Source organism: Erpetoichthys calabaricus, chromosome 11 (genome assembly GCF_900747795.2).
Source record: "Erpetoichthys calabaricus chromosome 11, fErpCal1.3, whole genome shotgun sequence".
Lineage (NCBI taxonomy): Eukaryota > Metazoa > Chordata > Cladistia > Polypteriformes > Polypteridae > Erpetoichthys > Erpetoichthys calabaricus.
Window position 1 is genome coordinate 80,855,799 of NC_041404.2, and position 144,179 is coordinate 80,999,977.

General features: G+C 39.1%; 5 protein-coding genes across 14 annotated transcripts in view; 4 read left to right on the forward strand and 1 right to left on the reverse strand.

The window, feature by feature from the left end:
- Positions 1–641: 641 nt before the first annotated feature.
- ikbkg (inhibitor of nuclear factor kappa B kinase regulatory subunit gamma) lies at positions 642–59,127 on the forward strand. 4 transcript variants are annotated; one of them, XM_028813432.2, is made up of 16 exons: positions 642–743; positions 10,101–10,282; positions 19,459–19,670; positions 19,766–19,855; positions 27,078–27,206; positions 27,566–27,709; positions 27,952–28,043; positions 28,322–28,402; positions 30,221–30,356; positions 35,238–35,353; positions 35,825–35,977; positions 36,835–36,925; positions 44,699–44,842; positions 45,156–45,298; positions 45,392–45,483; positions 58,267–59,127. In XM_028813432.2, exons 2-16 carry the CDS (start codon positions 10,120–10,122, stop codon positions 58,434–58,436), a joined length of 1,956 nt encoding a protein of 651 aa, XP_028669265.1. In that variant the 5' UTR covers positions 642–743; positions 10,101–10,119; the 3' UTR covers positions 58,437–59,127. The 4 variants fall into 4 exon arrangements, with proteins under 4 accessions (XP_028669265.1, XP_028669264.1, XP_028669263.1 ...); XM_028813431.2 differs by lacking the exon at positions 642–743 and adding an exon at positions 884–976; XM_028813430.2 differs by lacking the exon at positions 642–743 and adding an exon at positions 5,573–5,701.
- An 18,057-nt stretch (positions 59,128–77,184) lies between these two features.
- ssr4 (signal sequence receptor, delta) lies at positions 77,185–81,786 on the forward strand. Its single transcript, XM_028813436.2, has 6 exons — positions 77,185–77,341; positions 77,651–77,769; positions 78,068–78,142; positions 79,805–79,894; positions 80,985–81,050; positions 81,446–81,786. The coding sequence occupies exons 1-6, from the start codon at positions 77,284–77,286 to the stop codon at positions 81,548–81,550; spliced, it is 513 nt and encodes a 170-aa protein (XP_028669269.2). The 5' UTR covers positions 77,185–77,283; the 3' UTR covers positions 81,551–81,786.
- Positions 81,787–86,243: 4,457 nt separating this feature from the next.
- On the forward strand, positions 86,244–103,063 carry sephs3 (selenophosphate synthetase 3). Of its 2 annotated transcripts, none has more exons than XM_028813438.2 (8): positions 86,244–86,711; positions 93,547–93,650; positions 96,813–96,920; positions 97,170–97,324; positions 99,180–99,270; positions 100,238–100,337; positions 100,467–100,695; positions 100,775–100,947. In XM_028813438.2, exons 1-8 carry the CDS (start codon positions 86,390–86,392, stop codon positions 100,797–100,799), a joined length of 1,134 nt encoding a protein of 377 aa, XP_028669271.1. In that variant the 5' UTR covers positions 86,244–86,389; the 3' UTR covers positions 100,800–100,947. The 2 variants fall into 2 exon arrangements, with proteins under 2 accessions (XP_028669271.1, XP_028669270.1); XM_028813437.2 differs by having other exon boundaries at positions 86,245–86,711; positions 100,467–100,679; positions 100,775–103,063.
- Positions 103,064–122,033: 18,970 nt separating this feature from the next.
- LOC114660629 (inositol hexakisphosphate kinase 2-like) lies at positions 122,034–131,682 on the reverse strand. 5 transcript variants are annotated; one of them, XM_028813440.2, is made up of 9 exons: positions 131,496–131,682; positions 130,986–131,102; positions 128,068–128,277; positions 127,091–127,306; positions 124,765–124,948; positions 124,482–124,651; positions 123,763–123,938; positions 123,069–123,305; positions 122,034–122,648 (listed from the first exon to the last, which is right to left on the reverse strand). In XM_028813440.2, exons 4-9 carry the CDS (start codon positions 127,290–127,292, stop codon positions 122,361–122,363), a joined length of 1,257 nt encoding a protein of 418 aa, XP_028669273.1. In that variant the 5' UTR covers positions 127,293–127,306; positions 128,068–128,277; positions 130,986–131,102; positions 131,496–131,682; the 3' UTR covers positions 122,034–122,360. The 5 variants fall into 5 exon arrangements, with proteins under 5 accessions (XP_028669273.1, XP_028669275.1, XP_051789489.1 ...); XM_028813442.2 differs by lacking the exon at positions 130,986–131,102; XM_051933529.1 differs by lacking the exons at positions 130,986–131,102; positions 131,496–131,682 and adding an exon at positions 129,128–129,432.
- A 9,173-nt stretch (positions 131,683–140,855) lies between these two features.
- Positions 140,856–144,179, forward strand: part of wdr45 (WD repeat domain 45) — a 16,244-nt gene continuing 12,920 nt past the window's right edge. Inside the window, exons 1-3 of one of the 2 annotated variants that reach the window (XM_028813445.2) lie at positions 140,876–141,022; positions 141,257–141,326; positions 141,559–141,654. In XM_028813445.2, the coding sequence (XP_028669278.1) occupies positions 141,606–141,654 (49 nt within the window). In that variant the 5' untranslated portion in view covers positions 140,876–141,022; positions 141,257–141,326; positions 141,559–141,605. Of the gene's footprint in view, positions 141,023–141,256; positions 141,327–141,558; positions 141,655–144,179 lie in introns of both variants that reach the window. The other variant, XM_028813444.2, reaches the window with a different exon arrangement.

Here is a 144,179-nt window from a genome sequence, read left to right on the forward strand (position 1 = left end):
CCAAAAATCTTTTAAGTTTTATTTCATAGTTTAAAACTGTGTTAGCGAGTCAAAATTACCACCAATGTGTATACCATGGGATGGATCTCTGTTCTGGACTTGTTTCTGTCTTGTCCTCATTGCTGCTAGCATAGGGCCCTGACAGTCGCCTAACATGAAGTGAATATTAAGCCAGATTAATATGACATTGAAATTAATCGCATTAATGTGTAACAATATTAGCAAAACAGTATTATCTTTATCTATAGCCAACATGCATCAGTAGCTAAGACATACTATGATTTTAGTTTCGACACTTTTACCTACGACCACCTGTAAAAAGATGTTAAAGTAAAATAAAACTAACGGAAAAAACTCACTAAAACAGAATATATGAGGATCAAAAATTAAGTTTTTATTAGCATAGAACATAACATCAAGCACCAGGTTGAAAAGGCAATTCTCTCAAAGCACGTAGAAGAGACGGCTTCCACTATGGGCATGCCCTCCTTTTTGGTAATGGGATTTTCAGGAAGTCTCAGTATGTGATTGTTTTGATTTTTTTTTTTTTCAGTAAGAGAAGGGGAAACCCGTTTCGGAACTTCCCACCTCCACGCCGCCTATTGCTTGTCGCTTAACTGGCTCCGACAGCTTTTTTGAGGAAAGGCGCGGTGGGGGGATCGGTTACAGCTGACCTGTGAACGTCAGAATTACCGGCACGCTCCCGGTAACAGAACTAGACGGGAACAAAACATTGATGTTATGTAAGTATGCCGCAAAGCAGCTGTAGTTCAATGTGTAAATGAGGAGTTTCAGCCTAAAAGTTCTACAATCTTCTTGTTCAGCCTATTGCATACTTCATCGGCAGTCTATTGCTTATGCCTAGGTACTCACTCACACAGGAAGGGGTGCACTTACAGGTTTACTTATTCGTTCCATGCTATAGATTACAGAGACGAAACGTGATGACTTAATGTAGTCGTCTCTCCACTATCAGGTAATTTCATAAAACACAGTTTGCACTAAAAAATTGGTTAATGTGAACTACTTCGTAATATGCGTTTCTGACGCGTGTATATGTGCATATTCTAAATTTGTTTATATATTAAATTCATGCTAAAGTCTATGTCTAAAATTGAGTTTCCTTAATAATTATAATAACCAAGAACAGCATCTGGCCATCATTGTTGGGTAAATAAGACGTATAACATTTGCTTATCTTTGGAGGGTCAGACAGCTCACTGATAAAAGTGGAAACGTTTGTTTATTGTATTTGAAGATTACTAGTGTTTGTAGATTAAATACTCAAAGTTGTTTAACGAGTACCAAATGAACGTGTTATGAAGTGTGGATTATGGTGTTTTTCTATTACAGGAAAATAAGATTTACTTGTATAATAATGTGCATATACCAGATAGTAAACACTTTAAAATGGTATTGCTCACATATCAGATATGGAGTTTTGTTTTAGTGTTGATTGATTGTTTTTTATTTTTTTGCCAGCGTTGTTTTATGGTGAGGTAGCAGCAACAACATTTATTTATACAGCACATTTTCATACATGAAAGTAGCTCAAAGTGCTTTGCAATATTATTTGTAAAAAGAAAGTTAAAAACTACAGAGTAGAAAAAAAAAAAACACAAAACTAGTGGTTGGTGACCAGCCTATAAAACAGCAAACAGAACCACATTTAATGAAAAGAATTGCTTTCCTAGTCCCCTCGGTATGAAGTAATGCTAGTGATGCTGATAATTTCTAAAGTGATCACAAAACAAAAACAATAAAGAGGTGAGGTTTAGTACCTTTTTGAAGTGTTCAATTGTACTGGCCCTGCATGACTCTAATGGTAAAGTATTCCAGATGTTTGGTGCTTAGAAACAGAAAGTCACCTTATCAGTTCTTTTATTCTTCTGTCTCGGAATACTGAGCAAGCCAGTGTTATTGGATTGCATTGCAATAATCTAGACAGCTAAAAATAAAAGCATGTACCTGCATTAACCTTTCAGCATCTTGTAATAACATAAAAGATCTAACTTGTGCAAAATAGCAATTAAGTGAAAGAATGCAGTCTTGTTAATATGCTTAATGTGTGATTTGACATTTAGCTCTAAATCTAAAATTATGCCCAGAATCTTTACTTCTGGTCTTATTTGTAAAACCAGATGGCTTAGTTTATGTATAAGGTCATTGCTTTTTTTCTTTGCTACCAATAATTACATTTTCCGTTTTTTCCTTCTTAAGTTTAAGGAAATTGATTTGACCCAGCATCAGTGAATTGATGAGTAACAGAGTATTTAGGGCCAGGTCATCTAGTGCTGTCAACAAATACATTAATTTATTGTGCATCATCTGCATAACTGTGATTATTGACTATGTTTTGAAGTTAACAGTTAACGCTGACGGCTCACTGAACTAATGTTCAAATCTCATGCTCAGGTGTTAACAGATTGTCCAGGTTTCGTGCTATTCCAAGAGCAGAACCTATTTAAAAAATTGGTGATTCTAAATTGGCAAAAACGCATTTGAGGTGTTTTTAAATAATTTTTTTTAACCAGAACAGTACCTGTATAAATGAATGAAACATTTGTCATATACGTTTAACATTTGCATTTATGCACAATAAAAACTGGTTTGAAGAAAAAGAGCATTTTTAAATTTCACTCCCTCTAAATATAGAAAGAAATTAAGCTACAGAAAAGGTCAATGGTTTTATAAACCGTATACAATATTAATGCTTCCAAAAGAAATATTCATAATGTCAATGTAATTATTACAGAGCCTTTAGTATAGAAACTAAAGAACAACTTGATAGAATTGTAAATTTGCATGTCAAGTGATAGCTGGATAAACTAACCAACCCTAAGGTCCACACTTGAATATTCCACAATATAATGCTAAGTGAATAACTTTCAAAAAACAAAGACAAAGTAACAGTTCGTCCAATATAAAAAATCACACGGTATTTATGAGTAGTACCTGTCACTGTCTTTAGGTTTGTCCTCTACATACATGGCAGTGTTCGTGTAGTTATTTTTGCGTGCTTTGCCTGTGGGGTGTTATTTTTAAATTGTGTGTTTTTGCTGCTAAAATAGAAAACATCAAATTTATGTGGTATTGTTGCACTTAATTTTGCAAATGTTCAGTTCATATAATAAATATCAAGTTTACATGGCAAACATCTCTCTTACATGGCAGCTATCCTATTTGTATGGCATATATTATATCCAGCTTAAATGTCATATGCCTAGCTCTTATGGCAAACATCTCAACAACATGTCAAATATCCAGCTGTTAGTTTCTCTATTATATTTGATATATCCCATCGTATGGTAAATTCCTTACTGGCATTTCAAATTCCCAGGTGTAGCAAATTTTTCACATTACATAAATCCAGTTTACATGGCAAATATCTCACTTAGTACCTATAATAAAGTATTCACCCTCTTAGAAGTTTTCACATTTTATTTTTAAACGACTTTGAATCACAGTGGATTTCATTTGGCTTTTTGATGTTTGTCAACAGAAAACAGATTCCTTAATGTCAAAGTGAAAACAGTTTTCTGCACAATGGTCTAAATTAATCATCCATCCATCCATTCATTATCCAACCCGCTATATCCTAACTACAGGGTCACGGGGGGTGCTGGAGTCAGTCCCAGCCAACACATGGCGCAAGGCAGGAAACAAACCCCGGGCAGGGCGCCGGCACACACCCACATACCAAGCACACACTAGGGACAATTTGGGATCGTCAATGCATCTAACCTACATGTCTTTGGACTGTGGGAGGAAACCGGAGCACCCGGAGGAAAACCACGCAGAGAACATGCAAACTCCACGCAGGGAGGACCCAGAAAGCGAACCCAGGTCTCCTAACTGCGAGGCAGCAGCATTACCACTGCACCACTGTAAATTAATCAAACACAGAATAATTGATTGCATAAAATGACAAACCAGAATCATCAGTGGTGCAGCAACTTGGTTTTATTAGTCACATTATTAGTTCAATGGGGATAATCTCTGTGTAGTCAAGGGGATTCTATCAATTGTAGTTTAAGTGTATTATTTACAACTTGTGGCTTAACCTACACAATGAAGACGGAAAGAACACTCTCTGCAACTCCATGAAAAATTGATTGGAAAGCACAAGTCGGGATGCAGAGAAGAAAATTTCCAAATTACTGAATATACCTTAGAGTATAGTTAAATCAATCATTGAGTAATAATAGTATGGCACAACGGTAACTCTGCCTAGAGTAGGCCGTCCTCAAAAGAAGACAAGTGGCTGAGGCCACTAAGAGACCTATGAGAGTTCAGATTGCAATCCACTTGAGAATTTTTGGCTGAACTTGAATAATGCTGTTCACTCATGACCCCGTTTCCACATGATAGTGTTTGATCAATTTCGCAAAGAGGAATGAGGAAAAATGGCAGTGTTTAGATGTGCAAAGGTGACAGAGGCCAGTCTCTACACAGACTCGAGGCTTTCATGGCTGCCAAGGGTGAATCTACTAAATACTCACTTGAGGGGGAGAACATCTATGGGATTTATTATTTTGTAATTTATATTTGTAATTAATTTACTGTAGATCACTTTGCAGGGAATTACATTCACATTAATATTAAAAAGTATTTTTCTGTTGATCATTGCCAAATTAAATCAACTGTAATTCAATGTTGTACAACAATAAAATTAAAATTTTCGAGGGGGTGAATACTTATTGTAAGCACCATATATGTCAAATACCCACTTTATGAATAAGATGTTTCATTATATGTCAGATGTGTAGTTTATATGGTAAATGTCATGTTTATTTGGTACATATCAACATGCATAACCTGGTTATTTTCAACACCTCCACATAATTAATATTCTCACTAATCATGTACAGTATATATTATGTGTACTATACTATAGCATTTTACATAGAGTGCACAGTATTATATACATAAAAAGTTGTATACTGTATATCCTGACACATAGCTTCCTAGTGTCTGCTTGGGTTTTCCTCAGAAATCCCAAAGATGAACAAGTTAGATTTATTGGATTCACGAAATAGGCCTGGTATGAGTATAGCCTGGGTTTGGATTGTTTCCTGAGCCATGTTCGAAGCTGTTGGCCTTAGGACACTTCAAGAGTCAAAATCGATAATGGAAGGATATATTTTGTATCTATCTATACGTCTTAAATGAGTACGATATGGAGACGGGGGTTGCACGGTTTAATCCCAGATAGGTTACGTGATTTGCCGAAGCCGTTTACTAGAATGTAGCGATTAGTACAGAAGCGCACTTCACCGCTCGTTGTATGATAATGTAACAGTGCAATAGATCAAACCATTCACTGAAACCGATAACCCGTTGTGGCTGCAGAATGTGTAGATATTATTTCTCGCCATACCAAAAAGGGTTCATATTTTAAATATATAAATAAACAGCTGATTGTTTCTCACAGTGCTCATTAGTGTTCTCTTAGTCTAGGGTAGAAATTATTACGAATCAAATTCTGTCCTGTAGACCGGGCGAGTTCCTGTCACGGGAACGCCCCTTGCTCTGTTGTCCAATGGGATCTGTCGTAATGTTTGACGCCAGTTTACCAAACGAAACCGAAAGTGAAGCAACGCTTACGGAGAAGACGACTTCACAAGTCTTGGTGGCGCGTACAGAATTCATACCTTTCAAAGAAGGTGCAATACATTAATGAAAAAGCGGAATTTTCCAGGTATTATTCTTTCATTTGTATACGCTGGACGCGAAATCCGCTTTTATCATATGCATCTAGAGTGTCATAACTTGGTAAAGGGCATTCTTTACCTCGTTTTGACATGGCATCCTTCGCGGAAGAAAGCTGATTCTTTTAGGTACGCGCAAGACAAGGTGCGTTTCAGTGACGTCTTTAAACGAGCCATTTAAAATCAACTGCTGTTTTGGCACCGAAACTCATTTTCTTTCTCTGTAATGTCATCGACTTCGAACTCGGAGTCAATGACCCCCTCTCATGTTCATCGGCCTGTTGTCATTTAAAAGTAAGGTTTACAGTGGTAAGCATTCGCCAAACTTAAACAGTGTTTAAAAAGAAAAAAAAATCACAAACAGTTAAAAGTAACAAATCACTTTGATTCGTTTACATTTTATTTTAATGCTACTGTTGCTTTTAGAAAAGAACCCGTCTTCAGGGGAAGTCCATCATTATTTCCTACATTGAGTCCAAACATTGCCGCCCACGCACTCTCTAACCCATTAGAAAATGAAATGGTCGGATACAGAGGGTCTTGTACCGCCCGAGTTCTTAAACTGATGGTCATAATTCCACCGTTTTTTTGTTCTTGAAACAAATTAACCAGGTAAAGCGCTCGGGTTGGAGGATTAATGTTTTTTTTATGAATTAAACTTTTTGAGTAGTATTTTTTTTCGAGATTGTTAAAGTTTTACTTTAGTATGTTATTCAGAAGCAGCCCCTTATTTTCCGATTTAAACGTCATGTTTACGTCATAAAAATTGGCGCATAACCGAAGAGATTATTTAAACATAAGCAGGCATACCTGATGACCATAAAGGTTACAGACAGGTTAATCCAGTGGTTACCCAAACTAGGTCCTGGGGGCCCACTGTGGCTGCATGTTTTTGTTCCAACTAACATCTGTTTTTTTATTGGACTGTTGGGCTAATTAAGTGAGTTATTATTTCCCATTTTCTGTGTTTTGGAGTGTCTGTAGAAATTGCAAACTATGCTTAGTAGATTTTTATTAAAATGTGCTAAGCAGTTATATTGTGAATATGTAGGTTTTTTTAAGTCATTAACAGTATTTTCTACCAAATTTTCATTCTTCTTTTCCAGGTGTTCTGGTTATATTGATTATATACTAATTAGTGGGTCAGACACTGAAGTTGTTCCGGCTTTCATCATCCCAGATGTCTGTTATGCTGGTTGTTACTTGTCACTGTTGGGGATAAATGAGGGGAGCAAACTACACAGGAAAAGGGGAAAATAACAGGAAAACAACAAATGAGAGTTAAGCATTTATAGCTTTAGAAAAAAATGGCAATATTTATAAATGTCTTATAAATGTAAAAACCATACTGTTGTGTTTTTCTGAATGCAGAATAAGAGAAGAGTAAAAAAGACCAGCTAATTAAATGAGATCAGTTGTTATCGATTATTATCACCAATTGTGAATCTGGTTGGAACAAAAACCTGCAGCCACAGTGGGTCCCCAGGACCAAGTTTGGGAGCCGCTGGGTAAACTATACAATAAACAGTAGAATGAAAGGAAAAACTATGTGTTTTCTTCATTTCACAGGATTTTAAACTGAGGATCTGTTTTTCTGGGTTACTGTGGTCAGGTTAACACACTGTTTTACGTGAATCTGATTGGGGACAAGTGGCTCATACTGAAGGCCATCTTAGTGCCTTTGTCAACACTTCTGAAATCTACAAGAGTTGATGTCTTGGGATATATAATAAGTCTTTATTTACGGAGTCTTTTGTGCGATCCTCTATTAACAGCTCACTGTTCTTGAGTGGTGCTGGCTTTGTACTGTCTGGGTACTGTTGGACTGACCTTGGGTCATTTTCTGTTTGTACCTTAGTGCTGATGACAACTGTAGCTGAAAACAGAGACAATACAGTCAGTCTGTCTTGGCGGGCACTCAGATTTAGATTGGCACCTGTCAAGGTTTTCAGTGTTTCCCTCGATGGCTTCCAGGTCCTGAGCACCAGCATTTGAGCCAGTGGAGGGGCAGGAGGTTCCATAAGGGAATTCAGGTAGAGGAACACTGGGGGTCAGCAGACTTGTTTTGGGAGTGCTGACATTGATGTCTGGCCAGCACTTTTGAATTGTGGTTGATGACATGATGTCAGGTATTGTCATCATAAGATAGATGATCATTTGTGCTGCTTCGTGGGGCTTTTTGAATGCATAATGATACATTTTGTTAATTTTGTCACTAAATCTACAACCCTTTGTTGAAGGCCAACTGGATGCCATCTTGGTATAGGAAAATATTCATACAGATATGACTGCTATTTTCCAGATCTGTTACAAATATAGCATGTGCAAAAGATTATGAGAGACTGGGCTGCCTGTTACACACTGAGCTTGGTGGAGGAACTGTACAATACAATCACTGGTTGGATATGCTACACAAAACCATTCAGCACTTGTATGACGTATGTGGTTAGTTGTTTCTTGTCACCTATGTGGTTTTGCTTTACTTTGTCTAATTTTACTAAACAGTATGTTTTGTTTACTGAAAGAGTAAAAAAAAATAGCTTTGGCAAACGTATTTTTACTTATCAGAAAGATGATTATTGATAGGGTGTACCGCGGCTAAAGAATTAATGTTACTGTTTAGATCATTTAGTGCAGTGGTCCCCAACCTTTTTGACAGCAAGGACCACTTTATTAGATGCAAATTTTTCCACGGACTGGTCGGGGGGGGGGGGGGGGACTGGGGTGGGGCAGTTTTATACACAATTTACATAACATTTCTATTATTATTAAAGTTATTAAGCAATTCGCATATGTTTGCAATCTGAGATTTTTCTTCTTTTTTTGCATATAACAAAGACATATGCTTTACATTTGCCAATCCAACAGATTGCACATCACAAACATTAACACTGCAATCTTTTTTTCGTGTCTGCCGTTTCTATAGGAGGGTGACAATGAGTTAAATTCCAATGGATGTTTTTCAAATGTTGACAAGCAATAAGCAAAAGGAATCAATGAAAACCACAGACAACAAAAACAGCAAAAAAAAAAAACAAAACAGTACGAGGAAAGTTCGAAGAAAGAGATTTTTTTACAATGTTTCTGTTTGGGGATCGTTGTGCAAACGTGCACAACTGAGCTGCGACCACAGATCTAACTGCTCTGTGGATGATTCGTTCAAGCATTTCAAGGTCACTTCGTTGTAATGAAAGCATCTGTTGAATGTACTTCATAATAACGTGATTTCTATAGACTCATGTCATATGGGGAAACTGTCGGGACCATAAAAATACTTTGTTGTAATACTCTCTCACCTCGGTCTCTCTCCTCTCTCTGCACCGCTGCAAAGCCCCGCCCGCCAAGCGTTCTGAAAAGTCTGAGTGAGTCGCCGTTGCCGGCAGTTCTCTCGCAGCCCGGCTGTCAGACGGCTGCAGACCGGTAGTGGGCCGCGGACCAGGGGTTGGGGACCCCTGATTTAGTGCACAATTGTGGTTGTAAACAGAGTAACACTAAAGAATTAATGTTACTGTTTAGAGCATTTAGTCTACAATTGTGTTTGTAAACAGAGTAAACACAGAATTGTAATTGCCACTAAATGGTAAAAAAAAAAATACGCTGTGCAGAAATTTGCCCCAATTATCCAATAAAGATTTAACAGTGTATGGAAACAGTACTTTGTATAACTTACTGATTCATATCAAAGTAAATGTTGCCTGAGTGTCCTTTCCATAAGTATGGGTCAAGACTTTTATAAGAAAAATTTAATGGAATGTGAAGTAAAAAGTAGCAGCTTTTCATATATATTATACAGATGTCTTTGCAATCTTTTATTTTTCATGTTACAAAAACAAGGAAGAATGAAAATATACAGTACATCTGTCATCACACCTTTGTGTTTAGTTTCCTTTTAGTCCAGTTCACCCACTCCCATGGCATTTGCTAGTAGTAAATTTTAGTTTTACTGTAACATATGTGAATATGTACTGTATTAAGCTGGTTGTTGCTCACAAATGTATTTTGATATTTCGTTCTTTACCAGTGGTTCTAGCCCTCTAAGAGCCACTCACAGAAGGTTAAAAATGACAAATTTCAAACATTAGAGAAAAAAAAACCCGACATATTTCTATTGCAATCAAGAATGTCTACACTTTAAATGTTTAAATTGAAGCACACATTTTAATATTTAAAAAATTTAACACTGTTCTTGTTTATTATGTACTTCTACCTCATGAAGAAAATCATTACATTTCTTATGAATATTATGAATTTGCTTATGCTAATTAAGGATTTTTGCCCACTATTTTTGTCATTACTCAAGATTATTTGCATTTATGGATAAATATAGGATTGTTGGTGTGGAAATGAGCAATTTAATTTTAAATACCCTTTGTTTTCTAACATTGTTAGGTGATTGAAGTCTTTGGCCATGGTGCAGCCTAATGGAATTATGGGTAATGAGCTAAAGTCAGATATGATTGGTGGAGACAACTCAGTTGGGCTTCGAGCTCAGTGGTTTTCACACATTCCACCAGAATTGGCCAACAATGAAATTGTGCAGCGACTCCTAGCTGAGAATCAGGATCTCAGAGGTATGTTTTGTCATTTCACGATTGCAAATGCACTTATCTCTTTAGAATTGTTTTTTTTTTCTTTTCTGGTGTGGTACTGTACAAGGAGGTTTGAATATAGTAATTCTTCATCATTTGGCTGCTCCCATTAGGGGTCGCCACAGTGGATCATCTTTTTCCATATCTTCCTGTCCTCTGCATCTTCCTCTGTTACACCCACCACATGCATGACCTCTCTCACCACATCCATAAACCTTCACTTAGGTCTTCCTTTTTTCTTCTTACTTAGCAGCTCCATCCTTAGCATCCTTCTCCCCAATATACCCAGCATCTGTCCTCTGCACATGTCAAAACCAACACAATCTTGCCTCTTTGACTGTGTCTCCAAACCGTCCAACTTGAGCTGACTCTCTAATGTACTCATTTCTAATCCTGTCCATCCTCATCACACCCAATGCAAATCTTCACATCTTTCACTCTGCCACCTCCAGCACTGTTTCCTGTTTTTTAGTCTGTGCCACCATGTACAACCCATATAACATAGCTGGTTTCACTACTGTCCTGTAGACCTTTTCTTTAACTCTAGCTGATACTCGTCTGTCACAAATCTCTCCTGACACTCTTCTCCACCCTGCCTGCGCTGTTTTTCACCTCTTACACATTCCCCGTTACTGTTGCTCCCAAGTATTTAAGATCATCCACCTTCACCAACTCCCTGCATCCTCATAATTCCTCTGATCTTCTGAGCTCCCTCACATTTACCTCTCATTTACACACATAAATTCTGGCATGTTCCTACTGACCTTCATTCCCTATCTAGAGCATATCTTTACTTCTCCTGGGTCTCCTCAGCCTACTCTCAGTACGGATCACAATGTCATTCGCAAACGGGGACTCCTGTCTAATCACGTCTGTCAACCTGTCCATCACCATTGCAAATAAGAAATGGCTCAGATCCACCTCCACCTTGAATGCATCCGTCACTCCTATCGCAGACCTCACCACTGTCACTTCCCTCGTACATATCCTGTACCACTCTTACATACTTCTCTGCCACTCTCAACTTCCTCTTTCAATACCACAACTCCTTTCTAGGCATCCTGTCATATGTTTTCTCGAGGTCCACAAAGACACAATGCAACTTCTTCTTCCCTTCTCTATACTTCTCCATCAACACCCTCAGAGCAAACATCACATCTGTGATGCACTTTCCTGGCATGAAACTATACTGCTACTCACTAATCATCACCTCACTTCTTAACCTAACTTCCACTACTGTTTCCCATAACTTCATGTTGTGGCTCATCAATTTTATCCCTCTGCCTCTTATTCTTAATCAGTACCAGTACAGTAATCCCTCTCTATATCGTGCTTCGCCTTTCGCGGCTTCACTCCATTGCGGATTTTATATGTAAGCATATTTAAATATATATCGCAGATTTTTCGCTGCTTCTCGGGTTTCTGAGGACAATGGGTCTTTTAATTTCTGGTACATGCTTCCTCAGTTGGTTTGCCCAGTTGATTTCATACAAGGGACGCTATTGGCAGATGGCTGAGAAGCTACCCAACTTACTTTTCTTTCTCTCTCTCTTGCGCTGACTATCTGTGATCCTGACGTAGGGGGTGTGAGCAGGGGGGCTGTTCGCACACCTAGACGATACGGAGGCTCGTCTAAAAATGCTGAAAGATTATCTTCACGTTGCTACCTTCTGTGTGCAGCTTTTAAGTATGCTGCACGGTGCTTCGCATACTTAAAAGCTCAAAGGGCACGTATTGATTTTTTTATCTGTCTCTCTCTATCTCTCTCTCTCTCTGCTCCTGACGGAGGGGGTGTGAGCTGCCGCCTTCAACAGCTTTGTGCCGCGGTGCTTCGCATACTTACAAGCCAAACAGCCCTATTGATTTGTTTGCTCCTTTGAAGAGGAAGATATGTTTGCATTCTTTTAATTGTGAGACTGAACTGTCATCTCTGTCTTGTCATGGAGCACAGTTTAAACTTTTGAAAAAGAGACAAATGTTTGTTTGCAGTGTTTGAATAACGTTCCTGTCTCTCTACAAGCTCCTGTGTTTCTGCGCAAATCTGTGACCCAAGCATGACAATATAAAAATAACCATATAAACATATGGTTTCTACTTCGCGGATTTTCTTATTTCGCGGGTGGCTCTGGAACGCAACCCCCGCGATGGAGGAGGGATTACTGTATACTTTTTCACCACTTCTCAGGCATCCTGTTACTTTCCAAGATTCTGTTAAAGAATCTGTATAAAGATTCCATTGCCATCTCTCCTAAACAACTCAAGCTTCCACATGTATGTCATGTGGACCAACGGCCTTTCCATTCTTCATCCTCTTCATAGCTGTCTTTACTTCCTCCTTTCTATTCCGTTGCACTTCCTGATTCACTATGCCCACATTATCCGACCTTTTCTCTCTCTCTCATTCTATTAATTCATTAGCCTCTCAAACTACTCTTTCCATCTGCTCAACATACACTCCTTGCTTTGTGAGTACATTTTCATCTTATCCTTTATCACCCTAATCTGCTGCGCATCTTTCCAAGCTCAGTCCCTCTATCTAGCCAATCGGTACAGGTCATTTTCTCCCTCCTTAATGTCCAACCTCACATACAACTCTTCATAATTTTTTTTTTTTTTTTTTTTAAGCATTCACCACCTCTCTCTTCACCTTATGCTTTATCTCCTTGTACTCCTGTCTACTTTCTGCATACTCTCTTATTTATCCCACTTCTTCTTCACCAACATCTTCCTCTGTATACTGATTTGAATATAGTAATTAGAAAAAAATTAGTAAGAGAGGTTTATTTGGGTCCATTCAAATATAAAATAGAGCTAGATTAAAAATACAAATAAAATATATATATATTGTATATAAAAATTGAAAACTTCATTATTATAGTTTTTTTATTTAAATGAAAGCAGAATACATCAGTAACATGACATGATGTGTTAATTTTTATTGGTTTAATCCTTGATTCTCATATTTTTATTTTTTTTTTTCTTTCAAATATAATTTGTTTCTTATTTGTGTACCTGTGTGATAACTGCAAATTCTTAGAATTGTGTTTATTTTTTTATATATTTTTGTTGACAGGGTCTATTACTGTGTTTTTTTTATCAGATTTAATTTTGTGTGAAAAACTAATGTAGTCTAGAACAATAGTTACTTATATTTTAAATCGCCTGATGGTTCAGCATAGAAAAAGATTGAAATGTTTTGTGATATACAGGGGAACTTCGGTTTGCAAGCATAATTCATTCCGGAAACGTGCTCGTAGTCCAAAGCACTCGTATATCAAAGTGAATTTCCCCATAAGAAATAATGGAAACTCAGATGATTTGTTCCACAACCCAAAACTATTCATATAATAATGGTTAATACAAAATATAAAGTAAAAATACATAAAACAAATTAACCTGCGCTTTACCTTTGAAAAGAATCATGGTTTGGTGTGAGTGAGTTTCTAAACTCTTGTGGGTTTCCACCCAACAGGACGTCACGCGGAAGAGCGTCCCAAAGCAATCGCAGTCTCCCAGCGCTGTAGCAGTTCGCCGTAAAAGTGAAATACGAAAAGATCGCGGACATGCTATAAGCGCCTGCCATCGATGGGTGATACAAGGAACATTATAAATGCGCAGGGCCCTGCCTGACTGCTGTGTCTGTTTTAAGCTGAATATAGCTGGTGTTGCTAAAGTACTGAGACTCAGCTTTGTGTTTTAGTGTGCAAGACAGGGACTCGCACGTCACAGCACACACACACACACACACACACACGAGCGCACACACACGCACACACACACACGAGTGCGCGCGTGCGCACACACACAATGCTAATGCTGTAGTAAACAGTATACACTCGTTCGGATGTTTACTATGAGTGAAGCACGCCAACTCAGACGGAGAATGAGAGACGATTCCTCACAATCCCGCAGCGAGAGAGAGAAGAACCATCAGCTCAGTTGTGATCACATGACGCTCAGCAGACAAAGAGTATACATACTACTTGTACTGCAAGACCTCACTCGTTTATCAAGTCAAAATTTATTAAAAATTTTTGCTCGTCTTGCAAAACACTCGTAAACCAAGTTACTCGCAAACCAAGGTTCCACTGTATTACGTTTTGCTTATATTTTGGTTTTTGGCACAGCACCGTGGTGCAGTGGTTAACTCTACAAGGTTCAAATCTTGGCACTGTTTGCATGAAGTCTGCACATTCTCTGTGTGCCATCAGTATTCCTTTCAGATCCTACAGCTGTGTGTTAGGTTAATTAGATAATCTAAACCGGTCCATTGTGAGTAATTCTTTGTGAGTCAGTCCTTGTGCAAGTTTGAGTCCTGTCTTGTGTCAGGCAAGGCTTAGGCTCCATGATTCTGAAGTGGATCAGGAAGGTTAACGTGAATGTTATTTTGTAGCTTAACTATTACTGATTTTGAAGGATATCATTAGTTATGAAGTATGCTTAAATTTGTGGTTCTCAATATATTTTTTTTAAATGAGGGACACAGTGCCAGTTGAGGACATGCTAAGTGAGTCATACAATAAGAAATTATTATGCTTCCTTGAAAAAGATTGTGTATGTTAGGACAATGTGTAAAACACAGCATAAACCTATATGCTTACATAGTAACAACATTATTGTGAGATTAATACTTTTTAAAGATCAAATCATTATTTAAAAGGCAGTAATGGAAGAAGAGCTCTGAACAGAGAAACTTGAACACCAAATAAAACCAACCCCACAACTCTTTTATTAATTAATAATTAAAAATACCCTGTACAATTTATGTATTTGAACAGTTTTCTGAATAAAATTAACTTTTTGTAAACAATTATTATTAGCTGTTTGATCATTCCATTCCATAATAATTCCATTCAAATCGACCAATGGCCCACACACTTAAGATTCAAAAAAATATGGAAAAATTATCAGGTGTACCCATGTTAGTCAGGAGAAACCCTGTAAAAAATTTTGATGTGAGATCAATGCTTTCCCAGATACAGCCAGTTTACCGAGAGGAGATGGTGTTATCTGGCCTCATTTTTTTTTTCATCAGATTTTTCAAGTCCATAGCTCAACAGCTAAACTACCGAACAGGCTCAGACTTTGCACGCTGGTACATTATTTGGTATAATATGTGATGAAATTAAAACATTTGATCCAGATAACCCTGCATGGTCAGAGCGGCCCTTTGAAATTGACCAAGCTTTAATTTGAGTTTTTGGCTTAGCTATGTTTAAGCCTCAGAAGCACATATTTGTGACCAACACAGACTTCTGATCTTTTTTTCCTTATTCTGATAACTATATAGGCTTTCTGAAAAAGCAGTAAACAGAAAAGCAACTGTCAGGATTTGAACAGCATAGCTCTCAAATCCAAAAAATCATTTTGTATTTCATTTTCCGAGCACCCTAACCGCATATGGGAATGTGCAAATAATTTTTAAATTATTTTTCATTTATTCTATATTGTCTATTCTTTCTCACTACACACACCTTACCTTTCTTATGCAAATCTTTCATTTTTATTTTCTGTCCTAAACCTAGGCTGAATCCACTATTTGTTAATAATGGTAATCGTTGAATTTTTAATCAGTAACTTATCAAAAATGTCAAACTATTTTCATATTAAATGACAATGTCCTGTTTCGTGTTGCTGAACAGAGAATGTGATTCTCCATGGCCAAAAGAGTACCTAGTACTTGAGAATACCACTGTTACATCCCTACAGAAGATGCCAAGCTCAGAGTCAGCCGGGTGTCTGGTGAAGACAGTCAATTGAATCTCCGGCCATCTTACAATCACACTCCTGTTGGATCAGGTGTGTCCCTTACATTAGACCAGTGTCCTATTGGAGGCTATGTTGGGTGCATGAATGATGAAAAGGTTGGGTTGATGTGATTCATGACAAGAGTGAAGTAGAATCAGACATCCTGATATGTATGTTTCATGCATCTAAACTATCCAGTACAGTCTTTCCATTGGCCATGTAGAGACAATATTTGTTGGGTGCCATTACAGTGTGTCATTGCACTGCTTAGTGCACCTACAATGGTCAGTGGGAGGTAGTATCATTTTGATCTCAAAGAAAAAGATGCCCTATACTCTGCGCTTTGATTGAAACAAAAAAGAAATGAGTTACATTCCTGCTGCTGCAATATCAAGATGTTAACATTTCAGTGTAACTAGTATTGTATTTAATGATACTAATTATTTGTGCCTAATGGTGATTTATTTTTTTCCATTAATCCTCTACCCAAGCTAGTGATGAAGAACTTTTATAATTGTCATTACTGAAAAATTGTGAATTTAACCCAAGTTCAGGATGGAAAATAAAAATGAAAGATTCACATAAGAAACGTAAGACCTGTTTTTTTGAGACAGAAGGAACCATATAGGATACAGGAAAAAAATCATTTAAAAAATGTCTGAACATTCCCACAGTGCATTAAGCTGGTCTGAAAATTAGACCCAAAATGATTTTTTCACATTTGAGAGGTCTGCTGGTCAAACCCTGATGCAGTTTCTTGTTTGTTTATAACTTTTTGATAAGCCCTATGTAGGTATCCAAAACATGGAAAAATTTCAGCAGGCTGTATCAGTTAGAAGTTTGCTTTCTGAAAGCCTGAACATGGCAAAGCCAAAGACGTGAAATTTTTTTTTCTTCCATTTTCGTAAGTCTACTTCTACCAAATGGTGTCATCTGGACCAAACATTTTGATTTTGTTACATACTATACCTATAAAGGTACCAGTATCCAAAAATTGAGCCTCCTTGATGATTTAGTTCTTGAAGTATGCTCTTGTGAGATTGATGAAAAAATTAAGCTATATTAAATTTGACACCCCTCTCCCCTCACAAAATCAGCTGTATTTTGGAAAATATTGATCTTACATCAAAATAGTTTTACAAGGTGACTCCTGGATAACATGGGTACGCCTGGTATTTTTTCAGAATTTTTTGAGACCGAAGTGCATGGGATTTCTGGAAAATCTGTTGATTAGACATGGAATTAATTTATTATCTGCCTAGAGGATAGTAATTCTTTAAAGCCAGAAGGCAAGTGGATAATGGCACAATGAAGCTGTGGTTGCAGAATGTTGTCTGTGAGACATGTCTGAAAACGTATGTTTATTCATGACCTTGCAGAGAAAGTGCAGTCACATATAATGAGGGTTGCCTGTCCGAGTGTCAGCAAATAGAAGGAGAGCTAGCAAACTGAGTTGCCATCGTCATACTGCTGACACCTGTATTTCAAGTGACAAACCTCATCATTTTAATTTTCTGATCCTTGGATGTAGAGTGCACCATCTCTTTTTGGTCGACACCTCTTGTATTTTGCATGCTCTCATCTCCTAATTGTCTGTTTACATTTCTTGTTCACAGCATGTCAGTGTAATGTAAGAACACACAATTGTAAATACTCATGAGGCATTGTAAAATGTTCTAATAAACTCTTTAGACAAACAAATTTTGAGAGGACTGTAATCCTTTTTATATAATGCAGTTTTAAACATCTGCTAGGAGGAATGACCAATACAAATGATTTGTGATTGGGTATCAGTAAAATCTAGGAACTTATCTGGGCTGCATGTTTACATGAGGCAGGTCGTTTACAGCCCTTGGGCTATATGTTGAGAACCTCTAGTTCAGATTTCACATTTTCTATACCAGTAGTTTGGTCGATGGATCAGATCGCTGTGGGTCAGTCCAAGCATTGTCATCTTCTGAAGGCTACACACATTGAGCTAAATCACCAGACAAGACATTTTTTTCTGCAAATCGGACAGAATTTTTGTTTTATTTTACACTATTTCATTGATTCATTCATTGGCTCCCAGCCTCCCTCTCTATCTCTTCTCTCTGCAGACCTACACATTTAGCATGTGTTTACAGGTTGTATATCCCTAAACTGAAATGCTGATCAAAAATAAAAAAAAATAATACAATTAATTAAACAGCAGAAACTTACCATGTCTGCTTCTGGGGAAGACTGGGCTATAAGGAATCAAGCAATTCCAGTCATTGTCATTTTCTCTTTAGCGGCTCAGACATAGGTAAGCCCTGTACCCTGCTGTTTCTGGTCAGATCACTCCGTGGGTAGCTGGAAAAGCTCAATGTCAGATGTATTAGTCTCCAGGGAATAGGCTGACTCACTGACATTCTATCTCCCACCTATACCTTGATGGCCTCTTTTACAGGAGGACTTGGATTATCAGACATCACCATAGTCTTGTTTATACTGTGTGTACCGTCTTGTTCTGGACTTTCTGCTATACATTTTTTACTATCAATGTGTAAACGCAGAACAATGGCAGCGATGAAACGGACATTGAGGCGTGTGCACAACTTGTCCGTCTATAATGTTGGTGCACCACGAGAATAAAGCTCATTCACTCCACTTGTATAACTGGTTTAATATTGTTTTTATGTTATTTTCTGCACTTTGAAAAGTTAGTGTATATATGAAAGCATTTATACAACAATGCTGGACAATTCACATCTCTTATTGAATCAATACAGGATGCAGTATTTTATGTTCCAATATAGGATGATCCTATATTGCTAGGTTATAAGGGACACATCCACTCAGCAGTTAAAAAAACAAGAAAAAAAACACAAGACCTATTCTGTGTTTAGTTAGTCCTTTGATAGTTTATACTGTATTTCTGAGCACACTGTTACAAAGCATAGCAGTCTGTTTTGTAAACATGATGCTATCCAAATGTCATTTATTTAGTAAAGTTTGTAAAAATAGTTACACTGAAAATTACCTACATTTTAAGATGTTAAGTGTTTTCATCAGACATTCTAGACACATCTGGCAGTTGTTGCAAATTAAGAAATAATGACTAATATAAGTGACAGCTTAATAATTTTTTTTCCCACAGAAGTAAAAATGTTTTACTACACATTACAAAAAGCTGTAGGGGCTAGCACCTCTAGTGCATAACTCTGAAAAATTATAGTCGACTAACTGTGAATCAAGTATAACAAAAATGCCCGTCTTTCTCATTGAAAACCAAAGTTAACTCATCCATTCATTTTCTGAACACATTCTGTATATTGCCTATACCAGGTCCATCACTATAGTCTTTAATTGTAGGAGACATGCCTATACATTATTAAGATGAATCTACTGTGTATCATATCCTTTGCTGTATCTGTTTTTTCCATCAGAGGCAATAAGGCAAAGTAACATGGCTCTGAGAGATCGATATGAGGAAATGCTTAGCTTTCGTTCCAAAAACCGTCAGGAGAGAGAGTTTCTTATGGAGAAGTTTAAAGAAGCTCGTATCTTAGTTGAACGGCTTAATAAAGATAAATCTGAACTGCAGAGCCATTTAGCAGTTGCATTAAAAGATAATGATGGACTGAAGAAATGCTTTCAGGTAGGAACATTTAAAAAAATTGATCTCAAATACATATTTTCGGCAATTGGTATTTTAAGTATTGTAACCTATTTGTTGGAATCTCTATGTCTTAGCCACAGGTGTGTGAAGTTGGTCAAGAAAACATGGATGAAGAAAAGATTGTGGATCAGCTAGAAAAAGCTAAGAAAACCTTGGCATGTTCGGTAAGATTGGTTAAGCATACATAGACAGCAATGAGAAACATAATCTGTCCTCTTGTGATGTGCTTGATGAATTCTGCAGAGGTTTAATTTTTTTGTTCTTGAAGACCTGCTTTTTGGCAGTGGTCATATTGGCCATATGTTGGTCAATGTATAGATTATTGCAGTTGAGGCTATGTGTGTGTGGTAGGGAAACAAGTATGCATAGCTTAACTGCCAATAGAGAGTAGCACAAAACGATCTTCACGTCTCTGCGGCCACATGCCATGTCTGTGTAAGACAGCATTTCTTACTCACTGGATTACACTGCTGGTGGGTCGCAGGTTCCTCTCGCTGGTTTGTGAACCACTCAGTCATGACCTGGGTTAACGCCGGTAGGTTATGGATTGCCATTGTTAGTTCACAAGTTGGCCGTGTTGCCTGCACCATATGATTCTCTGTTTGTATGTGTGCTCATTTCACCAATGGGGACCCCCGATTGACTGCTACTAGTGTGTTGTCAATGAATATCAAAAGGCAAAACTAGGCTGCTGGACCATAAAGGTTGAGAAACATTGATGTAAAGAAGTAATGTGGGCAGAATACATAACAAGTAGCCAAGTGGAGCAAACCTTAAAGGGTCCTGCAAGAGTCAGAGACCCTGCAAAGTAAATCTTCTGTTGTTATTGTTATTATTATTATTCTGTGGCAGGTTTTGGCAGTTTCTAGGACATTACCCTATTGATTTCCAATGGATTTCTGCCATAAGTACAATTCACCTTAACTTGGTCGGCCATAAATTGGCGCACGACTGTGAGTCTGCGTGTATAGGTACACCTAGCTAGTACCAAGTTGGACCCCCTTTTACCTTCAGAACTTCCGTAATTCTTCTTGGGATAGATTCAACAAGGTGCTGGAATCATTCCTCTGGGATTTTGCCCATATTGATGTGATAACATCACACAGGTGCTGCAGATTTGTCAGCTGTACATGCATGATGCAAGTCTCCTGTTCCAGCACATCCCAAAGGTGCTCTATTGGATTGAGATCTGGTGACTGTGGAAGACATTTGAGTACAGTGAACTCATTGCCATGTTCAGGAAAGCAGTTTGAGATGATTTGAGCTTTGTGTGTTATCCTTCTGGAAGCAGCCATCAAAAGATGGGCAGACTGTGGTCATAAAGGGATGGACATGGTCAGGAACAATATTCAGGTATTGTAGCCTCAGTTGCCTGTTCTTAGCTGACAGGTGTGGCACCCGGTGTGATCTCCTGCCACTGTAGCCCATCTGCTTCAAGGTTCGATGCGTTGTGCGTACAGAGATGCTGTTCTGCTAACCTCGGTTGTAATGGTCTTATTGTTGCCTTTCTATCAGCTCAAACCATTCTGGCCATTCTACTCTGACTTCTGGCATCAACAAGATATTTTTTACCAAGAGAACTGCCGCTCACTGGATTACATCCCTTTTTTTGGACCATTCTCTCTAAACCCCAGAGATGGTTATGCATGAAAAGCACTGTAGATCAGCAGTTTCTAAAAAACTTAGACCAGCCTTTCTGGCATTGTGCCACGTTCAAAGTCACTTAAAACACCTTTCTACACTATTATGATGCTTGGTTTGAACTTCAAACAGTTATCTTGACAATGTTTACATTTCTGAATGCAATAAGTTGCAGCCATGTAATTGGCTGATTAGATATTTGCATTAAGAAGCAGTTGAGCAGGTGTACCTAATGAAGTGGCTGGTGAGTGACTGAGTGTGTGTGTGTTCTGCCGCTTGTGTATGCGGATGTACAATTTACTAACTATTTTACATTACGGCGAGTAATTAAGCATATTAAAAAATAGTAAAACATAATAATTTGAAAGTAAATTATGTTTCATGTTGCATTAGTTATTTGTTGCGTAATACGATTTCGTTCAGTTTATCTTTGAAATTAACATGCAAAAAATTTTTAAACTTACACTTTAACTGTAACACTTAAGTAAAAACAATTTTTTGAATTAAATTTTCATCAATATCGCATTGAATTGTGATTCTGTGTTTGGACTTTCATCGTGACAATGCAACGTATAACTGCCCGTGATTGAATTACGTTTCTTTCTCTCTATCAAATAAAACGACTTTTTCGAATGTTTGGCTCAGAGATGTGTAAATTGTGTTTGCAAAAGCTATTCTAACGGGAAACTGTTAATGTTTTAATATGAATGGCATGTCAAGATCTCCTTTGTTGTCTAATGTTATCCCCTGAAGATGTACTACATTACCTTTCATGGAAATATCCTTCTTTCTACAGTAATTCGTGCAGATAAAGACTGGACGGTGTAAACAGTGGTAGATATTCTTCGGAATATTGTAAGTTGAGGTTTTCATCTTCTGCGTGATCACCACCAACTGTTTCAGCATACTCTATTGATACACATTTAACCAATTTGCAGTGTAACCGATCAACATTTTTGGCGTTAATTCGTTTGAGTTCATTTTTCGTTGCTAGGATTGCCCATGTACTCATTTTTACTGTTAATAACCCTTTATGATGAAATTCTTCAGTAAGATTTGGACATAATACATCTTCTTTAATTGGGAACTTAAAGTGAGGAAAATGTTAAAATTTATAAACGCTGAGAGAGCAAGAACTGTGTCTGTCAAAAGCATTCACATGAATGAGAGGTGACAGTACTGTGTGCGTGGTTTTCTATGGTTGAGAGGATGGCGTGATTTGAAAACATCTCATGGCCAAAGTCTCGACTCGCGGGACTTGAAAAAATCTTCCAAAAAGTCTTGTCTAGTTGCAGGATTTTTTTATATAATAGAAAGATGTATATAAACAAAGTAATAATTAAATTTAAATGAAGGAATAGAGGTGTTGTCGTTGACTTCTTGGGTGCAAATAAGCCCATCCTCTTGGTTGACCACTGGTGCAAAGTTCTGCCCATCAGTGTTGCTCATCCTTGGTTTATGGACTTTTGCTCAGAACTTGGGTGTCCAGCTCATGCCTTTGGGAGACATCGCTGCTTATGTTATAAGGTCTGCTATTGATCATCGTATCAGATAAGGTGTGAAGCTACATTCAGGTGAAGAGCCCCATCAGGCAAAGTGAGACTTAGCTGGCAATAAGTGTGGCAGTCAGCAGCTTACTAAGTCAGAACTTGGATTCTAGCCTAGTAAAATGGATAATGTCACTCTGTCCCTACACCTGACAGGTCAGGAATATCTCCGCAACCTTCACTCCATCATGCCTACTGTGGTGGAAGCCATTGGCCAACATAGAAAATAATTTGGAGCAGTGTCTGGTTTTCCTAATGTAATCAGAGCAATTTACTGCACTCAATTTGCAAAAAGGGTACCTAGTGAAAATGAAGCTGCTTTTGTTAACTGTAAGCAGTGACATTCCGTTAATGCAACAGTCATCGGCAATGACAATATAAGTTTATCCATTCATATATGCACATTCACAAGATGATTATAATTTTAGATAAATTGTGTACAAATGTGTGTACCGAAGGTTGTTTATAAGTCAAGATTGTTTTTTTGCAGATGCGCTTTCACGAGTGAATCCAAAAAAATGTTTATAAAAGGTACCCCTTGTGATATCCCTTTTTTTAATGGGTGCCACACAGAACTTTTGAACTGCCGTGAAGATGTTATTGTTTCACCCAACACCCACCCCCACACCGCATCCGATACTTGATTGAGTGATGGTGCTTCATGAAGCTTGCTGCTTCACGGGAAACCTCAACCCAGGTCGTAAATCTTGTGTCCTAGCTTTGTGCTGCTTCAGACAGCGGTGTCTAACCCTGTCATCGATTTGTGTGTAGTAGCTTCATGTTGACTCGGTGTTTCAAGGAGGACCACACAACCAAAATGAATAATCAGTTTGGAATCTGCATGTATGTTGTTTACATCTACTCAGCAGTAAAAAAAAGAAAGAAAAAAAAAATCAGCATTCAAAAAGTTTTGCATTTTGGAATTTCTGATCCATTTTCCTAATCTGCTTTCCCAGGGCAAGGTCACATACAGCTGGAGACTGTTTCAGCAATCATTATTCACGGCATGATCAACACCTGGGCAAGGCTACTATCACAGGGCGAACACACACAAACCCACCCACACTAAAGCCAATTTAACAATGCCATTTCACCTAATTTTTATGTATTTTGTCTATAGGAGGAATCTGGAGCACCTGGAGAAAACCCACATAAACACAAGGTTTTTTTGTTGTAGTATCAAATTGATTTCAAAGATGTTGACTTTATCTTTTAGGAAGAATTTTACTGGAGTAATTTTTAAAGATTTAGTTTTTCATTGTAAGTTATTCAAACATGGAGCATTCTAAGGTTGCCATGCCTTTTTACTAGGCTTGTGCTGTGCACTTAACATTGTTTCACTGCAGGATGTCTCCAAATTCTTCAGCTCATGTTATCAAGAACAATAGCTAGAAAATGAAAAATTGTAGAAACCTGTAGACACAAATTGAAGCCAGGACTACTAGAAGTGAGATATTGTAATGCTGTTGGAAAATCATGCTTTTACAATATGTTAAATATGACTCCTAATATTTAGTTTGTGGTTTTATTTTAGTTTTTTATTTTAGAATTGCATGTATAATGGCTCTTGAGCTGTGTCACCAAGATTATGACTTGAGCTCATAAACTGACATTCTGTAATCAAAATGTTCTGTAACTAAAATAGCAGGCAGGTACAAATTACCTCATTAGATTATTAATATTCATAAGGCAGTTTTCCAAGACTGTCAGTCTTGGAAGTAGATAAAATTCTGGGGTGTATGCAAAATAGACATTGACAGGAATTGTGGGAAATTAAGTGTAACCTGTTAAAGCCTGGCATTGTTTATTAGAATGTATATATTTAATCTTAGATGAAGTTACCAGTCTGTGTATGCATGTAATAATATGTAAAATGGAGGCTTGAGACTTTAAGATACAATACAGTTTATTTTTGTATAGCCCAAAATCACACAAGAAGTGCCGCAATGGCACTTTAAAAATGGTAATTTAAGATGAACATGTTTCGTGACTAGCTAAAAGTAACTTAATCAACAATCAACCAGACCATGTGAAATTATTGGTTGTCCCAAACTTTGACTGATGCAGTATATTTTACATAAGCAGTGTTTTATTGTGAAAGTGGCAGTCAGCAAGACAGTTTAAATTCAGAAGATTTTAAAAGGCACTGCCAAGACTAGGCAGGGAGAGAGAGAATTAACTGCCAATGAGAAGACAACTCAGTTAGACTTTGTCACCTACAGACCTCCCCTACACTCCCAAGCATCATGCCTGGTTTAAGAAAATAAAGACTGCAACAACCAATCCTATAGCACCCCAAGTGTGACCCTGACCTGAATCGTTCAGATTGTATGTTTTCATATCTAATATTTACACTTAGTTTCTCCTTCAAATAAACATAAGTAATGATTTAAATAGTTTTGAGTATTGCTTTGCTGAAGTTGTTGTTTACTGACATTTAGCAATGACTGATGATTGATTATACAAATATGAGTAGAATTTAAAAAGATCCTTAGAGATTTAAGTGCCTTTCTTGGATATGTTTACACCACAAAACAGATACCAAGGTTTATGATACAAAAACATGCTTGCAATAATCTGAATCCTTTCTGAGAAGATACAGTTCCATGTCATTTTATGCTGATCACACTTCTCTTAAAGGGTCAGATGTGTGTCATATATGAATGAATAAATTGGAGGTGACCTGCAGTGTGAATGTAGCTTTATTTTGTTTTTGTATGTGTAACCCAGAAACTCTGCTTCCAAGGTTTTAACAGTGCTGCCAATGCTGTCAACAGCAAGGCAACATTCATGAAAGGGAATGGCAATCTGAAACAACAAAAAGTGCAGTAATAATCCCACAAATTAAACAGATTAGTACACATTTAAACTGGATCATAATCAGTAATCAAAATATAAGTTGCTGTGAAACTATAAAAACAAAAAACTTAAACATAGTCATTTGTTATAACTTATTGTTATACTTGATTGTTCACAATTTTCTTGTTAAAACGCTGTATTCCAAGTTTTTCTGTGTTTCCTCATTGTCTTTACCCCTGCCAAAACAGCTGCTTCACAGCCTACTCCAAGTGTGTTCAACATTTTCACTTTGTAACTAAGACTGTCTTTCTTTTAGAGGTCAAGCCTTTATCCAGTAAAAAAAGAACAGTAGCTATGCTTTCAAATGGTTATACGTTTGTCTATTAATGCTGCAGTGATTGCTTGATGGAGCACTTAGAATGTGAAAGTTTGCCGATAAGCATTTGCCCTGTTACAGCATCTGTTTTCTTATAAAAGTAATGTGCAGGTCAATCTTCAAAGTCTGATTTTTGAAATGCCCAGTCTGTAAACTTTCTAAAGAGCAGAAGTTTGGCTTTCTAAGGCATATAAACTTGACTTCATATTTCAGCAATTACTTGATTAGACAGTTTATTTGTCAATAAAGGCACTGCAACCTGTCGTATTTCTTGTCAACTCAACAGCTTGATTGTAAGCTGGCAGTTCATTCTCCTAAATGTAACTGAAATCCCTTTGTTTTCAAAAAAGCCCACATTTGTAATTCTGCCACCTGAGGAAAGTGCACTTTTTGGCTGTTGGCTGTGAATTGATTTGGACATGTCAAACGAACAGTCATTTCTTTGTGTGCATCAAATGAAGCAGATATGTTTACTTTTACACAGAACTGTAATGGAAAAAAAGTCATAGTTTTTGTCTGAGGAGTAATGCCCTCTGGTTGTCACTTCTTATATAAGTGTTTGCAGTCCTCAATTGAGAAATTCAATATCTATGCTTTTCTGATTTGCTACTTTGCAGATTTAATCTTTTGGCATCTAAATTTGCTTTGCAGCTATTATTTTCTGCTGTATTTATTTTTCCATCTAATCGATCGATTTAACCTGGCTTAAAAAAAGCAAACTAAACAATATAGGAGCCATCACAGGACACGGAGAAGGCTGTGTAAAAACATTGAAATACATAGAATAACCAGGGACAGACAGACATCTGTATTTTCCTTATTGTTTGTTGTTCTGTCCATGGTAGACTTGGATTTGGCGGTGTGTGGCAGCTCTGTTCACACAAAAAAAACAGTTCTCTCAAACATTACACTCATATGCCTGGTCCTGTCAGTCCTCCGTGTTCTGTGTGGCCCTGTTGCATTTGGTTATGGTGTCCCTTATTGATGGATTGACAGGTTGTACCTGTGTGTGTATATATGCAGGGTAACTCCAGTCCAGCAGAATCCCTCTCTTCCTATAAAACACTCACTCAAAGCATCTTTGACACAGTACGCTCCATGGCAGAACTACAAGACAACACATCTCCTCTTCCAGAACCAGCAGGGACCAAGGTGAGAACATCAGGGAAGTTCCAGGTTCCTAACAAAGGCACCATTATTGCTTCCTTGGAGACCTACTTTCTGGTTTTTGCCATTTTGTCCTGAGGGAAGTTTGGACTGCCTACTCAAGATATTGCATAGCACAATATAAACTGTAGTTAATGATGCAGAATATGGCCGGAGAAGAGGAATAAAAACAGCTAAAATAAGGTAACAACAAGATTGTAGAGGGAAAAGGGTGTGGGCCGGAGTGCTGATGGAATAGGCTTCCGGACTTAGATTCAGTGTAAAAGTGGAGGTCTCAGAAGATGTGGTAATCAAACAGACCACAAAAGTAATTGCTTTATTGTAGTGTCTATTGCTCAACACAGCATCCAGGAGAAGAAATTCAATCTCTGCAGCTGCTCAAAGAAACAAATGAGAAATTGGAGGTGAAACTGAAGGAACTGTGTGTAAGCAATGATATGCTTCAGCAGGAAAAGCAGGATCTGTTGGCAGTCATCCGAAAACTGCAGGTCAGTAATTTAGGATTTTTGTTTCTTTACTGTACTTTGTGCTTTGGTTTCAAATTTAAGCATGTGATCCATCTTGACAAGAGAATGTCAAGCATTTCCAGAGTTGAGACAAATAGTAGCATTGTTAGTGTAATTTATAAGCGAACTAAAAACACTGCATGTCATAGAAAGACTTGTAAGTAAGAGTTTTTTAATTTAATGAAAGAACTCAGATGACCATTGTTACATATCTGTATTTTCAGCTGGAATCTTCTGCCTTGGTAGGAAGCAGCACACTTCAGACAGCAGTTGTACAAGGAAAAATCCAAACCGTTGGTGATAATGTACTTGACAGGTATCCTTTATTTGGTGGTATATGTTTTCCTTGGAACGAATAAGCAATTTAAAATTATTAATATAAACTGTTTTGTCAGTTCCAGAATCTGTGCATCTGTTTGAGTTTTTGTTCCAAGTTTTTCATCTCATATAACTGTATTGCTGACAGTTTTGCACTAATTGTATTTCTGTCTTGGAAATCAAGAATGGAAAAGGCAATATTATCCAAGCCAGTGTTTGTCCCTTGTCCATGAAATAAGCTTTTTTTTTATTACCATTTTTCTGTCTCTTATTTAGCCAAGAAGATTCCAGTAATACAGAAGAACTTAAAAAAGTTGTTGTGGAATTAACTGAGAAACTCCAAGCTGCCGAATGCAAGTGCGTTATGACTTTCATAGTACAAAAAAGCATAAAAACTTGAACACACAAGGAACTTTCATATGCAAAAATCAAAATAGTGAAATAGTATTGTGTGTTGTTTTATTTATTCCATCCATGTTAAAAGAATGCTCCACCGAAAAATATTTTTTATATATGTTACTTCATGTGGTTTGTAGCAATGGCTGAGAAAAAATTTTACTTTCATTTTTTCATGGAGAATGGAGATAGATTTCTTAAAGAACGAAACCTTTGGTGAATAGTGCGGACAGCAGCAAACAGAATCAAAAACCTTTAATGAAAAAATCTCCCACTACTTGTGTCACATAATCCATGTGTCAAGTCATCCAGTTGTATGGTCGCAATGTGCAAAATGCTTTTTAAATTGAAGTCCACCACTAACCTTCATTCGCTACTCAAGAGTCCTCTTCAGTTCAAGAAGGGGCTTCCTGTTTCTGGTCTATATTTTCCAGAGGTATTTATGCACTAATATTTTAGCAAAAAATGTATGCTTTTTTGGATGGATGTTTTTAATATTGTTTGCTATTGTCCAGCATTGGTCACTATTAGCTGCCAGTCTATTAGAAACATTTCCATTCTCCACAAAAACATGAGATTAGAATTCTTTTCTCTGACTTAACTAAAAACTACATGGGGTAAGTTACATATACAAAAATACCATTTTTGAGTGGATCATTCCTTTTAAATACTAAACAAGGAAAACACTAGCTTGGCAGACAGATTCAAGTTATGTTCAGTCTAATTTAAGCAGTTTTGGTATTTAGATAATGTGAAAGTTCAAAGTGTGTGCGTGCAGATGTAATGTGTAAATGTTAGCATCCTGCTGTTCTCTTTGAGATTTGGCAAAATATTCTAAAACATTCTGATTCATTCTAAATATTCTTGTAAGTTCTTTTCACCTCATAGTTTGTGCAAGTAACATTATAATGTTGCTTCTTGAACTGAATAATATGATTAAAGATATGTCAAAATAGTGAAGGGAATACCAACAATAACTCATTTTATAATGATTATACTGAGTTTGAAATCATTAAAGTAAATGATGTGTTTTACAGACAGTTTTGTTTTTCAATTTTCTTGATATTTTGGAACATACTGATCATGATTGTGGATAAAAAAATGTCTGAATTTCTGTATCCTTGATACCTCCTAAACTTCTGGCCAGGCTGTTTCAAGAGTTGACTAGACTTTGAACAACAGCGCTTCTAGTAACTTCCTTCTGGTATCTGCCATATGAACTGACAACAACAACAACATTTATTTATATAGCACATTTTCATACAAAAAGTAGCTCAAAGTGCTTTACATAATGAAGAAAAGAAAAATAAAAGACAAAATAAGAAATTAAAATAAGTCAACATTAGTTAACATAGAAAAGGAGTAAGGTCCGATGGCCAGGGTGGACAGAAAAAACAAAAAAAATAATACAGAAATTCATAAATAACCCAAAACTGGTAATGCATGACACACTGCAGCATGGCATAATTTTGTGTCTGAAGAAAAGTAAACAAATGTAATGTCCTTGGGGCTTGATTATTTTTTTTTCATAGCTATATGGATTTTTTCCTATACTCCCAAGTTGTATGTGTGAATGTGTCCTGCAATGAAATATAACTCTATGTAAAGTTGATTCTGTCTGTCTTGCAATTTATTAAGGAGAACTGCATTGGTGGATTTTCCAAGAGTGCTGGATTAAGAGATGCCTACAACATTTGTTCAGTTATAAGGCTTGCATAAATAAAAATATATTTGAATGCTTGATAGATCTCATTGGTAAAAATATTTTTGTGTTTGCAGGATAACCGAACTGCAGAATAATGTTGATACATTTCAGAAGACAGCAGCTCAGCATCAACGTTCTGAAGCCCAACTAGTAAAGCGCGAGAAAGAGCAAGAAAGAGCACTTGAAAAAAGACAGCAAGCACTTAATGAGGTACACGGTAGCACAAATAAATTAGTACAAACTTGCAGTAACAATTTTTGGGGATATTTGACCCTAAATGTTCTGTGGCCACTTTATGAAGTGTACAAATTTTTTACCACGTTTTTCCCTTCTGTGTTACTTCATTTAGACATTTATTCAACAAGGTGTTAAAAGCATTACTTAGGAATTTTGCTGCGTATATACTTCTGTTATTCCTATTTATTTTTTGACCATATATGCTGTGAACTTACTGTTACACCTCATCCCAAAGGTCCTATGTTGAATTCAGATTTGTGCATTGTACACTGAAATCACTCTTACATTTGGGGAACCGGGTTGAGATGACGCATGTTTTGTGAAATGGTGCATTATAATACTTGAATGCATATGGACAACTACAATATAGAGGTGCACTGTAACATTCAAGTGACATTTAGTTGGTATTAAGAGACCTCATAACTGGCAAGAAAATGTTGACCAAAACATTAATCTACCATCAGAGCCAGTACTGTAGACACAAGTCAGGAAGTTTCAAGCTTTTAAACCAATTTCTGATGCTGTCATCTGTATGTTGTAGCAGATATCAAAATTAGTCAGACCAGGTAACATTTTTCCAATCTCCATTCGTCTAGCCGCCTCCTCCTCCTCTCAGGTGTGAGAAGTGAAACCAGACATACCCCATTCACTTCAATATTGGATAAGGTGTGTGCTCAGTGACTCTTTTGTACACCTTTTTGTATAGTGGTGTTCTTTGAGTATCTGTGCACATTTTAGCCTGAATGTTTCTCCATTGCCCTGAGCATTTGAAAGGCTACACATCCAAAACATTGCGTCTCTAACCTTCCTTTCTATTTGTGAAGTGTGGGAATACCTTTTACCTTTTTTCCAGTTTGTTCAGTTCAAAGAGAAAAAGTTCCAGTTTTCACAAAAACATACCTTCTGCATTTTGACGATGTGTTTATTACAATAAAATAAAGTAAAAAAAAAAAAAAAAAATTTCCCTTGCACAATATGACTACAATAGTGTATAGAGTTGCATATCCAAGAGATGCATATCCTGTGAGATCTCACATTTGTCAGGCCAAATTTGTAATAAACAACTAGCCAGTTAAAATGTAACAGTTAAACAAGATCAAAAATCAGACTTGTTCAATTGAATGTTATCCATTTAATTAATTCAGTCTCAACCGAATTTGCATTTATTTGTGAACATGTAAAAAGGCATCCACAACCTCATGCTTGATAATGGATAAAAAAAATCATGACATCACGGGAGAAATGGACTGGTGCCACTTCTCAGATAAGTTTTTCAGCAGTGGCAGGCCAGGTCTCATTTCCTACAGACTTGAATGTTTTGTTAGCACTTTTAGAGTTGGAGGCTGTCATTAGTATATCTCAGTGTTTTTGTCCAAATTCTTTTGAAATAAAATTTACCCACAAAAAAGGCATGGGCAAAGGACAAGATGTACTATTAGACTAAATCAGTTACCTCAGCCTTCAGGAATCTACTTGCCAGAAACCACAACCTTGGGGGGGGGGGTATTGAAATACCATGTCGGGGACACTCAGACTTTAAAAAATATTAGAAGGACAAAAGCAGAATACTGTATATCCTTGTGAGATAAGCTGTCATGCAGTGATGTTGATTCTTGGGAATTGAGTTTTTCCACCAGCTTAATACTAGTCCAGTGATGTAATCAGAGTCCTTTCTATGCTTTTTTGTGATTTCTACAAAAAACTAGGGGGCTCCGCCCCCTGCTCGCTTCGCTCGCCAACCCCCGGTGTTGGGAAATTACAAAGAGCGTGATGTATGAATGAGATATAGCATAGTGTGAAGGTGTAGATGACGCAGATAGGAAGCAAACAATAAAGTGTTTGGCACAGTGTAAAGGTTTATTGGAAAATTTCTTTGTCAACAACATTAGTAGTAAAGATGGTGTCTTGTCCTTGAATGAGTTTTCCTTGGCATGGAGCATTTAAGACCTTAACTTTAACGTCAGATGAACATCGAAGTTGTGAGAAGGCAACATAAAGTTGTCCATGTACAAAAACGGGCTCAGATAGGTAGATGCCAACCTTGTGCATGGTTTGTCCTTGTGATTTGTTGATGGTCATGGCAAAGGCAGGTTTAATGGGGAATTGTTTCCGTTTAAGTGTAAAAGGTAATTCCAGGTCAGAACTTGTAAGGTCAATTCTAGGAATTAGAACAGTATTGTTAGCATGTGATCCTGTAAGAACTGTTCCTTGAATAACATTGTGTGTTATGGTGTAGACGACTAAACGTGTACCATTGCATAAACCCTGTTTAGTGTTAAGGTTTCTTAATAGCATGAGTATTGTTCCGTTTTTAAGGCTAAGACTGTGTTGTGGTAATCCAGCTGGGTTAATAGTGTTGAAAAATGCTAAGGGGAAATTAAGATGGTCATTGTCGTCATCAGAGTCAACTTTGTCAGAGCTTAGAAAGAGGTGTGACTCTCCAGGAAGTAATGAAATGACCTGGTTATTAATGTGATCAACAGTAATATTTTTTGGACATAATATACTTTGTTGTGTTAAAAGGGGCATTTGGTCTAATGAGACCGCTGTTCCAAATATTTCCGTAAGTAAGTCGTCGCAGATGAAGGGTTGAGGAATTGTAATAATATCTGGGTGAAGTCCATCTGTATTGGTGAGTGTACAATGTTCTAGTTGTAATAACCAATTGTTATATTCGGGATCTGGAAATCGCATGTTTTGTACCAAGTGTATCTTTAGAAAGCAATGGCAATTGTTCGCGTAACATTTTTTGTTTCCGCGGTTTTAGAAGCTTGCCAAGGTGAATTTTTTTTTTGATGCGGGTTCGTGTTTGTGGTCCCGTTACTCGAGCCGTCTAGTTTTGTATCTGTGATCGTGAATTGATGACTTGTTTGATCTTTATCGTTAGGAATATGGATAAGTAATAAGCAGGATCGAACTCACTGTTAATATGCGGACTGTTCGTTTCTTCGTATTATCACCAATCAGGTCTCGCGCCTGTATATGTATTGTAGTTCGGTCTCGTGTTGTTTATATGACGTCGTCGCGTATTTTAAGGTGGACTGAATAATAGCTGAGCGCATGGCAATGTGGAGCAATAGGTAAGCACTGTCTAAAATGTACTCCTAATAAAAGTACCTTTACTCCAAAGGGAATATTATTATTCATCAACGCAATGCCAATTGTCCGCGTATTTTAAGGTGGACTGAACAATAGCTGAGCGCATTGTAAGTGGAGTAATAGTTAAGCACTGGTAATAAAAGTACCTTTCCCGCAAAGGGAATATTATTGTTCATCAACGTTTGTAGAAGTTTATCAATGGTGTTGAGTAAGTGACTGGATGCCATTGTACATTCATCTATAATTAATAGTGTGGCAAGACGGATGTCACGTGTATTGGTACTGTGCATTGTCATAGTGGATACCGATGTTTCTGTGATTGGGACCGGTATTTGGAATAAGGAGTGACATGTGTTTTTGGAGCCGAGACACTTTTTCTTCCGCGGTTTCAGAAGCGCTTTGTAGGTGCCGACGTGATTTGTGCATATTTGCGTTCTTGATTTGTTTCAGGGTGCACTGTTCCAATGCGATTTAATATTTGTCCACATACGCGAAAGCAGTATGGGTCATTGCCTTTTGGTGACCTGATATTTACTCCAGTAGATGCAAAATCAAATGAACTATTGTAGGATGTAATGCAGTTCATAAAGTTTTTACTTTCAGGTTCTTCGTTAGTTAGAAGCTTCTGTAGATATGCAGGATATGAATGTAAAGGAGGCAGTGTAATTTGACTTTTTTGACAACAACGTGTAAATTCATTACTTGTATTGCCATTTGTTTCTTCAGGGAAGTTAAGTGAATGACAATGATTGCAAATGACATTCATTAATCCCAATGAATTTCCGTGAAAAGTGGACTTATTATTGAAGGCGCTGTCAGCTAACTGGCGCAATCGTTAGTGTGGTCGTGGGTCTGAATCGTCCTTTTTGTGTTCGTTTCGCGTGCTATGTCCGTAGTCTGTCCCGTTTCGTGTCCAATGGGCTTTGTGTTGCGCTCGCGGCTTGTTTTTTTTTTTTGTGTGCTGGGGGCTTGTTGCCTGAGTTTTTATTTCTGTTAGTGGAGGGGGTGTTTGTGTGTCGTGGGGCTGAATCGTCCTTTTTGTGTGCGAACCGTTTCGTGTGCTATGTGTGCCTGCGTGTGACTCCTTTGTTTTTGGTGTCCTAGGGGCGCGTGGCCTCATTTCTTATTTCAGTCACTGGAGGGGGGCTTTGGGTGTCGTGGGTCTCAATCATCTTCTTTGTGTGTGTCCCGTTTCGTGTGCAATGGCTTCGTGCGTTTGCGTTGCATTCCATCCGGCCGGTTTCCGTTGCTTGGAGGGGGGGGTGTTTGTGGGGCGCCTGCGCAGTACGTCTTTTGCGGCCACGGCCCATGGCCGGATGTCCCTGCGTCCATCCGGTTTAGCATTCTCAGTTAGTAATATGGATGGCTGTGTCTTTTCATGCTACAATTGTGTTCTACTTTTAAGTGTGACTCACATCTTTACATTTTTCAGGAGTTCAGTTGAAAAAGTTTTTTTTGCTATGTCAAAGAAAGAGCAATGCAAGCTCCATTTCATCATTATTTTGGTTCCATCTTAAACTATTAACCCAAGTGTATACTGGAAGCAAACGATTTTCCTGTGTTTTTAATTTTGAGGTCAGGTTCTTATTGATTTAGTAAGACTGCATGCCAGCAGAGTTAGAGTTGGATTTGACCCTAGCCACTGTATCTAAAAATGTGTATAAATTAAATCATTAGAAGTGGCCTGTATTTCTTCTGTACTGATTTTAATTAGCTGAAAGTATTTATCATTATTTATTTGTTCTTATTCCATAGGTAACAAAAGACAATGAGTCATTAAAAGCTCAGGTGACTTCCTTGTTGGGGGAGTTGCAGGAGAGCCAGCATAGTCTAGAGACTTGTCAAAAAGAGAGCAGTACATTGGAAGAAAAGTATGTGCTGTTAGAGTAAAATTTATTTATGTTTCATGTTTGTGTTTTGTTTATGTGTATATGTATATGTAATATTTCTGGTGTGTTTTAAACATGTTCAGCTAAATGCATCAGTAAATGAAGTCTAAGCACAGAATTCTTACAACCACCATTATTTATGACCTATGTTTGTTTCTATCATGTTTCATGCACAGTCAAACGACTAGCTTTATTATACTTCACTATGCATGTCACAGTTGCTAGTAGAATGGGTATCAACCTAAAAAAAAGACTCAGAGTCTAGAGTTGCTGGCCACCTTCTTGGCAGGATTTCACTGCAAGTTAAATTTTTATAAATGATTGAATGTTTTGACTCTGCTAAAGTCTCTCGAGAATGATTTTTCTTAGCTTCTTAGTTTATCCATATGAATGGACTAAGTGGATAATACTCAGAAGTTCAGTATATAGCATGTGTTCATATTTTGTTCACAGGTTGCGCTGGATGAGTGAAAAACTACGAACTCAGGAGCAGAATTTTGAAGCAACAAAAAAGCAGGATAGTGTTGCATTGGACCAGCTGCGAATGCAAAACCAAAATCTGGAATCTGCACTAAAGGCAGAGAGGCATACTGTCTCTGAAGAAAAGTAAATATCATTGAATATTTTATATAAGTGAATATGCTGCAGTTCTTAAAAAAAATTAAATATTTAATGATTTTAATAACGGCCAGAAATTGTAGAGTAAATTTATTGAAGGGTCTGGATTAATTCATTATGGTCTTTTCCAAGCTGATTTCCACCTGCACCACTGTGCATTCCCATCAGAATTCATCATCAGAATAGTAAAGCATTTCAAGTTAAACTTCGGAGTTGCAACCTAATTTTTTTCCTTTTGCCTGCAGGGATGGTGATATAATCTTGGTTTCAGTCCCAATAAACTTATCATCTGAATCAAATACATTTGAGAACATACACTTGGACTCTGTATTACTAAAATGTAAAAGTTTTATAGAGGCAGTACTATTGCTTGTACAGAGTATAGCAAATTTCTGACTTGTATGTGTAAAGAAAAGCCAAGCAAAATGACACCTTTTATTGGCTAACTAAAAAGATTACAATATGCAAGCTTTCGAGGCAACTCAGGCCCCTTCTTCAGGCAAGATGTAATCTTGTAACTTAACATAACTTGTATGTGCTAATCAACATGCTACATGTTGCCATTCTCTGGTGCTAAGATAAATAAGTATAACTACCATTCATACATTCTACAGCTACCATTCATTCATTCTACCTTTTTTATTTTTTTGTCTGTACGTTTTGAAACAATATTGTGGGTAGGTGTGTTCATTTTGTATAATGTTAGTGCTGGAAAGAATAATTTTTGCTTCTCAAAAAATTGTTTCAATATTAGTAAAGCTCAATTTATTGGAGAATGCTGAATACAGAGTTTCAAGAGTTTCTCTCCATCTTCATTCATTCACTCATCTTTGTTTTCTTCTTAGACGGAAACTGGCTCAGTTGCAGCATGGTTACACACAACTTTTCAAAGAATATGACCAGAAGTTGAAAATGGAGTCTGCCAACAAACAAAAGGTATGATGATCCTTTACACTTCGTTCCATTTTTTTTAAATCTGCCAATCTGGTTGAGGTTTGCAGAGAGACTTTTCCTATGGCAACAGCAATGGATAAAGGTGGGAAATAACACGGATGGAGTCCAAGACTATTTGAGGGAACTGGCACAACCACATGTGGCACATTTAGAGTTGGCATATAACCAGGTATATGTGTCTTTTGCATGTGGAAGAAAAACTGAAGTATCTTTAGGACCACCCATTCAGAGCACTAGGTGCTTTAAAAAGCTGTTTGGAAGGAAAACCAAGAAGAATAATGAGAATGAATTGAATTAGGTAGATGTGTCTCATATTATGAATAGATTCCCTCCCATGGACTTTCATAACCTGATTTTGCACTGAAAAAAGTGAGTTAACAAAAAAAAATTACTGAAATGCATGGTACTTAATACTACCATTATAACACATTTTATACATTTGAGTTATTTTATTTTAATAATTATTTTGGATTATGACAAAGGTAGTATGTTTTTTTTTTTGTTTTGTTTTTCCATCCTGTTTTTTGTCACATGGCCAAGACCATTGTAGTCATAACGTCATAAAACCTTGGGGTTTACTTACAGAGGCTCACTTGGATAAACAAAGTCTTTAGCAGTAGTCTCTTAAACAGGTAGGCCTAGCGTCAGGTTTAGTTTTCAGTTTTGAACTTTTTTTTTTTTTTCGACTCATATTACTGTTTTCCCACTGTGTTTTTGGTGGCCTAATGTCTTTCTCTTTTGGCTTTGACCTGGCATTCTCTTTTGATCATGATCTTTGCTACACATTGCCATCTCCTGGTTTTGCTTGGGCACTTAACAATAACCGTTCAACACCTATTTCTCATAACAATTACTTCTTTTGCATAAAAACATTTATATTTATTAATAAAATTACTGTGAAGCTCAGCCAGTTTATACCATCAACATGAATTCTTGGAAAACTTTTTTATGAATATTTCTATAAATGTATATACATTTTTAGTGCTTGTGTTTTACATAATAAAAATGTACATCATAGAAATCAACTGAATTAAATTTTATTTTGTGAAAAATGTCAGCTGCAGAGATTAGTTTCTAGACTAATCAAATTCAGTTCCCCTAACTGCTACAGAGACTGGTTTCCAGACTCATCGAATTCAGTTCCCCAAATGATGAACTTAAAGTGGCTTCACTTCTGCCTTTGTATTCATCCCATCACACACACCAGCCATGGTGCAGTTCTACTTTGAAATATATTGCTAGCTAAACACTAAACCAACAGTGCATTAACACTAGAATCCCTGAAGCCTATGAAAATATTTGTAATGCCAGGCCACCTTAAAGTCCCTTGCACCTTGTCTTCAGCGCCTTTGTTTTGCAAATGTGTCAATCGGAGCAAGCAGCCTGCTATCCCACAGCTGAAGTCTCTTTATCTAGGTGTTAGGTGCCTGGAATTGTAGACAAGAAATGATGAACACATAACTGAAACAGAAACGTTTTTCATATTATAGTAATAATGATAAAATGCTGACGTGAAGTGTATAATGTGTGAAAACTGAAGTTCAAATATCAAACACTTTCACAAAAGATATAACAAAACAAGTGCGCTTTTATTCAAGAATACAACCAAAAATAAAGAAATTGTTCGATTTACATGTTGCTGTTAATGTGTAAAAACCGAAACCCAAATATTAATCGACACAAAGTAGACATGACTACTTGGGTGGTCTCGTAATCAAAAGGTTGAAGGCTCGATCCCAGATCCTCCACGCATTTACCGTTTTGAGCAGTGAGCTGCTATTATTATTACTATTATATAATAAAAACATACATTTCATTTGAGTCTATTAACACCTGGTGAAAATGTTTGCTACTTGTAGAAGTTAGCGCTTATCCACCCCCCAATGACAGGTCATAAAGCTTATGGACCCGTTTCTGGACAAAGGCAGAACTGTAACAACACACAACTACTTCACGCCATTTTCTATGGCTAATAGACTGACACCATAACGTGGAGATTGAGCAGGTAGGTGTGTGATGGACAAGTCAAATACAGCTGTGTGAGGTAGATAGAATGAGGTGAACCATGGTTATAAACTCCAATCAGTTATTTAGGAGTATAATGGCCTTGGGAAAGAAAGAGTTCTTTAGCCTGGAAGTCCTGCATTTCATACTTCTATACCACCTGCCTGAGGGTAGAAGTGTGAACAGTTCGTGTTGGGGGTGGGTGGGGTCCCTGAGGATCAAGGCAGTTCTCCTGCAGACTCTGCAGTTGTAGATGCTCTGCAGAGAGGGCAGTGGGGTCCTGGTGATCTTCTCAGCAGTCTTTACCACTCTCTGCAGACGTTTGCTGTCCATAGCAGTACTGTTGCCGAACCACACGGTTATGCAGCTGGTCAAGATGCTCTCAACAATGCAGCTGTAAAAGTTGCCGAGGATCTTAGTTGACATACCAGACTTCCTCAGCCTCCTCAGAAAGTGCAGCCGCTGTTGAGCCCTCTTGACCAGCTGAGTGGTTGGTGTTAAGTGTCCAAGTGAGGTCCTCACTGATGTAGACGCCCAGGTATTTAATGCTGCTCACCCTCTCCACTTCAAGCCCTCGGATGAACAGTGGCCGGTGATGTCTCCCCTCCTTCCTCATGCCCACTATCATCTCCTTCATCTTGTCTGTGTTGAGGGTGAGGTTGTTTTCCTCACACCATGATGCCAGACTGTCTACCTCCCAGTGATGCGTCCTATCACTGCGGTATTGTCTGCGAACTTTAGGATGATGTTATCTTTGTGGGAAGCGACACAGTCGTGGGTGAACAGGGTGTACAGGATGGGGCTGTGGACGCATCCCTGTGGGGTGCCTGTGTTTGTGATAATGGTGGCTGAAATCCTATTACCAATCCTGACAGACTGGGGCCTGACAGTCAGAAAGTCTAGGAACCAGTTACAGGATGGGGTGCAGTCCAAGTGCAGTTAGTTTATGGTGGATAACCATGTTAAAGGCGGAGCTGTAATCAACAAAGAGCATCCTGATGTAGGAGTCTTTGTTCTCCAGATGGGAGAGGGAATAATGTAGTGCGGCCACGATGGCATCTGAGGTGGACCTGTTGGGCCGGTAGGCATACTGCAAGGGGTCCAGAGTGTGAATGTGGTCCAGCACCACTCTTTCAAAGCACTTCATGATGATTGGAGTGAGTGCTACCGGCCTGTAGTCATTCAGGCAGGTGGGTGGGCTTTTTTTAGCAAGGGGGACGATGATTATAGTCTTGAAGCAGGACGGAATGATGCTCTGACTGAGGGAAAGGTTGAAGATGGAGCAGAGAACATCAGCCTGCTCTGAGGGCAGTGGGGTCCTGGTGATCTTCTCAGCAGTCTTTACCACTCTCTGCAGACGTTTGCTGTCCATAGCAGTAGTGTTGCTGAACCACACGGTTATGCAGCTGGTCAAGATGCTCTCAACAATGCAGCTGTAAAAGTTGCCGAGGATCTTAGTTGACATACCAGACTTCCTCAGCCTCCTCAGAAAGTGCAGCCGCTGTTGAGCCCTCTTGACCAGCTGAGTGGTTGGTGTTAAGTGTCCAAGTGAGGTCCTCACTGATGTAGACGCCCAGGTATTTAATGCTGCTCACCCTCTCCACTTCAACCCTCGGATGAACAGTGGCCGGTGATGTCTCCCCTCCTTCCTCATGCCCACTATCATCTCCTTCATCTTGTCTGTGTTGAGGGTGAGGTTGTTTTCCTCACACCATGATGCCAGACTGTCTACCTCCCAGTGATGCGTCCTATCACTGCGGTATTGTCTGCGAACTTTAGGATGATGTTATCTTTGTGGGAAGCGACACAGTCGTGGGTGAACAGGGTGTACAGGATGGGGCTGTGGACGCATCCCTGTGGGGTGCCTGTGTTTGTGATAATGGTGGCTGAAATCCTATTACCAATCCTGACAGACTGGGGCCTGACAGTCAGAAAGTCTAGGAACCAGTTACAGGATGGGGTGCAGTCCAAGTGCAGTTAGTTTATGGTGGATAACCATGTTAAAGGCGGAGCTGTAATCAACAAAGAGCATCCTGATGTAGGAGTCTTTGTTCTCCAGATGGGAGAGGGAATAATGTAGTGCGGCCACGATAGCATCTGAGGTGGACCTGTTGGGCCGGTAGGCATACTGCAAGGGGTCCAGAGTGTGAATGTGGTCCAGCACCACTCTTTCAAAGCACTTCATGATGATTGGAGTGAGTGCTACCGGCCTGTAGTCATTCAGGCAGGTGGGTGGGCTTTTTTTAGCAAGGGGGACGATGATTATAGTCTTGAAGCAGGACGGAATGATGCTCTGACTGAGGGAAAGGTTGAAGATGGAGCAGAGAACATCAGCCTGCTCTGAGAGCCCGTCCAGGGATGTTATCTGGTCCTGCTGCCTTACGGGGGTTGATCTTCCTTAGTGCTTTGTGTACCTGACCTGAAGAGACTGTTGGGGGAGGGGAGGGGGGTTGGGTGGTCCATGTGTGTGTGTCTCTACTCTGTGCTGTTGCTGGATGTCTCAAAGCGGGTGTAGAAGGTGTTGAGATCATCCGACAGACTGTCTGTGGAGCAGATTGTACTAGTCTGTGATGTGCTGTAGGCCCTGCCACATACTTCGAGTCAGCAGTAGAATAGAAGCCATCCAGCTTCTCTCTGTACTGCCTCTTGGCTGCTGTGATGGCTTTTCTTAATCCATACTTTGCAGCTTTGTACTTCATCTCAGTGCCTGATCTAAATGCAAGAGAGCGGGCACGCAGCATGTGGCATACCTGACTGTTTATCCAGGGCTTCTGGTTGGGGAACTTCCTGACTGGTGTTGTGGGCACAATGTTGTCAATACAGGTGCTAATGTACCTAGTCACATACTCGGCATAGTCCTATATGCTGATAGAAGAGTCCTCCAGAGTGGCTGCACCCCTAAACACATCCCAGTCTGTCTGAGCAAAACAGTCCTGCAGGGTGGTCTCAGTCTCTGGGGTCCAAAGTTTAACTTGCTTAATGATAAGGTTTGTTTGTTTCAGCCTTTGTCTGTAGGCTGGGTACAGGAACAGAGAGATATTGTCCGAAGTGGAGACGGGGTGCAGCCCTGTATGTTGCTGTAAACATGATCCAGCGTGTTCTTCTCACAGGTGGGAATGTTCACGTGTTGGTGGTATTTAGGAAGTACAGCCCGTAAATTGCACTGATTAAAGTCGCCAGCTGCGATTAAAAACAGCATTGGGATGAGCTATCTCTAAGGCGCTGATGACGTCATGGAGTTTGCCAAGCGCTGCAGTGGAGTTTGCTCGCGGGGGGTTGTAAACAGCGTCCAAAAACACAGCAGTGAATTCCCTTGGTAGATAATAGGGTTGGCATTTCAGAAGTAAAAACTCCCCATCTTGTGAGCAGTGCTTATAAACACACACACACACCCTTTAGCCTTACCGGAGGCTGCGGTGCTGTCTCCTCAGTGGACAGAGTGAGTCTGTAGCTGAATGGCGCATTCTGGGACTTTGTCCAAAAGACAGGTGTCGGTGAAAATTAGAGCGCAGCACTCTTATTTCCCGCTGCGCTGTAATCCTGGCACTTAGCTCATCCAGTTTGTTTTCCAGAGACCGCACGTTGGCTAGCAAGAGTCTGGGTAGCGGTGGTCGGCTAGCACGGGCTTTCAGCCTAGTGTGGAGCCCTCCCCTCTTGCCTTGCTTGCGTCGCCGTCTCCAGAGCACTCTCCTGGGGACAGCTTGGTCACTCGAGCTCGGTGCTACAGGGTCTTCCTGGGTTCGGTTGTGGTGTTGGCTGCGGGAGCAAACAATGAACTGTAGCTCAGATGGTTTAAAACCGGTAAATTCCAGGGGACTGTGTGAGTTAGCAATGTCCAGCAATGCCTGTCTGCTCTATGATAGTACTGCAAAGCATTTGTGCGCTGTAGAGAAGGCGAAAAACAAAAAATGGCATGGAGTGGAGCGAGCAAACACGTCTGCCATGGAGGGCACCATGTTAAAGTTTGCTTTGATATTTGAACTTCAGTCTTCACGAATACATTTTGCATCAGCATTTTGTCATTATTACTATAATATGAAAAAATTTTCTGTTTTATGTGTTTAACATTTCTTGCCTCGCATTTCCTATCATCCTACATTTACACAGATTGTTGTAGACATGAAACACACATAAAGTGTATGTATTCTAAATAACGATAAATTTATTTACCTGATGCAATTCCAGACACCAAACTCCCAGATAAAGAGACTTCAGCTCTTGAGAATTTTACGTCTGACTTCAGCTGCCTTGTTGGAGGATGGGATAGCAGGCTGATTGACACATTTGCAAAACAAAGACACTGATGATGAGGTGCAAGGGAATTCAAGGTGGCCCGGCATTACAAATATTTTCGTAGGGTTCGGGGATTCTAGTGTTAACGACATCATTTTGGCAGCCTAGTGTTTATTTTTTAATTTTGTTTTATTTTGTGATCTTTACTTGCACTGAATGGTAGTGCTGGATTCTCAGTATGCATGAGCCCATTGCGGTTTGATCAATGCAACCCCTGTTGGGCTCATTTAGCAGCAGTGCAAGCCTTTGGTATAGAATAAAGTTGTGTTTGCTGTACTTTGCTGCGTATGCATTCTTGGGCATATTTATTGTAAACTGAAAATACTATAGGTTTCATTTTTTGCATTCAGATCACACATGGCTCCCACTCCTGGTGAAAACTCAATGCCCTGCTGCTAAATTTGTTTTGATGTCGACCCTGCAGTGAAGCAGTAGTTCTATGTTTTAAATAACAAGCTATACACTGATACCCTCAAAACTCAAATGCTAACTGATGACTGTGATACATCTACAAACAAAGAAAAAAATAATTGAAAATGGTTTAAAGGTCAGGACAATTCACCTGCTCACTTCTGAGATTTCTCAAAGCTTAGTGTTTGATTATTATGGGTTAGTGTTTCATGTCAACTTTAGCTTTGTCTTTTGATATTTTTTGGCCTTGATGACAGTGCATTTTGGACTCTCTAGATTTGACCCATACCTGTTTATTTTGAGTACATCTTGTCTTCTGGACCCATCTCATATCAAAACTCCTGTCTCTGTCTTTGGCAGTATATATTAGACTGAAAAGAGGATTTACAATGCCTATAGTACTGTGCTGTACTACGCCTCAACATTACTGATGGCTACAATGTATTCAACCACATCAAAACTAGTTTCCTTTGTTTTTATGTGAAACTGAAAATCACTAGTTAAACATTCATTGTAATTCAGTAGAAAACTTTAAAAAATACTGGGGTTTAGGTGCTCATTCTTGCATAAGGGATTGTCATGATTTGAACCCACCGCTGTCCAAGATCTGCCTATACAAAGAAGCAGAAGAATAAGAAATCTAAAACAGACAGTTGTGAAAGCTACATATAATGGCCTGTTGAAACAGAAAGAGAACAGAATAATGAACAAATAAACAAAAGAGCAAACCAAACAAATGCAATAGAAAAGAGAGGGTCTTGAGGTTGAACACGACAAATTTATCTTGAGCAAAACTTTGCATGACCTAAGTTAATAAATATCGGTTGTTATACAATAAATATGTATGTTAATTATTTGTTGCTTCTCCATTTTGTGAATCTAGCATATATTGCAGGTTATAAGATTAAACAAAAATCACTGAAAGTAAGTGATCTTTGGTGCTTAGTATCAAAGAAATCATGATTTCAGAGTGAACAAAATGAAAACTGGTTGTCATTTTTATTTTAATGTAATAGTAAATTTTAACAGTATTTTAAAAATATATAGGGCTTAGATCCAGAAGACCTTAAGATACAGCTCCAAGAGGCAGAAAATGCACTGGTTCTCAAGCAGAATCTTATTGACAAACTCAAGGAAGAGGCAGAGAAGAATCGAAGTGCTTTGGAGACGGTGCCTGTTCTCACCCATCAGGTATTTTACTTAGATATCCACAAAAATGCTTAAGTAACAGCATGCTGCTGAAAGAGAAAAGCTTTAAAGTCAAGTATTTTGATGGCTGTAGTGCCCATACAGTAGTCATTACCATTATGTAAACCAAATTATTACCCTTATGTATAATAAGGACATTAAACTCTATTCAAAGTATACAGCTTTTATACAAATAAGTTTATACATGGTGCAGTATGTTCATTAAATAAGAGCCACAAGTCCTGGAAATCCACTTACTTTTCTTTTGGTTGTAGATGATTGAGTTTCTGCTTGAAAATACATTGTGTTCTTGCAGGCAGAGATATACAAAGCAGATTTTCTGGCAGAGCGGCAGGCTCGAGAAAAGTTACACGAGCAGAAGGAGATACTCCAGGAACAACTTCATCAAGTCCAAGTAGAGAGGGACAGGCTTAAGGAGCAGCTGGAAGGAACTTCAAGGTACTGCCCTTTGATTATGTCCTGCACAGCCAACAGAATTTTAATTATCAGTATTATGTCCATGTGGCTTTAGCTTTTATTTGCATTGTTTAGGGCTCGCATGGAAGAGATGCAGCAGAGACATTTAGAGAATTACCGATCTCCACTACTTCCACATCTGCATCCCCACCATCATCCCCAGCCAGGTAAACTTGTGGAATGCCTCATATATATAAAATGTATGTGTGTGTGTGTTTGCAGGATTACATTTTGCTTCATACTTTAATTGTTTTAGACACACTGACCAGCTATCAAGCATGTGCAGTGAGGCATTAGAACTTTCAAGACACACAAAATTTCCAGCCAATTAAATTTTGTTGCAGCAATAATCAGGTCACTTTTTCAAAAGACTTCAATTGAAAGATTAATTTACAGGAAGAAAAGGCCACACTCAGTTCAGTTCTCTGTGCATTCCACAAATGGGTCTTTCAAGCCAGAGATTGGTCCATTGTCACACCACAGGCTAGTATGTGCTAGCAATGTCAGACCCTATGGATCAGTAGGCTTTACTGTCTCCTGACTGTAGGCAAGGTTTCATCAGACTGACAGGACAGATAACCATTCATGATCTGGTCTTTCTCGAGTGACCACAACAGAGCAGGACTGACAACATCAGTCTGGTCCATCTGAGATAGCATTTCAGATCTTCCACCCCTACTGCTGGCAAGGTTCCCCTCTAGTTGCACCTTCTAGGTATCTAACCTTACAAGAGGACAATGCTAAACCGTACACATAGTAGATGAGGTCGTAACTGTCCTAAAGAATGTTGGTATTAGTGCTGGGCGGTATACTGGTTCATACCGAAAACCGTTTATTTTTTTTATGATACGGATTTTTCTTTTACCGCCACACCGGTTTAAATTGCCTAAACAACGTTCGGAACATGGCGCAGTGGGAAACTGTTCAAGTGGGGACCTTTTTCACTGCTACACCGCTAAACACAGATTTGTTGCACTAGGGCTCTTTTTCACTGCTACGCCACCAAATAGTGGGCGGTAGCATAGGTATGCCGCGCGGTGAAAATGGACAGAGAGCATTCCGAAACTGAACTAAAAGTTGAACATGATGAACAGAAGAACTTTTGCCGAAAAAAAGGAGTCACGTCCGTCGCCTGGAGATACTTTAGTTTTAAAAGGTCAGATGTGTAAATACTGTTTCTATACTACTGGATAATACTGCAAGCCAAGTTGTACTTGTTTTTGTACTTGCTAGTGTATGTTTTGCTTGTATTCATCCTGTGCTGGCGACTCGTTCAGAGATGGGCGCAACTCTGAATGGATGGCATAATTAAACATGTATAACGAAGATATTTTTAAAGTTCTGAACACTCAGTCGGCTAAGTTAATAACTAGTTTTAATTTCACAAAGACGTTTATCGTGTGGTGATTGGTAATGTGGAGAAACAAAAAGGAAAGATAGGAACTAGGGTTTTGGTAGAGAGCAGGAATATCATGAAGTGAATGGATTCTGTGCGGTGATTGCTGCAGGCGCCTGCTCTTAGTGCGGAGGAAGTCAGTTTAAGAAGCGTAGTGATTAACGACTGGGTCGGGGAACACTTAACACAAAGTATTTGATGTGCTGCATTAACTTGTGACAGGGTTTGAGAAAATCTAGTAAATTAAACATTGATTTTAGGATGAAGTTTAGTTTACAACATTCTACTTTAATTATAAAATAAACTATGAGAATAAAGTGGAAATGTCGACTTTAATCTTGATATAGTCAACATGTCGAATTTATTCTCGACATATAGTTTGTTTTTTTCTTCCGTGTCCATATTTTTTTTTCTTCACAGTGGCCCTAATGCATTTCCATAGGGCTATACCACAAACAGCATTATAAATGCAAGTTGCAGTTTTTATTATTTATGTATATAGCTTAGCTTGAAGCAAGGTCCATATTAATGCAGTTTGCCTAAATGATGGTACAGTTGGTAAGATGTCATCACCAAGTTGCACTTGTTTTATTTTATTTTAATTTGGTGAATACTGTGTAATGCACCTGGGCTTGAAGCTTTGAAGTAATGGTGCAACTATCAGTAATACTATTATGTATTTTATTGTTATTATTTATTAGTTTAAATATTATGCAGTTTAATGATGGTAAAATCGTTTAAAAAGTCACTTTAACGTGTCAGTGGACAGAGATTGTTAACATTAACAGAAAGTGTAGTTGGTTTACAAAAATATTTACTATTTATTCCTTTTCTAAGACGTGTTCAGTGCAATCCAACTTTTGACAAACACCTCTGGATATTTTACTAAGTCTAAATGCCTCTTTGGATGGTTGAAAATATGATGTCAAAATCATAGTTTAAGCTTTTGCAAAATTTGTTCAATTAAAGGTTCTATATTTTGACTGCATCTGTCATGCAATGTGCTTCCTTCTCTTTAGTGCCACCCCCTTGAAAACTATCACTTTATGGGGCCATGCAAACCTGGATTAATACTTGTGTGCACATTAAAATGTCTTTTTGTACGATGTACAATTCTCATAACAGTCTAATAGGTTATTCTTAGCCAGTCTACTGCAATAATTGCAGTGGAAAATGTGGTTAACATCCACTCATGCATGGGGAAAAAAATACCGTCTAATACCGTGAAACCGGCAGAATTTAGAAAAATACCGTGATATAGAATTTTGGTCATACTGCCCACCTCTAGTTGGTATACATACAGTATGCTACCTTGATCTTCTTTTTCTCCTTTGGAATACGCTGGATCACAGAATCCACAGACGTGACCCTCTGCCTGCCACTGACCAGCAACTTTATCAGGCCCTTTTATAGAAATACAGTAACTGTAGATTCAGAGCCTCAGTGGCTCTGTGCCAGAGGTGTCAAGTCAAGTAGTAAATGACTGCAAGTGGCGGTTACATATGTGATGCATTGCACACAATAAGGGAATGCTTGAGCATAAGGAAGATAAGCTAGGCAGTCTGGTAGGGTGCAGATTCTGCACAGTGCTGAGGAGTGTATCAAGATGTTTCTTCTTTTGTTTGGCGCTGCGTTTGATGTACCTGGAGCGTACAACAGTACAGATTTTAGTATAGTAGGGCTAGTTATTACAACACATAAGATCAAGATTAAACAAGTAAGAAAATATATGCATAGTGGAGCCTTCAGGTCTTTTCAGAGATGTAGTGAAAGTTGTTTTGAAAGTTGAGTTTTTTTAGTTACTTTATCAATGTCAGTTATCATATTTTTGTTTGTTAAATGTTTTTGTAAAAGTTAGTACAATTCAAAACTAACAGATAATAGAATTTCAAAACTAACAGATAATAGAATATCATGCAATTGCATATGTTAGTAGAAATGTGTATGTAAAGTGTCTGCTTTATAACAGCACTTTACAATATCATGCAATTAGAAAACAAGTCCAGACTTGTACTAGCTAAAATAACTGTCAAAGTCCTCTGGGTCCAAGTTCGTTAAAGATAGCATTAATTTGTGTCCTTTTATTAGTTGTTGGTTGTAGACTACAGCCTGGCTAATTGCTGTTCAAATCTCTTAAAACATTTTTGAAGGAAGTACCTGATGGAAAAGTAAAATCTCTTGTTTAGTCTTAACCTAAATAGTTGGATGCTTCAGACCGTGAATCTAAAAGCATGCCAAACATGGTATGATGGATCTCATCTTCTTTAGGGTATCACAATACACAACTAGAAAACACAGGGCATGACAGATTACATAACTCACAGTTTCAAGCTTCCAAATTACTGTGAACTCACCTTATTTTGTCAGCCTATTATTGTGCCACATGATAGCACTGGTGGCTGAATGAATGCTTTTCTAAATATGGTGAGTTTAGCTGCAGTCTTAGCCTGTCTTTTTTTCCTTTTCTCCATTCTGGTGTGGTACAACAAACACTAGAAATTTGACACAGGCTTTTGTACTGTTTGCATCATTCGGAACATGTGTTATCCTTTTTGCCTTGCACTTGCATCCAATGTACTTCTGGCTGAGCACTAATTGATTGTCAGTTCACTCACACATTAGAGGTGTAGGGCCAGACATACATACTTACTAATCTGGAGACAACCATGAGTGAGTGTGGTTTAATTTTTGGTGTGAATAATTAAGACTGTTCACCAAGTGTGACATTTCTAGACTAATGCAATGTCACGTGAAGGACAAGCTCAAAGTAGAGTGAGTGATTTAAAGAGTACAGAGCAATGGTGCTCTTGTCAGTGTCATTCAACTTATAGCAAGCCTATGGTTACTTACAATGGCTAAACCTTCTATGGCTAAAAAGTCTCACATAAACACACCTGCCAAACATAATAAATGTACATCATGTGTCCAGATAACACATTAAATTTGGTAAAAATAAACCAAACATGTTTCAAAGGAAAGCTGTTCTGTAAAGCCTGATTATACTTTGGCATGTGATAACACCACTGAACTATATGTGGTCTCAGTCCCTCACAGTTAGGATGGTATTGTCAGAGTAAATGTGAAGTTCAAGAGGAGAACTATAGAACGAGCTAAACAGTGTGCTGTCAAATACAATTTAATTGAACTGAAGAGAAGTCCAGTTAAGCAGCATCTTTTTGTTGTTCCTAACAAAGAGCCATAGGAAATGCAGATTTTTGTCATGAGTACACCCAAAACAGCAAAAGTGCATAACTAATCTGATGTCAGCAGAACTACATACAAGGCTGTACAGCATTTGGTTTTGACTGCACATCTAAATAAAAAAGTTAAAATTTCTGTCTAAATGTAAATGCCAAACATGCCATAACAGAACATATGCAGACCACAGTACTGAATCAAACTTCATTCTTAGACATCCATTTTGAAATAAATTGTTCTAGTTATCAAAATATTGCTTGGCTTGTGTTTTCTGTTGTTCACTGAATGTTTACAGTGCACGGATAAGGAAGAGTTTTTTTTTTTTTAGAAAGACTTTCTGTAGACACAGACTGTCCACTACCAAGATTTTATTGGGTTGTCCCCAACAGTGTACAGTATTCTTGTTTTGTGAATCACATTTGGCTCCACGAGACTACTCACACAAGAACCCATCCCTACAACTTAAGGTAAAATCAAACAAATTTCGACAAGGCAAATCACAGATTGCTATGATGGAGTCACTGAGGATGTTACACAGTAGAAATGTCGGTCACAGTCAAGTGCCACAATTCATCACACCTCAGTAAGATTATGTAAATGAAGCCTGTGACAGAAAATTGCCAGAAACAGTGTATAGTGTGAGGGGGGCTTAAGTTATATTGGGGATCTGTTTTGCCGTCGGGAGCAGCTGTCAGACAAGTAATAGAGGAAAATACAAAATAAACTGGTTGAAGTGACTTCCCTAAAGGTAAATTTGAAATAGTAAACTAAATTGTAATTGAAGTCATACAGAATATGTCTGTGTTTTAAGACAGATCAAAAATTATCAAATGTTTTTCAATTGGTGATCTAAACATTTCTAAAATGTGTATGTCATTGTTTATTCAAGATACTTAGACAAAATTGAACTTCCATGATAAATTCTCTTGAACAATAAGGCTATGTTCACAGTGCAGCTAAAAGATACTCAATTCTGATTTTGGAATTGTATCCAATTTTTGTGTGTGATTGTTCAAATAAAATTTAGAAGCTTTCAATATTAAATGTGAATGTGAACAGATACATCCTGAATGTTCTCCACATGTGCATTGTCCGTAAAAACAAAGTCATTAGACCGATCCAATGTAATGGATACTCATGAATACCAACCATGCCACTTCACATGGTATTTTGTGCAGAATTTCTAGAAATGTGTAAGCTAGTGATGGCAGGGAAAGAAGAACAGAAAATTAGTAATCAAAGTCAATGCTTTGCCTGCAATTATCATTCCTGTATCTTGATGAAGTAACCTGCGTACCACAGGAAAGGAGCCAAGAATGGTGGGTGCAAAATGAGGATGATTTGGATGCAAAAAAGTAGTTTTGACAGTTGCAGAATGTCATGGGGAAGGTTTGAATGGCCTACTACAAAGTCCGTCTGCAAGAATCAGAAAAAAAAATACATGCTTGAGGTGCAGTATTGGCTAGCAACAATTACCACAAATGCTTGTTAAATCTGCCACTTTCTTTCCATCAGCACACTGCATCGGTACAGTACTGTCATCCATCTTGATTTACAATACAGAGAATTGATGAATATCATGTAAACGGCAATATTTGTAGTTTCTAGAAAAGTCTGACTCATGTATTCAAACATAAATCCCATTTAAGCTGCCTATGTCTGTCTTGGATTAAGTACCACAAGTTACGATTTCATGTTTTTTTTTGTTTTTTTCTCCGCTCTTCACTGAAAAGATTGGATCTGTGTCACATGCAAATGAAAACTTAAGTATCTGCAGTGTGAACATAGCGTAAGTTTGCCAGAGTTCGACAGAATCAGTCCACTGATCAATCCACTGTTTTGATGCAGATACATAGTGACAGCAGTACAAGCTTGTCACATGATATGCCAAAGCAAGATAAATAACACAGGTAGAATGCAAACCACAATACTGTCAAATGCATTTGGACTTACTACCATCTGCACTGTTTGACATCTCCCATTAGCTAACACTATGCCCTTCCCTACTATAAAATGTGAAAAGAGAAGTGTGACAAAAGTGCATGCTATCGTAAATAAAAGAAAAAATAACAATAATAATCCCAACCACTCCCTCCGGGATGTGCTCTCTTGAAGTACTTTTAGCCACAGGCTCATTCATTCCTCCTTGTTATGCTAGGAAGTGCCTCTGTCAGGCAATTCAGTGCTTCCACCCAATCTCCAATTACTAATGTGTATACTCTTCAAACTCATTTTATTATTCCTGCACAATATATGTTAATGTATCTGTCCAAAGATTGATTGTATTATTTGTTCTGTGATTCTGCATCTTAAGTTTCTTTTATGTTTCTTCTGTTATTTATTTTTATATATATATAATATATATATATATATATATATATATATATATATATATATATATATATATAATATATACACACACAGTACACCCCCAAAATTCGCGGGGGTTATGTTCCTAGAGCACCTGCGAATTGTGAAAAACTGCAAATTTTGGATCTGGTAAAAAAAAAAAAAGACTATTTTCATAGTTTAAACCTTAAATATACCCCCAAAACACTTTTAATTTAATTTCAAACTCAGCTTAATACGTTACCTAAAAATAAAGAATGTAAAGGTAAATCTGTATACTGTACTGCTATGTCTCCCGCAGTGCTAGAATGTAAAATACCGATGTTACTGCTATATGTACTGTAATTCATGCAAGCGCGTTTTTGTTTCGGCGGCATCTTGGGGCTTTAACCCTTAAACTGCCACATACTTGGGGGTTAATGCATCCCTGGACACCAAATACTTTTTTGCTGCATTTTAAGTAAACATCACAATTAACAAAGAAAAGGTGAAATTTTAATAGAACACTTTTTTTCATGCAAAGAGCATCACAATTACTGCAACACTGATCATTTTACACACTGCTAATGAACTGTAAAAAGTATTTTTAAAAACTACTGGAACAATATGTACAAAGTGCAACTGACGCCATGTATGTAAATCACTGAGCCAACTGTGCTTTAACTGGCTGCATGCAAGCACACAGAGGTAAGCGCTGACGCTGGCAGGCTAGTCTTAGTGTGGCTACAGGGTGTCACACTTGGGTCACAGAAACACAGGAGATTGTAGAGACATGAACTTTTATTTAAACACTCCAAACAAACATGTCTCTTTCAGAAAACAAACGACCTCAGTATGCAGTTAGTTATCGATTAAACAATAGAGAAACATCATAGGGGAGCACAACCCCCAACAGGAGCAGAGAATGTCTTGGGGAGGAGAGAGAAATAAAGCAATCAGCCAAAAAGGACAAGTACTGTTCAGGCATTTAAGTAAATGGAAAACACTCAGCTGGAGGTTTACAGTGCATCCGGAAAGTATTCACAGTGCATCACTTTTTCCACATTTTGTTATGTTACAGCCTTATTTTTCCTCAGAATTCTACACCCACCCCATAATGACAACGTGAAAAAAGTTTACTTGAGGTTTTTGCAAATTTATTAAAAATAAAAAAATTGAGAAAGCACATGTATATAAGTATTCACAGCCTTTGCCATGAAGCTCAAAATTGAGCTCAGGTGCATCCTGTTTCCCTTGATCATCCTTGAGATGTTTCTGCAGCTTAATTGGAGTCCACCTGTGGTAAATTCAGTTGATTGGACATGATTTGGAAAGGCACACACCTGTCTATATAAGGTCCCACAGTTGACAGTTCATGTCAGAGCACAAACCAAGCATGAAGTCAAAGGAATTGTCTGTAGACCTCCGAGACAGGATTGTCTCGAGGCACAAATCTGGGGAAGGTTACAGAAAAATTTTCTGCTGCTTTGAAGGTCCCAATGAGCACAGTGGCTCCATCATCCGTAAGTGGAAGAAGTTCGAAACCACCAGGATGTTTCCTAGAGCTGGCCGGCCATCTAAACTGAGCGATCGGGGGAGAAGGGCCTTAGTCAGGGAGGTGACCAAGAACCCGATGGTCACTCTGTCAGAGCTCCAGAGGTCCTCTGTGGAGAGAGGAGAACCTTCCAGAAGGACAACCATCTCTGCAGCAATCCACCAATCAGGCCTGTATGGTAGAGTGGCCAGACGGAAGCCACTCCTTAGTAAAAGGCACGTGGCAGCCCGCCTGGAGTTTGCCAAAAGGCACCTGAAGGACTCTCAGACCATGAGAAAGAAAATTCTCTGGTCTGATGAGACAAAGATTGAACTCTTTGGTGTGAATGCCAGGCGTCACGTTTGGAGGAAACCAGGCACTGCTCATCACCAGGCCAATACCATCCCTACAGTGAAGCATGGTGGTGGCAGCATCATGCTGTGGGGATGTTTTTCAGCGGCAGGAACTGGGAGACTAGTCAGGATAAAGGGAAAGATGACTGCAACAATACACAGAGACATCCTGGATGAAAACCTGCTCCAGAGCGCTCTTGACCTCAGACTGGGGCAACGGTTCATCTTTCAGCAGGACAACAACAACATTTATTTATATAGCACATTTTCATACAAAAAGTAGCTCAAAGTGCTTTACATAATGAAGAGAAGAAAAATAAAAGACAAAATAAGAAATTAAAATAAGACAACATTAGTTAACATAGAAAGGAGTAAGGTCCGATGGCCAGGGTGGACAGAAAAAACAAAAAAAACTCCAGAAGGCTGGAGAAAAAAATAAAATCTGTAGGGGTTCCAGGCCACAAGACCACCCAGTCCCCTTTGGGCATTCTACCTAACATAAACGACCCTAAGCACACAGCCAAGATATCAAAGGAGCGGCTTCAGGACAACTCTGTGAATATCCTTGAGTGGCCCAGCCAGAGCCCAGACTTGAATCCGTTTGAACATCTCTGGAGAGATCTTAAAATGGCTGTGCACTGACGCTTCCCATCCAACCTGATGGAGCTTGAGAGGTGCTGTAAAGAGGAATGGGCGAAACTGGCCAAGGATAGGTGTGCCAAGCTTGTGGCATCATATTCAAAAAGACTTGAGGCTGTAATTGCTGCCAAAGGTGCATCGACAAAGTATTGAGCAAAGTTTGTGAATACTTGTGTGATTTCTCAGTTTTTTTATTTTTAATAAATTTGCAAAAACCTCAAGTAAACTTTTTTCACGTTGTCATTATGGGGTGTTGTGTGTAGAATTCTGAGGAAAAAAATGAATTTAATCCATTTTGGAATAAGGCTGTAACATAACAAAATGTGGAAAAAGTGATGTGCTGTGAATACTTTACGGATGCACTGTATCACAGTCAATCAGCAGCAAGGAGAAATGAATAACGCTGTAGCGGTCCGGTGCCGCTAAGATTCACACCATCGGCAAGACGGTGATTTATTTATTTTTATGGTGGAGATTCCACCCAGCCTTGACCCGACCAGCGCACACTCACAAAGACAAAAACAAAGCAAACCGGTAATCAAACAGCAAATAAAGAATGTAATGAAAACAAATGAAATAAGAAAACAATGATACCATCCGTTCCCCTTACGGCAATTACACATTAAATACAACAAAGCACAAACAAAACACACAGAGTAAATCATGAAAAAGTTAATGAAAAACGGCAACGGAAGAAATGTAATGATGAAAATAGATAGTCCAGGGATCCGTACATTAAATGGTAATCTATATTACTAAACGACAGTTTTATATATGCAGGATGCATCGAAGCACACGCACACTGCGACTCAGCGCCCCAGAGTCAAACCCAGCAGATTCCCAGACTCAGTAGGTAGCGCCCAAACAACACAAAACAACCTGTAAACTAAACTTCAGGTCACAATACAACCGTCGCCCAAACGGGCACACCACCACATATAAAACCTTTGTTTAATAATGTTTACGAAGGTTGTATATATGCACGGATGCCAGACGCAATCCGTGCCAAAAGCGCACTCGCACAGCGCCCAACAGTCAAACCCAGCAGCTTCCCAAAGTCAGTAAGTGGCACCCAAACAACACAACACAACCTGTAAACTAAACTTGACATAAAGCGTGTACGGCAACAAGTTGCCATGGTGACATATTTAAACATTGACATAGAATAACTAGACGCCTCATGACTAGCAGAATCATACGTCAACGTCGCCGCCATATTGTGAGTGGCACTGCTGTGGAGTGAAGTAATGAATAATGTGCTGCTTGGGATTGTACAAACCGCTGTACGCTCCAAACCAGATCCTGGGGGATTACATTTCATAGGTAAGGCTGAACAATTGTTTTGGTTATATTTGGCCGTTAGAAAATCCCGTTTTATAATCTTTACTTTAGCTAAGCCAGGCTAAACTAGCAAAGCTATGCATTTATGTGCTCAAGTGAGCCTCCAAACAACGTTTTGGCTAAACGTATTTAGTCACTATGTAGATTGTTGTTAGCTGTTAACATGTCTCAAACTTGATGATGTTTTTTCTCAAGGAGCACATTGAGGAAACACAGTTTGAAATTGACAATCATCATTTTATGCTCATGTCTTTAGATGTGTCTGTCTTCCACAAACTAAGGCTGCACCATATTGCCAGACTGAATACTCTTAAAGTACAAGATCTGAGTGAGCGAGAGGAGTGAAAGTCTGGAGGAGATCAGTGAGGTTGTGGAGAGCTTTAAATGTTAAGAGTGGTATTTAGTATTGTATTCTGTAGTTAACTGGGAGCCAGTGAAGTTGAGAGAGAATAGGTGTAATATGTTCAGTGGATTTACAACAGCAGGATATTATCCTGGCAGCAGAATTTTGAAGAAGTTCTAAGCGATTGATAAGTTTTTGTGGGATGCCAGATAGAATACCATTACAGTAATCTATACGTGATGTGACTCGGGCATTAAACAATACTTCAGTACTGTGTTGCGTAAGAACAAGACAAAGTCTGGAAATGTTTCGAAGATAGAAGAAGGCAGTCCCCGAAATGTTACTTATATGGGAGGAATGGTTAATAATAATAATAATTATAATTATTATTTAATAATTGCCATTATTAGTGTATAAATGGATATAAATAATTGCATTTAAACGATTCGCCAAAATCTGTTGTATGTAAACGATACTGTTTTAAACGTTACTGTTTTCATCAGAAAACCCGGTGTCCACGTCTACCTGTATTAGTTTAAATAGCACTTTTGCCACTCGCAATAAGGCTGACGTATCATGTCTACTGGGAAACACAGTGAATGTGGCGTCTATCTATATATGTGTATGTATTTAAACTTGAGGTAGTGGTGACTACTGACAGTGCCAGCAGTCAGCTACTCCACAGTGCCTGCGGTCAGGGGTTCAATTATGATTCCTAACAGCAAACGACTTCTAGCTAACAACACACCCAAAGAAAAACAAAAATGAGATTGCATGGATAAAAACAATGAACGAAGGCGCCTACAACGCGCTTCTGAAACACCAGAACCAAACGAGTCATGGCTCCAAAAAGAAACCGCTTTACTACAAATATATTTATTTCATTAAATGAAAACCTTCCCAGGACGCTCCCACCCTCCATGATCTTACATCCCTTCAAAGACTGGAGGGAACAGAAAGTAATTGCCATTCTTGTATTTGCGATTCTTTAGAGAATCAGGGGTTTACTGGTGTAAATATAGTCCTACTGGTAGTTCCTGAAATGGTGAAGATAGGTTCAGGAGCACTCCTTTCTTTGCAGGAGATCCATGAATCCACTTACAGTCCACATGTACAAAGGTAGACAATCCAGACACACGAAACGATCCAGGACAAAATGAATAAGTACAGGTAACCCAACAGAAGGCAGACAGACAGGAACTTGAAACACAAATTACAAAAACTTTTTTTTTTTTTTTTTGCTTTTGGTCACCGGCCCCCTTTTTAAAAGCCGTTCTGACACCCTTTGACCTCAACAGCCCCAGCACCCTCAGCAGAAGACCAATCAGATCCACTGCTGGGAGTTGCAGTTTCAAATTCTATTGGCTACTTTCACCATCCCAAGCTGCGGTTCTCTGTACAGTACAGTATTGCCACAAAAAAAGCAATAAAAATTGCGGAGGATATTTGCAGTTTCCGCTAACAATTATTAGTTAGGTTCTAAGGAAAAATCCGCGAATGACTGAGGCCACGAACTCTGAACTGCAACTCCGCGGGGGTCTAATATATATATATATATATATATATATATATATATATATATATATATATATATATATATATTAGATTAATAAAGTTCATGTAATTTAATTTGTCTGAGGAACTTTGTATATTCTAGGTTTGCAGCGGTGTTACTCTTTTTAATATATATATATATATATATATTAGATTAATAAAGTTCATGTAATTTAATTTGTCTGAGGAACTTTGTATATTCTAGGTTTGCAGCGGTGTTACTCTTTTTAACCCATTTCCATTGTCTTTATCTTTCCTTTAAAGCTCCATATCCTATGGCAGGAGCCACAATTCCATTTAGTCCAGCACAGGATACTGGAGCACGTCGACGCAGCTTCAATGAAGGACAGCCTGAATTGTGTTGTCCTAAATGCCAGTACCCGGCCCCAGATTTGGACACCTTGCAGATTCATATTATGGACTGTATCCAGTGAATACAGACATAAAGAATATAATTCATTGGAGAGAACATTTAAACCCATCCGTTCTGTTAAATTTTATGAAGTCTGTCTTGAAATACACTGTGAACTGAAATGTTTCTGAATATGGACTAAATCCTTTTATTTTGACTTTAATTTTGCGCTGCCATGAACCCATCATGGGTTTGTATGTGTTTATTTTGTTTGTATATCTTAGTTCACAGTCACCATCATATTGTATTTCCATGATTTTTTAATTTTAACATGATGTTGAAACCACTAAAATAATTTTGTTTCCTAGCTTCTGTATGTGCAAGTTTATGCAATAAGGATGAGAGTTTAAATTAGATTTTGATTTCTTCTGCAATTGGTTGAGGACATGAAAATGGACAGTTATAATAAGTCAGTCTCTTTCCCCATTGGTCTGGTCTTCACTCCAAGAAAGTAAAATACATCTTTCACTTGCTTCCCAAAGGCCTGTCTGCAGGAAATCTTACAATTCAAGTTGGTATGTGAGGTACAGTATGACAGTGCGGCTTTTAGTCAAATTTAAGATTTGAACATTTTCCTGAATTTGTTAATGGTTGCTCAGGATTGTCAATTTATGTATATCTAAATTCCAGGCCAATCAAATTTGTAATATAGTGAAACATTGTATACTGTAATTAATATTTTAATCTAATAAAAAGATTTTATGTGCTCCACACATTGTTTGTACATATTCAATTGTCACTTGGATAAAGTCTTTTGCAGGTATCTTACAAATAAAAACATGTCTCTTATGTAATTGCTAAGGTAGTTACTTCTGCTAAGACAGCAAGGATGTCACATTTCATTTTTTATAATTAGAGAAGCTTAATTCTGTACTTGTGCCTTTAATTGTACAGTAGCATGTTGTTTTTTTTTTTATTTTTGTATGTGTATTCAATATACACAATAAGGTTTTACATCAGAAAACTGGATTCTTTTCAGTATGTTTGAGAGTATGACCTTCTTTTTACATTTTTTTTTTTAAAATACAATACCAAAGCAGATTACTTAGCCAAATATTATAAATTTTCATTTGTACCAGTTTGTTCACTGCTTTAAGATAGTGTTTGTTTCTCCCCAAGTGGTGTTACTGCAGATTGTCATTATCTCCAAAATTTAACTGCATATTTTTGGCTCGGAGAGAAGCATCCGAGTGTTGGACTCCAGTAACTAGCCTCCAAATAACTCTCATACTCAGTGTACACTATCTAAATGCTGTTTGGTATGGGAAGAGTGTATCCATTTCATCAATAAACCAGGTAAATTAAATACTGTATTTGTCCTGTTGTATTCAGAAGTGACTAAACAAAAGGTATAAAGGATGGCTTACTAACGGAGACTGAGCAAGAAAAAAAGGACAGAAACTTGGTGCTGCTATAAAGAGAGGAACAGGGGAGAGGAGGGGCATCTCCAGGAGTACGGTTATAAACGTAAGCATTATTTGAAAAATGTTGAAAAAGTGTTCCGCTCCTTCTTTTGCTGTTCCTGGGAAAGATTATGTTGAGTTCCTCCTTACCAGAAGGTAATTCAAAGCTTGCTAGGACTATGTATATGTATAATGCACTGCAATTCTTTGTTCAGAACATGAACCTCGGTAGGACACGGTGTGCTTTTACAAAATATAATGGAGATTTACAGCAATCACTCTACCATGATAAAGTATTAAGTTGTTAACTACAGTTAATAACTTGTTTAAATCTTAGAGAATATTTTTGTTTTATTGTATGTTTTGACATAATTGTGTGTTGATATTTATATAGATGTTGGAGGGTTTAATAATCTACTGTTACTGTAGTGTGCTTATACATATTTGTATGTGCTCTGAGCCTGCACTCCTCAAAGACCTCCATGTAACATAAAAAATTAAACTGAATGGCTTTGGGAAAATAAAAATAATTAGTGTTGAACAGATTGGATGTAGTTATGTGAAAAAAGTAAATACACCTCTTTTTGTTTTTGTCTTTTTTGCCGCTAATATCTGGTATTTGCCCCTATGACGGAAATAATCTAAAGTAGTAATTTCCTGTAACCGTCTACCAGTCTCTTAACATCTAATGGGAGGACATTTTTCACTCCTCCATGCAGAATTCTTCAAGGTATGGAACATGTGAAGGGTTTCTTGCATGTACAGCCTGTTTTAAATCCCACCACAGCATTTCGATAGGATTCAGGCTTTGATTTGGCCATTGCACAGTCCTTTATTACTTTCTTTTTAGCCACTCCTTGGTGGATTTACTAGTATGTTTACGGTTATTGTTGTGTGTCAAGGTTCACTTTCAGTTTAGCTTCAGTCTTCAGACATACCGGTACTTTCTCACATTATCATCAAGCCCCCTCGGGTACAATGAAGAATTTATAGTGGATTCTGTTATGCTAAGCTGCCCCAACCCAGATGTAGCAAAGCAGATAGATAGATACTTTATTAATCCCAAGGGGAAATTCACATTCTCCAGCAGCACCTTACTGATACAAAAAACAATATTAAATTAAAGATTGATAATAATGCAGGTAAAAACAGACAATAACTTTGCATAATGTTAACGTTTACCCCATGGTGGAATTGCAGAGTCGCATAGTTTGGGGGAGGAACGATCTCCTCAGTCTGTCAGAGGAGCAGGACAGTGACAGCAGTCTGTCTCTGAAGCTGCTCTTCTGTCTGGAGATGACACTGTTTAGTGGATGCAGTGGATTCTCCATAACTGATAGGAGCCTGCTGAGCGCCCGTCGCTCTGACACAGAAGTTAAACTGTCCAGCTCCATGCCAACAATAGAGCCTGCCTTCCTCACCAGTTTGTCCAGGCGTGAAGCGTCTTTCTTCTTAATGCTGCCTCCCCAGCACACCACCACGTAGAAGAGGGTGCTCGCCACAACCGTCTCATAGAACATCTGCAGTATCTTATTGCAGATGTTGAAGGACGCCAGCCTTCTAAGGAAGTATAACCGGCTCTGTCCTTTCTTACACAGAGCATCAGTATTGGCAGTCCAGTCTAATTTATCATCCAGTTGCACTCCCAGGTATTTATAGGTCTGCACCATCTGCACACAGTCACCTCTGATGATCACGGGGTCCATGAGGGGTCTGGGCCTCCTAAAATCCACCACCAGCTCCTTGGTTTTGCTGGTGTTCAGGTGTAGGTGGTTTGAGTCGCACCATTTAACAAAGTCATTGATTAGGTCCCTATATTCTTCCTCCTGCCCACTCCTGATGCAGCCCATGATAGCAGTGTTGTCGGCGAACTTTTGCACGTGGCAGGACTCCGAGTTGTATTGGAAGTCCGATGTATATAGGCTGAACAGGACCGGAGAAAGTACACTTCCCTGTGACGCTCCTGTGTTGCTGACCACAATGTCAGATGTGCAGTTCCCAAGACGCACATACTGAGGTCTGTCTGTAAGATAGTCCACGATCCATGCCACCGGGTATGAATCTACTCCCATCCCTGTCAGCTTGTCCCTAAGGAGCAGAGGTTGGATTGTGTTGAAGGCGCTAGAGAAGTCTAGAAACATAATTCTTACAGCACCACTGCCTCTGTCCAAGTGGGAGAGGGATCGGTGTAGCATATAGATGATGGCATCCTTCCGCTCCCACCTTCTCCTGATATGCAAACTGCAGAGGGTTGAGGGCGTGATGAACCTGTGGCCTCAGGTGGTGAAGCAGCAGCCTCTCCATGGTCTTCATCACATGTGATGTCAGAGCAACAGGCTGGAAGTCATTCAGCTCACTAGGACGTGATACCTTTGAGACTGGGGTGATGCAAGATGTTTTCCAAAGCCTCGGGACTCTCCCCTGTTCCAGGCTCAGGTTGAAGATGCGCTGTAGAGGACCCCCCAGCTCCGATGCACAGATCTTCAGCAGTCGTGGCGATACTCCATCTGGACCCACTGCTTTGCTGGCACGAAGTCTCCTCGGCTCTCTGCTCACCTGCGCTGTTGTAATTATGGGTGGGGATGTCTCTCCTATGCTGGTATCAGCAGAAGGATGTGTGGAAGGTGCAGTACTCCGAGGTGAGAGTGGGTTAGGGTAGTCAACCTGTTAAAGAAGTTGTTCATTTGGTTTGCTCTCTTCACGTCTCTCTCAGTGGTGGCACCCCGCTTCGAGCTGCAGCCAGTGATGATCTTCATCCTATCCCACACTTCCTTCATGCTGTTATTCTGCAACTTCTGCTCCAGCTTTCTCCTATACTGCTCCTTCGCCGCCCTGAGCTGGACTCGGAGTTCCTTCTGCTCGCACTTGAGCTCATGCTGATCACCGCTTTTAAAAGCCCTTTTCTTCTGGTTCAAAAGGCCCTTGATGTCACTTGTAATCTATGGCTTGTTGTTAGCATAGCAGCATACAGTTCTTACTGGAACTACAATGTCCATACAGAAGTTGATGTAGTCGGTAGTGCAGTCAACAACCTCCTCAATGTTCTCACTATGTGATCCCTGCAGGATATCCCAGTCTGTAGTTCCAAAGCATTCCCTCAGAGCCTTCTCTGCCTCCGGGGACCACTTCCTGAATGAACGTGTGGTTGTAGGTAGGACCCTCACTCTTAGTTTGTAGTGAGGCTGAAGAAGAACCAGGTTATGATCTGCTTTCCCAAGCGCAGGCAGCGCGGTGGCGCTGTATGCGTCTTTAACGTTTGCATACAGTAAGTCAACAGTCTTATTTCCCCGGGTGTTACAGTCCACATACTGGGAGAAGGCTGGTAATGTTTTGTCCAGGGTCACATGGTTAAAGTCTCCAGCGATTAGCACAAGTGCCACAGGGTGCTGCGGTTGTAACTTAGCAACAGCAGAATGGATGATGTTACTCGCTGTCTCCACGTCCGCCCGAGGAGGGATGTAAACGATAACCACAATGACGTGTCCAAACTCTCTGGGCAAGTAATAGGGACGAATACTTATGGCCAACAATTCAATGTCCCTGCAGCAAGTGGAGACTTTGACGTTTACATGTCCAGAGTTACACCACCGTGTATTAACATACAGAGCGAGTCCTCCTTCTTTGTGCTTTCTGCAGGTACTTGCATCTCTGTCCGCTCTAACTCTGCTAAACCCGGGTAGCTCCACGTTAGCATCTGAGATGGTGGTAGTTAGCCACGTTTCGCAAAAGCACAACAAACTGCATTCTCTGTAGGTTCTGACATTTTTCACCAGCGCAGCCAGTTCGTCGATCTTATTTGAGATTAAGTCCCAAACCATAACATTTCCACCAGGAGCCAAGAGGGGAGGACTCCACACTAGGCTGAAAGCCTGCACTAGCTGACCACCGCTACCCAGCCTCTTGCTAGCCAACGTGTGGTCTCTGAAAAACAAACTGGATGAGCTAAGAGCCCGGATTACAGTGCAGCAGGAAATAAGAGAGTGCTGTGCTCTAATTTTCACAGAGACCAGGCTTTCGGACAAAGTCCAAGAATTTGCTGTTCAGCTACAGACTCACTCCGTGCACAGAGGAGACCACACCGCAGCCTCCGGTAAGGCTAAAGGGGTGTGTGTGTGTTTATTAACAACTCGTGGTGTGGAGACGTACTGACTGTTTATAAGCACTGCTCACAAGATGGGGAGTACTGAGGGAATCCACTTCTGTGTTTTTGGCCACTGTTTACATCCCCCCACCCCCCCAAGCAAGCAAACTCCACGGCAGCGCTCGGCAAACTCCATGACTTCATCAGTGCCTTAGAGACAGCTTCATCCCGATGCTGTTTTTAATCGCAGCTGGCGACTTTAATCAGTGCAATTTACGGACTGTACTTCCTAAATACAACCAACACGTGAACATTCCCATCCGTGAGAAGAACACACTGGATCATGTTTACAGCAACATACAGGGCTGCACCCTGTCCCCACTTCGGACAATCGGACCGCATCTCTCTGTTCCTGTGCCCAGCCTACAGGCAGAGGCTGAAACAAACAAACTCTATCATTAAGCAAGTTAAACTTTGGACCACAGAGACTGAGAACACCCTGCAGGACTGTTTTGCTCAGACAGACTGGGATGTGTTTAGGGTTGCAGCCACTCTGGAGGACTGTTCTATCAGCATATAGGACTATGCTGAGTACGTGACAACATCGTGCCCACAACACCAGACAGGAAGTTCCCCAACCAGAAGCCCTGAATAAACAGTCAAGTACGCCACATGCTGCTCTCTTGCATTTAGATCAGGCACTGAGACGGAGTACTATATACATTTAATGAATTATTATTAACAAAGCTGCGAAGTTCGGACTAAGAAAAGCCATCACAGCAGCCAAGAGGCAGTACAGAGAGAAGCTGGTGGGCTTCTATTCTACTGCTGACTCCGGAAGTATGTGGCAGGGCCTACAACACATCACAAGACTATCAGCTCCACAGACAGTCTGCCGTATGATCTCAACACTATCTACAACCACATTGAGATATTCAGCAACAGCACAGAGTGGAGACACACACACACATGGACCACCCAACCCCACTCCTCTCCCCCAACTCTCTCTTCAGGTCAGGTACACAGAGCACTAAAGCAGATCAACCCCCGTAAGGCAGCAGGACCAGACAACATCCCTGGGCAGGCTCTCGGAGCATGTGCCAATGAGCTGGCTGATGTTCTCTGCTCCATCTTCAACCTTTCCCTCAGTCAGAGCATCGTTTCATCCTGCCTTAAGGCTACAATCATCGTCCCCCTTGCTAAAAAAAAGCCCACCCACCTGCCTGAATGACTACAGGCCGGTAGCACTCATTCTAATCATCTTGAAGTGTTTTGAGAGAGTGGTGCTGGCCCACATTCAGAGCAGCATACCGGACACCCTGGACCCCCTGCAGTATGCCTACCGGCCCAACAGGTCCACCTCAGATGCTATCGCAGCCGCACTACATTATTCCCTCTCCCATCTGGAGAACAAAGACTCCTACATCAGGATGCTCTTTGTTGACTACAGCTCTGCCTTTAACACAGTTATCCCCCATAAACTCACCCATAAACTGTGTACACTTGGCCTGCACCCCACTCTCTGTGACTGGCTCCTAGACTTTCTGACTGGCAGGCCCCAGTCTGTCAGGATTGGTAATAGGATTTCAGCCACCATTATCACAAACACAGGCACCCCACAGGGATGCGTCCTCAGCCCCATCCTCTACACCCTGTTCACCCACGACTGTGTCACCTCCCGCAAAGATAACATCATCCTGAAGTTTACAGATGACACCACAGTGATTGGATGCATCACTGGTGGGGATGAGGGGGCCTACAGGAAGGAGGTGGACAGTCTGGCATCATAGTGTGAGGACAACAACCTCACCCTCAACACAGACAAGAAGAAGGAGATGATAGTGGACATGATGAAGGAGAGAAGACCTCACCGGCCACTGTTCATCCGAGGGATTGAAGTGGAGAGGGTGAGCAGCATTAAATACCTGGGTGTCTACATCAGTGAGGACCTCACTTGGACACTTAACACCACACAGCTGGTCAAGAGGGCTCAACAGCGGCTGTACTTTCTGAGGAGGCTGAGGAAGTTTGGTATGTCAACTAAGATCCTCTGCAACTTTTACAGCTGCATTGTTGAGAGCATCTTGACCAACTGCATCACCATGTGGTACGGCAACACTACTGCTATGGACCGCAAACACCTGCAGAGAGTGGTAAAGACTGCTGAGAAGATCACAAGGACCCCACTGCCCTCTCTGCAGAGCATCTACAACTGCAGAGTCTGCAGGAGAACTGCCTTGATCCTCCGGGACCCCACCCACCCCTAACACGAACTGTTCACACTTCTACCCTCAGGCAGGTGGTATAGAAGTATGAAATGCAGGACTTCCAGGCTAAAGAACTCTTTCTTTCCCAAGGTATTTGACTCCTAAATAACTGACTGGAGTTTATAACTATGGTTCATCTCATTCTATCTACCTCACACAGCTGTATTTGACTTGTCCATCACACACCTATCTGCACATTACACTTTATACTTCTATTCTGTTTTTATACTTTATGCTGCCTCTGTTACTTATTATTTATCTGCTACTTATTATTTATGTTTATCTTTATACGTTGGTTTTGTCATTTGGTGTGGACAGCAAAGAAAGAATTTCACTGTACAGGGAAACGTGTTTCCTTACTGTGCACATGACAATAAACTTTAAACTTTGAACAACGCATTACTGTTGCTATCTGGTTCATCTGATCAAATGCTGTCTTTTTGCAAAACATATTTCCTGGTACTATGGCCAAATAACTTGCTCTTCAGCTTGTCTGTCTAGAACACATTGTTCCAGAAGCCTGGTATTTACAGGTAAACTTTAGTCTGCACTGTCTTTCTGGAAAGCAAAGGTTTCCTCCTGGCACACCTCCCATGTTTATATCTAATTTGTTCAGCCTGTTTCTAATGGTACTTTGATATCAATGGTAAGAGCTACCTGTACGTCTGTGATGAAATTCTTGGCTTCTTAAGAGACTTCTTTCACAACTTTGTGTTCTGCTCTGGGGCTGAACCTGCTTAGATGGTCTGGTCTGGACAAAATGTCAGCTGTTTGAAATCTTCTCTACTTTTGCATGATCTTTCGAACAGTGAAATTGTTAAATTTCAATTGTTTGGAGGTTGTTTTAAATGCCTTCCCAGACTCATAGGCTTTAGAGAGCACACACTTCAACTATAAAGAGCAAACCAAATTTAATGTCTTAAGTCTAAATAAGACAAGTTCCTCCAGGATCCTCTCTAGTGATGTTCTAATCATCTGCATCAGATTTAGTACACCTGATTTTAATTTTAGGGAATGTGAGAGACTGCTTATGGTTCCAAGGATTAATAAAATAACAATGGGAGGTCGAGCTTTTAGTTACAGGGCCCCTAAACTGTGGAATAGTCTGCCTGCTACTATAAGAGATGCTCCTTCGGTCTCAGCTTTTAAATCCTGGCTGAAGACTCACTACTTCAGTTTAGCATATCCTGACTAGAGCTGCTGATTAACTGTACAGACTTCATCTTTGTTGTTAGTCATTAGCACTAAAACATAAGTAACATGATAGTTATAATTGGATACTAACCCTCACTTATTCTGTTTCTCTTCTCGGTACTCAAATGTGGCACTTGGTGCCACGGCCCACCTGCCAAGTTGTTTTGCCTGCCTAAGGTAAAGTCATCCCTGATGGAGGATCACAGGAATTGTGGGAAAGAGGGGTCCTTTCATCAGTTTGGCTGGCCCAGCACTGTTTCAGCCGTGGAATGGCCAAATGGGGGAGGCAACTTGATGGATGAAGTCTCCAGGACTCTAAATATATCCAAATCTTATTATATGATATCATCTACTGTTAAATTCTGCTCTGTACTTCTAAAATTTTTATTTTTTTTTTACTTCTAAAAAATTTTTTATTTTATACTGTATTGAGGATTTGTTCTGTTCTATGTATTGTATTGTATTGACCCCCTTCTTTTGACACCCACTGCACGCCCAACCTACCTGGAAAGAGGTCTCTCTTTGAACTGCCTTTCCCAAGGTTTCTTCCATTTTTTCTTACAAGGTTTTTTTTTTTTGGGAGTTTTTCCTTGTCTTCTTAGAGAGTCAAGGATGGGGGACTGTCAAGAGGCAGGGCCTGTTAAAGCCCATTGCGGCACTTCCTCTGTGATTTTGGGCTATACAAAAATAAACTATTGTATTGATGAATGTAGGGGTGTTCCTACTTTTTCCATATGTGAAATTTGCATTAATGTTTATTTAAATTGTACAAAGGACTACAAAAATTTAAATGTGACATGATGTTTGTTACATTATGTCATCTTTATCTATAGATACTGTTTACATTAAGATCATATCCTGATAGCAATATACAGTATATTAAAAAAGAAAAACATTTCATGGGGTGTATTTTTTAATTATCTCAGTACTACAACTTACAGCGTGACCGCGAACGGCTCATAGTTGCTACCACAGAGCTATGCTGCTGCACTGCAAACCTGCGGTTGCCTTGGCAACGGACAAGCAGCCCTCCACAGATGTTGCAGTCGCACTTCAGCATGTCGTCATGTTGTTGGGGGTCCCAAAAGAGTTCAGAAACCTCACAAAGTGAAAATGGAGAGGTAATTAGGTGATGGTCACTTCCTGGGCCAGGTGACAAGTGTGTCCTTCAAGTCAAGATAATAGTGGCGAGAGATGGATAGAATGACCAAAAAGAAATATTGGGGCTAAACAACAGGATGAGCGAGTTGTGTCTTAGGAGTCCAATAGTAAAGAAAAATGTGTAAAGCAAGGTTGGTTGGTGATAAGAATAGTAATAAATATGAGGCACGTGCGGACTAAGTGCTCACTTCATTGAACTGAGACAGCTTTGTGCTCTATGCAGTAAAGTCTTAATTCTGATTTCTCATCCAAAACCTCCAGTGTTTTTCATATGATTTGGAGTGTCTGTGTGTAGTTGTCTAATTCAGCTTGATTTGCTGATCAGCTGTTTGGTTTGTGTGCTGCTCCTAAGGGAAAGTATAGCCATCTTTCATTGCTGCAAAAGCTTATTGCTGCAATCCCGCTGTAAGTATAAGACTATACTTTACCCTCATTTGTTATTTTACCAGGTTGTGTCACTAGAACAAGGCCAGGAAATGTAACAAGGTAAATATGGAAAATTCACTTATGTTTACACCTGCTGCCTTTTTTACTGGAAGTGTTTGCTTATTGGATTACAGTTCACTTGAGATATTACCAACAAATTTCACAGAAACATATACATCTCTGTAAACGTTGGATATAACTTATGCAAGTGCCTTATTAGTTTTGACTTCCCAAAAACTTTGTGAGTGTGAGAGCCTTCTTTAAACTATTACTGTTAGCATTGCCCCAATGTTAAAATAAATTGATATAGCCAACATTCCAAAATATATCAGAATATTCCGATGGCCTTAGAAAGATTGTTGATATGGTCCCTATCAAATTCTTTTGTCTTTATGACTTACAAGTCCATCATTGAGATGTTCTTATCCTGCTGTAGCAGCAGTAAAGTCATTCTGAGATGAGGATCCCACCCAGAATATTATACATGCATTGAAATGCAGCTGCATTTGATTATAACTTTTTTTTTGTCATCAAAGAATGTACATTAACACTGACCTGTTGACTTAATTGGAGAATTTATGTTTTAGAGATGAAAGGCTTGGAGTATAAACTGAGCATATATCATTCTACTTGTCTGCCCAACGTTTTACTTCTCATCAGTTCTCTATTCTTTCAAAATTTGTAACTAAATTATGGAGTTCACCATCACTTTCAGCAACAACCACTTTGTCTTCCACCTTCAAAAGTGACCAGTTATGGAATCTTCATTTAGACACTTTCAAAACTAGCAATTTGCAATTGTTAGTATTAGATTTATCTTCTCTAGTGACCTCAAGTTCGTATTTAAGTGTTTAATCTTTAGAATTTATTGTATTCTACTGTCTTCATATAACATTATCCTTTAATGTAAATATTCATGTAAAAAATTTCCAAGATCTGTGCACTTGCTGCCGATATCCAGCTAATTAATTTATCCCCGGAAGTATGAGAATGGAAGTCTGACTGTCTGTCTCCGTTACATCACTTTTTAGATACCTTCTCAATTCTCCAATTGTATGTTAGCAAAATGGGACACCAGCCTATACCAAAAAGCGTTACTTTTTCTGTCTATCTGAATCGGAGTTTCTTATGACTGTTTCTGTGAACACCTTGCAGGAAGACAACTTCCTGAAAAATGTGTTTTGGAAGAAATATCGTAAGAGTACAACCTTCCCTCTCCTTTTTTTTGCCCACTTAATCACTGTGTCCTTTAATGATATTCATACATGATGGCCTAAAGAAGTTAAAATACTGTTTGCTGCATCATTGTCCTGGAATAAACACAACAGAGATGATATATTAGAATCCTCATACCCCACAATGCCTGTCTAGACTAAATAACTTGTATAATGAAAGTACAGTCTTGAAGCTAGCCTTCCCACTATACTCTGCAAATAATCAGTAGCTTTGTTCCATCTACTTTCTGTATAATAGTTCTTTATCACTGGTATTTTTGAAAAAAAGCAATATTGTTTTTAATCATTTCCACTTTGTTTTGACCTTTACCAGAAGTGGCCTTAGGGGTGTGCGGGGCCAAGGGCTGACCAACCCCACGCGGGGCCGTTTACATTAAACGCTGTTACTGGTATATACTGGTACAGTGCCTATGAAAAATATTTGCCCCCTTCCTGATTTCTTATTTTTTTTGCATGTTTGTCACACTTAAATGTTTCAGATCATCAAACAAATTTAAATATTAGACAAAGATAATCTAAGTAAGCACAAAATACAGTTTTTAAGTGATGATTTTATTTATTAAGGGAAAAAAAAATATCCAAACCTACATGTACCTATGTGAAAAAGTAATTGCCCCTGTTGTTAAATCATGAAGTAACTGTGCTTAATCACATTTTTTAGAAGGCTGAGTTCAATTTCACTAGCCACACCCAGGCCTGATTACTGCCAGACCTTAAATGGAACCTGTCAGACAAAGTGAAGTAGGCCAAAAGATCCCAAAAAGGAAGACATCATGGCACGATCTAAAGAAATTCAGGAAAAGATGACAAACAAAATAATCTATCAGTCTGGAAATGATTACAAAGCCATTTCTAAAGCTTTGGGTCTCCAGCGAACCACAGTGAGAGCCATTATCCACAAATGAAATAAACATGGAAAAGTGGTGAACCTTCCCAGGAGTGGCCGGCCTACAAAAATTACCCCAAGAGTACAGCGATGACTCATCCAAGAGATCACAAAAGAACCCAGAACAACATCTAAAGAACTACAGGCCTCATTTGCCTCAGTTAAGGTCAGTGTTCATGACTCAACCATAAAAAAGAGACTGGGCAAAAATGGCATTCATGGCAGAGTTCCAAGGCGAAACCACTGCTGATCAAAAAGAACATAAAGGCTCATGTCACATTTGCCAAAAAACATCCTCTAGACTTCTGATGATCCTCTAGACTTTTGGGAAAATATTCTGTGGACTGACAAAACAAAAGTTGACCTTTTTGGAAGGTGTGCGTCACGTTACAGTTGGTGTAAAAGTAACACAGCATTTCAGAAAAAGAACATCATACCAACAGTCAAACATATTGGTGGTGTGATGGTGCTGCTTCAGGACCTGGACGACTTGTTGTGATTGATGGAACCATGAATTCTGCTCCCTACCAAAAAATCCTGAAGGAGAATGCCTGGCCATCAGTTCGTGACCTTAAGCTGAATTCAACGCACTTGGGTTCTGCAGCAGCACAATGATCCAAAACACACCAGCAAGTCCACCTCTTAAAAAATAAAATAAAATGAAGGCTTTGGAGTGGCCTAGTCAAAGTCCAAACTTGAATCCAATTGAGATGCTGTGGCATGACCTTAAAAAAGTGGTTCATGCTCGGAAACCCTCCAATGTGGCTGAATTAAAACAATTCTGCAAAGAAGAGTGAGCCAAAATTCCTCCACAGCAATGTGAAAGACTCATTGCCAGTTATCGCAAACGTTTGATTGCAGTTGTTGCTGCTAAGGGTGGCACAACCAGCTATTAAGTTTAGGGGCAATTACTTTTTCACATAGGATAGTTTTTTTTTCTTTGCTTAATAAATAAAATCAACACTTAAAAACTGTATTTTGTGTTTACTTGGGTTATCTTTGTCTAATATTTAAATTTGTTTGATGATCTGAAACATTTAAGTATGACAAACATGCAAAAAAAATAAGAAATCAGGAAGGGGCAAATACTTTTTCATATCCATATTACTAACCGAGAATGGTAAACCGGAAGGCACAGACGCAGGTACACGGCGATGGACCCAGGAGACATAGTGCGCAGGCGCCTACAGCACGCGTCTCATAAACCGCAAGCGAAGTCTGATCCACCGCGAACGAAGGAGTCACGGCTCAAAAACGAAAGAGCTCAACTAACGTAAATAAGAAATGAAGCAACAACGCGAGAAAGTACGGAGTCCCCAAATGTCCACAAAACACAGCATAGTCAAACCCGAGATAGTACGGAGGGCGCATGCGCCTATACACCGCAAGCGAAGGAGCCACGGCTCAGAAACGAAAGAGCTCAACTAACGGAAATAAGTAATTTTAACAGTACGTGCAATTATCCATATTACTAACAGTAAACAGCATATAACTAATGGAGTCATAGTCACGGTCATGGCTCCAAAACAAGAAACACCATTAACCTGGCCGGATTACCACAACACAGTCTTAACCAACTTTATGTAGCCTTCTCAAGAGAGTACAAAACCCTACTCATCCACACTACACAGCATAGTCAAACCCGACATAGTGTGGAAGGTGCAGGCGCCTACAACAACCTTCTAAAGCACCGCAAGCAAAAACCCGAGATAGTACAGAAGCCCCTTAGATCCGGGCTCCACAGCATATGTGAATCACATTACCGTAATACAACACTATAAGTACTCACAGAAAACACAAACAGAAGAGGCTTCCGCGTCCCGCCCCACAGTCAAACCAGAGAATGTACGGAGTCCCCAAACGTCCACAAAACACAGTATAGTCAAACACGAGATAGTACGGAGGGCGCATGCGCCTATGCACCGCAAGCGAAGGAGCCACGGCTCAGAAACGAAAGAGTTCAACTAACGGAAATAGGTAATTTTAACAGTAAGTGCAATTATCCATATTACTAACAGTAAACAGCGTATACCTAATCAACAAATCCCAAGGACAGACCATGGACAGAGTCGGCCTTTACCTCTCTGAGCCTGTATTTAGACATGGACAACTTTATGTAGCCTTCTCAACAGTTCGGCATGCATGTGACGTTAACGTCAAGATTATAATAACTCCATACCAAGGAAAACTCATTCAAGGACAACACGCCATCTTTACTACAAATGTGGTGTATGAAGATATCCTTTGTACGTCATCTACACCTTTACACTCCAATATATCTCATACATAGATCTGCAAACTCAAAGACATTCTATACTTACATAACATAACAATTACACTGCTATTGTCATTTACATATATTACATACACTTACAGATGTCGTGACGGTGAACATGATACATATGTAACAATTACCAAGACAGAATAATCTCTTTGAAATCTATTTCGGGTTACCCAAGACCAGGGGTTAGTGAGCGAAGCGAGCAGGGGGCGGAGCCCCCTAGTTACTGTATAAACTTGAGCATGAATTTAATAAAAATAATGTTAACATACATCGGATTTTCTCATTACAGTATTCAGTTAAATTTTTGCAAGATAACATGCAGACGTTATCAAAATATAACGATATAATCTATTTTAAAAAAGTACAATTCATGACAGAACCATGACAGTGCAAAATGCAATGCTGTGTCATGCTGAAATTAGCAGGGCTCCTTCTATAAAAGTACCCAAATTGCAAGTATATGCTGAGTCTCGATATGCAGGATGTCATAGTCATAACTCACATTGATGTTATGTCAGCTGGTTATCATTTGCGATACATGTTTTTGTGCATTCATTTTCGGACTATGGGATGTTTTCAAAGACGTACATGTACAGAATTTGACTTTGAAGAGGGATTTTAAAAGGGTTCCTCTTAGAAGCATCTCAAATATATATATATATATATATATATATATACTGGAGAATATAACTTGACAAATCCGTTTAAACAGGACACGCGGACCTCAAAAGTGGGGTCCCCTTTGGCACGGGGCCTGGGGAGATCACCCCACTTGCCACCCACAAGCGTCGCTCTTGACCTTTACTCTTAATATGTATTCTGCTGTTGCTTAAAGTTAGCAATCTTTTATTTTTTTCTTGTGCATTCAACACAAGAAAGCACATTATAGGAAAAAGTGCTATGGAATATGGAATGTGCTATATAAAATAAATATTGATTAAATAATTGAGTTTAAGTATTACATCCATGTGTGTTGAGCGATCACAAATACAGCATACATGAAGGGTTACAGCATCTGTGACAGATGTATGCAAGCACCAATGCCTTATCTTCACTTTAAGCTGCAGCAATTATTTTTTCCCTGTTTCCTTAAGAGGCATTAGCTCTCTGGAAATGTGTTATTTTGAATTGCTGCGTTTTAACTAACCTGAATTTAAATAATTATAAATAAAAAAGGTATTATCCCCACCCCTCATGCAATATGATGGTTACAAGATTACACGAGAAGCATAAAGGATAATCTAGCTCTTTACTGATGGTTTCACGCGGATATCACAAACGGGAAGCTTATGACAGACATATCAAGCATGTGGGCGTCTTGATCAACACAGTCTGCCATCTTTTGTTTGCCACACTGAAAGGATTTTCACCGGATGGAAGACATAATCTTCTGCCCGGCAGCTTCAAAGTGTTGGCCGTAGGTCCATCCTTATATTCTGGTTGCTCCGTGTGCAGATTCTTCTTTGGATCCAAACAAGGACAGGAAAGGACTCAAACCCCACCTTCAAAAATACAGGAATAGCACAATGCCTACATACAGTTCTCATTCAGGATAGTGTGCTGACATAAGACAGAAATATACTAGTCTGTCTTTAGGCTGACTATTCAATTGTCCAGTTGTCTTTGGCTCTCTAGTCCTGTGCTTGGCTCGGCAATTCTAAATGAAGATGCTGTGCCCCTGTGTACCATACTTGGTCTGCTTGTATGAATGAGTCCATAACAGTGGGCACAGAGAACAGTTAACATTAAAGTTAATAACAAAACCTACTATAACAGTCCCATTATGTCTTTCATTTATCTTACCAGCATTAACATATTTGCACAAAAAATGAATCCTCGCTACTTTGTTACTAACATTTGTTTAAGGTGCAGTCATCTTTAATGGCATTTTCTTTTGTTTTCTGCCATTCCAGTCTTACAAAGAAGAAGCTAATAACACTTTCCAAGGTTTATGCATATAACAAATTGCTATTTTAGACATGATCAGCCATATAGTGTATAAATTGGTTAGCGCAGCTGCCTGACATCTCCAGAGTCCTAGGCTTAAATATCATTAAAAGTAATCTTAATGTGTTTTTTTCCAAGGACTCCACACCCTAAACTGATACAGTATGAGTGACTGTTTACTCAGTCTGCAATGCAATAGACTGGCTTTTCAGAGTCCAGCCTATGTATGGGAGGTATTTTCTGAAAAAAAGATTAACGAAAATTGTAAAATCAAAATGCAATCTCTCTTTTGCAATTTAAATTTAAAAGTCTGCACGCAATACTAGTGCAAAAATTAAAATGAAGTAACCCCATTTGCGATTTCATTTTTAAAGTCTACGCGCAAGAATGGTGCAAAAATTAAAAAGAAATAACCCTATTTGTAATTTCATTTTCAAAGTCTACACGCAACAATGCTGCACAAATTAAAAATAAAATGAAATTAAATAACCCAGTTTGCTATTTCATTTTCAGTCTGAACAGCAATGCAGCTGCAAAAATGAAAAGTAAAACGCATTTCAACTTTGCATTTTAATTTTCAAGTTCTCAACATGCAAATAGCACGGGTCAATGGGCGGGGCTTTGCACTTCCATTTCCCACAATTCTTTGTGTTTCGTAGCTGTAGAGCCACTTTAATGGATAGAATACTTCTCACTTCGGCGGTGTTTAATTCAAGTGATTTTGATCTTCACAGCGACACAGTCTCACAAAATCCGAAGACCTCACATAAGCGTAGTTCTGAAGTAATTACAATTTTTAACATGCCAGAAATTAGCCTTGACTACGTTATAACTTACATTTATTTACAATGAAATGGAACGGAACCCTTTGTGTTTTTGTAACATTATATTGTAGAGTCGGGCGAATGGCTAGATTAGCTGCTCTTTACAGGGTTTTTTTGAGTGGCACGCTATCCTTCAAAGGACTACTTGCCTTTTGCCGCATTAGTTGGAAAAGGCAGTGCAACTGTGCAAAATTGCCCGCAGTACGAGGGTAAAAAGATCAAAATCACGTAAATTAAACACCGTCGAAGCGAGAAATACAAAAACACAAAGGGTTCCGTTCCATTTCATTGTAAATAAATGTAAGTTATGACGTAGTCAAGGCTAATTTCTGGCATGTTAAAAATTGTAATTACTTCAGAACTACGCTTATGTGAGGTCTTCGGATTTTGTGAGACTGTGTCGCTGTGAAGATCAAAATCACTTGAATTAAACACCGCCGAAGTGAGAAGTATTCTATCCATTAAAGTGGCTCTACAGCTACGAAACACAAAGAATTGTGGGAAATGGAAGTGCAAAGCCCCGCCCATTGACCCGTGCTATTTGCATGTTGAGAACTTGAAAATTAAAATGCAAAGTTGAAATGCGTTTTACTTTTCATTTTTGCAGCTGCATTGCTGTTCAGACTGAAAATGAAATAGCAAACTGGGTTATTTCATTTTATTTTCAATGTTTGCAGCATTGTTGCGTGTAGACTTTGAAAATGAAATTATAAATCGGGTTATTTCATTTTAATTTTAATTTTTGCACCATTTTTGGGCGTAGACTTTGAAAATGAAATCGCAAATGGGGTTATTTCATTTTAATCTTTGCAGCATTATTGCGTGCAAAGTGCAAATGGGTTATTTAATTTTAATTTTTGCAGCATTCTTGCGTGCAGACTTTTAAAATGATATCATTATCATGTTATAATTTTCTTTTCCGTTTTATTTTTCTGCAGAAAATACCTCCTATAGACCCTACAGCTAGACTCAGTGTGCACGCACCTTCTCTCTCGACAGCCAGGAGATGTCGCTGGTTGGACAGACGATGTGACTTCGTGGCGCATCAAGCACCGGAAGTCCGGCCTACTGATCCGGAAATCGCGGAGAGCTGAGCTGGCTTTACCGACAGATATAGTGGAAAGGTTGGAAGGGAGTCATTGATCTTAGAGTAGGTTTACAATGGCGAAATTAATCGTATTGGGTGCTGTTGTCTTTGTCCTTCTGAGTATTTGCAATGGTAATGTATAACATTATCTTTAATAATAGAGTCGGTTTTTGTAGGCTTGTGCTTTTTAAACGAATGTGTTTGTTGTTAACTGTGTGATCGAGTGGTAAACTGTATACCTTGAAGAGCTCAGTGAAGCCTCCAGTTCATGTCAAAATAATAGCATGTGACTTATTTAGCTAACCTCGTGTGTATTCTATTTGTACATGTCTTTAAATATAAGATTGTGTATTCGTGTGTCATTCTCGGTCCTGATTAAAACAGGCTCATTTCAAAGTAGTTTTGCTCAGGGTTTACATTTGTTAATCTTTCTTGTTACAGCCGAGACCTGCACAGACCCCGACTTCACATCTTCTTATTACACAACCTCCGATGCGGTGATATCCTCAGAGACAGCTTTCATTGTGGAAATATCTCTCACGTGTAAGAATGGGGCCCAGGTAAATTTCGCATGTCCCAGATTTAGTGTGTACACCTCGGTTGATAACCATGTAATTTGAAAAAGGGGATTGTTTGTTCATTGTGGAGGAAACACAGATGGTTTATCAGTACAGTATTTTTATACAGACGTATTACATTGTTGCCGTTCTAGTATGTATTGTTAGTATAACCATATTTAGAGGGGGCATTGCACTTGTATTATTAGGAAAGATAAGTTGCATGTGAATTTTTCTCTACCCAGTTTACAATAAGTAACAGTCCCTTAATGTATTTGTTCCTATATATGTTTCTGTTTAGAATGTGGCATTGTATGCAGATGTTAATGGAAAACAGTTCCCAGTCACTCGTGGCCAAGATGTTGGTCGCTATCAGGTAAGAAAACACTGCTGAACTGTGCCTAATATTTTTTTTGCCTTTTATTTATAGTGCGTAAACCGCTCAAAACCAAATGTCTTTATAAATGTATTATTAAATGAAGCAAGCTGTATAATAAAATATTACTGTGAAAAATTATATTTTATTTATCAATTATGTAGAACCGTTTATTCCAGTTATAGTATTGCAGGAAGCTGGTGTCAAACTTGGCTGCAAGTAAGCCAGGTCTACTTCACATCATACAGCCTGCAAGCATTGAAATTGAGATAGGCAACTGGCACTGATTATTCTAGCATATATGTTTTTGGTGTGTGGGGAAAGAAGCAAAGTATGCAGAGAAACTCGCAAATGGAAATCGTGGATATTCCATGTTGTTAGTTCCTATATTGGGATTTCAACGTTGTGAGGTGACAGCACTAACCAATACACATCTAAATATTGACCATTTGTATTTGACCAGAAAAAAACAAACAAACAAACAAACTAGAGTTTATTAGCAGGAGTACTCGACTCCAGTCCTAGAGTTCTATAGGTGGGGTTTTCATTCCAACCAGTTCTGTAATTCGAAGCCAGACTAAGCAGATAATAAAACTTGGTATTTAATTTATATGGCTTGTTTGTGCTTTCATTCTTCCAAGAAAGTATAGATTTGCTGTTTTCTGAGAATGTTATCCATATGTTTTCTTGTCTAGAACAGATTTGTACCTCCTGATCCCTTCCAGGTTTAAATAGAAGCACGTTAGCTGAGGAGCTAGTGATTTCTTTGGCATTTGCACCTTTTTATCAACTGATGACTGGTTAATAAAATGGGCAACAATTGAAATATAAATGGTGGTTTAAAACTGAAATGGTCAATGAAGATTTCTGAAATGTAACAAACTAGTTAACTAAATCCTAAGTCCAAAAAATCATACTGCTTTCATAGTAAATATGTTGTTTCAAATTAAAATGTAGTTAAAGAAAAACCTGCAGTTACTACACACCTCCAGGACTGGAATGGAGTACCCCTGTTTTATAAACATCTTACATTTATTCATATAGGTAATTTCTTTTGAGATTCTTTTAAATATCTTGACACACATCCTTCTTTTTACTCTAAATCTACTTTCGTACAGTACTTCTGGTGAGCATATTGTGTGATTTGTTTTAGTCACTTACCCACACTACTTTATTCAACAATATTGAGAGCAGTATCACAGTATTGTGTTTATATTATTAAATACACATGCTATTATAAATCAACGTTAGTTGATTCATTCTGTAACATACAACAAAACGTGGCATTTACTCCGTTCCCCTCCACTTACTGTCAACATGCAGCTCTCCAAAAAAAGGACCATTAATTTGATTTAACAAAATAGACATTATTGCCTCAAAGCAATACATGTGAGAATTATTAATCCTACAGGTATATTCCCAGAAATGGAGTTAAAATAAAATTTGAATAGGCAAAATCTGTAGAATTCCAATATGTGTTTAATAATTTTTCCCCTTAAGTTGTTGTTTTTGTGTACTTCATACAAATACATCCTGTATAAATACCTCCATATTAAACTAAATTTTATATTATGTAATTTAAGTTGATCCTACATTTTGAATACTTTTTTCATAGTTGTCTGCATGTCTTTTGACCTTTTTTTTTTTTTTTTATATAAACAGGTCTCCTGGAGTGTGGAACACAAAAATGCTCGTTCAGGGTCATATGAAGTAAAGTTCTTTGATGAAGAGTCATACAGTGTCTTGCGCAAGGTATTTTACACCCTGTGATGTTTCATTATATATGAAGACTGCTTCTCACAGCAAAAAGCTTAGATTGCTGGGAGATAGCCCATTTAGTGTTGCTGTAAATCTTACAACCCTGTAGTTTTTGTGTGTGTTTGCTGGGGTGGTTGTTTTTATTTATTTATTTTGCAGCTTCTGTAAAATTTTAACTTTCCCTCGAGGACAAAGTATAATCTGTTTTTAATTTAATCTTACTATATGTTTGGCTGATTAACTTGATGAGACAGTGGATAACATTGCTGTCAAACAGATGCAGTGTACTTAGATCTAGTATTTGAATCCTGCACCTCAGTATATGGGGAATTTGCAACAGAGTTGATTTGAATACATTTGGATTCATATTTATGCCATCCATTATCCCACCGCTTATCCGAGGTTTGGTCGTGGGGGCAACAGCCTAAGCAGGGAAGCCCAGACCTCCCTCTCCCCGGCCACTTCCTCCAGCTCCTCTGGGAGGACCCCGAGGCGTTCCAAGGCCAGCCGGGAGATATAATACCTCCAGCGTGTCCTGGGTCTGCCCCTTGGCCTTCTCCCACTGAGGCATGCCCGGAACACCCCCCAGGGAGGCATCCAGGGGGCATCCTAACCAGATGCCCCAAACACCTCAACTGACTCCTCTCCCGGATAACTGAACTCCTCACCCTATCTCTAAGGGAAAGTTCAGCCACCCTGCGGAGAAAACTCATTTCGGCCGCTTATATCCACGATGTTACTCTTTCGGTCACTACCCAAAGCTCGTGGCCATATGTGAGGGTAGGAACGTAAATCGACAGTCTTGCTTTTTGGCTCAGCTCTCTGTTCACCATGAATGACCGTTGTAGAAGCTGCATTACTGCGGATGCCACAGTGTGTATGTGTGTGTGTGTGTGTATATATATAGAATATAATGGATACGTATTCTTTATATGGGGGGGGGGGGGGGACACAGGAAGGTCAAGTGACTAGCCCAATTCATGTTTTGAGTTGAAAGGTGCGACTTATCTGTCAGTCATATTCATAATTTGGTTCCACAGCTACTACATCATGCTGCATTTATAAATGTTTTCATTTGTCACAGGCACAGAGAAACAATGAGGATCTTTCTACTATCAAACCACTCTTCACTGTTAACGTTGATCATCGAGTAAGTATTGTCTCAATTGCAAATATCCATATAGTATTAAAAAAAATACAACTTAATCATTTATCACACTTGTCTGATTTATTTCTTCTCTAACATTTTGGTATTTGAGCTCATTGTTTTTGTAAAATGTAGTTTGCAATTGGCCATGCTAATACACCAAGCCTATCTAGAAATATAAAAGTTGTCGTAAACTAAAATGCAATACAATGCAAATGCACACATACCTGTAATATAAGATTTAAATTTAACCAGTTTTGACAAAGTTTGTAATGTAATTTGCTGCACTAGAATGGAATTTTGATATTATTGAATACATCTTTTAAAAGCAGAGAGAGGTATTTGCTTTAAGAAGACTTTCATCTCTATTGCTCTAATGACTCCTTTTCCTTCCTAAGGGTGCGTGGAGTGGACCCTGGATCTCTACTGAAGTCATTGCAGCAGCAATTGGAATTACTGTTTATTATCTAGCATTTACTGCAAAAAGTACCATCCAAGCATAGGCACATCATGGTTAAGGAACAATTGATTATTTGATAAATCCTTTTGTGGGATTTCCTTGTTTCATTTGTTCATTTGTTGACAGAGCATCCAGTTTTTTTGCCTTGGTAAGGCTAATACACAAATCTGAGCAAGAAGGAGATGGTTCTGGAATAGTCTATGGAGGTCATCTTATGCTGAAAATTACAAAGAGATCACATTTTCTTTTGTTAAATAAAACAATTTTTATATAAAAAAAGTTTCTTTTTATTTAAATAGTATTTTTGGTAGTGCAATGGCTAACATTCCTACCTCACAGGTCTAGAGTTCTGATTTTTTTTTTTTTTTTTTTAAACGCCTGGTACAATGTGGAGTGTACGTTCTCCCTGTGCATACAAATGTTTTTTCGTCAGGTGCTTTGGTGCTACAGTTTGATCCCAGACTTGTGTGTATTGGTTTAATTGTTCAGTTGGAATTGTATGAGCGAGTATGGGAGTAACAATGAGGGAGTAATGAAGCAGGCTGGTATTTGGATAAGATTTGCCCCTTGTGAACCTGGTTAAGTGGAAAGATGGATGTATGAATCTATTAGTGTTGGCTTTCACATTTTGTAATTTTGTCTGATTATAGAAAGTGTCACCTTGAACTTTACATTCAAAGAATTGACCTAGCAATAAGTTGTTTAGTAAGCAATTTTTTGAATTTAAATGCTTATAACATACAAACTAGCATAAATGACTGGGAGACCAGAAAGACATTCTTAAAATTAAGAGTAGGGATAAGTTGGGACTAGCTGTTTTATTATAAAAGACCTGTTTAATAAGAACACTTTCAGTAATATTAGGAAATAACCAAGTAAACAGTACCTGTGGCGTAGAAGAATGCTGCCCAACTCAAAGCTGTCATTGCTAGTGTTTTTTCTTATGTTTTAGGAAGTGCATGTCTTACATGTGTCATGTTACTTATGGTTTATCAGTTTTTAAAAGAGATGCCACCCACATTTCCCACTGGATTCAGACTTTAGTCTAGATGTGATCTCTCCCAGAGAACATCATTGCAAGGAACTTTACCACTCAAGCAAGAATAAAATGCAAAGAAACCAAGGTTTTGGTTTTACCATTTTCTCAGTCCACTAACTTCAAAACAAATGAGCACATGTACATAGCATACTACATTGGATTTCAAGATAATTCAGGTAAATCAGAATTCTGTGGTAACTATCGGGGGTACCGTGTGCAAATACTCAGACAAAAAAATTTGAATTTAAAAGGCATTTGGCTGAATGTTTGCAGTAAGGATTCAGCTAAAAGAATGAAACAGGCACTCTAGTAGATTATTTAATACATATTGTAAAGAGACAAAGTTAATCAGGAATAAAAAATAATGGTGGTAGCAGCTTCCAAGGCAGGTATGGGGTACAATGCAAACATTGCTGGCTAGAGTTGAGAGACTTAGGAATGGTAAGAAATTGGGGATTCACACAACAAAGGTAATCATCCATGTTAATGTAATTTCTCCAAAATAACATTTAAATTTTAAAGGTTCTTACTGTCTATCATGCTACTTTGTAACTTATTCCAAGTGTCTATGGAGCACTGTGCCAACAAGGACTTTGACATTTGAGTACATTTAATCTTAGCAATGGTACTATGTCCCCTTGTTCATGTTCATTAATCCATTTTGTAATAATAATCATTGTGAACATTTCAATCGGGTCACTCATTCCGCACTGTCCTAGAGTCAGCCTAGTTCCTCTTCTCTGGGCATTTGTGTAGCACTTCTGTCTGTTTTTGTATTCTGGAGACTAAAACAGCATTCAGTACTCCAGGTAAATCCTCACACGTGTTTATATAGCTGAAGTGTAATTTTCCTTGACTTGTACGCCATATACAGTATCAGTCAATAAACTCTAATCTCTTATTTTCCTTAATGACTTGTATATGTATAGTGCCTGGTTGTAGAAAGTGAGGCATCAACTACGACTCCTAGATCCTCCTCAGAAGGCATATGTTTAACGTTTTTACTTCCTACATACATTTGGCTAATTCTAGACTATCTGTCATGTCACCTAATTTGTTGTCATCAACAGACTTAGCCGGTTTAATTATATTCCTACCAGTCAAAATACATACAAATATGTGCATGATTTACACATACTGTGTACATAAAATACATTTCACTGACCCCTGAGGGACACCACTTTTAACATTGCTTAATTCTAAAACTATTTCTTTCCTTCCTGTATTTAAGCCAGTTTTGCACCCATGTACAGACTGAACCTTGGAACTAATTTTTCTTTTAGTCTGAACAGAAACCGCTCATGTGGGACCTTATCGAAAGATTTTTGAAAATCAAGATCAATAATTGGAAAGGTGCTATATAACTAAACTGCATTATTATTAACACCATATGCAGCTTTCTGATCATAGTTTTTCGGTTGCTACCTTATAGAATTCCAGCTTTTTAATGAAACATGACATCCATGTTGGCTGTTCTCTAAGATGCCTCTTTTGGAGTAGTTTTGCTCATCCTTCTCAATATTCATCTCTACTAATTTATCCATAATGCATTTTATGATTACTTGTCTATAATTACTTAGGCCTAATCACCTTTTTATTCAACTGGACCACATTTTCTAACTACAAATCTGTAAATATTTCCCCAGCATACAGTGAGTTTTGAAAAATATACATCAAGGGATTTATATGTACTCGATGATATCCTTAAACACTCTTAAGGTAAATGTTTGGTCCCAGCTATTTGTTTCATTTCAACCTTCTTAATCCAAGTACAACTTCTGTCCCTACAGTTTCCAAATTAACCTCTTTTCAGATTATAGGATTCATAAAGTGGGTATCGATTTTTCACAAGTAAAACTTTTAAAAATGTAAATTGAGAGTGTTCTCTATACTGCTTGCATATTTTAGTTTAGTCTTAAATTTATAAAAACAGCTTTCTTCTTTGGTCATTTTTCAAAATAAAATTCTGAAAGAATCTCTTTGGGTTGTCATTTATATTTTCTGAAATGGTCTCCCCAAAAGACTTTTAGGTTTCCTAAGATCCTTTTTATCTGTCACTCTGAGAGATTTGATTTTCTCAACTTCCAGAAATGTGTATATCAGAGTAGCTGGTAACTCTAAAATTCGTCAGTCAGAGTAAGTGTGAGTGTGTTAATGAACAGGCCCCAGGAGTCAGCTGTTAGAATATACTTGGGTCACATGGGAACCCCGCATTGGAATGAAGGGGTCTGGAAAGTGGATGTATAGGTGTGCTTATTCAATATTTACAGAACTCTGTTAAATCAACTATTCTCATCACTATGTTAGTCCAACACTGCATTTTGTTGTGTGCTGTATTCTGCAGTTGCATATCTTAGAACCAAAATTAAATGTTGCTGATATAGTCTAAACCAGACAGATTTATGATGTTCAGACTATCACAATGAATTGCCATACAGTATATATCGTTATTGTGTGTAAAAATGAGTGTTCACAGCATGGAAAAAAGAACATTTAGGTATGCTATTGCACTAACCTTAACGAGGAAATGTGGCATTTCCTCCACTCCGTTTAAGAATATGGAAGGTTCACTGACTAGCTATGCTATATTTCAGCTCTAGGAAGACTGAGTTCAAGTCTCTGACTTGTAGGCTTTGCATTTTCTCCCGTGTCTGGGCTGATTTTTTTCATCTTGACGTTGACTCCCCGCCGCTCGTCCAGCAGGTGTCTGCACTTAAATGGCCATGAGTCTGTGCACTCCTGCCTGGATTTCAGAAAGGGCCACAAAAAGCATTTTGAACTTTGATATATACTTTGTCTCTCATGATTTCAAACGGTAAGCACATATTTTTCTGTTCTAAAGATTTTTGGCATTCATTTTAAAGCTAAGATTCTGTATAAGCCATTAACTTTACTCTGTGTGACCCTGGGATCTTGAAGTTGATGTACACCCCTAGTACTGATGTAGGTGAGGCCCCAAAAACTCTCTCCGTGCTCTTCAATCCGACCCTGCCTGCGATGAACCGAGTCCCCAACATTGCTCGAATCCTAGCCGGTGAGGCTAAGGCCACAACTTTGTTTTTTGAGATTAAGCGGGTATGAGAACTGATATTTGGAGGACGAAACGTGACTTAAAAGTAAATAAATAAATGTATAAATTAATCTAAGGAAGAAAGAAAGAAACATGGAGGGATCGAGTAGTCTTCTCAATTACATCTAGTTATATTGCCTACTCGAGACAATGTGCTAGTAAGTTACCGCTAGATGTCGCACTGTCACTTGTATTCTAGATTCCATCGTGGCCAATCGTTAATGTGTAAAACGCAATCAGTGCTTTTCCGCAGAGTCCCCAAAATCAAAATAACTTGACGTTTTGTTTTATTTTGCTATTAATTTGCGATTAAAATATAGCCATTGTGTAATTAGAGCGCAGTGTTGTGCTATTGTATGTCTCACTGACATCGTTCTATGTGGCTCAGACTATTATAACAGTAATAGAAAGGGGTACGCATTTCCTCTATTAAATTGTGTATATGTTACAATAAAATATATTATGAAAACGTTTTGCTTTCTTACCTAATTTAATAAAATAAACACATGTCATAACATAAAATTGAAAATGTAGCAGCCTTATATTTTACTTTTAATTACGTATCATTTATTCATCCCGCGTGTTGTGAAATGGTTGCAGCCGCAGGTGTGCGTAGTTGCGCAGGCGCGCACGGACGCACGCAATCTTGGATAACCCAACGTAAACGCCTGCTCGCAGTCGTAGAGCTCGCTTTGTCTCCCCATAAAGAAAAAGGACCGTGCAATACACAAGACGGGTCTTGGGCGCCTCCTTGGAGTTACTTCGTAGGCAAGATGTCGTCCGTCGTTACAGGATCACCTCCGCTTATTTCGCCAACCGATGGGAGCGTTGGTGGAGGTTCCTTTCCTGGCGGTTATCGTCCTTTTGATCCAGAGGAGTATGGCTTGGAGCGCAGTTTCCGACTCACAGCCTTCTCCGATCTCAAGGGATGAGGCTGTAAAGTCCCGCAGGAGGCACTGCTCAAACTCCTGCAGGGACTAGAGCCCGAGCCCTCTGTTGCGGAGATGCACGGAGCGGTTGGGGATCACGGCCACGCGGAAGATGGTACTGGACACTACCAGCATCTTGGAGGGACACAGTCGTCAAACCGGCTAGGTAACTGGAAGAATCTTCTGCCTCGCTCTTCATTTTGTTTTGAACTTGGGTGTAGTTAATTAGTTTAGCAACCGATCACGCGAATCCTCGTCGAGTGAATGCACCTGCTGAGTGCGCGTTTCCAAAGTCCACTTTGGTGCTCTGTCGTGTTCAGCACATGCGCTTTCCCGCTTTCATCTGAATCTTCCGCCGTCACTGACTTTTCAGTTCAGTTACTAGGTGCCAGTGCCTAGTAGGTGGCAGTTATCTGACCGGTCTGGTCTCAGACAGCTTTGCTTTAGGTTGAAAGAAATTGGAAACGAGTATTTTAAGCCTAAATACGCACAGAAGTGACGAAGGGTGTATTAATATTTCAACTTGAAATGAACGAGATTGTGCCAATCTAGAGTTTGACAGTAGTGCCTGCTATTAATTTATTTTTTAGCTTAGGCCTTATCTGCAAAAATGACAAACGTTTGTTTGCTTAAACCAGTATGTCTATTGTTACGCTTAAGTCGTTAAAATGTTAAGAGGTGCCATCCAAAATTTTATGTGTAAAACGAATGAACATAATGAGAGATGGGGAGGAGTGAAAAAACGCTTCATTAATTTTTCTTTAGTTACTACGCATTTATTTTTAAACTTGTGCATCTTCAGTTTCAAGCGCTTCAAATTTTTTGGCATAACAGTCACACATACACGGCAAACATGTTGCATCGGTAATGTGTAAGCGACCCACGATAGTTTTATTCCACTAACAGAAGTTGTTCAATTGTTCAATCATGAAACGTTTTCTGCGTTACTTTCGGTTTGACGTAGATAGTAAACGTCATCACCCAGCGCCCTAGTGAGCTACAGAAGTGGAGAAATATTCGTGACCGAACTTGTGTAAAGTTTTGGTTATGCGAATCTAATTAAAGCCTCTTCAAAAAAAATGCGGTGTGTTTTACAAGCTTTGTGTACACCAAGTGCTCGCTTACAAAGTATGGCCCAAAGTCGGAATGCTTTTTCCCATTTTTTTTTTAGGCTTTCTGGACCGAAGTCTATCACTTCCCCACATTTCTTTGTTTGCGTTGTGCTTGAACCATTCGATACGATGCGATCTCTAGGTATTAACACAATTTACCGTTTTATCGAGAATGTAGAGGACTTGGGATACAAGTGTTCAAAAAAGGAAAAAGAACCTCGCATTTCAGGATGTTATCGATGGGGCTTCTTAGTAAGAACGCAAAGTGCGAACGACCCCATTAGCAGATCGGAAGTGGTAAGAAAGATGCAGTTGGAGCTTTTATTTTCATCCCTGTGTGCAAACGCCGCATTACCTTTCCAAGCTGCTTTTTAATATTTTTCTCCATTTACTTTTTCTGCAGGTTCAGTTAATAGCAGTGTGTGGAGTTTTAGTGTTGAGGAGCAGGGGATTATTTTGATTGATACTTTATTAATCCCAAGGGGAAATTGGGATTATAATTATTATTTTATACTTTGCAATCAGATTGTTATTTCATGTTATCAACTGGCCTAACACTTTATAAGTATGCTTTCATACTCTGTCAATGACTTAATGTTTATGAGAATTTTAGCAGTGTGGTTTGTATTAAATCCATTGCGTTTTGACCAGGTTATTTTATCCTTTGCCTACTGGATTGCTTTTATACATCCATACTTTTTTTTTTTTACCATTTATAAAATCATCTTTTGAGAATCTAATTTATGCTAGATCCAATCGTTTTGTTTTGGGGGGGGGGGGGGGGAGGAGAGAATGTAAGTAGTTTATAATATCTCATTGGTAACTGTACATAACTGGCAGATCATTTTTCATGGCATTTGATTGTGAATGCATTTTTGTCCTTCAGTTAAAAATTCTGGGTAAGTGGATGATGGTTTATTTGTCCTGAAGGGGAAAGTAAAATTTAATGTTTAACTAGTTCATCCTTGGCAAAGACAACCCCCCCTCCTCCAAACACTTGCTACTGAGGTAACTTTTCAGAATGTTTCTAGATTTTGAGCTACTTCTGTGTTGTTTGTTGCCATTTTATGTTCGTAATTGGTGAGACGCGCCTTCTCAAACTACAGATGGGGCTGTCTGAGTGATCTGTAGTGTCGGCACTGCTGCCGAAATGAAAGACACATGCTACTCTTAAATATATTGTGCTGCTCAGAAGAGACCTTTTAGTCACACTGAGCAAAGACCAATGGTGCCTTGAAAACTACTAACCCCCCTTCACATAATTTGTCATAACCTAGGATTTTGATCACTTTGAGAATATGTATTTCTAAGTTAAACACAGTGCTGCCATGAAATTGGAAGTTTTCAACCACTCCTAATGTTTGGGAGTTGCTCTTGCAGCTATTGCACCAAGTAGTACAATACAATACAATTTATTTTTATATAGCCCAAAATCATACAGGAAGTGCCGCAGTGGGCTTTAACAGCCCCTGCCCCTTGATAGCCCCCCCCAGCCTTGACTCTCTAAGAAGACAAGGAAAAACTCCCAAAAAACCCTTGTAGGGAAAAAATGGAAGAAACCTTGGGAAAGGCAGTTCAATTTAGTCATTCTGGATACATTTCTTAATGTTGTACAGCATGTTAGAGAAAGATTTGCCCTTTTCTACTCCTAAAATAGGTCAAGCTATGCCATGTTTGATGGAAATCAGTAGTGAACGGCACTTTTTAGGTGTCTCCAAAGATGTTTGACAGCATTATAATTGGGACCCAGGATCATATGAAGCTACTCCATTGTTGTTCAGGCGGTGTGCTTTGGGTCATTGTCTGTCTTGTCGAAAGACAAACCACCTCTTGAGTTTTTAAGCTTTCTGGCAGAGGGGAGCAGGGTTTCCTCCGGGACCTGTCTGTACTCTTCAGAATTCATCTTCCTATCAGTCCTGACCACAATGCCAGCTCAACTACTGAAAAGCATCCCCACAACATGGAACTTTGGCTGCCATGTCATACAGTGGATAAGAGTTACTCTGTTGACGTGCAGTGTTGGATTTACATCTCTCCTCCGTACTTTGTTACATTTTTAAGGAATCCTCCAAGTGACATTTTGCAGATTCATTATGGGCAAGGACTTTTTTCTTGCATCTCTTAAATAATTTATATACAGTGGGTTGGAGACTTTTGGGCCCTAAATGTCCTCTCCAGTCATTTTTGATATCTTGGTCAGAGTGGCAATTTGCAAAGTGTTATATTCTTTGGCTACATATTGGGTGAGGTGCCAAGGCAATACATGACACCTGATCAAAGGTATCCTTGTGTTTACAAAGGGTATGTATACTTTGTACATTTCACAAATCTTTTGATTTTAGCAAATTGTTGAATGGTTCTTAGTGTCTTTTGTTGGGGTATAATATACACTTTTTAGATCAACTGGAAAAAAAAAGAACTTTAATATGCTGTAAGTTTAAAATCTGAGACAATAACTGAAAACATTTTGGGGACAGAATACTCTTTCAAGGCATTACATGTGTTAAGGTTGATATTCCTGAGAACAGATCGCTGTAGGAAGTAAGTTTTAGGAAATCTACCTTGGGTGTTGCCAAAAATTCCAATTCTGGGAGACTGAAGCTAGTATATTAAAGAGACAATAATCATAATTAATAATTCATTACATTTATGTGGCACTTTTCTCAGTACTCAAAGCGCTATCCACACAGGGAGGAACTGGGAAGCGAACCCACAATCTTTCATAGTCTCCTTGCTGCAAAGCAGCAGCACTACCACTGCGCCACCTGTGTTGTAGGCCTCAGAGTTTTGGCAGTTTGTTGGGACAAGAAACAATGTACAGAACTGGACTGATGATGAGCTTCCAACAGTTGTCATATTTTAAGTATGCCGGTAGTCAGTTTTTTTGACAAGTAGGGCAAGACCTTTTGCCTTAACCTACCTAATCGGACATATCAATTTTGCTAAGGTGGTTTACACAAACTCACTTTTATTGAGTTACATGCAAGCATTAGTTTGAGATGTCAGAAAGAAACCCATGATGCTCACTGGAAAAAAAACGTTCCAGTCACCTCTGGCTTTGACATTAGGGCTGCAACTAATGATTATTTTGGTAGTCGACTAATCGTTCAATTTTTTTTTTTTTTTTTGATTAGTCACGATGATTTAATGCCTGACTATTATGATAACTGTGTGACCTTGTGGTTGCACATCCTGTTCTGGGCTCCAGTGCATGTCTTACCTCATCTGTTCACATCTGTCCACCTGTGAATGTCACCCTGATGTCTCTGCATTAACACGATTAAAATTAATAATAATCAAAATAACAACCAGTGAAACATATGAATTTGAAAATAATCAATGTTTTTATATTAGTGTGACCATCACAATAAAGAAATACATTAAACAATACTAAAGTGCACGTAGTCTTTAAACATAGAAAATTGCATTTAACTTAACAATAAATGGCCACTGCTCCGGTTTCCTTCCACAGTCCAAAGACATGTAGGTTAGGTGGATTGGTGATTCTAAATTGGCCCTAGTGTGTGCATGGTGTGTGGGTGTGTTTGTGTGTGTCCTGCGGTGGGTTGGCACCGTGCCCAGGATTGGTTCCTGCCTTGTGCCCTGTGTTGGCTGAGATTGGCTCCAGCAGACCACCGTGACCCTGTGTTCAGATTCAGCGGGTTGGAAAATGGATGGATGGTGTATCTTAAAGTCCAAAAGTTTAAATAAAGCTTCAATTCAAATAAAATAAAACAATGTACAGTTTATAAAAGATTCAGTTCATGTATTCCTGATTGCAGTGCAGGAATGTGAGCATTTCGACATGCTCTGGTGTGAGGCTGGCTCTCTTCTTTGAGACAATGTTAACAGCTGCTGAGAAGAGACGCTCAGAGGGCGTAGAGATAGCAGGAATACACAAGAATGATTTTGCCAATGAGGCAAGAGTGGGATACTTTGCCTCATTTGCCTTCCACCAGAACTGCAGCATCACTGTCCCTAGGATTCAGCCACTGCACTAGACGAGCCTGCAATCATCAGCGCTTACCTCTGTGTGTTTGCGTACAGCCAGTTCAAGTGCAGTTGGCTCGGTTATTTACTGAATCAATGGCGTCCGTTGCACCTTGAACATAGATTGTTGCAGTAGTTTTTTAAATGGTTTTTACAGTTCATTTGCAGTGTGTAAAATGATCAGTGTTGCAGTAATTGTGATGCTCTTTGCATGAAAAAAATACGTGTTCCATTAAAATTTCACATTTTCTTTGTGAATTGTGACGTTTACTTAAAAAGTGCTGCTAAAAAGTATTTGGCGTCCAGGGATTCATTAACCCCCAAGTATGTGTCGGTTTAAGGGTCAACTATCATTGTCGAAACCTTGATATACACATTATAATACAAACATCAACGTTCACACATGACACTAACTTTACTTGCTAAAACTTATCTCTCAAGAGATGGCGGTATCGCAGCTGCCGTGAAAAGAAAGCTTCGCTTTGCATAATCTGCATTCAACTTTTTTTTTCTTTTTCGGTGAAGTGCTCCCACACTTTAGAAAGTTTCTGTCTCAATTTTTTTTCCATATCCTTCCCCCTACTCTATCCGACTCGCCATTGCAACTAAGTTTATTTTCCTCTACATTCTTCTTCTCTTCAGACGTTCTTCTTCGTTGGTAGGACTGTGTGCAGTCTTGACAAACGATAACAAACGATACTGCCCCTAGATGTTCATGTAGTGCATTGCAGTTACAAAAACCAATGTGGTTCTTTGTGATAGTCTCTTTTGAAGGTTCTGTTTATGATGCGTCGACAATAAGTCCGCGTCGAAGATTTTTTGTAGTCGACGTCGATTACGTCGACTAATCGTTGCAGCCCTATTTGACATATTTCATACCTAACCCTTAACTACTCGCACCATGTCTCATCTCGTAAGTACCTGCGAGGTGTACTTTACGCACCAGTGTTAAAATAGCTATTTGTATGCACACTGTGAGGTAATATTAAAATATTGCAGTAATTTTAAATTGTACATGGTTTTTAATGTAATTTAATACCATATTAGTGAATAGTATGACACAGTCTAGGACTATCTAAAAGTAAACCTGATCCATTACTCCAGTGCTCATTTGTCACTGGTCACACTTTCATCCACTGTAGGATTTGCACATGTATCACATTTCACTTCAGTTGTTGAATGTTCTTTGCAGACAAAGTCATTGCAAGAAGAACAACATCATTGTCATACATGCGTAAGAACCCGCACGGTGTACCAAATGCACCACATGGAGCTTGCAACTGTGCATCTACTCATAAAGCTGGCGAGAAACCACTGCAAAGCTGTACTTGTAGTGAATCAAGCTGAGGATAGATGGTGGCTGCTGCCGGTAGGTTCAAGTAAAAGAGCGCTGGATAAAAATAACTGAGATTGGTGTACAAAATACACCAGCGTGACTAGTTAAGGGTTAATAGTTCATATCTTAACCTCTTCAAATTTGACCAAAGTTTTTTATGTACCATCTGTTTTTGCAGTACAGAATGATCTTTTAAGAATATTTCAATCCTTTAGTTGGTTAAAGCTCAAGTCTTACTAGGTTATGTTTCTTTGTAGTGTATGTAGTTGATGTCACTAAGTAATTAAGCGCTCAGTAACTTCCGTGTTACTTATTTAAAGCCAATGTTCTTATGCACATTACATTTTGAGATTTTTCAGAGAAAGAAGTGCTAAACCAACAAACTAGTTTTGATAAGTCAGACTTACACATTTTCAGTTTTGTGGGCAATGTCTTGTAAGATCATGGAGAAAAGTACCATTAATTTATCAATTCACCTTTGGACATCTTTTTATGTTAAACTGCTAAATGTTCACATGTAGTAGTGTGCAGGTGGTAAACACTACGTTTTTTGCTACCTCTAGGAATTGGAATGGACTCTTGTGTGATCCCACTCAGACATGGGGGTCTGTCCTTGGTTCAAACAACAGACTTTTTCTATCCTCTTGTGGAAGACCCATATATGATGGTGAGTAAAGTAATGATCCTTTACGTCTGTGTGTGTGTTGTTTTTTGTGGGGTGGGGAGTTTGCTTGGGTGCAAAAAATTACAAAATGATAATCCACATATAGAAATGCCTAACTGTTGCTGTCACCGATTTTATGTTACTCAATTGACCAATTGAGATTTCTTTTTCTTTATCCCTTAAAAATTTTACATTTAATCTCCCACATAACCAGATGCAGAGAATTTTTATGTTCTACATTCATATGAAAACGTTTGGAAACCCCTCTTAATTCTTTGGATTTTTTATTTATCATTGGCTGAGCTTTCAAAGTAGCAACTTCCTTTTAATATATGACATGCCTTATGGAAACAGTAGTATTTCAGCAGTGACATTATGTTTATTGGATTAACAGAAAATATGCAATATGCATCATAACAAAATTAGACCAGTGAATAAGTTTGGGCACCCCAACAGAGATATTATATCAATACTTAGTTGTGCCTCCTTTTCCAAATATAACAGCCTCTAGATGCCTCCTATAGCCTTTGATGATTGTCTGGATTCTGGATGGAGGTATTTTTGTCCATTCATCCATACAAAATCTCTCCAGTTCAGTTAAATTTGATGGCTGCCGAGCATGGACAGCCTGCTTCAAATCATCCCATAGATTTTTGATGATATTCAAGTCAGGGGACTGTGATGGCCATTCCAGAACATTGTACTTCTCCCTCTGCATGAATGCCTTTGTAGATTTCGAACTGTGTTTTGGGTCATTGTCTTGTTGGAATATCCAACCCCTGCATAACTTCAACTTTGTGACTGATGCTTGAACATTATCCTGAAGAATTTGTTGATATTGGGTTGAATTGATCCGACCGTCGACTTTAACAAGGGCCCCAGTCCCTGAACTAGCCACACAGCCCCACAGCATGATGGAACCTCCACCAAATTTGACAGTAGGTAGCAGGTGTTTTTCTTGGAATGCGGTGTTCTTCTTCCGCCATGCAAAGTGCTTTTTTTTTATGACCAAATAACTCAATTTTTGTCTCACCAGTCCAAAGCACTTTGTTCCAAAATGAATCTGGCTTGTCTAAATGAGCATTTGCATACATCAAGCGACTCTGTTTGTGGTGTGAGTGCAGAAAGGGCTTCTTTCTCATCACCCTGCCATACAGATGTTCTTTGTGCAAATTGCGCTGAATTGTAGAATGATGTACAGCTAAGAGAGAGAGCTTTTTGTAGCCTTCCCCTAAACCATGATACTGAACAATCTTTGTTTTCAGATCTTTTGAGAGTTGCTTTGAGGATCCCATGCTGTCACTTTTCAGAGGAGAGTCAAACGCAAGTACAACTTGCAATTGACCACCTTAAATACCTTTTCTCATGATTGGACACACCTGTCTGAAGTTCAAGGCTTAACGAGCTAATTCAACCAATTTGGTGTTGCAAGTAATCAGTATTGAGCCGTTACATGCATTCAAATCGGCAAAATTACAAGGGGACCCACATTTTTGCACAGCCAGTTTTTCACATTTGATTTAATTTCATACAACTAAATACTGCTTGACTAAAAATCTTTGTTCGGAAAACATCCCAGTACTCAGATGTTCCTAGGAAATGAAAGACATACCACTGTTATCTTTTTTTGTTGAAAGTAAAGTAAATTATTATGCAGGCTGAGAGGGGTTCCAGACTTTTTCATATGACTGTATATTAGTGTCAACTTTGGTATATTTATAATTAAACTATAGACCACAGGTGTGTTATGTTCATTTTTTTATTAACAAAATAAAATTCTATAGGCTTAATTGTTCAGTGACCATACAAACTAAAGATGCATATCCATAATACATATGGCATAAAGTGCTTCAATAGAGACTTTTCCTGACGATGATCTTCTTTTTGGTACTTTTTGATTTGAAGTGAGGCTGGCTCTTTTAAAAAGCTTGTGCCTGAATCCTGTATGATTTGAGATTTTTGCCACTTTGGAGGATCAGTTCTACAATGAAGTATGTGAGCAAGTGCCCAGGGATCAAGGGTAGGTGAATAAAGCAACTGTCGTTAACTGGCAGTCTCAAATCCCCACCCACACTTTATACGATTATCTTTATACTAACCCTAACCCTAACGAGAGCTGTGATTCCCTGGTCATGCTGTTCAGTAAATATGTGGTTATATTGTTTGTATTAATTTGTACTAATGGTGTAAGCCATGGAAGAGTTCAATTTTCTACTGACATGAGCAAACTTGGCCCGCTTTTAGTTTCTAAGGGTTATCCTTGGTTAGCCTTTTCAGGTAGCTTTTTGCCATTTGTGTGTCATCTGTTTTTTGATTTGCTGACTTGGATATAAATGGGACAACGCAGTTCTCCAGCTGAAATCCTTTTATATTCTTCTTTTTGCTTTCCTCATCATCTCCACAGTGCAGCAGGACAAGGTGCACTTGCTGTGTCTTCTTGGTGTGATTAACACTAATGGTTTTTGAAGATTGTCCTAATAGTGCCACTGTATATGTAACTTTTTTTTTTCCTTGTTATGTGAAAGTGGAAATCCAAAGCTGAGCTTAATAATGCATCTATGTAGTTTGTAGTGATAACCAAAAAGAAATTTTAATCTTTTGATCTTCAAGGAGAATGGTAGATCACAGACCTTCTGATAGACTGGCCATTTATGCAGGCCAATGCTGGACTACAGGAAAATATAATGTGTAAGGCCTCTTCCCCTCACTTAAGAGTCTGGTCTCCAGTTCAAAAGCTCGTTCCCATTTGAACATGTTTCATCTGATAGCACTAAACTGATCCCCCCCCCCCCAATGTTTACTAATGTTTCATCAAAATATGCATGTTTTACCCATTGCAGTCAATGCAGCTAGGTGACATAACATATGGATTGTGTGACCAGATTTTTTTTTAGATTGTGTGCTGTTGGCTGCCTTAGACAGCCATTCTGTCAAGTTTCTCTGTTCCACTTGAAAACATGACATTAAACATTTTCTCACTACAAACCACGTGGGGTAAGTCCCGTTACATGAAACAAATGTTTTTTGGGTAGAGTTATTACATTTCTTCTTTTTGGTGGGTGGAATTTTGACATTGCTTGTGTAATGTTTTTGGGCAGACAATACAGCTTTAACTATGCTGTTTTGTAGGCTGTGGATATTCATTGTCTTTGTGTGTGTTTTTAGGGCCGCATTGCCTGTGCCAATGTTTTGAGTGATCTGTATGCTATGGGAATCACAGAATGTGACAATATGCTGATGTTACTAAGTGTAAGCCAGAAAATGAATGAAAAGGTATGTAATTTTCAATACACTTTTTGTTTGATTTGTATGGAAAATTTGGTGGGTAGTTCTGGAAGTAGCAATTTTTTAAAAATGAGTACAAAAAGTACATAGTGACTTATTGTAAAGTACATTTAGTCACTAGCTTAAGGATGGCTGGAATCTTTAAAAATTTTTATTTTTCTCTTGTTGTATGCCACTGTTATTAGTTGCCCCATGGTAGTTATTTCTAGATTCTGACAGCTTATGGTTCTATCTTAGGACCGTGAGAAGGTGATGCCATTGATGATTCGTGGTTTTCGAGATGCTGCAGAAGAAGGTGGTACGTCAGTTACTGGTGGACAGACGGTGGTTAATCCTTGGATCATTATTGGTGGTGTTGCCACAGTGGTGTGTCAGCCTAATGAATTCATTATGTGAGTAATCTCTCTGCTTTTGAGTAAAGTTATGTTGATTTACTATTATAACTTTGCGAGGACTCTTGAGTATCTTCCTTTTAACCACCAATAGTTGCTTTTGAGAAGGAAAACTGAGAGGTAGATACTTGATTCCCAACATGAAAATTATGACTGAGGTAATAGTGGTGGATGCCCAGTTGGAGCCCATATTGGTTAACCTTTACTTAGACACTAGCCCTAAATATACTACAAATGTATTCTACTATTAGCATAGCTCTCCAAATGCTTAAAGCATTAGGGCCATGTTTGTCGTCTCCCTTTAAATCATTGTGCTCCTTCTGTAGGATCAGCTGCTATACATAGCCTTCCTGGACATTGTCAAGGTCTTATCCAAGAAATGTGACCCCTTATATGGTTAGTCCCTCGCTCTGTAAACCCCAGTTATAGTAAAAAATCCTCTTCAACATTTAAGAAATCATTTTCTTAGAGGTATGATGTGCTGATTATAATAATTAAAGGATGCAGAAATTTAGCTTTGGCTTTCAATGTATAATTAGTGTTCACATCTACCAAGTTTTCCAAAAATATAAAGATCATCACTAGAACTGGTGGGAACGTTACTGTTGCATTTTCTGAGCACCTTGTTAATATAATAGAAGAAAACTCTAGCCACCCCTCTTGTAGGATTTGTGCGGTTTTTTTTTTTCCCTATGTAAGTTTGTTTACAACATCCCTCAAGTGAAGTGCCATTTTAAAGCTCTCTTTCCATTTGTTGGTATTGGTCCCAGTACGTGCCCTGTGTCGGCTGGGATTGGCTCCAGCAGACCCCCGTGACCCTGTGTTCGGATTCAGCGGGTTGGAAAATGGATGGATGGTCCCAGTACAAGTGCATGCTTCCAATTTTTTAAGTCTGTGATTAGAGATGGCAAGAACAGTTGTCTCTGTCCTGATCAGCCCATTAAGATCTTCTCACTCTAGGTTTCTCACCAGTTTGAAAATCTCAAAAATGCAACACATCAGGCACTCCTCTACCCATTAAGAATGGACAGGCAGCACTTCTTGGAGAATGGGCACAACACATTTTTGGCTTGTGAAAAAGCCTCACCAGTACCTCTACTACCTCAGATACCTGTGGATGGACATCTACCTGTTCTCAAACTTGTACACATGCACAGTAGTGTCCACCCTCACTGGTTGCTTCATATCCTGGTGTGGCACTTGCTCAACTCAAGATCATAAAGAACAACAGAACCTGGTGAAGGCAGCACAAAATACAGCTGGCTTGTGTTCAATTATGTAAAACGCTTTCTCCATTAGAAAGATAGATAGATACTTTATTAATCCCAATGGGAAATTCACAAAGGCAAACCGTATAAAGACTCCTGCCATCCTGTACGGTCACTTGTCTCCCTCCTCGCCTCTGGAAAATGGTATGTGGTTTTGTGTGATGTGTTGGGTGGTTTTTATGTCCTTTGTTACTACAGTATTGTTGCATGTTTTCTCAGAACAACTGACAATAAAACAACATAATAAACGTGACTTGACTAATCCTGGGAGGTGCAAGTGAATGGTTGGTGCTTTAGAAGCGAATAAAAACATTAATGTAAAAAGCAACATAATGAAATGAAAGAGCGATATTGCCTTAAAAGTATTAGATTACCAGATTAAAAATGGCACACTCTTCACAACTATTGCCCACAGGAAATTAGTGTTGCGCATCTGCCATGCTCTTATCGGTTATCAAGCAATTGTGTTGCCATAGTACTGCTGTGCCATGAGATGATGCAGTAGATCCACTTAATATTGTACTGGTAAAGGAGAACATTTATTACAATAGAATAGAATTTTTTTGTTTTGTTTTTTTTGTTCCTAGGCCTGACAATGCTATTCCAGGAGATGTACTTGTCCTGACCAAGCCTCTTGGGACACAGGTTGCTGTCAATGCCCACCAGTGGCTGGACAATGTAAGATCACCTCTCTAAAATAAATAGAATTTTATGTCAACTGGGTACTGGTTATGTGCACTTGTACACATTTATACATTGCTGTGTATTTTTGAAACATCTTAGTAATAATCCATTTTTTGTTGTTGTTGGGAACAAATCTCTCCCTTTTAAAGCTATTTATATGAATGTGCTTTGAGGTCTTGTATTTCTTTAAGTATTGTAAATAATGACACAGGTAATGGATAATAGTCCTGGACTTTACAATACATATGGTAATATTTTGACTCGGTGCTGTTAATCTTGTATTTGTAAAGAAGCATATAATGCATTATAAAATTAGTATAGCTTTCAAGTATACTTTGCATATGCTTTTTTTAAATTTAGCAGTTTTTAATGTCCTCAAATGTATAGTGTTGGAGCTTATTGTTGAATTTGTTTTAAAACTGATTTTTTTTTTTTTTTTTTTTTGTGTTCAGATTTTCTTTTGCTTTAAAAATGCTTCCTGACTTTTAACAAATAAGTCCTACATAACATAATCTTCTCCAGTCTGCTTAGCCCAGCTCTGGGCCCTTGTGTGGTAAGAGCCTAAAATGGCACAAAGCAGGAACTGAACTGGCCAGGGCACCAGTCCACTGCAGGGCCCACTCGTACCCACTGGCCACAGTGCATGTTTACTATATAGTTTAGTGGGAGTAAAAAAAAAAAACGACCGTAATCGGGTATGATATTTAAAAATTGGATGATAATGAATCTATGAGGCAGAGCTAAAAATTGGACCATCCTGCTGCTATAGCAATTAAGTCATTTCTGTTGTAGCAGCATTATTTTCCACCTGTAAAAGCCAATTGTATATTTTAAATTTTCTCATTTTACCTTCACATATTAAAAATTATTTAAGATAAAAATATACACATGAGATTTCCCTTAATTTTGAAGAATTTCTTTAAATTGTCCCTTTTTTCCCTTCCCCCTTCACCACCTGCAGCCTGACAAATGGAATAAAGTGAAGTTAGTGGTGTCAAAAGAGGATGTCGAGTTGGCCTATCAGGAAGCTATGTTTAACATGGCAATGCTTAACAGAACAGGTAACTGCGTTGGCTTGGAATATTCAGGAGATGCAGATTTTATTTTCTCGCTCTCTCTCTCTCTCTCTCTGCTTATTTAAAAAAAGAAAAGTATGCTTTAGAAGTAACATTTCTTTGCTTATTTCTCAGCTGCTGGTCTGATGCATACATTCAACGCTCATGCCGCTACTGATATAACAGGATTTGGAATACTAGGGCATGCCCAGAACCTGGCCAGACAGCAGCGTTGTGATGTGGCATTTGTCATTCACAACCTTCCCATCATTGCAAAGATGGCTGCAATCAGCAAGGCTTGTGGAAACCTTTTTGGCCTGTTGCAGGGAACGTCTTCGGAGACCTCGGGTAGGTTACAGGCAAGGTAAAGACACTTGTTTTTTTTTTTTTTAAATAAAGCATGGCTATCATGCATTCATATTTTGTTCCACCCTTTCTTGTAGGAGGTTTATTGATTTGCCTACCTAGGGAACAAGCAGCACGATTTTGTGCCGAAATCAAATCTCCTAAATACGGTGAAGGTCACCAGGCCTGGATTATTGGAATTGTGGAAAAGGGTAATCGCACAGCCCGAATAATTGACAAGCCGCGTATCATTGAGGTAACTCCAAGAGGAGCTCCATCCAACCATGACAACAACCATTCGAACCCAAGTCCTGAACAACAACAACCTGGTCTTTCATGAGCACAGCAGGCATGCTTTCAATAGTATCGGTCCTCTGACATCTAAAATATTGCTGCACTCAGTGACAGAATACAGACTTCGAGCTGTTACAAGTTAGATATTCGGGACTATCGCCTTGACTGGCTTCCTTTCAACCAGTTGCCATGACAGTTTTTTGTACAATGGAAATGAAGTTTTAATTCCCAAAACTCAATTGCTACAAAGATTTATATATATATATTTTTTTTGACATTGCTACTTTGAGTTAAGTTCTAATTTTCATTTGGCGTAGTTTTAACAAGCCACTCCTGTAGCTCGCTTGTGGAGGCTTTAGAAATGCTAATCAAGCCAAAAAAAAAAACCTATGATAATGTCTGAAAATAATTGGAATTACTCGAAGTAGCTGCCTGAATGTTTCCATTAACATTGGTGCCTTTTTTTTCTTTTTTAATAATGGATCACCTCCCCAGTTAGACTAAGCTGTCGTTCATCAGATGTGTTTGATGTCCGTATTCCTGGCCTTACACAGACCTCTCCTGCTTTATCTGCCAGATCAGTGCTTTGCTTTGGTCTTCCAAATCCTAACCGTTTACCGTAGAAATGCACCTTGGGTAGAGAGAGACTCGCATTAGTCCCCGTGTTTTGACTACTTTGCACTATTTCCTGACCAAACGTAGGCTGGTGCATCACATGCCTGTATTAATTTGTTTTTTTGCTGTTAATTGCAATATACATAATTATTGTTTGCACCATTGGAAACCCAAGTGTCCACCTAACTGCATTTTGGCTATGAAAATGAATTTAGCAACTATTCAAAAAGGAGAGACTGTCTGCTTCATTACTATATCGCTATATCTTGTTTTTCAGATTTTATCACTTTTGTTTTTGTTAGTTCCCCAACAGCTTTTCTAAGTAATATAAATTCGTTAGCATTAGTGTCCATCTAGCCTCCATAATGCTTAGAAATCCCGGATTCTCTTTTTCCCCTCCCTGTTCATCTGTGGGGTGACGGCAACTAAACAAATATTTCAATTTTCTCAGTGGGTGGAAAGATTGACCGAAATTTGACATTTTGGTGATTTTTGAGTCTTACTTTAAAGACCCTATGCACTGTATGTATGCATGTAATTTTTTTTTTTTTTTTTTTTTATCCCTTTTATTGTTTTGCCTCCTACTTTATTTAGGGCCTGATAAGCATTTTGAAAGAACAGGAATGTATAGCAAAAAGCTGGAATAACTGGCAATGTCCGAGACCGACTTGAGAGCATTCATTTACTTTTGATCCTAAGTGTACAGAATTGTTACTCATAACTCTGTGCTCATGCCGATTAGGTAAAGTGTCTACTTTTTGATCAATAATTAATATTCCCTTTCATTTTTTTCCCATAATGCTACATTTCGTGGGAAGTTTCTATTTTCTGGGTTTTTGGGAACTGTAAGGAATGTTTCTACCCATTTTTTTTGCCAAAGAAATTAAAATACCTTTTAGACCTATTTATGATCACCTTCAGATATGCTGCTTTTTTCCAAAACTTGATGCATAAACTAACATTCCATTGACAGGCAGTTTCAATTAATACCATGAATTTTGAGTCTGCATAGTTGAGTTTTGGGAACCCTTACTATTGCTGAGGCAGCTTTCTTTTGCTTTTTAGAGTCTCTCCGATTTATAAAATGCTTAAACTACAAGGAAATAGTGTGCTTTTTCTTTTCTTTTTACCTCTGTTTCTATATGATGATGTTTTGGTGTATTAAAAATGCCTTTTTAATGAACGCACATATTGAAATGGTTTCACCTCCTGCTGTTTTGCAGTTAGAATTGAGCAGCTAACTTCAGAGCAGTCCTGGTAGGTGAGGCTAAGGCTGCCGATTACCTTTTTTGATGGCGCGTTTCCCACGCATTCATTCTGCTGATGACGTGCCTCCTGTTAAACCCCAGACAAGGGGGTGGGAGGTGCTGATGAAATGAGAAGACATGCACTGCCATACTAAAGCTAATATGCAGCTTCCATTGCTTGCATTATCTCCATAAACCCACTAAAAATAATAAAAACTACTTCAAAGTTTATCATGTCTGATTTGTGTGGTGTTTTGCTTTTAACAAAGAACTAGTTTCTTATAAGCATTTTAAATGTTTTAAAAACCACGGCACCATCCATGTTGGCATTGGAGGTGAGATGTGTGTCATTTTTTAAATATTCACAGCAACTGAAACATGTCGTGTGTTTGGTGCAGCACATGCTGGTGCTTACTTTAGTTAGGCCACCAGTAAAGGTTCAAGCTCTGCCTCACCCCTTGAATATGCCAGATATGCTGTGTGAAAGAAAACAAACTGGCACATTGGGTGGTAGACTCCTGCTAGTCTACAAATTGACCACCTACAGTGGGGCAAAAAAGTATTTAGTCAGCTACCAACTTTGCAAGTTCTCCCACTTAAAAAGATGAGGCCTGTAATTTTCATCATAGGTATACCTCAACTATGAGAGACAAAATGAGAAAAAAAAAAATCCAGAAAATCACATTGTCTGATTTTTAAAGAATTTATTTGCAAATTATGGTGGAAAAATAAGAATTTGGTCACCTACAAACAAGCAAGATTTCTGGCTCTCACAGACCTGTAACTTCTTCTGTAAGAGGCTCCTCTGTCCTCCACTCGTTACCTCTATTAATGGCACCTGTTTGAGGTTGTGGACAGGTGTCTTATATTGATAACGAGTTCAAACAGTCACACTCCAAACTCCACTATGGCCAAGACCAAAGAGCTGTCAAAGGACACCAGAAACAAAATTGTAGACCTGCACCAGGCTGAGAAGACTGAATCTTCAATAGGTAAGCAGCTTGGTGTGAAGAATTCAACTGTGGGAGCAATTATTAGAAAATGGAAGACATACAAGACCACTGATAATCTCCCTCGATCTGGGGCTCCACGCAAGATCTCACCCCGTGGAGTCAAAATGATCACAAGAACGGTGAGCAAAAATCCCAGAACCACACAGGGGGACCTAGTGAATGACCTGCAGAGAGCTGGGACCAAAGTAACAAAGGCTACCATCAGTAACACTACGCCGCCAGGGACTCAAATCCTGCAGTGCCAGACGTGTCCCCCTGCTTAAGCCAGTACATGTGCAGGCCCGTCTGAAGTTTGCTAGAGAGCATTTGGATGATCCAGAAGAGGAGTGGGAGAATGTCATATGGTCAGATGAAACCAAAATAGAACTTTTTGGTAAAAACTCTACTCGTCGTGCTTGGAGGAGAAAGAATGCTGAGTTGCATCCAAAGAACACCATACCTACTATAAAGCATGGGGGTGGAAACATCATGCTTTGGGGCTGTTTTTCTGCAAATGGACCAGGACGACTGATCTGTGTAAAGGAAAGAATGAATGGGGCCATGTATCGTCAGATTTTGAGTGAAAACCTCCTTCCATCAGCAAGGGCATTGAAGATGAAACGTGGCTGGGTCTTTCAGCATGACAATGATCCCAAACACACCGCCCAGGTAACGAAGAAGTACGAAGCATTTCAAGGTCCTGGAGTGGCCTAGCCAGTCTCCAGATCTCAACCTCATAGAAAATCTTTGGAGGGAGTTGAAAGTCCGTGTTGCTCAGCGACAACCCCAAAACATCAGTGCTCTAGAGGAGATCTGCATGGAGGAATGGGCCAAAATACCAGCAACAGTGTGTGAAAACTTACAGAAAACGTTTGACCTCTGTCATTGCCAACAAAGGGTATATAACAAAGTATTGAGATGAACTTTTGTTATTGACCAAATACTTTTTTCCACCATAATTTGCAAATAAATTCTTCAAAAATCAGACAATGTGATTTTCTGGATTTTTTTTTTTCTCACTTTGTCTCTCATAGTTGAGGTATACCTATGATGAAAATTACAGGCCCCTGTCATCTTTTTAAGTGGGAGAACTTGCACAATTGGTGGCTGAATAAATACTTTTTTGCCCCACTGTAATTCTGTGCTTCCCTTTTTTTATGGTGTCATGGCCTATAAGTTCTAAAGTGTGTGAACAATTTATATGAAATGAAGTGTTTTTTCAATTACATTGCTCCACTTCTAACCAAAAGACTGAATCCCATTGTCTAGAACTTGTAATTTTCTCTATCTCTCTATTATAAAATAAAAAAAAAAATCTTGGAAGGTTGGAAGAGACGAGACGTGATTTTTCTCAGACTTTCACGTCCTGTGAGACAAGGTTGTGTGCCAAGACATCTAACCACGCCTGGGGCTGGAAATAAAGCAAAGAGTAGATGACGACAAAGTCGTAAAGTATTCAAAAACAGCGCAATAACACATGCAGAGCAGGTTAGAGATAATGAAAGTACAAAAATTCGAAAGTCTCAAAAAAGGATGGTAAAGATCACAGCACAAAAAAGCTGAAATTATTACTCGGTGAAATAAGGGAAAAGCGAAAAGAGATCAAATATATTGTTCAGATTTAAGCTTTAAGTCGGAGACTTATAGATCGTCCAATTCGTGTTGCCATCAGGGGAAAAAATAGTGTTTTTAAGACTAGTTCTGAAATTACACACAAACTTTTTGGTTTTCTGGCATATCAGCTTATGTACAGGTGGCATGCAAAAGCTTGGCTTCCCTTGCTTAAAATGGCTGTTACTGTAAATAGTTAAATGAGCAGAAGATGAACTGATCATTAAAACACAAAGTTAAAGATGGCGCATTTCTTTAACATTTTAAGCAAGATTACATTTTTCATTGTCCACAGGTACAAAATACCAAAAAAATGAAAGGGGCCTGAAGCAAAAGTTTGGGCACCCGAGATGGTCAGTACTTAGCAAGACCCCCCCCCCCCCCCTTTGGCAAGTATCACAGCTAGGAAACACTTTATGTAGCCAGCTAAGAGTCTTTCAGTTTATACTTGGGGTATTTTCACCCATTTCTCCTTGCAAAAAGCTTCTAATTCTGCAAGATTCTTGGGCCATCTTGCATTCACTTCTCTTTTGAGATCTAGCCACAGATTTTCAATGCTGTTTAGGTCATGGGACTGTGAGGGCCACGCCAAAACTGTCAGTTTGCTCCTCTCTAGGTATTCCATTGTAGATTTTGAGGTGCGTTTCGGATCATTATCTTGTTGTATGACCCATTCTCTTTTTAACTTCAACATTTTTTTTACAGATGGTGTGATGTTTGCTTTCAGAATTTGCTGGTATTTATTTGAATCCATTTTTTCCTCTACCAGTGAGTGACATCTTCCCTGTGCCACTGGATGCAACACAAGCCCAAAGTATGATCGATCCACAACCATACTTAATAGTTGGGGAGGTATTCTTTTCCTGGAATTCTGTACCCTTTTCTCTCCAAACATACCTTTGCACATTGTGGCCAAAAAGTTGGATTTTGACTTCATCCAGCCACGGGATTTGCTTCCAAAATGCATCAGGCATGTTTAGATGTTCACTTGCAAACTTCAGGTGCTGGATTTTGTAGCTAGGATGCAAGAAAGGTTTCCTTCAGCTGACTCTATCATGAAGGTCTTATTTGTTTAGGTGTCACGGCACAGTAGAACAGTGCGCCACCGCTCCAGCGTCTGCTAAATCTTCCTGAAGGTCTTTTGCAGTCAAAAGGGGATTTTTATTTGCCTTTCTAGCAATCCAACACGCAGTTATTTCAGAAAGTTTTCTTGGTCTTCCCAGACCTCAACTTGACCTTCACCGTTCTTGTTACCTGCCATTTCTTAATAACATTATGAACTGAGAAAACAGCTACTTGAAAATGCTTTGCTATCTTCTTGTAGCCTTCTCTTGCTTTGTGAGCATCCATCCATTTTCCAACCCGCTGAATCTGAACACAGGGTCACGGGGGTCTGCTGGAGCCAATCCCAGCCAACACAGGGCACAAGGCAGGAACCAATCCCGGGCAGGGTGCCAACCCACCACTGGACACACACAAACACACCCACACACCAAGCACACACTAGGGCCAATTTAGAATCGCCAATCCACCTAACCTGCATGTCTTTGGACTGTGGGAGGAAACCGGAGTGCCTGGAGGAAACCCACGCAGACACAGGGAGAACCCGGGAAGTGAACCCAGGTCTCCCAACTGTGAGGCAGTAGTGCTACCCACTGTGCCGCCTTTGTAAGCATCAGTTCTTTTATTTTTTTTCAGAGTGCTAGGCATGGTCGCTGCATGATCTAACAAGGTTTGAGGAGTCAAGAGAATTTATACATTTCTGCAATTTGCATCACCTTGGGCTTCCTGATGATGACTGTGAACAAGGCATAGCCCTAACAAGCTAATGAAGGTCTGAGACCTCAACTATCTTTGGGTGCCCAAACTTTTTTATGGTGCTCCTTTCATGTTTTCACTGTATAATTGTACAAAACAAAACACAATACACTCATCTTGGGTAAAATGCTGAAAACAAATGTGTCATCTTTAACTTTATGCCTTTTGGTGATCAGTTCATCTTCTGCTCCCTAAACTATTCACAGTAACAGACATTTTCAGCAAGGGCGCCCAACCTTTTGCATGCCACTGTATAGCTCCTATCTCTGACATCTGTGCGTCACTTGCTCAGGTCATACTTGTCATTTGCTTTAAGACAACTATTGTTCTGGCACCAAACAAGAGATGGACAGTCATTTGCTTGCTTAACTACCACACTGATGGCCTGTTCCTAAATCCTCAGGGGGTTCTAGAGCAGTTGGTAGTTGTACATGCCATTCTGGGCACTGCATTGGACTTTAAAACGATTTATGTAATTCGATGAGAAGGTAGTATACCCCAACATTAGCTTGACATTGTGTCCATCAACCCCTTGGAGTTAGTATGGAAGAGAAAAAAATTATATATTAGCATAAACTAGTAAGCCCGCGATTCGCTAGCGAATCGGAAATCCAAGAATGGCAATCAGTTTCTGTTCCGTCCGATATCTGGATGGATGACATATCATGGAGGGTGGGTGCGTCTGGGGAACTGTCATTTAAGTACATACGCATATCTGTAGTAAAGCGGTCTCGTTTTGTGGAGACGTGATTCCGTTGCCTTTGCCGACACCGACTGCTGGCAGAGTGGAGCACAGTAAGTTCAGCCCTGCGTCCATATCCAGTTTACGCCATGTAGTTTGGACGTCTGGGGATACCGTACTCTGATACCGTAATGTGATTCACATATGCGCTGAATCCTCTCGTTTTTGTTTGCTCTGTGGCGGGCTCGTTGCAGTGCGGCAGTGCACGTGTGCCTCAATATGCCCTGCGCCCAGCGCCCTGCATACATATTCGGATTACAACCTTTTTGGTGTTCTCTGTGGCGGGCTCGTTGCAGTGCAGCAGTGCGCGTGCGCCTCGATGTGCCCAGCGCCCTGCGTCCATATCCGGTTTACAACCTTCCGTTAGTAATATGGATAGCCATAAAAGTAATTAACAGCTTCTGAAGCATAAGATTTAGCATAAATTAGAATGTCAAGCAGATAAGATATGTCAAGTCAACAGTTAAATAAACGATATTAGTCATACTGCATTATTTTTAAGCTTGAAGCAAAATTACCAATATTGGAAAAGGAAGGACAGAATAGAAAGAGAATGACGCACAAAAACTGTCGAAGACAGAAGAAGGGGGAACATGGACACCTGTGTTCGAAGGTTAGGAAGCAAGGAACATACCAACGACATAATACAGAAAAATGGTCATGGTAGGCGCGTGAGAAACTAGCTGGAATAGTGAGTCAGCAGAAACAGCAAAGGCATTGCTACTAACAAGGTCAAGATGATGTAATGTATGAAAAATAAAAATAGTGTATTCATGTAGTAGCATAAATAAATATAGAAAAATATATTAGCATTAACCATAGTGCAGGCATGCCAAGCAAATGATTAAATAAAGACACATGCCATATTTCGTTTTAATTAAAGCTTAGCTTCAGCCACCAAATATAAAATAGCTTGAATGCCAAGGAAGGGGAAAGGATAAGAGAATGCCCAAATATGGAAGAAGGAACATTTGCCTGGCCAAAGCCAATCATAATAAGCAAAACAGAAAATAAAGATGGGCAATAGACAGTAAAAATACTGGAGGCCAGCTGCAGGGGGAAGTCAGGAGATAATAATGGTTCCCATGTGAACTCGAGGTAACGGCCGGACAGGTGCAGAGGGGAGTCAGAGAAAAACAGCAAATGAGCTAATTTGAGCGAGTTTTAAGTTCTGAACTGTTAGGGGCTCAGCTCAATTTGGCCGTATTGGGTTGAGTCCGTGTTATTATTATTGTTGTTTTATTGCAATAAAGCTATAAACTCTGCTTTCCTCTCCCCTGATTTCTAATAGCCTTCATTTCAGGTAAAAAGCCTTTTGGTGACAATTTTTCGCCACAACATTAGAAGGTCTGCTGGACCCAACCCAGTAGACCAAAGAGTGGCACCTCTGATGATCACAGATAACTTGACTGTCTGTAGTGTGAACTCTGACTGTATTCGTGGCACAGCAGCACTGTGACTGGTTACCAAGTATGACAAGATAACATATAGAGAAGTAAAAATTCTTTACAAAACACTACAGAAATCAGTTTGTGCCTCCATAACAACATACTGAAAGGTCTGAATGTCGACTCAAGGAGTCCTTAAGTGGAAGGGGGTCATGCATCAATAGCGATGTAAAGGATAGATGGAGCGGCTTTAACATATATAGGAGACCACATCACTGGGAGGTGTGCACTCTCTTAAACCCTCTTATGTAAAAGGCTCACCTTTAGAGGAATGCCAACCTGTGGCACCAGCTTGTCACCAATGGGGGCTAGCATGGCTGTATTACACTTTGTGTGAGAAATAGAGACCAGTTAAATCACGGACGCTACACTCCCACCCATCCAGGATATCTCTCTATTATATAAAAAAATCTCGGAAGGAGACGAGACACTTCTATGTCCCGCGAGAAAAACATTTAACTACGTCCGGGGCTGGAAATAAAGGACAAAGAGTAGATGACAAAGTAGAAAGTTGTAAAGAAATCAAAAAATGTGGGCACGATACACATGCAGAGCAGGTTAGAGATAATGGAAGTACGAAAATTCTAAAGTCTCAAAAAAATGTTAGGAAAGATTGCATTAGCGCAAAAAAAACGGAAATTATTACTCGGTGAAATAACAGAACAGCAAAAAGAGATTGAATATATTGTTCGGATTTAAACTTTAAGTCTGAGACTTGTAGATCGTCTAATTTATGTTGCCAGCGAGAGTTAAAAGATTCCAAAAACGTTGGCGTGGTATGAAGTCCTGTGAGACGGAGACTTTTAACAAGAGATTCTTTCAAGTCACGCCCTACTTACAACTATTTTCAAGCAAGACCACAGTCATCTAACCGCAGTCGCGTGAATGCTTTTGTCAGACACGCTTCCTACGCTCTCAGCTCTTATAAATTTTATCAGGACAATAATTTTATACGTTCTAGATGACACGTCAACGACAAAGTGAAGAAGAAAGAGCATGGACAAACATTCGAAAATGTCATTTTATTTATTAGAGAGAAAGTAACGATATTCACTCACAGGCAGTTATAAGTTGCGTTGTCCTGATGTAAGTCCAAACACGGAATCAAAATTCAACGAGATCTTGAATAAAAGTTGATTCCAAATAGTTTTTACTGAAGTTTTAAAGTAAAAGTGAAAATAATCCATATGTAACAATTCCCATGACATAACAAATCTCTTTAAATTGTATATCCGGTTAACCAAACCCGGGGGTGGGCTAGCGAAGCCCCCTAGTTTATTATAAAATCCTCAGGTAAGCCATTGTCCATCAATTTAAGGCCTCACAAACAGTGAATTTGTCCCCTTGGCCTCTTTTCAAGTGATGCTGTAGTGGTCAGTACCTTTACTGTAGACTGGCAAAATGGTTTTTACTCCTAAACAATTGAGTTCTAGAGTTACAGTGCATCCGGAAAGTATTCACAGCGCATCACTTTTTCCACATTTTGTTATGTTACAGCCTTATTCCAAAATGGATTAAATTCATTTTTTTCCTCAGAATTCTACACACAACACCCCATAATGACAACGTGAAAAAAGTTTACTTGAGGTTTTTGCAAATTTATTAAAAATAAAAAAACTGAGAAATCCCATGTACATAAGTATTCACAGCCTTTGCTCAATACTTTGTCGATGCACCTTTGGCAGCAATTACAGCCTCAAGTCTTTTTGAATATGATGCCACAAGCTTGGCACACCTATCCTTGGCCAGTTTCGCCCATTCCTCTTTGCAGCGCCTCTCAAGTTCCATCAGGTTGAATGGGAAGCGTCGGTGCACAGCCATTTTAAGATCTCTCCAGAGATGTTCAATCGGATTCAAGTCTGCGCTCTGGCTGGGCCACTCAAGGGCATTCACAGAGTTGTCCTGAAGCCACTTCTTTGATATCTTGGCTGTGTGCTTAGGGTCGTTGTCCTGCTGAAAGATGAACCGTCGCCCCAGTCTGAGGTCAAGAGCGCTCTGGAGCAGGTTTTCATCCAGGATGTCTCTGTACATTGCTGCAGTCATCTTTCCCTTTATCCTGACTAGTCTCCCAGTTCCTGCCGCTGAAAAACATCCCCACAGCATGATTCTGCCACCACCATGCTTCACTGTAGGGATGGTGCCAGGTTTCCTCCAAATGTGACGCCTGGCATTCACACCAAAGAGTTCAATCTTTGTCTCATCAGACCAGAGAATTTTCTTTCTCATGGTCTGAGAGTCCTTCCGTCTGGCCACTCTACCATACAGGCCTGATTGGTGGGTTGCTGCAGAGATGGTTGTCCTTCTGGAAGGTTCTCCTCTCTCCACAGAGAACCTCTGGAGCTCTGACAGAGTGACCATCGGGTTCTTGGTCACCTCCCTGACTAAGGCCCTTCTCCCCCGATCGCTCAGTTTAGATGGCCAGCCAGCTCTAGGAAGAGTCCTGGTGGTTTCGAACTTCTTCCACTTATGGATGATGGAGGCCACTGTGCTCATTGGGACCTTCAAAGCAGCAGAAATTTTTTTGTAACCTTCCCCAGATTTGTGCCTCGAGACAATCCTCTCTCGGAGGTCTACAGACAATTCCTTTGACTTCATGCTTGGTTTGTGCTCTGACATGAACTGTCAACTGTGGGACCTTATATAGACAGGTGTGTGCCTTTCCAAATCATGTCCAACCAACTGAATTTACCACAGGTGGACTCCAGTTAAGCTGCAGAAACATCTCAAGGATGATCAGGGGAAACAGGATGCACCTGAGCTCAATTTCGAGCTTCATGGCAAAGGCTGTGAATACTTATGTACATGTGCTTTCTCAATTTTTTTATTTTTAATAAATTTGCAAAAATCTCAAGTAAACTTTTTTCACATTGTCATTATGGGGTGTTGTGTGTAGAATTCTGAGGAAAAAAAATGAATTTAATCCATTTTGGAATAAGGCTGTAACATAACAAAATGTGGAAAAAGTGATGCACTGTGAATACTTTCCGGATGCACTGTATGTGCTGGCAAATTGGTTCAACAGAAGTTCAAGTCTATTGTCACGAGTACATTATACAATGGTAATAATAATAATGATAAAATAGCTCCCATGGGCCAGTGACATTAATACAATAATACATCAACCCCATACTGTATACTGTATGCAAGCAACCATCATGCAGCTGGTGTGAGGGGCTGTTGAGGAAACTTATGACTTGAGGAGAAAAACTCCATCCCTGAGTCTGGTGATGTGTGTGCTAAGAGTCCTGTTATCTTTTGATGAAATCAAGGAGGGAGAAAAGAGACTGAAGGGCGCCTGATGAAGCCTTCACTGATCCCATTTGCCTTCCTAAGGTAGCCTTTGTTATAGATGTCCTTAAGGGGATGGAGCCAAGTGTCACTGACATTAGGAACAGCTTTCAACGTTTTCTGCAGTGTGTGTTCTAGCCAGTGAGGCTGGACCTGTAGAAGTTGGTGTGCTAGGATGGAGGCACCGAGGCTTTCCTCAGATGTGTATATCATTGGTAACGTGATGTGCTGATGGTTCCCCATTTTTCCCTCTTATTCAAATCTTGCAGAATTAGAAGCCTTTTTGCAGGGACAAATGGGTCAAAATACCCCAAGTGAGAACTGAAAGACCCTTGGCTGGCAACATAAAGTGTTTACAAGCTGTGATACTTGCCAAAGGGGGTCTTACTAGGTACTGAACAACAACCTGGTCTTTCATGAGCACAGCAGGAATGCTTTCTATAGTAATTGGTCCTCTGACATATCAAAGACTGCTGCACTCCGGTGACTGAACACAGACTTCAGACTGTTACAAGTTAGATATTTGGGACTATCGCCTGTTGAAATTGGGTTAGAGGAGAAGTTCCCAAACTTTTTAAAGCTAAGGCCGCCTAATGTATTATACCACCTGGTCTGCCTCTTAACCTGCAAACCAGTCCTGTAAAGTTAGGCATTACTTTGGATCTCAGTTCTTGCTAATCACGGTCCTACAGCATGGCTTTGGACAAGAGCAGACCTCTTATTCAAGGCAAATGCTCAAGTCTAGCATGCTGTTGATGATCATGTGATCAAATATCATGTGACAGCTCAAGGTTGGGATATTTGATCCTACCATAATTTTTTTTAATCTTAAATTGTTAACTACGGAGGTGTGATGAAGTGTGTCGAGGTACATGGTTGGTGCTCAGGCTTTGTGGGTGTAGGTGTGTGTTGGCGGGAAGCCGAGCGGCCCCAGAGTGTTTAACAAGGAAACTGGCTGATTACTCCTTCGCATGGAAGTGCATTCCACATTGATGCTCCATAAGTGGTAGTGAAAGCATCCGCACCCACAAGGGTTAAAGGGGACCAATAAAAGTGGAAAGAGAGAAATCAAGAAAGTAAGACCAGGAGGGAGAGTGCCACGGTTGGGGTTGAGCGAGCCCCCTGTTCGCTTCACTCGCCAACCCCCCAGCCTACGCTACGCACCAGCCAATTCTCGTCTCTGCCGCACGCATAGGCGGATTTTACTTTCACCAAACAACAAACCTTTTAATTCCCGTGGATACGCCTCTTCATTGGAAAGAAACACTACTTTTCCCTGATGGCAACATGAATTAGATGATCTACATGTCTCCGACTTAAAAATATAAATCCGAGCAATACTGTATATTCGGTCTCTTTTCATGTTATTTCACCAAGTAATAATTTGCTTTTGTTTGCACTAATGCAATCTTTACTCAATCTTTACTATCATTTTTTTTTTTTGAGACTTTCAAATTTTAGTATTTTCATTAACTATAACCTGCTCTGCATGTGTACCGCGGCAACGTTTTTGAATTCTTTATGACGTTCTACTTTGTCATCTACTCTTTGTTCTTTATTTCTGGCCCCGGGCGTGGTTAAATCTTTTGGCACAAAGACTCATCTCACAGAACGTGAAAGTATCTCTCTGAGTTAAAGTTTAAAGCTGAACAATATCTATATACTTTTGTCATGTCACCTACGGTATGTCCAAATATTCGATCTCTTTTAGCTGTTCCGTTATTTCACCAAGTAATAATTTCCGTTTGTTAGCGCTAATATGATCTTTACTATCAGTTTTTGAGACTTTCGAATTTTAGTACGTTCATAATCTCTAACCTGCTCTGCATGTGTATCGCGCCAATGTTTTTGAACCTCTTTGCGACATTCTACTTTGTCTTCTCCTCTTTGTCTTTTATTTCCGACCCCACTTGGAGCTGAGAGTGCAGGAACTGTGTCTGACGACAGCATTCACACGAATGAGAAGTGATTGGACCATAGGCGTGTTTGTAAATGTTTGAGAGGGGGGTGGGACTTGTCAAAATCTCTTGGCAAAAAGTCTCGTCTTGCGGGAGTTGAAATTATCTCCAAGAAAATCTCGACCCAGGATTTCCTTTTATAATTTTTGCACTGCACTTACTGAACATTAGTTTGACTTTCTGGACTAAACTGCACTGAGATTTTTTTATTTTTTTGCATTGTGTCCTCATTCACCCTAGTCCATCCTCGGTTATGACTATCAGCGTCCCAGGACACAGAACTCTTACTAGGCAGGTGATATTTTTTTAATCCCCACACCCCCACAATTCTCCATATATCCACCTTAATAAAAGGATAATTGTATGTGTGTCTGTCCAGTTGCTATATCTCTGTCATTCCAACAGATGGTGCATCAAAAACACTTGCAATTCCAACAGATTTCATATCACAAACAGCTCCTTTTACAAATCCTATACTAAATGGCATATAGCACAGACAGATGCATTGCATGATGCACTCCAAATGCTATCTTTGAGGTCTGTGTTTATTACTTAGATCTGAACCCGTTTTAAAAGGGTAGGACAGCTAGTAAGCCAAATATTTCTGTAATTATGTTTAATGTAAAAACAGTAGTGTTACTTGATATAGAATGAAAATTGACTCATGAAATGCCTGTGAAGTCTGAATGAAAGTGGATACCCCAGGTTGCCGTGAGACCCACTGTGTCAATTCCTTTAAGACGAAACCTTCAAAAAATGGTGTTCTGTTTTACAAAAATCCGTCAGTCTTGGCACATCATTCCTGGCCAGTCTCCATCCTAGCATGGATTGGCTCAAAGAGGAGGGGAGCAAGATGGATCTGTGACCTAGAACTCCACAAGCATGAATTGGCGCAGACAGTGGGCATGAATAGGAGATCAAAGTCAGACTGGAGATGTGCTGCCAGGGCATAGTGAAATGGAGCGATGGAACTCACATGCGGCCTAGCATGACATGGAGACCTTTTTGGAGTATTTTGCAAGGCTCACTGTCCCGCCGTATGGCAGAGAACTGCAGCACTAGTCTATAACTAATATAGGGGACCACCCTCATAAGAGTATTTTCATTTATGTTTATTTGAAAACCTCATGAGGAAATTTAAAGACAGTATTCAAAATTGCAATGTTTTTTTTTTTTATTAAAGAATGCACACCAGGAGAGCCAACTGTCCCCAACAGCAGTCAGATGGCTCCCCGTTGGGTTAGAAGGTAGACATATGGGTTGGGTTCTTTGATGATTTTTGATTTGGTTCCCATTATAGATGTTGGTCATTTCATTTGATGTAGATCTGAGTGCTTTCTACCTCTTACTCAACTCTACTACCAACGTTTTTACTTTTGCTGACACAAAGGAAGAATTTGTTACCCTGGCACCATTGAGTCTGAAGACCGATGTCTTCTCTGTAAGCTGTTGGATCAGGACTACAATTGCAGTGTCATTAGAAAATGCAATGATGGAGTTATGCCTGGCTGTACAGTCATAAGAGGACAGGGAAGACATCTTATAGGGTGTCTGTGTTGAGGATCAGTTTGGAGAAACTGATGTTGACAAGTTCAAAGTCTATCTGGTGATTGATTTTGAAAGGACAGCAGTGTTGAAATGGTGAGCTATGGACAACAGTTACAGCACTGGCATGGCAGGAATCAGCCCTGGGTACTCTGCTCATTTATTGCAATTGTTACATTTAGTGATCAGTGTCTACTACTCAGCATTCTATTGTATATTCACTGCATATTTGTTTCTGCACCAATGGGACTTGCACAAATACACTTCAATATATTTGCACTATATAAATAAGTCACTTAAATATATACTTTTGGAAATGTAAAAACCACTTTTAATTAATGAGTTTATAGTAAAAAAATGTAACATTTAAAGATCTAAAATAGGGTTTCACAGAAATAGGCAGGGCATGCATGATCTGAGCAGTATGGACCGTGGTGTGATTGATGGTGTCAGCAGTGGGATTGTCTGCATCTTAACATCAGTAAAGGCAAGGGATTGGTCATCAATTTTCACCGCACCAAAGAGCCTCTACGTCTGGTCACTATTCAAGGAGTGGATGAAGAGGAGGTCCACTCCTGCAAGTACTTGGGGGTCCGCATCAATGACAGGTTGGACTGGTCTCATAACACAGAGGAGCTATATAAGAAGGGGCAGAGCAGGCTCACTCTCCTTAGGAGACTGCGTTCATTTAATGTGGGATATGATATCTTTCACATCTTTTATAACTCTGTGATAGCCAAGTCAGAACTTATTTTTTCTTTCTTTTGAATTCTTTTTGCTTTATAATAATAGGGGTGGAGTGGTGGCTCTGAGCCTAGGGATCTGCGCCGGCAATCCCGTAAACACCAGAATTGACTCTACTCAGTTGAACCCCTGAGCAAGGTCCTTAACCTGCAATTGCTTCATCCTGGGTATGACATCAATCTGCATCCACCCCTGCAAGCAGGACCTCAGACTTGGGGGTTGGTGGCAGGATTGGCACTGCAGCCACAGTAAAAAACCTCACACTCTTCCAGTGTGGTGCTGAGGTGACACCTGTGGCACTCGGGTCCCAATCCAGGTGGTTTGTCATGTTGTGGGGACGGCAATGCGCTATTAGCAGATGCTCCCAACCTCTCTCTCTCTCTATAAGTGTGTGTTTATTTATTTATATTACTTGTTTACCTATTTATGTATTTAAAGAGCTTCTGTAAGAAGCCAAATTTTGCCCTGGGGACAAACAAAGTTCTATCTGTCTATCTAAGTGGTGGCTTCAGTAGTTTGGAAACTGCTAAATGTTTATAGAGAAAGGCTGAATAAACAGAAAACTTCCAGTGAATGGCAGCACTGAAGACAAAAACAGCCCATTAATGGAAATGTTCAGAGGGGAATGGCAAGACTTGTTCAAGCTAATAGGAAGACCACAAATACGCAGCACCAGCAATGATGTGTAGAAAGGGATTGCTAAATGCACATCTCAAACCTTGACAATAATGGATTACAGCAGGAGAAGATAACAATAGATTCCATTTTTGTAAATAAACATAACACACATCATCACCAAAGGCAGGTAACTGAAGACTGCAAAAATGTTACCTGGGCTGACAAATTGAGACTTTTGCTATAACATGCGGCTAGTAGAGCAGAAATTTGGTGCAAACCACCAAAGTCCATTCTACCTTGTTACACATTTGTTTAATGGCATTGAGAATGGTTTCTTGGCATACATTAGAATGCCACAGGGTTGAATACCACAAACCTGACTGCATTCCTTCATGGTCACAGTGTACCCATTTTCAAATTAATTCATCCTGTCAGGTAATGTGCCATGTAACAAAGCCTGAATCATCTCAAGCTAGTTCCATCAACTTGGCAGAGATTTCTCCAATGACTTGCATAGTCCTCTGACCTCAATCAAGCAAAATAGCTCTGAGATGAGGTGGAATGGAAGATTTGATACATAAATGTGTGGCTGAAAAACCTCCCGGAAATGTATGATGCTACTGAGTCAATATGAAGTAAAATCCCCAAGAATGTTTCCAGCACCTTGTTGAATTCATGCCATGAAGATTTCATGCGGCTCTGGAGGCAAAAAAGGGGACCATGCTTGGTAGTAAATACAGACGTGACATCATCTTATATAATACCCTACCGTGGCTGTCCATTTGTCTGTCCAGGATTTTAAATCACCTGTAGCTCGCAAACCGTTTGACCTATTGACCTGAAATTTGGTACACATATACTACATGATGTCTACTATCCACTTTCAGGGTGATGATTTTTATTACTCTTTATTTTATTTTATTGTAGAATCAACTCTCGGCAGCAGCCAGCAGGGTGGCCTGGTGGCGCATACGTACGAGCGTCTTTCTCATTCCTACCACCTTCGCCGTCACTTCCCCTACCTCTTCATATCTTAAATAATTCTTGAGGCAGATTGAAGACTTAAGTGCCAGCTTAAGTGAAAAGTTAAGAAAAAAATACTATGTAATTGCCTGCGGTGGGTTGGCACCCTGCCTGGGATTGGTTCCTGCCTTGTGCCCTATGTTGGCTGGGATTGGCTCCAGCAGCCCCTGTGACCCTGTGTTCGGATTCAGCGGGTTGGAAAATGGATGGATGGACTATGTAATTGTAGCACAAACACTGACTTAATCAGTTTTAGTGTGAAAAGATGCCGACAGAAGAAGAGAAGCGGGCTGCTAGGGTGGAGAAAAGAAGAGCTGCTCAGGAATCAGCAAACGCATCAACCTCTGAGCAAACGAATGCTAAACATACAGAGAAAGTGTATGATGACTAGGAGTCAAGTGTATTCTGCAGTGCACCGTTACCGGTATTCTGATAACAGACAAGTCCTACCACTTATTTTTAATCGAGTCATACTTTATGAATGGTTCCTCCCATGAGGTTCAATTTAACTTGACACAAATGAACTGATTTGCCTGGAGAAAATATTTTTGTGTGTGGGCTTAAAATTGTGAAATTGGTATTGGAATGGGGGAGGCTTAGTAGGGACCAGACAATAGGAGCTGGTGATGAAACTGCTTATGGCTTGAGACACTACAAATGATGGACTGCAGTGTTTGTATTTCTAGTCCCCCCTCCCTGGCATATCACAACTTTATTAATTGAAATAGCTGATCACTGCCAACAACCCTGATGGAAACCGATGAGAAACCAAAACAATCCATCCATATTCTTACTGGACTGGATTGATCTACTGTGCTTTCAAAGAGTATTCAGACCCTTCATTACTTGCTCACATTTCGTTATGTTGCAGCCTTGTGCTAAAATCATTCAAGTTCATTTTTTTCCTCATCAAACAACACTCAATGCTCCAGAATGACAAAATGGAAACAGGATTTTGGGAATTTCTACAAATTTAAAAATTACAAACTGAAATATCACATTGACACAATTACTCAGACCCCTTTGCTAGGACACTGGAAATCTGTCTCATGTGCACCCCATTCTGGTAATCATTGTTGAGATGTTTCTGCACCTTGTCTGGACAGACAGACTAGACAGGGTTGTGATAAAGCTGAACAGAGCAAAGTAGAGATGTCCTTCATGAAACCTGCTCCAGAGCACTCTGGACCTCACACTAGGCCTGTATCCTTTTCAACTGACAGGTAAGAGGCCTAAGCCTGGATGTCTTGTTATGCCGAGCAGAAGTGCAGTGAGCGCTGGGAAAGCGGTTAGTCAAAGCAGGATTCATAGTGTTTTGCTTAGTCAGAAAGTACAGCTTTTGATTCCCATTAGAATCGACTTTGTGCTTGTGTTGTAATTAATTATTACCATTTTCTGCGTTTTGACAAAGCCTCTGCTCTTCTAGAAGAAATCCAGACACACTCTTTGGGTGAAAAGGTGGGGGGGGGGGGGGGGGGGGGGGGGTTTGGAGTAAGGGAATCTGTTCAGGTTAGTTGGTGTCTTGTTGCAAAAATGGGGCTTTCAGTTGCTGACAGACAATTTTGCAGACAGCTCAATTTAATTACAAAAAAGGATATATTAAGAGAAGCAATGGACTCTTGGAAAGGAGCGCTCTCTGGCAAGAAATCTTTTTCATTTTCAATTAAGGATATATAATCTGTAATCTGGAAGAAATGGACCACCCTGGAGCATTATATTGAATGAAGACTGTATGACTATATCCTGTTTTTTTAATTGTTTGTATTGCTTACATGTGTTGCTATAGGTTATTATGCAAATAAATATGCTTTTTAAGTAATAACTTAAATCAGAGTCTCTGTCAGATTGCTATTAGCAAGCCAACAGCTAGACTGTTATTCCTTGTCTAGCTGCAGTTCCTTAAGGGCACAAAAGGATGATTTTGGCAAGTCCTCTATTAGTAATAAACTGGGTTGAAGTAAAGGAGTGAAAGACAGGGCTAGTCAACCAAACAGCTTGCTTATACAGATCCCTAGGGTTGAATATTTGTGTACAACACAGACTGTGCGACATGTAAGAAGTTACAGGTAACAGTTATATAGCTGGTTTTGACATTTCTTCCTATTCCCTATTAAGAAAATGAAAAACCTAAGGGATTAGTTGGTACCTTTCATGTTAGGTGTATATCATAGGTGATTTCATGACACATAAAACAGTGCCAAAAGTTCACCTTCCAACAGGACCTGAAGCACAAAGTAAAGAAAACACTGGAGTGGCTTAGGGACAACTCTGTGAATGTTCCCAAGTACCAAGACCAGAGCCTTGACTTAAACATACCTGAAGAGACCTGAAAATAACTGTCCACTGGTGGTCTCCATCCAACCTGACTGAGCTTGAGAGGATCTGGATAGTCCCCAAATCCAGTTGTATGAAGTTTGCCTCGTCATATCTTAGAAGACTGCAGGTCATAATCGGTGCCAAAGATGCTTCAGCTAAGCAGGGTCTGAATCCTAATGTCAATGTGATATTGCAGGGTTTTTTATTTTTAGTAAATTTGAAAAAATTTCTAAAATCCTGTTTTCACTTTGTTATTCTGGGCTGTACTGAGTGTTGCTTGATGAGAAAAAAATTAAACAATTTTAGAATAAGGCTGTAACATAACAAAATGTCAGAAAAGTGAAGGGGTCTGAATACTTTCGGAATGCACTGTGTGCAACTTAAATCTGCAGCACTGGGCACAATAGTACAACCAGTCCTGGATGGGGTATGAATCCGTCACTGACCATCCTAATACCACTAATGTAATCATCATGCCTATGGGGTACAAGAGGAAAACAGAACTGCCAGGAGAAGCACATTGAGAACTGTGAGAATGTGGCATTTACCAGTGTTTTGCCATAACCAAAACAAAAAAAAAACTATTACACTAGTTAAGAAAGTGAATTATTCTTTATGTGCTGGATTAAGATGAAAAGTAACAATCTATGTATCAACAGAACTGGGACTTGAAATCCATCCATCAAACTCACCTAATCCAGTGCAGTAGGAGACTTGGAGCTAGTGCCTGTATTGGTAGCATCAAGTGCAAGGCTGCTTTCAACCCTGGATAGGATGCAAGTGCATTACAACATTTGACTAACTTACAATTACTGATTCACTTAACAAAAATGTCTATGAAATATAGGAGATCCTAGGCGCACACTGGGAGAACATGAAAACATCACACAGACACTGACCAAAACCCAGTCTCCTGGGCCTGTGAAAAGGCAGCAGTGGTAAATACAGTGTGGCACTGGCAGGCCTCTACTCTAAATTTATTTCTATGTTTTGTTATTAGGTTTATATTTCCTAAGTACAGACACAGAGACATCAGGACCTCCCCCCAGAGTATTTTATAGGCTGTATACTTTATGAATGTACCGTATGTACAGTACATCTCTGTAAATGTTTCTTTAATGAATAATTTCAGCACTCATTGCAGGGATAATGATGAAAGGTAAAGGTTTATAATCTGATTTTATAACGCACTCCATTCTGTAGTCTTCTATTTGCAACAAAAACAGCACCACAGCAAGCAGAAACTCTTCATCAGATCATGACCATTTTCACTTTCCAGAATTTCCAACATCGGAAGAATCCGATGGGGAGCAGTTTTGTTGCAATGCCCAGTTAAACCTGAACATCCTCAATAGGCCCCTCAAATTTTTTTACAATTGTCTGCAAAAAAAATACACTTCAGTACTGAATTCCAGGCTTTCTCTGTTATCGTTGTTCTTCTCCTATATTCTCATCTTCTCGTGTTTTATTTTTAGATATTTTCTCCTCAGCTTCCACATTAGATGGAAGCTTGTCATCGCCTAGAAGGAGGATTTCACTGAGGAGCTGCATGAGAGTGTCCAGGCCAAAGATGTACCCCATGTCGATCCCCTGATGAGCTACTCCATCTTCCTGAGAGAAGCGTGTACATGTTGTATGGGCAAAGTCGATCATTCTAACATCAAACCGTCTGCCCTCTGGGTCACAATGCTTGTTTTTATGCTCAGGTTGTGCCTATGGTATTGAGACAAAAACATTTTGTATTTTCCAAAATTTGTAAGAATAAAAGTTAACTAGTATGATACAAGGTGGACTTAAGAGCCATACCATGAGTACTTAATATTTGACAGGTTAGGCTGACAAGACAGGACTTACTGGAACTTGTAACTAAATAAAACATTTGAAAAACAAACTTTGGAATATGTATATCAGTTTTAGCTACAACATAGTGTAACAACAACTGAAAATCTGTATAACTTCTCTGACATGTGCTTTCTGCTAACCACGGAGAAAATCCTGAGGCACACACGGACAGGTTTAGTAAACAATTCTGCTGAGATAAAGGTCCTCTGTTTTTTTTTTTGGTTTGAATTGCAGTCCACTCTTATATGCTCATGAAATCACCAAGCAATGACGGGGCTAATCTAAACTCACCTGGTCCCCATCATGAATGATGAGAATTGAACTGGAGTAGAAGCGATAGCTGACTTGTTTTTCCACTGTGAATCGCAAATCTCTCAGCCGGCCCAGCACACCCTGAATTACTTCCCTTAAGAGTCTTTTGCCACTGTGAAAGAATTGGTACAGGGCATCCCGAAATCCACTCTCTGTCAGGCTGCGGCCATAATATTTGTTCATGAACACCATTTGTTCTGACTCCAGTTGGAATACCTGCAGGTTGGAGAAGACTTTCAGTGAGGAATATTTGCCTAAATGTAACTGCACAATCCTACACATTTCTGTAGTATTACTGATTTAATCTTTGTGCTTTTTTCCACTTACTCCATTACTGCAATGTCTTCCCGATTCTACAGTCACATATGACATATGCAGTTAGTAAAGATATTTGCTTTTTAAAATCACTTTACCATTCCATTTTTTATAAAAGGATCTCAATCAATATAACCCAATAGTCACATATCTCAGACATACTGCTTAGCTTATGTCTCTTTCAGCTGCCACACAATCACTGCTGCTTGCCACTGACGCAGGTGTTAAGCATGACCTGATAAAGGCTGCTCATGCTGGAACTATTTCTGTATCTTTAATCCAAGAAAATGTAAAATTGAATATATGTGGGTATTGCCACCAGCAAAAGTCATGATGCAAAAGCATTTTACAATTTTACCTGCATGCCACACATTCGGATCCCCAATGCTGCTGAGGTGCTTAGCTGGCACTTTCGAGTCTGATCCCGCTGCTTTTGAAGACTGGCACCTTCTCCGTGTTGGCGTCGACCAACCTTTAGGTCAAGAACACAGGGGAATCGGTAACCCTCTGTGAGATCTTCCAGTAACAGATATTCTGAGTAAACAGTTTAAGAGACTACATAAAATAGAAAGGAATGGACAAAGCCAGTCTCAGTGGTTATCTTCCTCACATCTGCAGAGAACAAGTTTCTGATCTCTACATATTCAGTGTTCATTTTGAGATCTTGTGTTCTATCCATGGTTTTTTTCTGATGTTTCATAAGTGTGCAGATGAGAGTGACTAGTGACTTTGAACAGGACTAGGCGGAGTAAGAGAGAGTGTGTGTGTGTGTGTGTGCATAATTGTGTCCTGACATTGGCATCTTGTCCATATATGGTATGGTTCCTGCTTCATGCCTAATGCTAGGATATGATATGTCCAAAAACAGTATTTTGGAATATTTTAGTTCATAAAAATAGATTAATCTGATTTTTTTTTTAACTATACACCGTGTGTGTAATCTTCCTTACTTGCTTCCCAAAATCTGTCCAGTTTGACCAACATATGAACTTTTTGGAATGCCACCATTTGACTACTGGCAGCACATTCATTCTAAGACATGTCTGTATTAATTGTGTTTTACTACTGCAAGGATACCACACTGCTGGCCATTTTGGTAGCTGTCCCTCATCTTCTCCAGTGTTCTCTGATAACAGTGGCGTGCCCAGGGGTTTAGCTGCGACAACACATCTCCAGTGGCAGGTAGTCCTGACAAGGGTAGGCGTAGAACATACGGCTGCTTGAGAGCCTCCAAAGTGTCATCTCGTCTGAGTAAAATCAGAGAAATGTACACAAGAACAGATGACCAAGAATATTCTTGAAAGCTTGGATGAGTTTATAACAAGTGAAAGAATTACAAACTGCACCAGTGACTACTCACATCTTTGATGTCTTTAGTATGGTGTTTGAAGCACTGCCAGCTTCCCATTCTGCTCTGACAAAAGTCTGACTGGACCCTTTTGAGCAGCACACCCCTGGTACAGAGCAATGATTTTGCCCCAATGGTTGAGCAATGAGCACAATTGAGCCTGTTTTGGATTCCCGGACACTGACAGATACTACGCCTGTGATATAGGAAATAAAAATGGATACACAATGGTCAGAATAAATACTGCTGTAGGCCTCTGATATGCAACAAGAAGGTGTGGACAAGAAGAAGGCATACAAGACAAAAGCTGATCTAAAATAAGCACTTTCAGTTATTAAACTTCTGAACTCTTTAGAGCAATATACAGAGCAGAGAACCATAATGAACCAAAATAATATCCATTCATTTAGCCTTCTTCTCAAAGCACTTTGCTCATTAACAGAATTACAAGGTCTGGAGTCTACCTTTAGAGGTGACAATATTACTACTACTTTTATGCCATAAATGGACTGGAGGCAGAAACCAACCTTGGACAACATACTGAATGATTATATGGTACACTCACACATACACTTACACCTACATATACAGGTCCATTACAGAATCATAAATCAATTCAACATGAACACCTTTGGTATGTAAAAGGAAACCTAGTAACTGGAGAAAACACATTCAGAGACGGGAAGAATGTGCAGACTCAACACTGATATAAGTAGACTTGGACTGAAGCCCAGGTCCCTCAAGTTTACCACATTGAATTATGCACTGTTACTTTCCTTAACTGTTTCTTATAGTCCAATACAATATGATTTATTAAAAAAACTTGAAATTAAATCCAGATATAAACTTATAAAAATGAATGATAATTCAAATAAAAAACATGGAAACAAGTCACCCAAGGAATTACAGCATATACTAGCCGTTTATTTTCTAGAATTCACTTTACTCTGGTTTTCCTCTCATTAGGCTACCAGGACCCATATGAGTATGTATGTGCATGTGTGTGGTGTTTGTAATGTAGATTAATATTTAATATTTTGATAATTACATGTAATGTTATTTAAGATATTAATAAAAAAGAAACCACTTTCTGAAAGAACATTTCTTGAATGCTGAAACAGCCCGTTACAGCATGTTTACAAGTGTAATTCATAATTGCTACCATAATGTATGTATGGTTTCAAAAGTTGTTTGTAAGTTATGTTGTTCAGTTGGCTCCCATTTATGACATCAGAAGTGTGAGCTAAAGCAGCTGATTTTGAAACAAGATTTTAGTTTCACTTATATGAAATTTGGATGATGGCACAAGAATGCTTCTTACAACCCCCAATTCAAAGGTACACAAGCATGCCTCTCTATGGCTTCTTGACTCTAATGGCACAAGAAATTTAACCTCTTGACTCTAATGGCACAAATGTATGAAGTCTAAAAAAAAGCACTTTTTGGAGAAAAGAAATTTAATTTTTAAAAAAGGCAATGTTGTCTTGGGATTCGCATGACAAAATCATACCTAAATGGGCTTTAGAAAATCAGTAAAAAAATGACCAATGAAGGAGGAGGGGAAAGTCAAAACAAGAATACTCTGAGTTACAGAGTACAACCAGTTACTCCGGTTGTAAAGTGTTCAAACATTATTTTGCTTTGGTTAATGGCACTCTCTATTTGAATAATGCTTAATAAATGTGTAACTTTCTCTTCTGTCTGTTATGGTGCTCTAATTGCCTTGGGTTACAAATGTAAAAGAAAGGAGAAAGTACTGAACTACAATAGCAGTCAATCGTGAAAGTGTGATAGGTGTATGGGATTTGGGTTATTCTTTTCAGGTCTACTTTATAAAGAGTGCAAAGGGGAATAGGGTCACCCTAAGACCCCACCATGACAAAACACCTGATCACTCCATCCAGAGTTAACTAATGATTATTGACACCCAATGCCCCTGTGTTGCTGGGATCTGCTCCATCCCCACAATCTGAACAGGATTAAGCATAAATGAAGACAAAGAAATAAAAGAAATTTTATAACTTGTTTTGTTCAGCAGTGCTGAAGGTCCAGGCGCTTGTGCTGCTAGTATTGCTCTATGTCAATTTATAAAAGAAATTCCCTGGAAAATATATAAACGTGTATGTATTAACTACGCAGGCAAACTCCAAGACATGTTCCACAAGGTGCTGGAGAAGTTATTTTCTTAGGGATGTTTTACAGGAACTCACAAGTTGCATGAACAACCAGTACTTAAAAAAAAAAAAAAAAAAAAAGAAACTTTTCCCTTACCCCTGCTACACTGCTGTCAAAACCCAAGACCATTTATTTTTAGGAGTTTTGTCTGTAAGTGTCTCACCTCTGTACTGAGGTGTAAAGGTTTTCAGCTCCTCTGGAAGGCTGCAGTAGACCTCGAACTCACGGGGTATGAGCACCTTGCAGATTGTTCCTTTGTTGAAACGCAGGATACAGCTGTGTCCTCCAACTTGGTGCACAAAGGGTTCTAGCATCACCTCTCTTTTGGGTGGGCCAAGACGTGACATTAAGTTCTGCATGCCCATGTTAGTGCTACTTCCTAAGAGAGACAGCCCACCAGAGTTATAAGATCTAAGTAATTGGATGGTATTACGATTTTTACTGGTAATCAAATTTTCATTTTCATTTAAAGGCAAATGTGTAAACATGTGAAGACAAAGAACATAAAACCTGTGGGCAAAGACAATGCAAAGACTTGTAAGGAAGGACTTAAAAATGTCAAAAGGCAAAAATTCCAAGAAGGCCATCTATAAAAACTAAAATAAATCAAGAGTGAAAAAACTTTTAAACAGCTACAAAATGAGTGTGCTAAACAAGGACCACTCTGCATATAAGCAAAATATAGATAAAGAGATAATGTCTTTCATTGATAACCAGTAAAAAACAGTTTATGAAGCTTACCTGTTCACTGCATTAAAAAGCTAAATACAATAAGCGGTCAGCCTAGGAGTTCAGATAACATGTCCGCATTCATGAATACTGTAGATGATGTAAGAGGTGAAAAAAATAAATAAGGCGAGTAAGGCTGTATGTGAAAAACAATTCTTCATCATGCTTGAAACAGCAAGCAATTGCTATGGGTTTGCACTTTATTTTTCCTTTAGTGCTTCCAGTTTAACTTTTTTTCATCATTATGTTTCTGAATTTAGCAGTTGATCATAGCAAATCCCATTGGAATTCTTTATGACTACTGACCCTGGCATTTCAGTCCTTGTTTAATAAATATAATGTTTTCTACACAACAGACAGGTAAGCAAAAATTACCATACATATAATAAATACAGTAATTGTGCTACTTACAGTGAATGTTCTGTTGATCTGCAAAACAAGGTAAGCAAAAATGCAGAAAGAAAAGTGACTCTGAATAATTCCAGCAGGACAGGAGAATAAAGCAGTCACATGCAAAAGTGAAAGAATGTGGCCTCCTGTAGACTAGCCTGGACACCACAGACATGCACTGGAAGACACCCAGTCCCGTCACTTCTGCTGATCTTGGGTGTTTATAAATTCCTGCGGAAAGGAGCAGACATATGGAAATATGGTAGGATTATAGTTTGCTATGAGGTAGGTAAAAAAAAAATTATTTATGTTGCTTTGTGTTTGTACAAAGGAAGCATTTGATTACCTCCAGCAACAAACAAGCAAACAAACAAATAAACAAACATACAAAAGATTGCATTAAACAAGCCTAATGGGGTTGCAATTTTTTGGTCAGGCCAAAATCATCCAGGTTGGAGTCTCAGCCAAGCCTATTTTTAGCAGCTTCTACAAAGCAGGAGGACTTCTTCCTGGACTTGACATAAGTCTATCAAAAAGACTGCATACTGCATATTAGACATTAAATTATATGTTTATTCAAAAAATGATACGAAATGCATGTAAACTTATTTTTTGACTATTCTATATGAGCAAAAGAAATGCAATGTTGTGAAATGAAAAACAAAACTGCAGCATTAAACAAATAATGTTAAATTCTAGTAAATGTGCACAATGGTTAAATTAATTTGTCCATGTGGATAAGGCATGGATGGGTTAAGTTTCCACAGTTATAATAAAGAGTTCCCCTTACGAGTGGGCTGCCAGTTTTCCCTATGATGCTTGAAATACATTTTAAATTAGCAGGGCAATTCTTGTAGGTCAGGCTTCGACGAAACATTGTGGAATGAAACGCACCCTGTCCAACAGCAAAAGTAAAGGTAGAGCATCCAGCGCAATGATAGTTGCCCCGCCGCTGGAGACCTGTGAACTCCTCGCCCTTGTGGTTCCAGATCTCCCCTGCTTAGCGCACCTTCACTCCCAATCGCTGTACTGGCCCTGCCCCGCTGCGCCCTGCCATTCCCACCAGCTCAGCCACACATACCTCCGTGACTCACGTCTGGAGACGTCCACGGAGGTCAAACTTGCACGGATTCTTCCAGTCGCTCCAGCAGCCGGCAGCCCGTGCACGTTCTTCGTGCTGGTAATCGTGGGGCGTATAATGAAATAATTATCATAACACGTTGACACAAGACGCTAAACAGGCAAGACGTCCGATTCTGTTGGGTGGGTAGCTTCGACAGAGTGGAAAAGCACAGTCTGCGAAAGAGAACAACACGGATGAACGAAAGCGCCACCTCGTGATCGTGGAATGCAATATACGTCTTGTAGACAGGGTTGCGCCGCGTGCATGGCTAGCGTCCTATCATTTCATCTTTTTTAATTCAATGCTAAAACGTGACTCCCGTTTCTCAGAAAGAGGCAAAAGATCCATTGGAAAAATAACTTACTGTGAAATATCACCGAAAATAGAACATTGGCTATTGTTAATTTACAGAAGGTTTTGGAAATCTGAGGGGAGTAAAGAAGGCAATGAAGGACGAAATGGAAGAGGACGACGACTGTGTCAGAGACCAAACATAAGTCGCTTCGGACTGGATCTACGTGCCAAAAGTACAGTGACGCAGTGCTTTGCTGCGCAGCACCTGTGGTGTTTATATGTTCGTTCGCCTCATTACTGCTTAGATTTCCCAACGAGTATTATACATCCCCAAAGAGTGCATTTTAGAATAATCCCGATTTTAAATCATTCCAACGTCTGTATGTCTGAGGATTTCCCCTGAGGTGGACAGGTAGCCTACACATGGATGTTTCCCTTGCAACCAGTACTGCAGGGACATGCTTCGACTCCAACAACTTTGAGCTGCAGAAGTTGATTACTACATGAATGTACTGATAATTAACTAGCTAAAATAGCATTCAGTTAACATTTTCAGCTATTGTGTATCTCTGACGTGTATACAACGACAACAGCATGGCACTTAAAATGTAATTACTGTAAAACATTGGTCTGTTCTCAGAACCCCAGAAACTTTAAAGGATGCAGCAAAGGAAACAAGGTAGGAAAAGTTGAAACAAATGCACGTACAGTATACCACAAGGTTAAGTGGAAGAAACTATTAATCCATTAACCCAACAAACACGCAGATGGTACTCCAGTTAGCAGTCAAGCAAGGAACAAAACATGGGTTTATAAATAAGGAGTTCATAAATTTGGTCATAATATAAAAATGTACAAAACCATTTATTATATATTCATCGTCAATCATTACTCCTTTTAAGGGAACCAACAACTAATTAAAAATAAATTAAATTATTAAATTATTAAAATAACAAGGTTTTTGAGCCTGGAAGCCATTGGTAACACTAATTTACAAAACTGATTTTTCAAGCAGGAGAGAAAAAGTACAAATAAGAGGAGAATACTCAGTGTGAGTTGAAGTCATCAAACCCCCAGTGTATCTGTTCTCAATGAGTTACTCTTAATTCAATGAACCGGATAAGAAGTTGGGAAGTGGATGAATGAACAGGCATTAATTATGATATAAAGATTAGACATCTAAAAATCTATGTGTGTGTACCTGGCTTTGAACCAAACATGTGACACATTTTTTAGGACTTTACATTTCCCCTTTTCTTCCTCTTGTAGCTTTCTGCCTTCCTTTCTCTTTAAATCTGCATTTTTTTTTACCACTACACATTCTCTAATCATGTAGTTTTTCTGTATAAGTGCTGTTACTACAGGGTCTTCTTCAAACAATTTGCCTACAATTCAGCACAAATATCTTTGGGATGCTCCAGGCCTGAAATGTCTCCTCCTCTAATTTTCCCATCATTTTATCTACCATACATTCGTTGAAGTGTCTATTCTAATACATAGTGTAATCAAGGAAGCCAGATACCTTGTGTAATACAGCATATTGCTCTGATGTCCTTTTCCTTTATCAGTAAACGCATAACATCTTTATATTCCTGGCTTTATGGCTTCATTGACGTCCACAGAAGAGCAAACTTATCTCCTAATTGGGAAAAAAACACAGTGGGCATCTTTCTCCACTCTTTCAAACAATAATCTTGCACACACACCCTTTGACCTCCCTCTTCTGTGAGATGAACCATCACTGCTCAGCAAGGTTGATTTTTATACCTGTGCCAAAAAACCTGGACAACCTCCAAGCCCACTTTGACTTTAAGCGCCTTTTCTGTACGATTCGCCTTGTGGCCCCATTATAGAGAAGCTCTGTGACAGGGAGCTATCCTCACACTGACACCATTAACTTTCTTAACCTCAAGCAGAAATTCTGAACTCTGCGCCAGCATGAAGTTTGCATATGTCCATTATTTTATGAAGCAACGTTTTCCCCACATCCCCTGTAACAAGTCTCACCCCACCAACGCGGGAGCCTCCTTACCAAAGGTGAAGTGCAGGCATTCCGCACGCTGCGCCACCGAGGTGATATTGTCAAGAACATGGCCGACAAAGTACAACGGTTATGTTCTGGCAGAAAGAACGCTATATCTCGGAATCTTCAAAGAAATGGTGTTAAAAAGGCTGACCCTGTAAGTCTGTCTGACTTGCGCAGCAGCAGCAGCTGTTCATCTCCCAGAAATCGCTGCTGTGAGTTCCCGCCCATAAGGCCACAAGCGCGGAGTCTCTAGGAGGCGCGGCAAAAGTCCGACATTACAAACAGGCGTCAAGATTCTTTTTTCAGCGTGCATCATCGTAAATGGAGTGATTATAATAGTGAAAACGAATTACAACTACGGACGTCCTAATGTTTAATGTATAAATGACTGAACTTATTCCTTAACTAATAATTGAAACCAACCAATTTCAAGCGACAGCTTAGGTTGGGATACTACGGTGCATGTTATGTTACAACGTTAACATAAATTGATTATAATTTTAATGCTTCATTGGGTGTATTCAAGCGTAGTCAAGAGAAGACAGGTGGATATTTTTCCAGATGTTGAGTGTTTTATTAAGAGGCTGTTATTGCCATCTAGTGGTTATGTAGCATTAATGGTCAGTTTAGTAGAGTGCGTGCGTGTGCGTTTATGTACTGTACTGTATATATACATATATATATATATATATATATATATATATATACTGTATATATATATATATATATATATATATATATATATATATACATTATATCTATCTATCTTAGAGAGAAAGAGAGAGAGAGATAGGATTATAGAATCATATTATCCGTATTAATTAATCATATTGACTACGAAGAGTATAGAATACTTCCATGGAACACGTTGACATTGTTTTGAGTATGACTACCTTACCTCAAAAACGATTTGTGTTCATTATCTGAAATAGCCACCTTACCGCATAACATCTGTTGATCTATTTTCTAAACCCGATTATCCAAAGTAGCGTCACGGAGAAGCTGAAGTCTGTCCCAGCAAGCACTGGGTGCAAGGCAGGACAATCCCTAAACAGTGACCAATTTAGCATGCATGTTCTTGGGAGGAAACCATATGGACACAAGAAGAACATGCACACTCCATGCAGCAAACACTTGGGAACAGAATAACAGACTCCTTGCTGTGAGGTAGCAACACTACCACTGCACCACCCCTTCTATCTTGCTTACCTGAAAAATCGCAGAACATATTTACATTTAATATATATATATGCATATTTAATTAAATGTAAAGGAAGAGTGTAGAAATATTAATTAAGAGGTGACAATATTTTCAAGTGTCACCGCACTATGACAGTAAATACTTGATTATTAAAATAACAGATCAGTATGTTGTATCTCTCTCTCTCTCTCTCTCTCTCTCTCTCTCTCTCTCTCTCTCTCTCTCTCTCTCTATATATATATATATATATATATATATATATATATATGTACTGTATGTATGTATTTATTAGGTACACCTGTTCAACTGCTTGTTAACGCAAGTATCTAATCAGTCAATCATATGGCAGCAACTTATTATACATTGTCAGGAAGACCTGCTGAAGTTCAAACCAAGCATCAGAATAGTGAAGAAAGGTGATTTAAATAACTTTGAACATGGCACGGTGCCAGATGGGCTGGTCTGAATATTTCAGATACTACTGATCTACTGGACTTTTCATGCACAACCATCTCTAGGGTGGGAAAATATCTAGTGAGCATCAGTTCTTTGGGCAAAAATGCAAGGTTGAGCCCAGATGTCAGAGGAGAATGACCAGACTGGTTTGAGCTGACAGAAAGACAACAATAATTCAAATAACCACTCATTACAACTAAGTTATGCAGAAGAGGATCTCTGAATGCACAACATGTTGACCCTTGAAGCAGATGGGCTGCAGCAGCGAGAGACCACACCAGATTCCACTTTTGCCAGCTAAGAACAGAAAACTGAGGCTACACCAAAATTGGACAATAAAAGATAGAAGAACATCTGGTCTATTAGTCTTGATTTCTGCTGCAACATTCTGATGGTACGGTTAGAATTTGGCATTAACAACAACATGTTAGCATAGATCCATCCTGCCTTGTACAGTATCAGTGGTTCAGGCTGGTGGTGGTGGTGTAATGGTATGGATGATATTTTTTTGGCACACTTTCAGCCCCTTAGTACCAATTTTGCATCGTTTAAATGCCACAGCCTACCTGAGTATTGTTGCTGATCATGTCCACCCCCTTATAACCACAGTGTATCCATCTTGTGATGGTTACTTACAGCAGGATAACATGCCATGTCATAAAGCTCAAATCATCTCAAACTGGTTTCTTGAACATGACAATAAGTTCACTGTACTTAAATGGCCTCCACAGTCACCAGATCTCAGTCCAACAGAGTACTTTTAGGATGTGATGGAATGGGAGATTTGCATCATGGATATGAAACCGACAAATTTAAAAAAAAACAACAGGACTGTGCCAAACGTTAACTCCCATGGAGCCCTGTGGGAATCCAAGGCGCCGCTGCAACACATCATCCCACTGCAGAATGGAAGACTAACAGCCATTGCACTGCTGATGTCACTTCCATTGTCTGCCCACCTGGACCCATCCCTTCCTGTTGACACTCCTTATAAATCGGGAACCTCCCATTTCAACTCAGTTCAGTGTTGCACCTGTGTCTGAAAAGATGTTACATGTATCTTTGTCAAAAGATTTCTTTTTTTCTTCGCTACACATTATACACAGTCACAGTTGTGACCTAAACCTTTTTCTGTGTTTCAATGTACTCTCTTACAATATTTATACATTTACATATACATACATTCACACACACACATGTTAGTGCTATTATTTATAGGATTAACCCTGAGAAGTGTTCTTTGCATTTGAAATTGGTTCTTTGGGCTTTAAAAAGGTTCCTAGAATGTGGACAAAACAGAAACTTTTAATTTATAGTGAGCAACCTATAGTAAGCAAAATACCAACAGATCAAGACAACCTGAACTCATCCTGTGTTGTTGTATGCAGCAGGAGTCCTTTAAAACACATGAACCCATTGGTATTTCACAAATCTGGTACCATCAAGGTCATTTATGGAGCCTGTTATGGACCTAAATAAATTAAGGTTGTTTCTGGAACCTTCATGTAATGTTTCTTTTAGAAAGCAAAAAAGTTGTCCCTAAGGCATTGATTGAAGAACCACTTTGGCACCTTTATTTTTAAGAGTGTGTTTAGTGTTGCTGATCTAACATCCTAGGTCTAAATTAAGTTTGCACTTTCTCCCTATTTTCGTGTTAGTTTTCTCCCTGAACATGTGAAAGTTAGCATGCTCTGTGTGCCCCTTGTCCAGGGCTAGCCTCTGCTTTGCACCTAAAGTTGCCAAGATAGGCTCCTAAGACCTGAAGTTGAATCAAGCAGGTTTGAGAATGTTATATTATGTATTGAAATGGTCTATATTTCTATTCATAAAACACTTTAGGGTTTTGTTATTTTTACAATCAGGTCCATAAGTATTTGAACATTGATAAATGTCTGCCTTTTCTAAACAGCTCATACAATATTTTTGGTAAATCCCTTAAATTAAAGCTGAAAGTCTACACTTCAATCACATAATGATTGCTTTATTTCAAATCCACTGTGGTGGTGTACAGAGACAAAATTATGAAAATTGTGTCAGTGTCTAGATACGTATGGACCTGACTGTACTTTGCACAAGATTGTGGGAGGTGGAAGGGGAATGTGGGTATCTTGGGTGGCTAGGATGAAAATGGTTTTGTTGTATTGATGTGTAAAAAAGTTCTGTTTTTGAAGTTAGAACATGAATGAGGTTTTATAAGTTTTTCATAGTAATTGTTTTTAGTATGTTATTTTTGTTACAGTGATAAAATATAGTAATAGCTGATTAAAAAGAAACTTAGTGAAAGTTTGATGTGGTTAAAATTTACTGTTAAATTTAACTATTAACAATTGCTTTACATGTTTGATATTTTTTTGTAAAATAAACTGAACTTTTTCTACAGTCAATAGAATGTAATCAATAATGTTATAGTACAAACTCCAGTGGCACTAGGCCTTACTGCTGTGTAATGCCAGGATTATCACATTCAATCTGCATTCTTATAAGATAAGTATTTTGACAGCATAAAGAAGTTCATATTCCACTGACCAAATAAAACATTGTTTCTTATTTAATAGTTCCAGGGTCAAGTGTACAAAAGATTTGTCAGTTAAACTGCTGATATGTCTAATGCAAATTTTCTTTATAATATTTTCCTTGTATTCCAGGTTCATTTAATAGTATCAGTTTTATTTTATGCTTCTCAGCCTCTAACAGGATCACCTTGGCAGGCATTATAAACAGTAAGTCCTATATTATCATGCTTTAGACTTTTTCACATGTCCAAGTAGTGGCTTTAAGAAAAGATATACAGCTACCTAAGTGTCTGGATGGTATTATGACCTTGTAGAATCAAATAAGATACTGTAGACAGAAATTTAAAATGAAATAAAGAAAAAGGTGTGTATTTAGGTTAGACTTCAATGTTATTATTGATGGAACCTCCTAAACAAACAGAATAGAAAGCCTTGTAATTAAATTAATATTTTATGAAAACTGCATAACAGGCCTTTGAAAAAGTGAGAAGATAATGACAATGATGGCTTTAAGTATTTAACAGGTGTAATCCTATCCAGTATAAAACTCATCTCACCAACAACAGACACAAGACACATTTCTGCTCTTACTGATCATCAGAAAAAGGCAGGGTGAAAATAATCATGGAAAACAACACACACTCACCAGGTTCACCAGATTTTTCAAATAAAAAACTTGGTGATAATAACACAGAATCACAGTGGTTGGCACTGCATAGTGTAAAAAAGAAGACTGTCAGCAGAAAACGGTTAGGGGATGGCAAACCCATATACTGATATATGTGCAAAAAAAAATAAACACGTCTTGACAGACAGGTGTCCACAACTGAACTGACTAGCATTGTGATGACTGTTCTATTTATATGGAGTACACAGGAAGAGGAGGGATGTCATTGACCGTAAGTGAGGTCATCAGAAGGAGCGTTCTGGGAGGCAGAAGTGATGTCGTCAGGAGGCAGGATTTGTAGTCCGGAGACGACCTTACTGGGAGGGTTCTTTGGCTGGTCTGCAGAGGGTTAAAGGGAGAAAGCATCAGATGACATTGCCAACCCCTTGTTCGGCTGATAAGTAACATTATTTGAGTCCGTAAACTGTCTCCCATGTGCACGTGTATGAGAAAAGTCATGACTCACAAGTCCTGTTTTGCACATTTGCACATTTTATTAATGTCTGCATGGGCTATTCTCTGAGGAGTCTGTTTACTTTCACATCCTAAAGATCTGCAGGGCAGGTTGATTCTTGACTGTAAATTAACCGGTTAAGTGTATGAGTATCCAGTGATGATGCACTTCCCTGTACAGGGCTGGTTCCTAATTTTCACCTAATGCTGACAGCCCACCTTCTTCCATGGAATCAGCAGGTTTGGAGAATGAATAAATTACATCTTGAGTTTATTAAAATGCAGGACTGCAACTTGGTCCATTGAGTTGTAAAGCTGTCCACTGGTATGGTAGGTTAGGTGACAACAGAAACATCGGAGTGAAAGTGGGTATGAACTCTGAAATTATATACATTATAAGGGAAGCATGACTACTAACTTTTTAAAAACAGGAACACTCTTAACATTTTCCGGAATTTGAATGAGATACCAAGGCTCATTTAAGTTCTGTACTCAAAACTGGGCTGTCCTAGTAACACCTCACCACTCATAAATTTATGGCAGGATCTGTTATGTATGTAAATGAGCAAGGATCCTGATACTGTCGCATACTGTAAGTGTAAATAAGTGTAAATAACAGAAATAAGGGAAAACTCTATACATACACAGATACAAAAGACTAGACATAAAAAGCATTCAAGCCATATGCTGAATGAAACATCCATCCAGCCATCCATTTTCCAACCCGCTGAATCCGAACACAGGGTCACGGGGGTCTGCTGGAGCCAATCCCAGCCAACACAGGGCACAAGGCAGGAAACAATCCCGGGCAGGGTGCCAACCCACCGCAGGACACACACAAACACCAAGCACACACTAGGGCCAATTTAGAATCGCCAATCCACCTAACCTGCATGTCTTTGGACTGTGGGAGGAAACCGGAGCGCCCGGAGGAAACCCACGCAGACACGGGGAGAACATGCAAACTCCACGCAGGGAGGACCCGGGAAGCGAACCCAGGTCCCCAGATCTCCCAACTGCGAGGCAGCAGCGCTACCCACTGCGCCACCGTGCCGCCCTGAATGAAACAGTTTTAAAGAATTTACATTTAAATTGGAAAATTTAAAATGGAAAATTTACAAACAATACAAGAAGACATGCGAAAAGACATGTGCTGAAAACATCAATGCTATTCAATCAATTTTATGTTTTGAAACATCATTGCATATACAGCATATACAGCATATGCTGCATTCTGTAGTATGTATAATTTATTGTCAGTGTTCTGGGGAATCATGCAATTAATAATTTCATTGTACTATGTACACAATGTTCCATGTACCAATAACAAAAAACTTGAACTTTATTCAGTATATACTCTTTATATCTTTTATTAACAAAAGTGGTGTGCAAAGTCAAAATAAAGCATTTTCTATAGATATTTAACTGAAGAAGAAAAACTTAGAAGTTAGTGTTTGCATAAGTATTCAAGCTCTATACATTACTTTGTTGAGATCCCTTTTGTTGCAATAACAGCCTTAATTATTTTGGCATCAGTTTTTCTCATTGTTCAGGAGTGAGTCTTCCCCATTGTTCTTGGCAGAATTTACAGAGATCCTCTAGTTTGGTGGGGTGGTGTTATGCTTAGGGTCATTGTCATGCTAAAGGATGCATCTTCTCCCAAGCTATAGATTAATAGCAGACTGGAACAAGTTCTCCTGCAATATTGTACGGAATTTGTGTCTTTCCACTGTCCCTTCAACTATGACAAGATTCCCAGTCCCAGCATATGAAAAGCATCCCCATAGTATGATGCTGCCACCACCATATTTCACCATAGGTTTGGTGCTTCTTGAGGCATGCACAGTGTTAGTTTTACGTTACATATACCTCTTTGAGTCTGATTTCTGTGATAAACCTTCCACTTTCTGATGATGGGTCCAACAGTGTTTAACAGGACATTCAAACTCTTTGATATTTTTGTAGCCATCCCTGCCTTGTACATTTCAATGACTTTGTTTCTCACATCATCAGAATGCTCCTGTGTCTTCATTTTGCAGTGATTGTCCAACTAAGACTATGGCCTTACAAAGAGTGCTTTTTATATCCAGAGATATTAAGGACTCGCAAGTAGTACTTAATTATGTTTAATTATGACTGTCAAGTGGCTGTCATCTTTGTATTATTTGTGATTCATTTGTCATTTGTGTAAACCTGGAGCTTCCAAAGCACAGAGGTTTAAATACATAAGTAAAAGTAACTTTTGAGTTTTTCATCTTCAGAGTTCACATTAAAAATACAGAATGGATAAATATGTGTACAAATCTTTTGTTATGCAGAAAATTATGATGACTTTCAAGGGGATTGAATACTTTTGCATGCCACTGTAAAAGGAAACCAAATGGTAACATCATTGTTAGCTGGGCAAACCACAATGTTATCGGAAGGATATCCATTGGTTAGTAAACATATATCTTGCCACATCACAGGAAACCGAATTCCCCAGTATTAATGTCATAACATTTCAATGAAATATATTAAGATATCCATAGATTAAAAAAGGACTTTGATGTTGAGCTTCTAAAACTTTATCAAAAAATATGATCTCAAATTGAGTAGTATGAACAATAAGAACAGTTCAAATGGTTTTAAATAAAAACTGGGTGTCATCCCACATCAGTAACATCTCCCTGACTGCATATTTTCACCTGCGTAACATTAATTGTATTCGCCCCTCCCTCACTCCCCACACCACTGCTATCCTTGTTCATAGCCTTGTCACTTCTTGTCTGGATTATTATAATTCCTTTTTTTTTGGTCTTTCTCACAAATCTCTTTATAAGCTTCAACTGGTCCAGAATTCAACTGCCTGCATCATTACTAGAACCCCCTCTATTCACCGTATCACTCCTGTCTTGCAGCAGCTTCACTGGCTTCAAGTTAAGTTCAGCATTCAATTCAAAATTCCTCTGTTAACTTTTAAGGATATCCACAACCTTGCCCCTCCATATCTGTCCAACCTCCTCCATGTTACCATTCCCTCCCGCACCCTTATATCCTCTGCTCCCCAGCTCTGGAACTCATTACCATCTGAGCTTAGAAATTCTGAATCATTCTCACTTTTCAAATCTAAACTTAAAACTCATCTGTTTAAGACTGCTTTTTCTCTTTGACTACAATTGCTCTGTCTGATTTTAAATTTTGTATTTTAGTTTTGTTTATAATGCGTGTTTCATCTATTGTTCGGTGCCCTTGAGTGTTTTAGAAAGGCGCCTAGGAATAAATAAAATGCATTATTATTATTAATTATTATTATTATTATTAACAGGCAACAATTAATCCAATGAAAAGTACACAGTACATGAAAACCAGCATTCATATTAGTGTAGCGATATTGCATGATATTTACATTTGCCGATATTTTAAAGTGGGGCGGCACGGTGGCGCAGTGGGTAGCGCTGCTGCCTCGCAGTTGGGAGATCTGGGGACCCGGGTTCACTTCCCGGGTCCTCCCTCTGTGGAGTTTGCATGTTCTCCCCGTGTCTGCGTGGGTTTCCTCCGGGCGCTCCGGTTTCCTCCCATAGTCCAAAGACATGCAGGTTAGGTGGATTGGCGATTCTAAATTGGCCCTAGTGTGTGCTTGGTGTGTGGGTGTGTTTGTGTGTGTCCTGCGGTGGGTTGGCACCCTGCCCAGGATTGGTTCCTGCCTTGTGCCCTGTGTTGGCTGGGATTGGCTCCAGCAGACCCCCGTGACTCTGTGTTCGGATTCAGCGGGTTGGAAAATGGATGGATGGATGGATGGATGGATATTTTAAAGTGCACTGAAGTCATTTTTGATTATACCATAATCAACAAATAAAGTTACCGTTACGTTGGCAGGTGGGACAAACCTACCAGTAAAAATGTTACACAATGATTTGATTTAGGAACAGCGTGCTTTTTAACAGATATTCTGGCTCGGAAGTCCAGATCACTTAAGATTTAATGGATAAACGTGTTACGTAAGAACCCGTAATGACTCAACATCCAATATCTGGAGCCAAAATGTCTGCCGCATTCGACCAGTTTCCCGGAAATAACTGTCCAGGTCCGCAACCCGGAAGAGGACGCGATAACGAGGCTTTATCAACAAAATCATCAACAAGACGAATGAGAGAGGCTGTCAAAGCAATGGGTGCGAGAACTGTGCCTGAAAGTTCCTGTTTTACGTAGACAAGCGGGCTGTAGTTTTTCACGGCATGTGTCCTCTTCGAATTATTTAATGGTTAGTCTTAATTATAGGTTTTATTCGGCGCTTTAGTAAACGTTAATATGCTGTTTAGTTTAACTTGCAACTAATTCTATACCAAGTTATTATATTTATAATCCTGTATGTTTTGTGACAAACCGTAAGTGTTTATTGAAGTTGACATCGGTGATGTCGAGAACGGCTAAATATCAGATGAGCTTTATTGTTTGCTTCAAGGAACTTAAACTCCTTTATTTTTCTATTTCTAAGTGGTTGGAAAGTTGTTGATTCGTAACAAAGCAACCAGCGTATTGTTTCCGACAAAATTTAAAAATCACAGGTGTGTATCACATAGAATTCGCTTCAAGCATCTCTGGAATTTCGCTACATCATGTAATCACTTGTCTACCGTTATTAAAATTGTGATTTATTATCGTAAAAGTATATATTGAACTACGGTCTTATTTACGTTCATTCTAAGTAGTAAAATTGCACAGTCAAGTGTAGGCTCAAAATGCACATTATGAACACAATTATTTAATCAAAGTTGTTCTTCCCATCCGTTTCAACAGCTTAAATCTTCAACATTTACAAGAAATTGTGAGAATCACTTTCCAACATGGCACAACAGCGAGGAGTCAATAGCCTGCACTTCAATCAAGACCAGAGTGAGTGACTGTGCATTTCAGATGTTTTTGGGTTAAATGGAATGATTTTCTAAACGGTTCTCTGTTGTTTTGTCGTCCGTTTTATGTACAGTACAGTGTTGTCATTCATTACAAAAACAGATTTCATAACTGTAGTTGACATAATTTTTCCAAGTACGTTCCTGCCTCGTGTATATTAAGTATTGACTGCCACATATAAAACACTTCTTGTACATGTGTTTGTCTCAAGTGAGAGGTTAGTGAGGTTTTTTTTTTTACAATTTTGATAATATATATTTATTACAAATATTTTTAAAAATTTGGTTTAATGTAATACAAGGTAGCATGGTGGTGTATTGGTAGTGCTGTTGCCTCACAGGTCAAATCTGGATGTTGTCCATGTGCAGTTTTGAGTTTGCACATTTTCCCAATGTCTGTGTTTGTTTTCCTATGACATAGTCAAAGATATATGCGATAGGTTAATTGGCCTTTCAGAACTGTGCGGCTGTACATGAGAGCAAACTGACACCCTGCCGGTGGCTTTCTTGCTTCAAATGCCACCAACATCACCTCCAGCTACCCTTGATCTTGCACTGTAACCAATGGTTTTGAGAAGTTATGTCAATGCAATAAAATATCAGTTCCGAAATACAGGGTGAGTCAAAATTATGTTAACACTAATGGATTATTTTTATCTCGACCACACCTTTCCAAGTAGCCTCCACCCTCCCCTGATTTGACACCCTGTGATTTCTGGTTATGGGGTATGGTGAAAAAGCAGGAAAGTTCGTGATATCAATGATCTGAAGGACAGAATATGGACTGTGGTGTCATCTATTCCCTGCGAAATGTGTGTCCAAGCTTTAAATAGTACTGTTACTCGTTGGTTTTTGTGTGTTGGACATGATGGTGAACAGGTAGAGACATTCCTGTGAATCATCTTGCATATATGAAGTATGTTTTTTAAATAAATTGCTTCCGCCACTCAAATGTTAATATACTTTTGGCTTACCCTGTATACATTTAAAATCTTGTTCTTGGTCTTGTTAAACAAGTGCTTTGTGTTCGGTGAAAAGCGACTTATACTCTAATCTAATTGAGTGTGTTCAGCATTGGGATATCCTGTGCAGTTTTCTTCATTTTCGCATCTCTCCCCAGCTGCTGGTTCTGGATCCAAAGAAGTCCAAAGTTTCTTTAATTTTTTTTCTTTTTCAAATTATGTATGTTAAGAATATATAAATGGATAAAGTAAATACAAGGTGTGGCCTGTAGATGGTACACCAGCTTCCCAAACCTGACACAGATGCAGACACAAATTCCAAACTCTTTTCAACCATTTCCCACAGCACAGTACAATAAGAAGACACACAGCAATGCTTTTTTTTTCTTCTTTCTCTCTCTGTCTGTCTCTATCCTTCCATCTCTATTTCTCCTCCTGCAAGCTTTGTCCCTCTACTTCCCCCGACTCTGGCTCCTGGAGCAGTGGCAGCTGGTTCCTTTTATCCTGCACCCAGGAGCACTTCCAGGGGCACATTAGCATGGTCCAAAAGCACTTCTGGGTGAGATGGAAACCCGACAAAATAGGGCTCAACTATCCCTGCAGGACCCCCTGGCGGCACTCTTGGAACCCAACAGGGCTGTGGTGAACTCCAGCTCCCATGAAGCCCTGTGGGTATCCAAGGCTGTGTTGCAACCTAGTGGGGGCTGCCATCTATTGCTCCGGGGGAGGTAATGCCCTATGTCTGCTCTCTTCCCTGGTTCTTCCACTCAATAGGCATCCCAGCCAGGTAAGGGCCTTGGCCGTCCGCCAAAGAGGGTGAATCAAAAGGTAAAAGTAATTTGAAAATTATGTGGTAATTGTAATGGATAGAAGCTGACACAGTACAAAATGTTTGCAGTGGCTTATGGGTAGTTTGAACACACACGGTGCAGAACTCTGCTGTTAATCTAGTTGAAGCCAATTTCAAATGAACATGGATGCTCTGCTGCAGGATTTTACCATTGTTGAGACTTCTTTGGACAGAGAGTGAAATCTGCTGCAATTCACCGAAGGATGTTGACTCTCTAAGGAAGTGAAATCGGCATGATTCAATGAAAAGTTTATTGGGTAGAAAGGTTTACAAGTGTAACCGACAAAGCTCGATCTGGTCAAACACTGTGCACATAATCCCACATCAACATGGTGAATGCCTTTGTCATAGAAGACCGACAGATTGTGTAGTCCACTGTTACTGCACATTTGGATATTAGCTACTGTATGGATCTGCACATGCCATAGTGTGTGATGACTTTTGAGTACTGTAAAGTTTGTGCAAGATGGGTACCCAAACAGCTTGCTGATCACAAGTCAACATCCTTATGTGAATTTTAGCAAGGTTTACTACCTCTACTCAAAGAAATCTCACTATAGGGTATTCAACAATGGTCTAATCCCGCATTGGATTATTATTTTGACCTTGGCTTCAATTAGACCAATAGCAGAGGGCTATGCTGTGCATTTTTGAACAACCCATAAGTCATCACAAACATTTTGTATTGCGTCAGCT

Excerpts from the sequence above, each read along its gene's own strand:
- LOC114660629 (XM_028813442.2), bottom strand. The coding sequence starts at position 127,292 with ATGGGCATGCAGAACTTAATGTCACGTCTTGGCCCACCCAAAAGAGAG. Across the intron at positions 123,306-123,762 it reads TCCGAATGTGTGGCATGCAG|GTATTCCAACTGGAGTCAGA; the intron begins GTAAAATTGTAA and ends TCCAACCTGCAG. Across the intron at positions 122,649-123,068 it reads TCATTCATGATGGGGACCAG|GCACAACCTGAGCATAAAAA; the intron begins GTGAGTTTAGAT and ends TCAATACCATAG.
- ssr4 (XM_028813436.2), top strand. The coding sequence starts at position 77,284 with ATGGCGAAATTAATCGTATTGGGTGCTGTTGTCTTTGTCCTTCTGAGT. Across the intron at positions 78,143-79,804 it reads AAGATGTTGGTCGCTATCAG|GTCTCCTGGAGTGTGGAACA; the intron begins GTAAGAAAACAC and ends TTATATAAACAG. Across the intron at positions 79,895-80,984 it reads CATACAGTGTCTTGCGCAAG|GCACAGAGAAACAATGAGGA; the intron begins GTATTTTACACC and ends CATTTGTCACAG.
- sephs3 (XM_028813437.2), top strand. The coding sequence starts at position 86,621 with ATGCACGGAGCGGTTGGGGATCACGGCCACGCGGAAGATGGTACTGGA. Across the intron at positions 97,325-99,179 it reads CAGCCTAATGAATTCATTAT|GCCTGACAATGCTATTCCAG; the intron begins GTGAGTAATCTC and ends TTTTGTTCCTAG. Across the intron at positions 100,680-100,774 it reads AACGTCTTCGGAGACCTCGG|GAGGTTTATTGATTTGCCTA; the intron begins GTAGGTTACAGG and ends CCTTTCTTGTAG.
- ikbkg (XM_028813432.2), top strand. The coding sequence starts at position 10,120 with ATGGTGCAGCCTAATGGAATTATGGGTAATGAGCTAAAGTCAGATATG. Across the intron at positions 19,671-19,765 it reads GACTGAAGAAATGCTTTCAG|CCACAGGTGTGTGAAGTTGG; the intron begins GTAGGAACATTT and ends TCTATGTCTTAG. Across the intron at positions 35,978-36,834 it reads CATACTGTCTCTGAAGAAAA|ACGGAAACTGGCTCAGTTGC; the intron begins GTAAATATCATT and ends TTTTCTTCTTAG.